Here is a 140,444-nt window from a genome sequence, read left to right as displayed (position 1 = left end):
CTTACTGTTTGTTTTCTCTTTTGTCCATTAGTTTTTTGTTTCCTTTTTTCTTCCTTTCTTAACTTTCTTTGAATGGATTAACATTTTTCTTCCATTATTTGTGAGTTGTATATTATTTTACTACCTCTTTTATAAGATTTACCCTAGCAATTATAAAATGTATTCTTGACTTATTAAGGTCTAAGCCAATTATTACCATTACTAATAACGGCTGTATTTATGTTGCTATAATCTTAGAAGCTTCAAATTCTACACCCTTCTGCCTTTTGCACTGTGATCTTTTTGCATTTTATTTCCATGCATATTTTAACTCCACAAGACCTAATAATTGTTGCTTTGTACAATTAATATTCACCTGCATTTATCCCAAAGTTTACCATCCTGGATTCCCCACCCGCATTTCCATATTTCTGTCTAACATTCTTGACCTTTGATGAGCCTTTCTGATTACCTGTGTCAGCAGTAACTTCGTTGAGCTGCTTGGCCTCAGCCAAGGCTTACCACATGGTACTGGTATCATTTTTAAAAATTAAATCTGCCACCCCATGGGAAGAAAAGCCTAAAAGTGTGGACCCTGGACCCAGGCTGCCTGTGTTCAAATGCTGGCCTCACCACTTTGCTGGCTATGTGACCTCAAGCAAGTAACTTAACTTTTCTGTGCCTTGGTTTTCTCATCTGTAAAATGGGATGATGTGGTACCTACCATATAGGGTTGCTGTGATGATTAAATGAGTAAATATAGGTAAAGTACAGCAGCGTCCACCCATGGTTAGCTCCATACAGTGCAAGCCATTGTCATCGTCACTGTTGCTTTTGGGTGAAGCACAATCTGAGTCTCTGAAGTTTAAAGCCATTGGTGACAGATCAGGGTCCACATGGCAGGTGAGGTGGAGGCCAGGCAGGCAGGGTCCCAGTGCCTTGGTGGCTCTGCACCAAAAGGAATAAAGTAGAGGTTGGAATCCTTCCTTGTGAACATCAGCGCCCTTCTAGGAGGTGCTGTGATCAAAATAGACGGAAATTGGTGCTTGGAAGTCAGAAATACTGGGGCAGGTGTCTCCAACCCCACCTGGAGAGGAGGGGCAGTCAAGGAAAGACTTTCTGGAGAAGGCAGCCTGGGAGCTGCATCTCAGGGCACAAATAGGGGTTAGCTGAGCTGAGAGGGGGAAAGATGCCCTCCCTAAGCACAGGAGCTAATGTTTTGTTTTTTAGCAGACGACGAACAGGGCAGAGAGCAGCTCCGGAGGCTGACAGAGAACCAGCGAGGAAGGCAGGCTTGGCTGGGGGAGCTGAGGGTGCCCGGTTCTGGGTGGAGGAGCTGAGGGTGCCCGGTTCTGGGTGGGGGAGCTGAGGGTGCCCGGTTCTGGGTGGGGGAGCTGAGGGTGCCCGGTTCTGGGTGGGGGAGCTGAGGGTGCCCGGTTCTGGCTGGGGGAGCTGAGGGTGCCCGGTTCTGGGTGGGGGAGCTGAGGGTGCCCGGTTCTGGGTGGGGGAGCTGAGGGTGCCCGGTTCTGGGTGGGGGAGCTGAGGGTGCCCGGTTCTTGGTGGGGGAGCTGAGGGTGCCCGGTTCTGGGTGGGGGAGCTGAGGGTGCCCGGTTCTGGGTGGGAGAGCTGAGGGTGCCCGGTTCTGGGTGGGGGAGCTGAGGGTGCCCGGTTCTGGCTGGGGGAGCTGAGAGTGCCTGGTTCTGGGTGGGGGAGCTGAGGGTGCCTGGTTCTGGGTGGGGGAGCTGAGGGTGCCCGGTTCTGGCTGGGGGAGCTGAGGGTGCCTGGTTCTGGCTGGGGGAGCTGAGGGTGCCTGGTTCTGGGTGGGGGAGCTGAGGGTGCCCAGCTCTTGGTGGGGGAGCAGGGTGTGGTCAGGGTCTCTCCAGGCAGAGAGGGAACAAGGCCACTTGTATTTACTGCAGTCACAGGAATTTTAAAGAAAGAAAGAAAGAAAGAAAGAATTGGCCGGGCCTGGTGGTTGTAATCTCAGCACTTTGTGAGGCCAAGGTGGGTGGATCACTTGAGCCCAGGGATTTGAGAACAGCCTGGGCAACACAGGAAAACCCCGTCTCTAACATATGATATATATTAGATATACAGTGTGTATACACACATACATATACACAAAATTAGCTGGGTGTGGTGGCACCTACTTGGGAGGCTGAGGTGGGAGGATCACCTGAGTCCAGGAGGTTGAGGCTGCAGTGAGTGGTGATTACGCCACTGTACGTACTCCAGCCCGGGCAATGAAGTGAGACCTTGTCTTAAAAAAAAAAAAAAAGGTGGGAGAAGGGATTATTTTAAAAAATGGGAGAATTGGCCAAACAGAACTATACCTTTTTAAATTGTTATTTAAAATTTTTAATGTTTACTTTGAGTAATTTGACACATTTCTCTCTCACACACATGTCTGTGTGCAATCTCATCTCATAAAGCGTCCTTGTCCGCAGCCCTCACACATGTGAGGCTTGGAGCCCCCTACGTCCCAACGCCTGAGACCCTGGGCCGGGATTCTGGCCGTGGGAAGCAGCAAGGGTGTGCTGGGCGGGCACTCAGCTCTGTTCGGAGCCCCTCCCTGGGGCTGGGAGCCACCTGGCCGGAGGATGCCCATGGCCGGGACACAGTGGGCAGAGGCCCGGGCTGGAGGGCACAGGACACAGGTTGTGCGGGACGTCTACACCTGCAAGGGGTTGGGTCACTCTGTCCCGAGTCGGCCCCGTGACCCCAGGGATGACTGCAGATGAGGTGGCCTCTTGGGGACATCTGAAAAGCTCTCACAGCCCGGACTCCATGTACGTGGTACATCCTCAGTGCCCAGCAACGCCAGCCAGCCCTGGACCCGGCACCCGGCCATGAATATTCACATCCTCAGCTGGCTGGGGGGGCGTCTGTCCAGAGCCAACGGACCATCGGTCTTGACACGATTGCAGACACACAAACAAACAAGCCACATAATTTCTTCCACGTCCTGCCGTGGTTCCATGAGCGCGGGTGCCTGGCGCATGGTCCCTGCCCAATTACATCTCAATCAGTGTTAAAAGGCACCTGACATTTCCCTTTGATTTATGTATTAACCTTTACATCCAGCTCAGGCGGGCACTGATTGCTTTCATCAGCTGCGCTGAGGCAGCTCCGAGGGGCTCCTCCAATAGCTCTTCCCACTGCGTCCCCAGGCCGAGTGCCTCCTTGAACACGGAGCTTGCTCGTGGAGACCCCAGGTTGGTGCATGAAGGCCGAGGCTGGGTCCCCGCCATCCCCAGCACCTCCACTGGAGCACGGGCTCCGGGAAGCTCCGGGAGCTACAGGTCCACGGCTCTGTGCACTGCTTTCTCCGCACAAACAGCGTTGAAAAAGACAGTGGCTGCCAAGTTTGTGTTGATGTGAGCAGTTGTGGGGCCGTGAGATTGTGCAGCTGACAGACAGGGGTGTGGGTTCCCAGAGACCCCCTCACGTCTGCAGCCTCTCACAGCTGCCTCGTCACAGCCCTACCCCATGAGTGCACAGAAACCCACACCACACACTTGTGTGCACACTCTAATGGGCAGACTCACTTGGCACAAGCACGTGTGTGCTGACTGACATGCACACTGCACACGCTCACTCACAGGCACACTCATGCACACTCACATACACACTCACGCTCACTCACATGTACACTGCACACACGCACACTCACATGCACACTCACCCTCACTCATATGCACACTCACACACACTCATGCACACTCATATCCAAGGACAGACTCACTCCCACTCAAAGACACACTGGCACACCCAGCAGACGTGCACATGTGGGCACGCGCCTGATGCTCACTCGCACACGGAACACGCGATGGCAGAACCGATGGAACAGACACCCCAGCACCCTCTTCACCCCAGGGCGCCTGTGCAGGACGGGACTTCAACTCACACCTGGACGGAGGTGGCCGGGCCGGGCGATCCAGGTGGTTCCACAGACGGACATGGGGCAGTGTGTTTTGGGTTCCAGGAGATGGTTGGGAATGGAGACAGGGGCGGGAGGGCGGCGAGTGCAGGTTAAAGGGCAGGTTGTGGCCCGGGCACCTGGGGCTCGGTGCACTGGGGACCCCGAGAGTCACGGGCGTCGTGTAGGGGCCCTAGACTGAGCCCAGCCCTGGACGGGGACCGACGGGATAGCAGGGAACAAACGGTGAGGTGGTCAGTGCCTCTGCCGTCCCCTCTTCTTCCCAAAGGCCTTTGCAGAGCTGTCCCCTTGCTAACCAAACCCCCAGCCCTCGGTCCTGACCACGCAAAGGGCACGCCCCTCACAACTGTTCCCAGCAGCAGAGAGGTCTGGACCACAGCTCCAAGACTCTCCTGGGCCTCAGCAGCTTCTGGGGAAGCAGATTCCAGCCCCGCCTCAGCTGCAGCAGCTCAGAACTTGAGGGAGAACCTGCATTTGCGTCAGACCTCCCAGGCAGTTCTCACATAATGGCTGGTAGCCACACTTCCCCCAGGGCCGTGAGGCTGCTGTGCCCGTCTCGTCAGTCACGATTCCACCATTAGGGATATGTTTCTTGGACCAAAGTACTTATCCCCCATTATTAAGCAAATACTGAACTGCTTTTGTATAAATCAGGATACTTTCCATTGCAACTGTCCGACTCTACCCAAACCGCCCTGAGCCCAGTGGAGAATGATTGGCTCAGGTGACCGGAAGGCAACACTGGGCTTCAAGCGTGGTGCTGGAAACAAGCCCTCAGGGACCGGCCTCTCCCACCCTTTAGGTCTGCATTCCGCTGTGCAGTCCATCCTCCCACAGGCTTTCCCTGGGCGGCCGCAGGTGGCACCTACAGGCCCAGACCACATTGCACTGTGTGAACGCTCCCTCCCCGTCCATTCCAGCAGAAGCCCAGGGCTGGGGTCCATTCCTTGCTTTGGGTCACGTGATGCCTCCACCCCAGTCTCTGCAGCCGAGGGGAAGGGGTCAGGTGGTGAGGCCTGGGTCAGGGGCCCACTCAAGGGCAATGGTGGGCCGGGTGTGCTGGTTCACGCCTGCAATCCCAGCACTTTGGGAGGCCGAGGAGGGAAGATCACTTGAGCTCAGGAGTTCAAGACCAGCCTGGGCAACAAAGTGAAACCCCATCTCTATAAAAAATATAAAAATGAGCCAGGCGTGGTGGTGCGCACCTGTCGTCCCAGCTTCTGGGGAGGCTGAGGTGGGAGGACTGCTCGAGCCTGGGAGGTGGAGGTGGCAGTGAGCCAAGATCGCACATTGTATTCCAGCCTGGGCGATGGAGCCAAACCTTGTCTCGAAAAAAAAAAAAAAATGGATGAGGAAGGTCACCCCCACCCTAACCAGCAGGCAGGGGACGAGGGGCTGCTCCCCAGAGGAAACCCCATCAAAGGTGACTCTAAATGGCCGGTTACAGATGGGACCCTCTCTCTCCTCATGCTTCCAGGAAGAGGCCCCCATGGCCCAGGCATGGCAGGACCAAAGTGAAAACCTCCCTTAGCCCTGTTGAAGCAAACCAGTGTGGAGAGAAAGTGGCTCCTAGCCCCGCTGTGCCTGTCCGTGGCTGGCAGGAGGCCACACCTGGCCCTGGGATGGATGGCTGTTGGGGGGGTCACAGAGCCTGTCTGCTGCAGGAGTGCCTCCTCTCTAGGCCTCAGTCTCCTCACATACAGAAAGGGATCAAATCAACCGATCCAACCTTTCACAGAGCTGCTGTGAAGGCTGAAATTGCTGCCGGGCGCTGAGGACTGAGCCTGGGAGGGCTGTTGCTTCTGGAGACCCATGAGGTCCCCCAGCTTGGGCCCAGGATAGCAGACTCCCCAGCAGACTCCCCAGACAGCCCCAGCTGGGCAGACACCCTTGGGGATCCCAGGGTCCTCAGGCCAGACCCAGCACAGCTTAGGGTCCCCCCATCCACCGGAGCCCAGACCACTCACCACAGAGGAGAGGCGTGGGCCCCTTGCGAGCAGGGAAGCCTGAGGTTTCTGGGACCGAGCTGCCAGCTTCCTCTGTGAGGGAGACACCTTGAAACAGGGTTTTCCTGACCCACATCTGGCCGAATCAGTTCATCTAAACAGAAAACAGCGAGAAAAACTCTTCCCAGCTTTTCAAAAATTGTTCCCAGCTTTTCAGAAACTCCAGACACATGTGGCTCCTCGTCTCTGTGTTTGGGACGGCCGAGCCACATATGTGCCTGTTCTGTGAGCTGAGGCTTTACGGGAGGCAGGAGCATGCCCAAGAAACACGTCGCAGCACCTGCTGTGTGAGGGGTCAGCTGCAAGCCAGGAAGCCGGGAGGCACAGGAGCCTCGGGAGGGGGGCTGGGGGCACAAGCGTGAGGACCTCCCGCCTCCCTCGGGTGGCGGCGGCAGGGACCCTGGAACCAGCATGACTTGTGCAAATCCTTACCCCACCTCAAACCACATGGCCTTAGGCAGGTCTCTGTGCCTCAGTTTCCTCGTCTGTAACACGGGAGGAGATGAGATGTCCCCGTTAAATATGAGATGCCTCCTCACTTCCCAGCCTGGGGGTGTGCACCCAAACAGCTCAGCTCTATCTGGGGGCTGAGCAGAGGAGGACATTTTGCACCAGGCCTTGAAAGCCAAGTGGGTTTTTACGAGGCTACGAAGATGAAAAAGGCATTGCAGAGGGAGGAAACCACGTGTGTGAGGGTGTGGAGGCGTGACCATGGCGGGTCAGACGGAGCCAGCAGCCTCAGCTCAGCAGGACCCATTCTCTCTCCCAGCCTGTAGACAGAGAGAGGAACATTTTCACTCTGCCCAAGCATAGCCGTGGGCATTTCACATGCTGTGCACTGTACATGCACATGTGTGTGGCTATGTGTGTGCGCGCTTGTGCATACGGACGTGTGTGTGTGCGTGCATGTATGTGGATATGTCTGTGTACGTGTGTGCATGCTCACGTGTGCACGTGCCTATGTTGGTGTGCATGTGTGTGTGTGCAGATATGTCTATGTACGTGTTTGTGTGCTCACACGTGTATGTGTGTGTGCCTATGTTGGTGTGCGTGTGTATGTGTGCAGATATATCTCTGTACATGCGTGTGTGTTCATGTGTGTGTGTATGCACGTCCATGTGATGTTCTGTCTTTGTATCTCAGGTCTATGGAGGCAGGCCCAGTAGACAGCGAGGCACGTCTGCACTTCGTCAGCCACAGGTGCAAAGAGGCTTCAGGATGCTAGGGAGGGGGCCTGCTGGCCCTGGGGACAAGTGGGAGAACTGGGTGAAATAAACCATTTCTCCCTCCTCTGTCTGGAAACAGCCTAGGGTGGGAATCTGAAGGGCTGGATTTATTCCTGGGTTTGGCTGCTTTAAAGCTGCGGTCCCTCTCAAGCCTCAGTTTCCCCACTTGTCAGAGGAGAGTGTTCTCTGCCCTGCAGCCTCCCTGGGTGATAAGGTGGCGGCTGTTTGGAGTCCCCAAAGAGAAGTCCTCCTCCTCTGCAGAACCTCGCCCTGGATGATGCACAAGACACACTTTCAACACCAGAACTTCCCATCAACGGGCTCACCAGCCTGCGGCCTGCCGGCTTCAGCGGCCTGAATGCACCTTCCCTGGGTGCTGGAAAGAAAGGAGGTTGTGGGCGAAACGGTTCGCAGAACTTTCTCAAGGTCCTGCCTTGTCAGAGCCCTCCGCCTGGACACAGTGTCTTTGAGGGGGGCAACCCGTCTCCCCTCTTCCTCTCCCCCAAACGCACCAGCCTTTCCTCCTGTACCGTCTTTCTCTGGCTAAAGCAGTTGGCCTTCCCTGTATGGACGAGGCCCAGGATCTGCGGCCAGGGCTGCCCTCATCCCTCCTGCTGGGTTCACACATTAAACTGCCCCAGGGAGGAGCCTTATACCCCGCCCGACTTCTTCCTGTATTTGTTGATGCTGTCATCACCCAGGAGTTCTGTTACTGGTGGCCAAAAGCACCTATTGAGAGAGCATGAGGAGCCTCAGAACTGGACGGCGTGCCCTCACGGGGCAGGGCCCTTGCAGGCATCACTCTGACCATGTCCATTGCTGTTTGTCCAGCACCACACGTGGCCCCAGGACAGAGAGGCGTTGCACAGACAGGGCCTGTGGCTCCACCACGCTAACCTGTGAAGAAGCATCACATCTGTTAACGACGTTAAACAATGAATTGCACGAGTGGGCAGATTTTTCTTGCTCTCTGGAACCAAATTGATTCAGGTAACTGTCTTAAGAGAGGGCTGGTCCAAACCCTCTCTTCTTCCTACCCCAAACTCGGGAACGAATAACTCGGCGTTTCTTGCGACCTGACCTCACTTTGCAGGAGCTGAGTCCATTTGGAGGATCCAGAGGTGGTGTCCCTGGGTGAGAATTAGCAATTGTGGGTGAGTTTCTGGACATAGGCTTGCTGGGGGCACGGAAGGACCTGTTAGCCGGTCCCAAAGGACGGGACGGGTTTCCTTGGTGAGCAGTGTGGACGTTGGAAGCGGTCGGTGCAGGCACCTAAAGGCCCCCTCGGCCCTGGCTCGGGAAAGGTGTGCAGGGGAAGCTGAACTTGACTCGCTCGACACAGAGTCCACCAGGGACCACTGCAGGCCCACGTGGAGAGGGAGTGTGTGGTGTATGCTGAAATCACACCGACACAGAGGGGAAGTTGAGCCAAGTTCAGGTGCTGTCATTCAATTTCCTTTTCTTTTAAAAAATGGCATCGCCGCGTGACCTCTCTTCGTTTATTATAAATCTAATACTGCAAGTTTCAGTTGAGTGAACTCACATCTTATTTGGAATCTGGGTCTAGAGTTGCCTAAAGCTGGTGGGAATGTAATTGTACACAAGCATGTGAGGCCTGTTAATTTGCAATCCACGATGAACAGCCCTTTTGACAAGCCCCGCGCTGGGTTCTGAGGAGCCGTTCTCTAGAACCGCTGAGCGCGAGGACCGGGCACATTTGCATAAGAGGCACTTGGTATTTCTCACAGGATGAAAACATGTAATTTTGCAAATGTTTATAGATTGTTAATTTGGCTGAAGAGGAAAATCAAATTACAGGTAGTAGGTTGTGTGCACTGGCCCTTTCCTGGGTCTCTCGTGTAATTACGGCAAGCGCGGCACACCAGGCCCCTCCTGGTGGAAATGGGAGGGGTGAGCACGGTTGGTGTCCCCCAGAAGCAGGGCTACCTCGCAGCAGTGAGACCTGGCCAGCCACGTTCCAGAGCCGGGGGAGGTTGGGCTGTGCGTGGGGAGATGGCCACACCCTGATGCGGGATCCCTGGGATCCAGAATGTTCCCACCGTCTCTGATGCTTGCTCTGGAGTCGAACAGAGCCACAGCTAGGGGATGGAGGAGGCCTTGAGGCTGAGCCCGTTAACTTCCAGGTTAGAGGATGTCATTCTGCCCTCGGCTGGGCATCCTGGGCTCCTGGGATCAGGCGAGTCCAGCCTTTGCACCAGCAGGCTCTGAGAGGCCCCTCTGAGCCTCAGTTTCCTCCTCTGCACCATGGAGCTGTGGAGTCTGCCCCGTGCTCTGCTCACAGGGCTGTTGGGGCTTGGGGGAGGGCGGGACCCCTGTGGGAGAGCAGAGCCACGAGAACCGAGCTTCTTTACATGTCAGCTTGGACTGAGGTTCCCTCTGCACCTGCTGGAGTGGGGACCGCACCTCCGAGGAGATGACAGTGGCAGCCCCTAGCATCCTGCCAAGGGGCCCACCGCCCACAGCCCCAGCCTTACACTGCCGGGGACGGCACCTCCGTTCTCTCTTGGACTGTCATTATATCGTCCTCTTTCAGAGGGGAGAGCTGGGGACCCTGCGAGGCGGTGGCACAGCCCCAGAGGCTCAGGTGTGTGGAGACCCTGGGCCCTTGGACCTGCACCTGTGATTGGAGGACCTGTCTCCCCTCCTCCAAATGCTGTCGGCCACTCTCAGGGCCCCGACACTGACCCTGTGGGTCCCTTCAGACAATTTGCTGACCCCTGAGCTCAGACCCCTCCGCACACTGGCCAGGCACATGACCCTCTCCAAGCCTCACAAGTGCCCTGGGGGGTGTCGTGTTACTGGCTCCGTGGGGTCCTGGGGGGTGAGTGTTCTGAGTGTTCTCAGAACCGTGCCCAGCACATGGAGAGCCCTCGGAAAATGCCAGCCCTTGTTTCTACCAGGGTTAGGATGCCCTCCTGGGCCGACCCCGGGACACTGGGCCTGGGCTTGCTGGGATGTGGCAGAGTCATTGTGAATGACACAACCTCCCCATCTATCTCCTCCCCTCAGAGAAGCTTCTTTCTCGGGACCCTGCGAATTTACTCATCATCTGTGTGCAGGGCGCCCACCGTGTGCAGGAGAGGAAGTGACCCACATGTAGGAATTCTCAAGATTGAATGTGCTCCGTCCACTGCCTCCCAGCACCTCCTCCCGCCACCCCTCAGCCCCGCGTCCTGTCATCAATGCTGGGGCAAGCATTCTCAGTAGACACTTACTGTGGGACCTCAGCCTGACCAAAGACCCTCAAAACCTTGCTCCCCTGAGTCCCATCTTTAGCGGGGTTTTGTCAGTGAGACCCTCAGTCTAGCCCCAGGGGTGGCCTGAGGCACTGGACACGTGCAGCTATTTCAGGTGCAGTGGCTTGAGTGCAAAGCACAGTCTCCTGTCTGATGAAGCCGCCGTGGCCCCCAGACTCCTGGCAGCTGGGGACCAGCTGTGCTTGGGGAGGGTGGGAGTGGAGCGGGGGCAAGAGGGACAAGGCAGGGCCAGGAGGACCAGGCAGGGCTGAGGGCACCAGGAGGGGCTGGGCAGGACCTGGGGGAGGGATGTGGGGGTACAAGGTGGGGCCTGGTGGGGCCAAGGGGAGCCTGGGGAGTGTAGGGGTGGTGAGGCAGTGCCGGGAGGGGGCAAAGTCGGACCCTGAGTCCCCAGGCCGCAGGCAGCCTCAGGCAGGCCCTGTGCTTGTTTTCAGTTTCATATTTTGGTGAGAAACAGCCTGTTTGGGTTCCTCCTCTGGAATGTGTACACGGAGAGACTCCAGGGCCCTCAGCATGGAGTTGAACTTGGCTGGCCCTGGGGCATGGCTGGGGGCCAGAAAGTTAGAACTGAGGAATTTCAGGAGCCCAGCCCTGTCACAGCCTGGGGTGATGGGAGTGGGGGCACCCCTGCTCCCCAAACCCAGTCAGAACCACAGAGGAAACCAAGACAGAGAAGGGAGGGCCGCCAGACCCCCGCACAGAGGCCAGTGTAGGCCTCTCAGAAGAATCCGGGCGGGAAACATCCAGCTATGTCCTGGTGCCAGTCCCAGCCCACCAGGGGCCGTGTCCTCTGGCCCCTCACAGCCCAGGTGCCATCCTGAGGAAGTCCTTGTCCCCTGGCCTGCCAGTCAGACGGGAGGGGGCCATGAGGAAGCTGACAGTGCCCAGGGGCACACCACGGGGTCCCAGGGAAAGAGGCAGGGAGTCTGGGGGCTGCTTCCAGGAAGGGAGGTGCCCAGAGAGCCGCCGTGGCCTGGGTACTGCGGGGAGCCAGGTTCCACGGGGATGCCCAGCTCAGGCATTTATACCCCAGGGAGCTGGTCGCTTCCCTGTCTGGGTCCCAGGGCCAGGCAGATGCACAGGGGCGCGAGGTGGGAGCAGAGCTGGGCTAGGGCCCATGAGTCCAGCTGACAGCCTCTCGCCTGAGCCCTGGATGGTGCTGTGCACAGCCCGTGCCACGGGCAAGGAGCCTTGGACTCCAGTGGGCAGAGGACCCTGCCGAGGACACACAGTGGCACGACTCCCAGCCTGGTGCCCCTGTCTCCCAGGAAATCCAGCACCACCACAGACCTCCAGGGCAGCTGTCCTGGCTGGGCAACACTGAGGAGGGGGCTCATGGAGATCCCCACTCTCTGCACACCATCCTCACCTTCCACGAGCACAGGATGGAACTGGCCAGGAAGGAACGCCTGGGGACAGGAGCAAGAGCAGTGTGTGGTGTATGCTGAGGCCACATTAACCAAGGCCAAGCGCCCAGACCATGGGAGGTGATTGTCCTTCTGGGCTGTGCAGAAGTTCGGCATATCAGAAGGAAGAGGGACAGATGGAGGCAGATGCAGGAGCTACATATCAAAGGCTGAAGAGATGGTAAGTCTGGCCTGGACTTGGGGGCTGGGCGGGCATGGCTGGGGTCTTCCTGTGCATGGCTCCCTGCCTGCACCTCCCTCCAGTCACACTGGCCTCTGGCCCCCAGCACAGGGCTTGGCACAGGCTGCCCCCTACGTGGAATGCCCTTTCCTCCTGGCTCGTTGTTCCAGCTCACCATCACGGCCTCAGCTCCTGAGAGCCTGGCCTGGCCACGCGCTTTGCACACTCAGTTATCTTCTGCTCAGCGCCCTGTGAGCTCCCTTCCTGACACATCCGGCGCAGGGCTCTGCAAGCACGCAGAAGCTGCCTGTCTACTTCACGTGTGTGCTGTGGGGCTGCAGTCTGGGCCTCTTGGGTTCATGGTTGCGCCCCAGCTCCTAGCTCAGGGCTCACGAATGTTTGCTAATGAATAAACAGCTCCCACCCTGCTCAATCAAGGACGGGAGGAATTTGAAGAGAAAGGAGGCTTTTCTCTCTTCTTCCCCAGGAGGCAGACCAGGGGCCAATGGACAGCAGATTCCAAGAGTTTTATTTCAGCTGGGTGCAAAGGGTGGGTGTCAGCCCAGGAGGCCTCTCTGGAGGGGTGCTGCTCCGCTATAGCCAGCAACTCAGCAGTGGGGAGGAGGGGCTCATCTGTGGTCAGTTTGCACTCGGGGACCTGGTGGTTGCTCTCAAATCTGCCGCTGTCCTGCTTCTGTCTGTGGGAGGGAGGGATAAATGTGTCTGGGATTCTCCCTCCTCCAGGAACTACCAGGGACTGACCCCTCATTCCTGCGACATTTGGTGGAGGAGCCTCTGCCCAGCTTCTGCGAGAAGGGGCGCCCTAAAGTCTCGGGAAAAGGAGCTCAGGGCCCAGGTGCCACCCAGCCTGGGAACTTTGGTCCCAAGCACAGCCATTTGCACACACCGCCCCTGAACATCCGCTTGGCAGCACCTCCCAGCTTTGTTAATGGAAGCCTGGTGATCCGTAACCCGCGTGTGGCAGACATCTGCTCGGGGCATATCGATGATCAATCGGCGGATTTGCAAGAAAGGCATAAAGTATTTAATTATAATTGTGTTGGGCAAGTGTGCGTGGTGGCGGCAATATGTGAATAGGTCACAGCCAGCCCTCACCCTGCTATGTTGCTGGTATTAAATGCCATTCACTCTAAGGGCTGGGAACCTTTCTGAAGTTGCAGGGTATCATGCACTGGCAAATTGAAAATGTCCCTTTGCTTTTGAAAATATGATTGATACCCTTTGCAAAACAAATGACGCACCTCATAGTACACAGATTTCCCCCAGTGCTGCCCTTGCCTCTCCTGGGTGTCGAGTCTACTTTTGGCCACAAATATATTCTCAGAGAGGATGAGCTATAAAGACCTTGACTTATTCTGAGGCCCCCAAGAGCATTTAGGAAAAGGGGTTTTGTTGTTGTTGTTCCAAATCAGGCTTTGCTTACCAGAACAAAGTGCAGGAACTCAAAAGACAAAATGTAAATTTTATTTCCTCTGTTGGTAGCAGAAAAATATATCTTCAGATACTTTCTTTGCCATATACTTATGTATGGGAGCATCTGCCTCTATGACCATCTAAATTACATCTTGTATGATTTAGATCTATGCTTTTAGCACAACCAGCAAAGGGATATAAAAATAACAGGAGTACAGACAGACACAGGTCACATACCACAATACACACACACACACACACACACACACAAACACATGTACATACCATGCTGGTAGCCTGTACAAGCTAGCATGGAGGGAGTGAGGAGCCAACCCGGAGCTGCATGCCTGTGATGCAGGTTCCCATCTGTGAAACGGGCATGAGAGCTGCAGCGCCCGTCTCCTAGGATCCTACACCTGGTGGGCTGTGGGAGCACCAGGAACGCTGGCTGCTCTCCCAGTAGAGAGTTCTGGAAACCAGAAGCTGACATTTGCAAAGGAGAGGTGTCCACATTGCAAGCCTCATTTCCACTTCCAGGAACAGGCATTTGAGGCCGGGCTCCAGCTCCTTCTCCCTGGCCGAAGGGTGCCCTTGTAGGCAGAGGCTGCGGTTGCCTGGGCCGCGAGGCCTGGGAGTGGGTGCACCACCACGGGGCCAGGCGTTCACAGCGTCTGTCAGCAACGGCCTTCCTCCCTCTTCTCAAAACAATGAACCAAACACATCGAGTCTATTTACAGGGCAGGTGAGTGGGGGAATACTTGGATTCTTCCAAATAGAGACGAAGCCAGGGCCAAGCATCTTTTGCATGTTCTGGTCTGTCTCTGCAGCCCGCCTGCCTTCACGGCCGCCCAGTCCCTGTTTTTAAGTGTCCGATAGAGCAAGACTACGTAATTCCCAAACGAGACAGCCAGGCTCGTTGGGTGTGTTTTTGCCGTTCACAAAATTAGCCAGTCGTTGTCACCGAGCGAATCAGATTAGGTGTAATCCATAGTAATGTTCAAATTAAGTTACTGAAAGCAATTAACTCTGCAAAAATGGGCTGGTGAAAAATGATAAAGCTGGTCAAATAGTTTCACTGTGCATAATTGTGTTTTTAGAAAGCCCGTCTCTACACAGTAATTAAATCCTTTACATTTCAAGTGGAGTGCACCCACCTCGGATACTTGTAACCATGCACTGTGAGGTGTCACAGGAATTTTATCAGCAGCCTGCTCTCTTGGGCACCTGATTTTTTGGGAAACCACTTGATGGAAGGTGCCCGAATCAGGGCTGACTCCCTGCTCAGAAGAATCGAGAAATTTGGACTTTGCCCCAGTATCATCCCAAATCTGGGCCCCTCCTTCCCACCTTGCGTTTCTCACTTCTGGTATAAAAAGCACCACGGATTTCTTAATCTGTCACCAAAATACTCGGCTGACACAACAAGATACATTTGTCACTTCCAATCACGTCACTGCTAGCACGGACACCATCATCAGCCTTGGGGTGACTAATTCATGGGGCCAATTGCCATCTCTCTTCACGGTTTGTGCCTTACCACTATTATTTTAACCATGGGGATGACGTGAACCAGCCCACTGACCGCACACTGGGCACTTGTGGCTTTTGGGGTGTGGCTGCCTAGAAAACTCACCCTCAAGTGACTGAGGAATGAAATATCTCCTGACTCCAGGGACCATGACCCTGTGTTTATTCCTCAGAGCAAGAGCACTAGGTCAGTCCAGAGCAAACCCTTAGGTAAAACTGGAACCCAGTGGGGTTTTCCCTGCAAGAGAACTGTTTTCTGAACAGGTCAAGTCACAGCCTCACAGTCTATACCTTTAACGAGCTCCACCTCCGCCTGTCCCCCCAATCCAGGCCTGGTGAGGCACCTGACCTTCTGTCTGCACGAGAAATTGTAGGATTTGCGGAACTCTGGCTTCCTGGCTCAAGGTGGGGCTGGAATCATCTTTCCAGGAAGGGTCCGGGGAAGACCCCAGACTGAACTTCAGGGGCCTCCAGGGTGGCTCCACATCACATTGTCCAAAAGTAGCGGCCCACGTTCTCCAGCCGCGGGTATCTGCCCTCTTGTGCGAGGCAGGGCGGCTTGAGCCCAGGGAAGGGGTCTGGGGAGGACAGGATGTAGTCGATGCTGAACTTGAGGTCCCGGGGGTGCTCCTTCCCCGGGGGGACGGGGCTGGCGGGGGGCTCACGGCCCGGGGCGCCCTGGTCAGCGCTGTCCGGGGCCAGGGACCCCTGAGCGGCAGGCGGCTCGGGCGGACACGACGGCCCCTGGGCGCCCCCCGCGCGCGGACCCCTCGGCCCCTCTCGCTTGGGGCCACGCCGCCGCCGCCGCCGCCGGTAGTTGCCGTTCTCGAAGAGGTCCAGCAGCGACTCGCAGCCGCCCGCGAACGTCCAGTAGCTGCCTTTGCCCTTCTCGTGGCCCTCGGACCGCGGCACCTGCGCGCGGAGGGAGGGGCTGGGAGCGGCTCCGCTGCGCTGTGCGCCCGCCCTCCTTGTCCCCTCGGGGCGCCCTGGACCGGGGCGAGGGGGGCGCACTGCGCAGGTGGAGGCGGCCCCGTGGGCTGAGGACGCACCTCCCCGCAGCCGCCGAGGTGCCCTCCCCTCCCCGCCACCGAGGCCCTGGCGCAGGTGTCGCCACGCGGGGACACCCGGGGCCCGTCGGGGGCGGCGCTCACCTTGACGAAGCAGCTGTTGAGGGACAGGTTGTGGCGGATGGAGTTCTGCCAGGCGCGCTGGTTGGCGCGGTAATAGGGGAATTTGCGCATGATGAAGTCGTAGATGCCGGACAGGGTCACCCTGCCCGCGGGGCTCTGCTGAATGGCCATGGCGATCAAGGCGATGTAGCTGCGGAGCCCGGGGGTCAGGCGGGGTCTCCGCGGGGGCAGCCTCCCCCCCGTCCTTCCCCCCATCCCGCAGGACGCCGTGGGGCGCAGAGGCGGAGGAGCGAGGCGGTGTTGGGGAAAGTGTCCCCCGCAGCTCGCGGTCCCCGGCGCCACCCAGACCCCAGAAGCTCTTCCCCGGGCTGGGGAGGCCCCTCCCCGGGAGGCCAAGAACCTTTCCTGGCTCTCCCCAAAGTAGGGACAAACGCGTCCTTTCTCTGAGCTCCGCCGGAGAGAAGAAATCTTCCCCCCGCCCTTCCTTCGTCCCGGGCAGGTCCCGGCGACCTGGGACCCCTGCAGGGGGGTCACTGTCCCGCAAACCCCACCGCCACCCCCGCAGTCACCTGTACGCGGGCCGCGTGAGCCTCTTGTGTTCGTCGGAGCTGCCGGCCGGGTAGTCGTCGGCGTCGTAATTGAAGCAGTTGTAGGGATACTGCGAGCTGTCAAACATCCTGGCGCGCCCGGCGCTTGCTGGGGGTCCCGGCTGCAGCTGCCGCCTCCTCCGCGCCGCCCGCCGGCTTCTCGCAGAGCCCTCTCCACGCGGCCCAGCAGCGACTGCACTGCGGACTTCTCTCCGCCGGAGCGGGAACCTGGGCTCCTGGGGTCCCCCGCCTGCCCCCACCCCGTCCTCTCGCATCCAATCCCGGCGCGGGGGAGGCCCCAGCCACCGGTAAAGCGGCCGAGGGGAGCGGAGCGGAGCGGGGCGTCTCGGTGACCCTCTGACCGCCGCGGGGGGAGGGAGGAGGAGGCGGCGCGCTGGGTGGTCCGACGGGCGGGGCGGCCCCCCCATCCCGCTCCCTTTCGGGGACGCTCAGGGCAGGGCTCGCTCCGTCCCCGTCCCTGGAGGCAGCTTGGGGTGTCCTCGCAGGCTCCCTGCACTGGCGGAAGTCTCCTCGGAGCGCCCCGGTCCCGTGCGCCCCGGTCTCGTGCGCCCCGGTCTCGTGCGCCCTGGGCGCGCCTGAGACTCGGTGGTGCTTTCCGGGCGCCGGGATCCCCGGGTGGACGCTTGGGTCTCAGCGGAGAGCACAGCCCGGAGTCGGCGTCGGAGACCAGGACTGCGGCCCCCTCCGCCGCCTGCACTGTCCGCCGCTCTCCACCCCAGAGCGGCCGGGGGGTCCAGGCCAAATCCGTGGGGCCCGCCGGGCGTCTCCCGGCCTTGGTCAGTGGGTCAGCTGAGCCAGAGACCCACGTCCCAGAGCTTTCTGCGGCGCCCTGTGCTCCCGCCCAGCGGCCTCTCAGTGCCTGCAAGTGAGTCCCCGCCAGGCCCCGGAGGGAGGGGGACTTCCCATCCGCAGAGTCGCCGCTTCACGGGTCCCTTCTGGGTCGAAGCTCCGTTTTAGGCGCACGCAGAGGGAAGAGAACAGAAGCCATCCGGGTTAGGAAATTCTGGAGAAAAGTAGAGAGGCGGGATCTTACGGGAGTAGGGGGTTTTGTTTCACAGTAGACATGAGACTGAATAGTATTTCCAGGAATAATCTGCAGAATTCTGACCGACAGCCGTGTCTGTGAGTCGGTCTGAGGCCAGAAAGCTCGGGATAGATACAGCCTTCACCCAGGAAATGTCTTCACAGCAGCACCTTCAGCTCTGAAACGACCCAGACAGCGGGGCCTGGCGGCTCACGCTTGAAACCCCAGCGCTTTGGGAGCCCGATGTGGGAGGATCACTTGAAACCAGGAGTTAGAGACCAGCCTCAGCAACAGAGAGAGACCCCTGTCTCTATAAAAAATAAATGAATGAATGAACTTGTTAAAATACGAGGTGACTCATGCTGCTTGCACCCAGCTGGCCCCAGCGGTGCCTGGAGCTGTCGCTGCCCTTGGTAAAACCGCATCTGCAGGCGGGCTCAGCGCCCCTGGGGTCCCCCTTGGAGGAGAAGCCTGACACGTGGGCGTGGGCACATGCAACTCCTCCTTCTGCGGTGGGCACTGTGGCTGCCTGGCCTCGCTCGGGATCCGAGTCACACTGAGGCTCAAACACACTCAGTGACTCCGTATTGTCCCCTTAATCGGATGTCAAAACTAAAAACGCAACCAGCACGGTGCTTCACGCCTGTAATCCCAGCACTTTGGGAGGCCGAGGCAGGTGGATCACGAGGTCAGGAGATCGAGACCATCCTGGCTAACACAGTGAAACCCCATCTCTACTAAAAATACAAAAAAAATTAGCCAGGCGTGGTGGCGGGCGCCTGTAGTCCCAGCTACTCGGGAGGCTGAGGCAGGAGAATCACTTGATTCCCACAAGTGCAAGGGAAAGAGAGAGCAGGCGATCAGCCAGTCGGGAGCTGCAGCCTGTTTTGGGGACGTTCACGAAGACCAGCAGTGAATCTCAAGAATCCGGCGGCTCTCAGACACATCCAGCAAAATGTGTGAGTTCTAGACAACACGAGCAATAAGACACCATTAGTCAACCCCGAAAACAGAACAGTGACTTAGGTTGTTTCTGACTCATATCTATGTGGCAAAAATATAAAATTGTAATCTTGATAAACATCAAATCTATGCTTGCATTTGGCCTAGAGGGGATAGAGGAGGATGGAACTGGTGGGGAACATGGGGGACTTCAGGGTTATCTCTGTGGTATCTGGTTATGTGTTGTTGTTTTTTTTTGACGGAGTTTTGCTCTTGTCACCCGGGCTGGAGTGCAGTGGTGCGATCTAGGCTTATTGCAGCCTCCGCCTCCCAAGTTCAAGTGATTGTCCTGCCTCAGCCTCCGGAGTAGCTGGGACTACAGGCGCCCGTCACCGTGCCTGGCTAAGTGTTGTATTTTTAGTAGAGACAGGGTTTCACCATTTGTCCAGGCTGGTCTTGAACTCTTGAGTTCAAGTGATCCGCCTGCCTCGGCCTCCCAAAGTGCTGGGATTACAGGCATGAGCCACCGCACCTGGCCAGGTTACATCTTACTTATACATTTTTAATTAAAAGCAGTTTTTTGGCAGAAAGCTTATAAAATAGAGGAAGGTATAAACCATCTCCTAGAACTCTGTCATTCTCAGCTGGCCGCTGTCAGTGCTGTTTGTAAACTGCCGTCATAGAACGTGCTTCAAAAACTTGATTTCTGATGTCTACAGACTGTTGAATGCGTCAGAATTCATTTATCAAACATAATGAAATGTATCTGGGGAGCACGTAATGTCAGGAACCTCATAATATGAATAATCACCTGCCAATTTCTAACTATAGATTTATTAGTGCTCAATTTCCTTAGACATCTGACACTTTTTTTTTTTTTTTTGAGATGGAGTCTCGCTCTGTCACCCAGGCTGGAGTGCAGTGGCGCGATCTCAGCTCACTGCAAGCTCCGCCTCCTGGGTTCACGCCATTCTCCTGCCTCAGCCTCCTGAGTAGCTGGGACTACAGGCGCCCACCACCACGCCCGGCTAATTTTTTGTATTTTTAGTAGAGACGGGGTTTCACTGTGTTAGCCAGGATGGTCTCGATCTCCTGACCTCGTGATCTGCCCGCCTTGGCCTCCCAACGTGCTGGGATTACAGGCGTGAGCCACCGCGCCCAGCCATCAGACACAATTTTTAAAAAGAATATTAGGAAAATACTTAAGAAAAGCGTCTGCTTTGCTGGAGTGCTTGCTCGTTCTTCAGTATTTTTTAGCCATTCTCTGAACTAGACAGCTACTAGGGAGGCATAAATTCTCAAAAATAAAATCAGCTGATATTCTGAAACCACATAATTCAAAGTGGGGAACTATTTTCTAGGAATTGATTTTTTATTTTATTTTGTTAAGAATAGCCTGGGACACGTATGGTGGCAAATGCCTGTGGTCCCAACTTTTGGGAGACTGAGGCAGGAGGATGGGGTGAGCCTAGGAGGTCGAGGCTGCAGTGAGCGATGATCGTGACCCTGTGTTCCAGCCTGGGCGACAGAGCAGGGCCCTATCTCTTAAAAAAAAATTGTTTTAATGGAAACAGTAGAAGACTTTGAGGTTTGCTCATCTGAGCGCCCACCAGCCTCTGACCCTGTGAGCTGCCCTTCCGACCTGACAGCCACACAGCCACCTGGACCTTGGGTCACCCTGGTCTTCTCCCATCGGTTCTGCTGGAACTCCTCATAGCGAGGAAGGAGCCTGGCTCTTCTGCTTCTGCCTCACTCGTGCCTGATGCGTGGAGAGGCTCAGGGAGAAACAGAGAAATGAGACACACGTCGCTTTTGCAGCCCAGCCTAGCCGGCATCAGAACACGTTCTGTGTCCCTGCATTGATCGTGCTCCCGGCAGCCAGCATAGACGAGGACATCAGCATCCCGAGGTTCTCCTTGGCATGCAGTCACTGCTGCTTTAACATCAGAGGCAAAACGCAGCGTTTACAAGGTCTCAGACTTCAAAAATTCTCTACAGAATCCTGCATTTTGGTATCAAGAGCCGCTAAAGAAAGCACAGCCCATGGCATCAACTCTGCTCTGGAAATGGGGCCGGCGAACCTCCTGCGAGCCCCCTGCACCTGCCACCAGCGTCTCACACCAGGTCCTTCTGCTGAGAACGCCTTTCCCGACAGCCCAGTAAGTGCCCTCACCTCTCCCCATGACACCAACTCTGCCCTGGAAATGGGGCCGGCAAACCTCCTGTGAGCCCCCAGCACCTGCCACCAGCATCTCACACCAGGTCCTTCCGCTGAGAACGCCTTTCCCGACAGCCCAGTAAGTGCCCTCACTCCTCACCTCTCGCTGGCCTGGGAGACTCACCCTCACCCTTCGGTCAGTCACTCCTGCCGGGAGGTTAGGATCTTCTCCCTGGAAATGCCAGGCTGGTACCCGAAAAGGAGGTCAACCCTACCCAGACCCTGAGGACTGAGGCGGGAAGGGGGTGGCCCCAGGTAAGAGTCAAGGGTCTGTTAAAGAAAGAGGGAACAGAGTCTGGGTGCCCCAAAACAACCGTGTCCACCACAGTGAAATAAATTGGGGAAGTTTCTCTCCTGCTAAAGAAAGAGCCATGAGTACACATTTATAAAAATTGCCAGCGTTAGACTTGTTTCTTTTGAGAATTTTTAGGGGAGGGGCCTTATCCTCTCCCAGGGAAAGAGACTCTTGTAGACGGTGAGTGGCATCATTGCTTTTCATGCCCGTGACTCAGGGCGCTCCTCCTGGGTCACACATGTGGGCAGAGCAGAGTGAGTGGCGCAGTGTGACCCGACCTAGCTTAGGGTCACATCCGAGCCCCGCTCAGCGGACCCCAGATCATAAAAGCTACACATCAGAAAATAAACACAATAAATCCCGGCCACAGCCCCAGCGGCGGGGAAGAAAATGAAATAAGGCCGAAGTCCGGGAGGAATTTGCCCTGACTGCTTAATCACGGGGAGGTATTTGCAGACCTGCCTGGAGACCCCACGAAGCGTGCTTTTTGGCCCAAAGAAAGGTGAGGAGAGTCCCTGCCCCTTTCTGTCCCCACGCTGGGACCGGGCTGCAAAACCAGGATGTGTGCTGGCCTGTGCCCTGGTTCTGAAGGAGCCAGCACCCTAGAGGGAGCCCGGGGCCTTGCCCACCTTCCCTTCCAGAGCTCCTCTCCAGGGTCAGCTGGGTGCAGAGCAAACGGGCCTCGCAGAGACCACACAACGCCGAGTGCTCGCGAGGTGGCCCACGACGACCCCCACGCCCCGTGCTCTCGAGCCTCAACATCCTCATCTCTGTGACAGGTCTAATTATGTGGGTTAATTAGACCTGTGTAATTATTAACTAGCTGTCTCAGCCGGGTTGTCTGACTCCAACATGAAGTGTCTAACACTGCGTAGCCCACAGTAGGCGTTTGGGAAGCAGCACAATGGCTGGCATCCCCTCGGCTCCCTCAACTCACCCCAGAAGGGAGGGAGGGCGAATTCCAACTCAGGCAGGCAGAATAAACTCAAGGCTTGGGTGAGCCGGGCTGGGTGGTGGTGGTGGCACTGAAGGGGCCAATGATATTCCTCGAAGGGGCGGAATATCATTGAAATAGGTTGGTGATGTTTCCCTCCTGCTGAAGAAAAGGCAGCCATGAGCACACATTTATAAAACTCGCTGGCATTAGACTTGTTTCTTTGGAGAATTTTTGAGATGTGCTAGTATGACTGTAATCAGCTGAAATGCTGAAACCACACAATTCAGTGAGGAACTATTTTCTGGGAACTGATTTTTTATTTTATTTTAGAAAATTCGGCCGGGCACGGTGGCTCACGCCTGTTATCCCAGCACTTTGGAAGGCCGAGGCAGGTGGATCACCTGAGGTTAGGAGTTCGAGACCAGCCTGGCCAACATGGTGAAATCCCGTCCCTACTAAAAGTACAAAATTAGCTGGGTGTGGTGGTCAGCACCTGTAATCCCAGCTACTTAGGAGGCTGAGGCAGGAGAATCACTTGAACCTGGGAGGCAGGGGTTGCAGTGAGCTGAGATCACGCCACTGCACTCCAGCCTGGCTGACAAGAGCGAAACTCTGTCGAAAGAAAGAAAGAAAAAGAAAGAAAGAAAGGAAAGAAAGAAAAGGAAAATTCATGCTTCCCTAGGAGCCATCTACTTCAGAGAAGGACAAAAAAACGGAAGCAGGAACAAGCTCCCCAGCAAAGCTGAGCCTTTTCCTAAAGATTGTCCTAACATTTTCCCTGATTGCCAGAGGACGTAAATTCAGCGAGCCTGGTGTATCTGTTCACAATTCCTCCTCATTTCTACCACACGGATATTAGGACACATGTTTAAAGATCATTTCTAAAGGGCTGCTGAGTCCGGAGATTGTGTAATTTGACTAGGGGATGTCGACCTCACCTTGGCTTATGTGTTAATGACATAATCAATAGACCACATGTTAATATATGAATGATGCTGGTAACCGTGACTGCCCCTTCGAGAGGGCAACACGGCCGTCGGCTCAGGGAGCACAGTCCTTCTATCCAAGCTTCCAGTGAGAGAAAGTGTTTACGGAGGCATGTCTCCGTCTAAAGCAAATGTTTTCTGAACCTCAATGGCTGAGAACTTCTCTGGGAGGGGAACACGTGTGAAGCCGCTCTGGCTGAGGGGTCCAGCCGTCAGAGTCTGCATCTGCTGCCAGGTTCCTTTCCTTACTGAGTCTTTAGAAAGGATGGAAAAAACTTAAAAACATTTACTCTTCGAGGATCCTTGACTATACAGGAAGCGTATTTAAATGCACACTCAAAGGGCACACGGCAGGCGTCCTTAAGTGTGCGTGCTCTGTAGCACCGTAGGGACACACCGTGTGGATCGTCGATGCAGACGCGATGGAGGCTGGGGATCCTGACATGCGGGTGCGCCCGAGAAGGTGGGGCAGCCGGGATGGGGGTGCCAGGAGGGGCCGTGCACGTCCAGAGGAGGGGTCCATGGTTAACAGGGCCCCGGGCAGGCAGGGTGGGGATCTGGGTCCCCTTAGGAGAGTGAGGGTGGCACTCTGTGAGGAGGGGCCACTTGGCGGCAGCCCCTCTCCCAGCGCTCAGCGGGGACAGGCCTCAGGGAGTCTCCCGAGCCGGCCATACCGAGCCAGGTAACGCGACACCCATCAGACGTCTTCGCTGTGAAGATGGAGTGTAAGCAAGGATGATAAACATTTAAAAAATAATTTTAACTTTTATTTTAGGTTTGGGGCACCTGTGCAGGCTTGTCACATGGGTATACGGAGTGATGCTGAGGTTTGGGGTACAATTGATCCCATCACCCAGGTACTGACTACCCAACAGTTAGATTTTCAGCCCTCACCCCCTCCTCCCTGCTCTGGGAGTCCCCAGTGTCCACTGTTCAATCCTCACCCCCTCCTTCCTGCTCTGGGAGTCCCCAGTGTCCACTGTTTAACCCTCACCCCCTCCTCCCTGCTCTGGGAGTCCCCACTGTCCACTGTTTAACCCTCACCCCCTCCTCCCTGCTCTGGGAGTCCCCAGTGTCCACTCTTCAGCCCTCACCCCTACCTCCCTGCTCTGGGAGTCCCCACTGTCCACTGTTTAACCCTCACCCCCTCCTCCCTGCTCTGGGAGTCCCCAGTGTCCACTGTTTAACCTTCACCCCCTCCTCCCTGCTCTGGGAGTCCCCACTGTCCACTGTTCAACCCTCGCCCCCTCCTCCCTGCTCTGGGAGTCCTCACAGTCCACTGTTTAACCTTCACCCCCTCCTCCCTGCTCTGGGAGTCCCCACTGTCCACTGTTCAGCCCTCGCCCCCTCCTCCCTGCTCTGGGAGTCCCCAGTGTCTACTGTTTCCATCTTTATATCCACTAGTACCTCATGCTTAGCTCCCATGTATTAATGAGAATATGCAATAATTGTTTTTCTGTTCCTGGTCTTTTTTTTTTTTTTTTTTTTGAGACAGAGTCTCGCTCTGTCCCCCAGGCTGGAGTGCAGTGGTGCGATCTTGGCTCACTGTAACCTCCACCTCCCGGGTTTACACCATTCTCCTGCCTCAGCCTCCCAAGTAGCTGGGACTACAGCCGTGCACCACTGTGCCCAGCTAACTTTTGTATTTTTAGTAGAGATGGGGTTTCATCATGTTGGCCAGGATGGTCTCAATCTCTTGACCTTGTGATCCACCCACCTTGGTCCCCCAAAGTGCCTGTTCCTGTGTTACTTTGCTTAAAATGACAGCCTCCAGCTCCATCCATGTTGCTGCAAAGGACATGATTTCATTCTTCTTTATGACTGCGTAGTATTCCACGGTGTGCACACACATTTTCTTCATCCAGTCCACCGTCAATGGACACCTAGGTGGATTCCGTGTCTTTGCTCTTGTGAACAGTGCTGAGATGAACATATGAGTGTGTGTGTCTTTGTGGTCGAAGGATTTATTTTCTTTTGGGTGTATACCTAGTAAAAGGATTGTGGGTTGAATGGTAGCGCTGTATTGCGTTCTTTGAGAAATCGTCAAGCTGCTTTCCAGAGTGGCTAAACTAATTTACATTCCGACCAACAGTGTTTCAATGTTCCCTTTTCTCCGCAGCCTCGCCAGCATCTGTTGTTTTTTGACTTTTTAATAATAATCATTCTGGCTGGTGTGAGACGGACTCTCATTATGATTTTGCATTTCTAATGAGTAGGGATGTTGAGCATATTTTCATATGTTTGTTGGTTTCTTGTATGTCTTCTTTTGAGAAGTCTTTAAGTCTTCTGCTCATTTTTTAACGGTTGTTTTTTGTTTGTTGAATTGTTTACGTTCCTTATAGACTCTGGATATTAGACCCTTGCTGGATGCATAGTTTGTGAACATTTTCTCCCATTCTCTAGGTTGTCTGTTTACTCCGTTGATAGTTTCTTTTGCTGTGCAGAAGCTCTTTAGTTTAATTGGGTCTCACCCAAGTTTTCTTCTAGAATTCTTATAGTTTGAGGTCCCACACTGAAACCCTTAATCAGCCTTAAGTTTTGTATGTGGTGAAAGTTAGGGGTCCAGTTTCAATCTTCTGCGTACGCCCAGCCAGCTATCCTAGCACCATTTATTGAATAGGGAGTCCTTTCCCCATTTTGCTTATTTTTGTCAACTTTGTCAAGGTCAGATGGCTGTAGGCGTGTGGCTTTGTTTCTGGGTTCTCCATTCTGTTCCATTGAGAACATCAAACATTTGAGGGACGTGGTGTCCAGGAAGAGAGACGGCAAGTTCACCAGGAGAGGAGCTGCCCCTGGAGGTCACAGGATGAACAGAACACAGAGAAGAGAATTTACCAATAAGCGGATTTAATATTACCAGAGAGTTAGAGAGGACATGACATCCGTGAGGAACGGGGCCCGCCCGACGTCCCTGCTGAGCTCCCAGCCGTAGGTGCTCACTGGCTGGGTACGCAACCAGCTCCACCCTCCCAGCTGATGCCATCCGTGGAGCAATGCACCTCCCCTCCTGAGCCCCACCCAAGCTGTGGTTTCCGAGGGAAATAAATGATGGCTCTTGACTCGAGTCACTAGGTTTGCAGGGTGGTTCAGCGCAGCGGGGGACTAGGTTTGCAGGGTGGTTTAGCACAGCAGCGGACAGCTGGTGCATCAGTACAGTGCTAAATGGAAGTCAAGTGAGCAGGCATTCCCACCTCCTCGGAGGAAAATCTTCCAATATTTAATGAGTGGTGCAGGATCTCACAGGAACTGGCCAGTTTGGGCAGCGGGGAAGGGGGAAGGCTGAGCAAATAAAGTTGCCAGACGTGTTCTGTGGATGTCTTTGGGGCTGTCTTGAAAACCCTGCCTGACACATCCCCAGGAACATACTTCTGCCCATTTTCTAGTTCCTCACCAAGACCCCCCAGCTCTTTGCACACAATAATAACAAGAAATTATAACAACTGCTGGCGTTTCTGACACAATCTCATCTAATTTTTTAGCAACTCCATGAGTAGGAACTATTGTTATCGCATCTTATATTGGGGAAACTGAGGCATGAGCAGTGAAATAATTTGCCCAAGTTTGCAGAGCATGTAGGACGGGTCAGGACTTGAGGCCCCGCTGGTTGGTCTTTGTGATCCTGGAATCGAACTCTTCGAAGCCGGGCCACCCCTGCCCACCTGGCTCATCCCAGGGGTGTGAGTGGATGTCCACCCAGGCCCCACTTCTGGGCAGCTCAGAACTGACAAGGGCCCTGGACTTTCTCCTGCCTTGGGAGGGAAAGGGAGCATTATCATCCTGTGTCTCACAGGGAAGAGGCTTCCATAATGGTTTGGCTTTTGATGTTTTCTTTTATTTCATTGCTCCAATCCTGAATTTGGAGGAGAAGGTGTGTGGTCACGGGTGAGGGCCTGTTCTTGACTCTGACAATGGCGGGACTGTGTCAGGACGTGACGAACAAATTCAACAGCAACAGCTATAGAATAAGAACTGAATTGCTACCTGCCAAAGTGGTACAGGAAATAAGTGCAAATAGAAATTATTATGTAAAGCAAAGAGACAAAAAGAAACAAAACTACAAAGAAACACAAAATGTAAAACTATAAGACTATATATATATATAAAGGCAAACCTCAGTTTTGATAATAAATATAAATGTTTTAGATTCCTCATGAAAATGAGAAGAGAAAAGTTATACACATGCACGAAAGACTGACTCAAGCATTATCAGGCAAATGTAAACAAGGAAAAATCAAAGTGCTGATCTTAATGTCAGCATAAAATTAAGGTAAAAATATTAAAGGAGTCATTTGATATTCATAAAGTAGATACTCTTCAGTGAAAACATCACATACTCTTTCTGAATTACTTAGTTCTCAAAAATATAAAGCAAACATGATTAGAAATAAAGGGAGACATCAACAGAAGGCACGTATGGTGAAGAAATCTTAACGTCTTTCTCAGCCTTTCAGGGATCCACTAAATTAAGACAAGTGGGCTCTGTTGTTGAATTATTTGAATAATTAATACATTTGAATAAATAAGTATATAGAAAACTTTGTCATCTACAAATAGCACATTTCTTATATAATATTAAATGATGTACTAGGCTAAAATAACCAAAAACACCAAAACCAAGCAAACCTCAGTTGTCTCAAATGCAAACATAATGCGTTCTACCTCTTAAAAGTAGAGTGCAATCAGAGTAGACTTGGTGTGAAAATGCCTCATCCACTAGAAATTAAGAAGCACTTGGCTAAACAACAGTTGGATTAAGGAGCTAATTAAGATGTAATTTTAGGCTTTTTAATGAATATTCTAAGTGTAGCAAAGGTCAATGCAGATTCTTAAATGTTTTCATTATTAAATAAAAATATTACATTGAATTAATTAAACATTGAACTAACATAAGTGCACAAGCATAGATACATGTTTTTATTTGGAATTCAAACACCAACCTTTAGGAAAACAGAAAGGAAGAAAAAAAGGCCAAAGCAAAAACTAATACTTTTTAAAATCCAGAGAACCAATAAACGAATCAAATATCTAATTTGGGGGATGAAAAGAAAGTCACGACACATAAAATAAAATAAGAGAATTTGGGCAATGGAGTAAGAGAAGGAACACCACCCATAAAACAATTCACTGATAAATTGAATTTTGCTAAAATTTAAAACTTCTGCTTTCAAAAGACACTGTGAAAAGAATGAAAAGACAAGCCATAAACTGGGGTAAAATCTCTGTGAGCATATATCTGATAAGGGATTTGTATCTAGAATGCATAAAGTCAGTGAAAAAGCTGGAGTAGGGAACCCCAAATCCATCGGTCTACAAAAGCAACGAACAAACCAGCAAAAACAATCAGAACCAACTTTCTTAGAACTGTGCACACTAATTAAAGCTTGCAGCTGCCAGGGGAGTGCGTAATCAGGAAAACACAGCTGAATCTCAGTAAGGAAGCTTTGTGGCCTTTTCACTTACCCTGGACCCACCCACCACTCACCAGCTTGAGGCCTTGAAGACAACAGCATACATTCCCAGCACAGGAGTCTCGCACGAGCAGAGGAGGGGACAGACTTTAGGATGTGGTTGTGTTGCAGGAAAGGGGTCCTGATCCAGACCCCCACAGAAGGTTCTTGGATCTCACGCAAGAAAGAATTCAGGGCAGGCCCATAGAGTAAACTGAAAACAAGTTTATTAGGAAAGTAAAGTTTATTAAGAGAATAATGCCTACTCCACAGACAGAGCAGGCCCGAGGGCCACTGGTTGCCCATTTTTATGTTTATTTCTTGATGGTATGCTGAACAAGGGGTGGATTATTCATGCTATGGAATGAGACCACCACTTCTCCTGTTGTCTTCCCAGCTTCTCCCCCACCTCCCCTTCCCCTAGTTTATAAGACAGGAGAAAAGGGAGAAAGCAAAAAGTTGGAAAGAAACAGAAGTAAAATAAATAGCTAGATGACCTTGGCGCCACCACCTGGCCCTGGTGGATAAAATAATAGTAATAATAATAATAATGATAATAATAACCCCTGACCAAAACTACTGGTGTTATCTGTAAATTCCAGACATTGTATGAGAAAGCACTGTAAAACTTTTTGTTCTGTTAGCTGATGTATGTAGCCCCCAGTCACGTTCCTCACGCTTCCTTGATCTTTTATGACCCTTTCACGTGGACCCCTTAGAGTTGTAAGCCCTTAAAAGGGCCAGGAATTTCTTTTTCAGGGAGCTCGGCTCTTAAGACGCATGTCTGCCGACGCTCCTGGCCGAATAAAAACCTCTTCCTTCTTTAATCCGGTGTCTGAGGAGTTTTGTCTGCGACTCGTCCTGCTACAATGCGTCCCCTTTTTAGACCCTTTAGGGGAACATCCTGACGCTGGCCATAATATTGATAAACTGTCACAGCGCTGGTGGGAGCATAGCCGTGAGGACGACCAGAGGTCACTCTCATCCGCCATCTTGGTTTTGGTGGGTTTCGGCCAGCTCCTTCACTGCAACCTGTTTTATCAGCCAGGTCTTTATGACGTGTATCTTGTGCTCACCTCCCATGTCTCATCCTGTGACTTAGAATGCCTTAACCATCTAGGAATGCAGCCCAGTAGGTCTCAGCCTCATTTTAGCCGGCTCCTGTTCAAGATGGAGTTGCCCTGGCTCAAATGCCTCTGACAATTGCTGTGGCTCCGGGATGGATGGCCTCAAAGGGCTTGCCTTTCTTTCACGTAACGTGAAGCTCTTAAGCGTCTCCCTATAGGGCATTTGTTGAAACATTTAAAGTCAAATGTATTAGTCACTGCTGCCTGGGGCAAGGGATAACAGTCAGGGCAAACAACAGATTAACCATAAAGCTTGGGAGGAAAGACTGGGGATTGAGATGCTTTGGAGGATACAAATTTTGAGGGTTTTTGCATATTCTTTGTAATCTAGAGGTCCAGGCGCGTACCCAGGAGTGTGTACAAGTTTAGAAAAGACCTGAGAAAGCTCTACGCACTCACCTCTGGCTGACCTTCAGCTTCTGCACAAGCAGGAAATGAAGGCTAAGGCAGAGTTGAAAATTGCCTCAGTGTTGAAGGCGTGCCCCTGAACACACACAGAGCCCCCCACTCAGAGACTGGGAGGTATTTTGCCCATATGTGTGCTGTGTTTCAAGTGTTTAAGGAAACCTCTTGTCAATGAAATTTTACAGAAACCTGTGTAAAATATTTGAAGAGATTTATTCTGAGCCAAATGAGTGACAGTGGCCCATGACACAGCCCTCTGGAGGTCCTGAGAACAGGTACCCAAGGCGATCATGTGCCCAGGGTGAGTGGCTGCTCCATCACACTGGCTGCAGCAGGGAGGAACAGCTGGGCTGCACACCTCATGTAGCTGGTGGGAGCCTTGCCCTCCTGGGTGGGGCTACAGCCACCCAAACTGCAGCTGTGATTCTGAGCCTCCCTGTCCTCTTGGAAGAGCCAGGAGCAGGCAGGATATGCCTGCCTGGGTGCAGTGGGAGGGAAGGAGCCTTCTTGGGCCCTGGAGGGTACAGGCTGTAGAGATGCCCGGGGCCTGTGCCCTGGAGGATGGCCGCAGCTGCACCTGGGGAGCTCCTGCCCCAGCCACTCAGAAGGGGCAGGGACCCTGCTAGTCCGTGGCTCCTGCCTGCTCTGTAGAGTGGGAGGCCCAGGTCTGTAGTCATGGTCCCTGCAGGCTCCAGTATCTGCTTCCACTGCCTGGCCTCTCTCTGCTCTGAGTGCCTGTTCTGATCTTGGAGTGGGGTTGGGGCTGAGCCCCAGGGGCCAGGAATGGCAGCAGGAGGCAGATTGATTCCTGGGTGAAAGGGGCAGGTCCCCAGTAAGGCCCCACCTTCAGCCAGGGAGACCCTGAAGGCTGGAGGCTGGGCTGTCGGCCCCCTGGACTGGAGTGGGGACCCATAGTCCTTCTTCCAGGCCCACCCATGGTCATCTGTAGACCAACAAGCATACACTTGTCCCCCTCTGAGGTCCATAAAAGCCCTGGGTTCAGCCAGAGCAAGGCAGAGGATGACCAGAGGACAAAGAGGGCAGAGAGACTATGGAACAACCAGCTGCAGAGAGGAGTTTCTCTCTCTCCGGAAGGCTGCAGAGATGACCTGCTGGCAGAAAGGAGCTACTCTCTCTCCCGAGGGCTGCAGAGATGACCTGCTGGCAGAGAGGAGCTACTCTCTCTCCCAAGGGCTGCAGAGATGACCTGCTGGCAGAGAGGAGCTACTCTCTCTCCCGAGGGCTGCAGAGATGACCTGCTGGCAGAGAGGAGCTACTCTCTCTGTTGAGGGCTGCAGAGATGACCTGCTGGCAGAGAGGAGTTACTCTCTCTCCTGAGGGCTGCAGAGATGACCTGCTGGCAAAGAGGAGCCATTCTCTCCAGGGCCTCTTCTCTGCTGAGAGCTGCAGGCATCGGGATGACCAGTTGCAGAGAGAAACTACCCCAGGGCCTCCTGTCTGCTGAGAACTGAACACTCAATGGATGACCTGACTACAGACAGGAGCTACCCTCTCCAGGGCCTCGTCTCTGATGAGAGCTGAGCACTTGAGGGGATGACCTGCCTACAGAGGGGAGCTACCCACTGAGGGTCTCCTCTGAGCTGATGTAACACTCAGTAAACCTCCTCTTCATTTTGTTCACCCTCCACTTGTCTGCATACCTCATTCTTCCGGGATGCAGGACAAGACCTCGGGCAAAGGGGCCACCAGCCACAGAGGTTTCTGGGAAGAAAACTGACACCCCAAAGAGTCCCTAACACTTGGTTTTATACATTTTGGGGAGGCATGAGACAGCAATTGAATACATTTGAGAAATACATTGGTTTGGCCAGAAAGGCAGGACAACTCAAAGGGGGGTCCTCAGGGGCTTCCAGCCTATAGGTAAATTTAAACATTTTCTGGTTGACTCTTGGTTGAGTTTGTCTAAAGACCTGGGATCCATAGAAAGGAAATATTCAGGTTAAGATAAAAGATTGTGGAGACCACGGTTCTTTTGGAGTCTCATAATGGCTGCCCTTAGAGACAATCAATGACAAATGTTTCCTATTCAGACATTTACAAGGTGCTAGACTCTCAGTTAATCTCTTCAGGATTGGGAGGGCCTGGAAGAAAAAGATCTAGCTGTGTTACTAGAGATTCTCTACAGATGCAAGATTTTCCCCCACAAAGGACAGCTTTGCACGGCCATTTCAGAATATGGCAAAGAAACTTGTTTTGGGGTAAACTATTTTTATTTTCTTCTTTGTCACATAATGTTATGCTAGAGTCAGATTGGAAAGTAAGTCATGATACACAGGGTTAAATAAAACCCATCTGATGAGAATTTATGGTTTATAGGGCATGACACCCCAGGCCCCTTAGACAGAAATACGGGCAAGATAAGAAAAAGGCAGAGCTTAGTCCTTGCTCTGTGGAATCATTAGCTGAGAGTGAACTCACAGAACAGAGACTTCACTGACCACATACAGCATAGAACACAGACTTCATAAAATTCGCTCAGAAAAGTCACTAAATAAACAAATACTAAAAATAAGCAGCAACAAAATAAACTGAAACCAAAAAAACTACATAAGCAGCAATCAGTTGGTTCCAATTGTTTTTGCCAGTTTATTCATTGCTTTTGTGAACAGATGGATTTTGGAGTTCCCTACTCCAAATCTGGGGAGAGAGGAGATTTTCATAGCTGCTACATTGTAATATTCCAAATGTCTACTTTTCAGCAAAAAATTACAAGGCATGCAATGAAACAAGAAAATATGGCCCATAGATGCTAAAGGAAAAAAAAAAGATCAACTGAACCTCTCTCAGCAGAGACATTAGAGGAAGACTTTAATCAACTATTTAAAGTATGTTTAGGAGCTAAAGGAAACAGTGGGTGATAAAAGAAAAACTTCAGCTGAATTAAATTTAAAGAGTTTAATTGAACAATGAACGATTCGCACATCGGGCAGCCCCCAGAATCACAGCAGATTCAAAGAGGCTCTAGTGCAGCCACGTGGTGGAAGATTTATAGACAAAAAAGGGGAAGGAGGTACAGAAATCAGAGGTGAGGTACAGAACGGCTGGATTGGTTACAGCTTGGTGTTTGCCTTGTTTGAACACTCAGCAGTGTGTGAGTGGTTGAACTATGGCTGCTGGGATTGGCCAAGACTCAGCTATTGTTACAGGTTCAGATTCCTAAGTTAGGTTTTCAATCTTGTCTACCTGTTAAGCTAGGTTGCAGTTCATCCACAAGTACTCAAATATAGAAGTATGGAGCCCTTCTCAGGCCATATTTAATTGGGTTTAACATGGGCAAAGAAAGAAAACCAGGAGAATAATATTTGAACAAATAGAGAATTTCAAAAAAGAGATAGAAATAATGAAAATTACCTGGCTGGGTGTGGTGGCTCATCCCTGTAATCCCAGCACTTTGGGAGGCCGAGGTGGGCAGATCACGAAGTCAGGAGATCGAGACCATCCTGGTTAACATGGTGAAACTGTGTCTTTACTAAAAATACAAAAATTAGCTGGGTGTGGTGCCAGGCGCCTGTAGTCCCAGCTACTTGGGAGGCTGAGGCGGAGAATGGCGTGAACCTGGGAGGTGGAGCTTGCAGTGAGCCGAGATCACACCACTGCACTCCAGCCTGGGCAACAGAGTGAGACTCCATCTCAAAAAAAAAAAAAAAAAAAAAAAAAAAAGAAAGAAAAGAAAAAGAAAGAAAGAAATTATGAAAATTACCCAAACAGAACTTTTAGAGATGAAAACTAAAACAACTGAGATGAAAATTTCACTAGAGAGGTTCAATGGCAGATTTGAGCAGGCAGAAAAAGAAAATTAGTGACTTGAAGACAAGTCAATTGAGATTATCCAGTTTGAGGATCAGAAAGAAAAATGAATAAAGAAAAATGAGCAAAGCCGGAGAGATCCGTGGGCCCTGATGAGCCCCTAACTGTGCATAATAGGAGACCCAGAAGGAGAGGGGAGTGAGGAAGGGACAGAGGATACCTGAAGAAATAATGGCCAAAAAGTCACAAATGAGATGAAATACATAACTCCACACATCCGAGAAGCTCAGTGAATTCCAAGTAAGGTCAACTCAGAGATCCTCACGAAGTCGTCAAAGGCCATCGAGTCCTGAAAGCAGAGAGAGAAATGCCTCACAGCCTGAGTGGGTCTGTGGTTTGGTCCCTTCTGACCATATGGTGGCTCTTTCTGTCGTGTTGAGTCATTTTTAGTTTTTATCAAGAGCTTACAAGGTGGTCGACATGGCTGGCTATGCCAGTGAACAATAATGGTAGTAAAAAACCTGCCCTGTCTTCATCTTCAGGGCTTAGGTTCTATTGGAGGAGACAAATTATTGACCAAAAGGTGACTAAAATGATAATCTAGGTGAGAAAAGTACTACGGGGAAAGAAATGTAGCAGGGTCAGGGGTTCCAGGGTGTGTGCACCTGGGCGTGTGTGTATGTATGGGTGTGTGGGTGATCATGGGCTGGCCACAGCAGGCTCCCTGTGTGCCTGGGTATGTGTGCACACATGGGTGTGCGGGTGGCCATGAGCTGGTCACAGTAGGCTCCCCCGTGAGATGACATCTGTGCACAGACCCGAAAGAGGTGATGCACCAGCCATGTGAAGCTGGGGGAGGCACAGGGCAGAGGGGCTGTGCAGGTGAATGCCCACTGACCGAGAAGCAGCCGGGCCTGGGGCTGAAGGAGAACCGGTGAGAGGAAGAGAAGCAGGATGATCTTAGCACGTGGACCGAGGCCACCTGCAGAGGATCCCAAAGGCCTTTGTGAGGACTCTGCCTGGCCCTCGTGTGGGATGGGGATGGTGTCTGAAGCAGAGGGGGTGTGATCTGCTCACACATTTATGGATCCCTTGGACTGCAAGCTGAGGAGGGGCTCTTGTGAGGGTCACTGTGCAGGCCACTGGGATTCAGAACCAGGAGGCGACTTCGGTGTCTGGGAACGTGCAGGGTGGGGGTGTGGAGTGAGGGGCTGTTCTTCCATCTCCAGAAGTGGAGCTGAGCGCATGAGGGGTGCTGGGGGAGGAGAAGAGTCAGGGGAGTTGTTACTGATGACGCAGGAAGGCTGCCTGGGAAGAACCTTCTGTGGGGGAAGAGTGCGGGATCAGCTTCGGTGGAATTTGGGATGTTCGGCAGCCATCCCAGGGAGAGGAAATCTGGGATGCAGGAACGTGGACTTGGGAAGTGTTTCTGGAGTGCTCCTTCCCTGCTCCTCCCTGCAGGGGCCTCAGATGCCGCTCCTCCTCCTCATCCTCAGCCGTGCTCCCTCCCCGCTCCCTCTGCGGGGGCCTCAGGTGCCACCCCTCCTCCACATCCTCAGCCGTGCTCCCTCCCCACTCCTCCCTGCAGGGGCCTCAGGTGCCACCCCTCCTCCACATCCTCAGCCTCTGCCTAGGAGGAGAGGGGAATGGGTGGGCAGCAGCTGACGCCATCCCTAAACAGGGCCCTGAGTTGTGCATACACATCTTTTCCTCCAGACAATTCATGAAGACGGTGCACACTCTCTTATATCCACCAAAAAGCGTAAAGAACAGTGCAGTGAACACCCGCAAATGCTTCAGCTCCTAAATCCGCCAGTCATGAACATCTTGACTCACTTACTTCACAGAAGAGCAGAGTTTGCATAAAATGTATTTTTTTCTAATTATACTCTGCGGGTGAAATTTCATCCCCGAGCCGAATTTAGACATCTTCTTGAACTCCTAGTGAGTATTTTTTTGCTGAAACATTTTGAAGTGAGTTGCAGATGCCATTACACTTCATCCTGAAGGCCTCAGGCTGCCTCTCCCAAGGACAAGCACGCTATCCTCCAGGGACACAGCGCCAAGCCCAGGAAACGGGACGTCAACACAATCCTATCACTGACATAGAGCCCACAGGCAAATCTGTCCAGTTATTTCCAAAATATCCTCTGAAATATTCTTCTGTTTTTATTTTTATTTATTTATTTTTTGAGACAGGGTCAGCCAGGCTGGAGTGCAGTGGTGCAATCATAGCTCACAGCAGCCTCCAAGTCCCAGGCTCCGGGGCTCCTCCCTCCTCAGCCTCCTGAGTAGCTGGGACCACAGGTGTGCACCACCATGCATGGCTAATTTTCCAATTTTTTGAGGAGATGGGGGTCTTGCTATGTTGCCCAGGCTGGTCTCCAACTCCTGGTCTCAAGCAATCCTCCTGCCTCTGCCTATGAAAGTTATTAGTATATTTTTAGATCCAAGTATTCACAGATCACATATTATACTGATCGCTATATCAGTTTGTTCTCCTCTAATCTAAAACACGCCCCCAACTTTGTGTGTGTGTTTTGTCGTTGTTCTTTGTTCTTTAAGCAGGAAACTCAATTTGCAGACTTTCAAACTTTCACTGAGAGGAATTAAAGAATGAATGAATTTCACCCGGGCTGAGCTGAACTTGAGGAGTTGTGGCACAGGTCTTTGGGAATGAGAGTGGCAGCAGGCCAGCCTGGGTGGCCGTGGGAGGTTCTGCCTCCGGGCCAGAGGGCAGGAGAGGCCGCTGGGGTTGGGGAGGCTGGAGGTGGGGGAAGATGTCCTCGTCCACTCTGCCAGCAACTCGGGGAAGGCAAAGGTGGGCTTGCCTCCTTACAGAAACTTCTGACGGGCCCCAAATTACACAGTGGGAACTTCCAGAGTGCCTGGGAGCAGACACCCCAGCCCCACCCCATGCGGAACTCACAAAGGATGTTTAGAAGACCAGATGATGACTCTGGGCCCCTTGGCCAGCTGGAGCTGGAGCTGGCAGGAGGTCTGAGAGATGGTCTGGGTACCACTGTGGGTGTTCTCGTCCTCACTTCTGGTCCCTTTGGGGATCAGGCCCAGAGGCCCTGACTTACAGCTAAGAAAGATGGGCGAAACTGGGTGCAGTGGCTCATGTCTATAATCCCAGCACTTTGGGAGGCCAAGGCTGGCAGATCACAAGGTCAGGAGTTTGAGACCAGCCTGACCAGCATGATGAAACCCCATCTGTACTAAAGATACAAAAAATTAGCCGGGTGTGGTGGTGGTGGATGCCTGTAATCCCAGCTACTCGGGAGGCTGAGCCAGAACTGTTTGAATCTGAGAGGTGGAGGTTCAGTGAGCCGAGATCGTGCCACTGGACTCCAGCCTGGGCGACAGAGTGAGACTCTGTCTCAAAATAAATAAATAAATAAATAAATAAATAAAAAGAAAGAAAGGTAGGCGAGGAGAGGGTGGCTTTGCCATGGCTGCCCCTCGCAGGCTCCCCGGACAGCTGCTGGACGAGTGTTTCCCCTGGACGCTATGTGGGAGACGAAGGACAGGAGAGGGCCAGGAGAGTGGCCAGCAGTGAGAGCCCAAGGGTGAGCTCTGGGCTCCCTGGGCTACGACAGGGCTGCCACGGCCACCAGGAATGGAGGGGGTCTCTGTGAGCCCTTGGGCAAAGGAGAGGTGCAAAGAGCTAGAACATGACCCCAGGAGAAAGGAGGGTCTCCAGAAACCTCCAGAACCAGACCACAGAGGCGATGACCCCAGGAAAGAGGAGGGTCTCCAGACACCTCCGGGACCAGACCGAGGAGGAGATGACCCCCGATGAGAGGAGGGTCCCCAGACCCCTCTGGGACCAGACCGAGGAGGAGATGACCCCCGATGAGAGGAGGGTCCCCAAACCCCTCTGGGACCAGACCGAGGAGGAGATGACCCCAGATGAGAGGAGGGTCCCCAAACCCCTCCGGGACCAGACCGAGGAGGAGATGACCCCCGATGAGAGGAGGGTCCCCAAACCCCTCCGGGACCAGACCGAGGAGGAGGTGACCCCTGATGAGAGGAGGGTCTTCATGCACTGCTGACCAGATGGTGGAGGCAGCTTCAAGGTTCTACTCAGCACCCCGGCCCCCTCCCTGCCTTTCCCACCAGCGAAGCAAACAGGGGCCAGGGAAGGGGAGTGGAGAATGGAGAAATCCCCTGCAGCCTAAGCCTCGGGAGGGAGCGACTGAGTCCAGCGTCAAGGGCAGAGCTTTGAGTCGTGTCTTGGCCTCAGCAGTCTCATGAATTGAGGCCGCGGCACAGAGGTCAGTGACCTGCTCTGACTGCGGGGATTCAGCGCCCACTGAGCCATCCTCCAGCAGCCAGGAGAGTGTAAAGGAGGTAGGAGAAGAACCTCCGTTTTGTGCATCCAGAGACTTGCCGAATGTCCTCCAGCGGTCCCGGTTGTCGCTGATAAAGTCTGAAGCCTACGGCCTTCGTGCACTTGCCCTGAGCTGCTGGCGTGTCCCAGGATGGCATCCTCCTAGGACAGACCCTGTCTTTCTCCCCATTCCGTCCCCAGCATCAAGGACATTTGTAACATAGTAGGTGCTCAGTAAACATGCGTTGAGTTTACAGACACACGAATGTATCCCTCATTCATCGCAGGATTTCCGCACGTGGCCAATACATAAACACAGGGGCAGGCAGAACACGCAGGGCCTCAGGACTGTGCAGGTTTGAGCTGCAGCCTTTAGCCTGGGATGTAGGGAGTGAGGCTCTGTTTATGTTCATATTCTTTGAGGTGTGGCTGAGGGAAAGTTGGATTTGTTCTTCAGGTCAGGATTCTCAGCCGCCCTGGCTGGTGTCCAGCTTTTCCTCAGAAATAAGGATGTCTGTGCCTCGGGGGACACCAGTCACGGCCTTTTACTTCCCGAAAATCTGGAAGGCACCACAGCCATGAGTTATAATAAATGTTTCTTGCCATTTAGACAGGGAGCGTCTCTTCAGGAAATCTGCCCTGGATGACAGCTGCGATTCGCAGTTAATTTGTGTCTCTGCCACATTCACATGTAAACATCTTTGAGTTTTTGTATCTAATGCACGCTGTCTCTTCTAAATGAGATGATGGTTTACTCTGAATGGGGAGTGGCACTTGATATCCTCGTTAAGACTCACAGCACGCTTAAAAACAAAACGGACTGAGCTATGAAAGAGACGTTTGAGACGACCAACTTTCTATGCAGCATAGAAAGACCCCATCTCTATAAAAAATGGAAAAATTGGCTGGGTGGGGTGGTGTGCACCTGAAACCATCCTCCCGGATGAAACGTCTGAGCCGCGTCAGGATAGGAATTAACCAAGTGAAGGGGTTGGGCAGGCGCAGAGCTCCAGGGGGCCGCCATGCAAAGGCCCCAAGGCGCCATGCATGCGGGGGGTCTTCGGAGGCTCCGGAAGGCCGGTGGGTGGGGGGCTGCCACAGCTCCCGCTGCCCTCCAGGGCAATCCCAGGCTTCCAGTTCCACGTTTAAGGGAGGGTGTCGTAGGTGTGTTGGTGTGCAGGGTACTGAATTTGCGCAATGTTCATTCAGAATGGACGTACTGGAGAAGAACCTGGCTACCTGGCAGGAAGTTATGGAGTTGCCAGGACTGAGCTGGGTCCTCCTGGAGGGGCAGGAGGGGGAGACGCACAGGCTCCACACGGCCTGGGCTCTGGGCCGGGCTGAGGGAGGCGGCGGGGCCACGCTGACCCTGGGCGCTGAGGACAAGGCACCTGCTTCTCAGCTGGGGCCGCCCCTCAACGCAGACGCTGGTTCTTGCCTTTCCCCGGCTGTCCTCCAGATGGAGCATGCGGACCAGACATGAGCAGGTGTCCCGGGAGCCTGAACTCACCTGCGGACCTGCGGGTCCCTCCAGCTCACAGGACGGCCGAGCCCTGGCACCCACGGAGACGGGCGGGGCAGGCGCTCTGGGAAGGGGCCGGCTGGCCGGAGCCCCCGACGGTAGCCTAGCTGGGTGGCCGACCTGGGCAACCTAGGCTAGGGGTATGGCTGGTACGGACCCAGCGGGCACCACCACGCCCAGACCCCACACTGCAGCAGCCCTGGGGCTCTCCTAATTCCTCTCCCACTTTTCCCAGGGTCTCCTTCAGGACAAGCTGTGAGGGCAGGAGCAAATGCCTCCCCTTCTGGAGGACGCCCTCCCAGCAGGTGACCGGCTACAAGCCCCTTCTTCCAAATGCAGGCGACCTTCCCCTGTCGCTGAAAGGGTCAGCAGAGCCCTCTGTGCACAGGAAGATGTCTGCATCCCCCACAACTGGGAGCTGGAACTCTGCTCCTTAGACAACCGCTTGGTCTGGGCCCATCCATCTTCCTCGCCCCTCTCAGGCCCACCTGGGCAGGCAGAGGCTTTTGGAGCCTTCTCTTGTCGTCTGCCCTGGTGAAGGCCTTCCTGGGGACAGTGGCTTGGAGGTTCTGTGGAATGGGCTGGCTGCAGGCCAGGTGTGCTGAGGGTGTCTGTGCAGTCAGGGTACTCTGGGGAGGTCCCCCCAGGAGGTGGGCAAGGGCTGAGCCGTGAGTCCCAAAAGGACAACCTGGGAGCCCCTGTGTCCAGGACCCTGGGTAGCTGAAGGCCTCTGCCCCCAACCTCTGTACTTGGGCTTGGGGAGCTGGCCCGGGAATCTGCATATGGAGCTCACTCCCAGGTGAGGACGGCACAGGTGCCTCCAGGGAGCTCCCTGGGAGGGCTGGGAACCCTGCCCTTCCGTGATGTGGCCTCGGGCCAGGCAGAGTCCTCTGTGTCCAGAGCAGGCTTCTGCAGCCGGACTAGGCTGTGGGCTGTAGGCTGGGGTGGGCTGTGTCCTCTGTGTCCAGAGCGGGCTTCTGCAGCCGGGCTGGGCTGTGGGCTGTGGGCTGGGGTGGGCCGTGTCCTCTGTGTCCAGAGCGGGCTTCCGCAGCCGGGCTGGGCTGTGGGCTGTGGGCTGGGGTGGGCCCTGTCCTCTGTGTCCAGAGCGGGCTTCCGCAGCCGGGCTGGGCTGTGGGCTGTGGGCTGGGGTGGGCCATGTCCTCTGTGTCCAGAGTGGGCTTCTGCAGCCAGGCTGGGCTGTGGGCTGTGAGCTGGGGTGGCCTGTGTCCTCTGTGTTCAGAGCAGGCTTCTGCAGCTGGACTAGGCAGTGGGCTGTGGGCTGGGGTGGGCCGTGTCCTCTGTGTCCAGAGCGGGCTTCTGCAGCCGGGCTGGGCTGTAGGCTGTGGGCTGGGGTGGGCCGTGTCCTCTGTGTCCAGAGCGGGCTTCTGCATCCGGGCTGGGCTGTGACCACCACCCACATTCCCCAGCAGCCTGTTCTTCAGATCTTGTCCCGTGGCCTTGGAGGGCCAGGCCACACACGAGTCCCCATTCATATATTTATTTATTTCTTCATTCATTTACTTTAATTCAGAGAAAAGTGGTGCCCACCTTCAGCCCCGTGTCTCTGCCAGGTGCACGGCCCCGACGGCTCAGGGGCGGGGGTCCCAGCGCCAGGCAGGAGCCCCCTTGTGAGCCACTTCCTTCCTGACTCTCAGTTCTGTGAAGTGAAATCCCAGGTTTTCCCCTGGTTTGTAAAAAATCATGTTTGAATTTCAACCCCCACGCTTCTCGTTGACCCCTCTGGCAAGACGCTGTCCTACTTGCAGACAAAGTGGCAGCTTAGTGCTCCGTGGGAAGCAGCCCGCACCAAGGGAAAGAACTTAATTGAAAGCCCTTTTTCTTCATTTTGTTCCTCAGCCCTTGGTCTCATACCCCCACCCTCTCTCTGCACCACCTATTTCTGCGGGTGGGTGGCTCTGCGTGTGGCATGGGTGTTAATGGGTAGGTGGGAAGAGGGCGGCTGTCAGGGCGGGGTCCACACGCAGGCATTATCCGTATTGAGCTCCTGAAAGTCGTCCCACCATCTGAGCCCTGGTTTACACAGCTGTGACGTGGGCACACGGGGCCACAATTTCTACCCCCGAGTAACTGTGAGGAGCAAAGTGGGTAAAAGAAGAACTCAGGTCTCACTATGGGTGTGCACCAGGGCTGTCGTGGGGCTGGGCTGACCCCTCCCCAGGAGACCGTCAGCTCTGGCCCGGCTAGTGGGTGTCAAACTGCATTCTGACTTTGTATCAAACCAGTAAATACTGCTTAAAAAGTCTGAAATAGCACCACACCCATGCATAGTGCTTAAAAAGTCTGAAATGGCACCGCAATCATGAAACCCAGCAGGCCCTGCCCCTCCTGCCCCTCCTGCCCCTGGCAAAGACCCAGAGAAAATCACCTTCTTTGTTTTGCTCAGTGTGTTTGGTTTTTGTATTTACCTCCGTGTTTCCAAATAACAGGCTTACGTCACAGCTCAACATCTCCCCACTCAAACACTCCCTTCCCCAATACGGTGATATCGCCGCCTTCTTGATGGAAAAATGACGCTGGGTGCTCCTGTTATGATGCGTCTGTGGCCGCACTCAAGGCTGAGCCACGGCGTCCTGGCCGTGCCAGGAGCCTCACCTCTTCCCCTGGCCTGTTCTTCTGGGCGGGCGCCCACCCCTCTCTGCAGGGTCCTCTTGCTCCTGTCTGCATGTCCCCCTCAGGGGTCCTCTCGTCAGCACGCCAGGGCCTCCGCTGCCCTACTATACCCCGTTCCTCCTCCCCAATGCACATCCTGGTTTCGGGTGCATGGGCCACGAGCCGTGTCTAGATCCTGTGTGTGGAATGTGACTTCATCCCCTCACCCTTGTGCTTCTGCAGGGAGGTCCGTTCGCCCGGCGTCTGGAAGGGACGGCTTCACCCCGCAGCCCCAGCCCTGAAGTTTCTTCAGGCCGTCCTGGCCTTTCTGCTGACCTTCCTTTTATTCTGTTGGAAACCGGGACTATTTATTTAACTATTAGTTTTTTCTTTTTTTGAGACACAGTCACACCCTGTCGCCCAGACTGGAGTGCAGTGGTGCAATCGTAGCTCACAGCAGCCTCGACCTCCTGTGCTCCAGTGATCCTCCTGCTTTAGCCTCTGGGGCAGCTGGGACTACAGGTGTGAGCCCACTGTGTCTGGCTAATTTTTGTACTTTTTGTAGAGATGGAGGAGGTGGGTCTCACTGTGTTGCCCAGGCTGGTCTCGAACTCCTGGGCTCAAGGAATCCTCCTGCCTCAGCCTCCCAAAGTGCTGGGATTACAGGCGTGCGCCGCCATGCCTGGCCCTGGGACTATTTCACCTGGAAGTTCATGTCCTTCAGCTCAGGTCAACCCTCTTCTTCCATTTCCTCACTTCCTCTTCTCTGTGTGTGCCCCCTGCTGGTCGGCACTGGGGCTGCAGCCACTTCCTCTTCTCTACGTGTGCCCCCTGCTGGTCGGCACTGGGGCTGCAGCCACTTCCTCTTCTCTACGTGTGACCCCTGCTGGTCGGCACTGGGGCTGCTGCGGCTTCCTCTTCTCTATCGTGTGTCCCCTGCTGGTCAGCACTGGGCCTGCAGCCACTTCCTCTTCTCTGCGTGTGCCCCCTGCTGGTCGGCACTGGGGCTGCTGTGGCTTCCTCTTCTCTGCGTGTGCCCCCTGCTGGTCGGCACTGGGGCTGCAGCCACTTCCTCTTCTCTACGTGTGCCCCCTGCTGGTCGGCACTGGGGCTGCAGCCACTTCCTCTTCTCTGCGTGTGCCCCCTGCTGGTCGGCACTGGGGCTGCTGTGGCTTCCTCTTCTCTATCGTGTGCCCCCTGCTGGTCGGCACTGGGGCTGCAGCCACTTCCTCTTCTCTACGTGTGCCCCCTGCTGGTCGGCACTGGGGCTGCTGTGGCTTCCTCTTCTCTATCGTGTGCCCCCTGCTGGTCAGCCCTGGGGCTGCAGCCACTTCCTCTTCTCTGCTTGTGCCCCCTGCTGGTCGGCACTGGGGCTGCAGCCACTTCCTCTTCTCTGCGTGTGCCCCCTGCTGGTCGGCACTGGGGCTGCAGCCATTGCCTCTTCTCTGCGTGTGCCCCCTGCTGGTCAGCACTGGGGCTGCTGTGGCTTCCTCTTCTCTATCGTGTGCCCCCTGCTGGTCAGCACTGGGCCTGCAGCCATTGCCTCTTCTCTGCGTGTGCCCCCTGCTGGTCGGCACTGGGGCTGCTGTGGCTTCCTCTTCTCTATCGTGTGCCCCCTGCTGGTCAGCACTGGGCCTGCAGCCATTGCCTCTTCTTTATCGTGTGCCCCCTGCTGGTCAGCACTGGGGCTGCAGCCATTGCCTCTTCTCTGTCGTGTGCCCCCTGCTGGTCAGCACTGGGGCTGCAGCCATTGCCTCTTCTCTGTCGTGTGCCCCCTGCTGGTCAGCACTGGGCCTGCAGCCATTGCCTCTTCTCTGTCGTGTGCCCCCTGCTGGTCAGCACTGGGCCTGCAGCCATTGCCTCTTCTCTGTCGTGTGCCCCCTGCTGGTCAGCACTGGGGCTGCAGCCATTGCCTCTTCTCTGTCGTGTGCCCCCTGCTGGTCAGCACTGGGGCTGCAGCCATTGCCTCTTCTCTGTCGTGTGCCCCCTGCTGGTCAGCACTGGGCCTGCAGCCATTGCCTCTTCTCTGTCGTGTGCCCCCTGCTGGTCGGCACTGGGCCTGCAGCCATTGTCTCTTCTCTGTCGTGTGTCCCCTGCTGGTCGGCACTGGGCCTGCTGCCGGGGCCTCAGTGGCTTCGTTTTCTCATTTTCCAGCCACTGGTCTCCCTTGCTGCTCTCTGGGAGCTTCCTCAGTCTCGTCTTGTGTTCCTTCTATCGAGGCTTCATCCTGTTTGATTTCTCTGCCCACACTGGTGCACGAGAGCCCCTCCTGTTCCCTGGACCTCATGCCATCCTGTCTCCGCATCTCTGCTCTCAGCACAGTCTCCACACCACGTGTTTCCCTGTGGCTTCGTGTCTCTCACGCCAAAGGCTCTCACACGCGTGATGGTTCTTGTGTGTCCTTCCACAGCGGACATCAAGGGTGATAGTTCTTGTGTGTCCTTCCATAGCGGACATCAAGGGTGATGGTTCTTGTGTGTCCTTCCATAGCAGACATCAAGGGCCATCCACTCTGTCTGGACCATCAGCCCCACCCTTGCTGCCCCTCCCCTTACCCAGACTCCAGCCGTGCGTGAGCTGTCCTGGGCCTCGTGCACACCCTCCTCCCCTTGCTGTGGTTCCACGTTCCAGCTCCGTGCTGGCAGCACCACGTTTTATACCCAGCCCCGCTGTCATCTGGTGCCTGCGGGGACACCACACGCCTCCTCCCTGCCCCTCTGGGTCTTCCTCCAACACCCCACAGTGAAGGGCGCCCCATGCCCTGGCTGAAGTCAGATCCTGGAGGTCACACTTTCTCCTTCTCTTCTCCCCACCTCCAGCCCCACAGCAGGTCCTGCTGGTCTCTCCCGGGCCCTGGAATCTGCACACTTTCCCTCCTCTGTGGTTGGTATCCAGCTGTGGCCAGATGACAGCGACAGCTGCTTCTGCACGGAGCACTCCCCTCTATCAGTCCAGACTCCGCGGCACGTCTGTCTAAACACTAACTTAATTCTATCATGGCCGTGGGTCCCAACATTGGCACTGCTGGGCCAGCCCCATGTGGCAGGGTGGACACGGCCGCTGCGTTTCTCCATCTGCGCCCCTGGCCCTGCTCCTGGAATCACTGCCTCCCGTCCTTCAGGCCCCTTGAAGCCCCTACTGGAGGCTGCCTGCGTGAGTCTGCTCAGGACGCCGTGACAGCACCACGGACGGACGGGGTGGCTTCAACCACAGACGGTCCCGGAGGCTGGAATCCGAAGTCACTGCGCGGCAGGGCTGGTTCCTCCAGGTCTCTCTGTGGCTCGTGGACGTCATCCTCTCTGTGTCCTCACGGGGCCGTCCCTCTGTGTGTGTCCTGGTCTCCTCTCCTCATAAGGGCTCTCGTCAGATTGGACCGGGACCACCCGAACCCTCATGCCACTTAATCACGTCTTTTGGTTCAGTCCCAAACAGTGACATGGTGGGGCTGGCTCCAGCCAGTGGATGGTGGGGCCACAGCACCTCCCTGGCTGCCCCACACTCAATGTCTGCCTGGCTCATCCTCTGCCCTCACTGACTTCCTTGCCATGTGCAGGGAGCTGTGTGTGACCTGTCTGTGTGTTTACTGTGTGTCTCCCGCTGCTCTGTAGGATGGCAGTGATGAGGACAGAGCTGAGTCTCTCAGGCCCTGCTGCAGCCAGCCTGGGACAGCTCAAATGGGTGTCAGGGCCTTTGCGGAATGGACAGGTGAGTGAATGCAGAGGCTCTTAGAAGAGGGGGCCACAGTGACCAGCCCCACAGCTGATTTCTTAGGGCTCCTGGGCCGTGTGACCCTGGCAGGTGGCAGCCAGGATGCTGGCTCCTGCCTCTGACCCTCACACGGTGCCAGCAGGGGAGATGCTGACCCAGGAGCCCAGCCCCATCTCTGCAGCCCCCACCTCACTCCTCTCAGCTTCTGGGGGTCCTCAGGGCAGGGAGAAGAAGAGGCGAGGGCCGGCTGAGTTCCTCGGCTGGGAGAAAATGGCGAGAGGACAGAGCTGAGTGTGTGGAGAGTGGAGCTGTGAAGCCGGAGCCAGGCGACGTGTGGGACGACTGTGGAAGGGAGGCCGAGCCCAGGGGAGGGCCAGGCCCTGCACTGAGGCAGGGAGGCTGGAGAGCCCAAGGTGGGGCTTCCACACCTCGCCCGCTTGTTTCCTTTGAGGAGTCCTCGTGGACTGCAGTCCACCGCGAGTCTGGCCATCGGGGGAGCCTGCCCTACCCTCAGCTGAGCCCTGGGGCAACCGGGGTTCCAGGTGGGGCCTCTGTACCTCTTCCCAGCTCATGGGGTTTCAAGCACTGGGTGGACTGTTCCAGGAACCTAAATTGACTTAGGGATTGAGGGACTTTCCCTCTCTGAGCCTCAGTTTCCCCATCTGTAAACCCAGAAAAATAAAACCAACCTTGCAGTTTTGCTTTAGAGATGAGTAATGATTGACCTTGACGGCTTGGCGGGCGAGCAGCACAGAGAACAGTCGCCACGGGGTGCGGAGCGGCTGCGAGGAGACGGCTGGGGAGTGACAGTGAGGAAGCGGCTCGGGAGCAGTGGGCCTGCCCCCAGGAGCTGTGACTCCCACACTCTCAGCTCCAGGACTCTCAGCGTTCACTCTGCGCCGAGACCTTGGCCCAAGGGCTCTCCTTGCTCCATCCCGGGCTGGGCCTTCCCGGGGCTTGTTGGAAGGAGCCCAGAGTCTCCCCGGGGGCTCCTAGGAGCAGGTTTCAGGCCCGAGGCCGGCAGTGGGAAGGGGCTGGCACCCTTCACATTGTCCCTCACTCACCGCAGCCCCGGGGCAGCTGCCCCACGCATGGCCGCCCAGTGCTGCTGGAACAGCGGGAGCCGCCCATGCCAGGGCTACGGACAGGTGCCACCCTCGGGGCCACCGCAGCCTTGGGTTGTGGCCCCATCCTCTGAGAGCAGCCCAGGATGGACCACCCTGCCTTGGAGGTGGGGCCTCACCTGGCCTGTTTGCACCAGGGCTTGGCAGGCAGCCCACTCTGGCCCCAGCAGGCCTCGGGTCCAGGCCACCTTGAATGCCGACTCTCAGCCACGCCTGGTTCCAGGACTGGCTTTTTTTTGGAGAGGGGGTGGACAGGCAGCCACGCACCAGGGTGTGAGGGACCCGCCCTGTGAGGCCGACACATATCTGCTGTACCTTTATTGCACTTTTATCACATTGCAAACTATTCCACAAAACTCTGCAAAGGTCAGCCCACAGCTGCACACAGCCAGCCCTGCAGGACGTACTTGCACCAACCGTCCACAGCCAAGTCCGAGGTGGGCACTGTGGGCCAGCGGGCGGAGTCGCAGGACGCCTGGTCATCGGGTTCTCCGAAACCATGTCGGCATCCATCCACCAGCGCACAGGCCAGACGTCCAGCGAGAGCCTCCACCCATCCTCAGACGAGACTCTCCAGCCCTCCAGGAGCCAAGGCCCCAGGAAGGAGAAAGAGTTTTTACTTGAAGTAGGTCCCGAGTGTGAGAGCACTTGAGGGGTGAGCTTGGCCTTGAGGGGCCCCCAGAACCGGGAGGGCGGTCCTTGTGTTTGGTTTGGTAGGTGATCGGCGTCTGTGTACACGTCTCTGTTTATATACTTATTCATCATATATAAATACAAAATAGTAAATAAAGGCTCCTTTCCCTACAGAAAGGACGGAATGCCTCCGGCGCTGGCCGCCTCTCTCTGTGAGCACAGACGGTGCTTCCCTCCCAACCTTTTCTGGTCAAACACTGACAAAATGTGTCCTATTAGACCTGGGGAGCCTCGCCTCCTGTGGCAGCAGCTCCCGACTCCGGATGATCCCGTCCTGCCTCTGAATTCACTGAATTCACGACGGGCACGTGCGCTTGCTGGGAGGTCCGGTCCCTCTGGCTCGTCCCGGGCAGCGCAGCGGCCGGCGGACACTACCTTGCCGAGGCAGCTCTGTGCTCAGTGTCCAGGTCGTCCTCCACCACGCTGTGGAGCCCGTCCCTCTCCACGCAGTCCCGGACGGCCTTTAGCACGACGCGGAGCCGCCGGTCCAGGGCCTCCAGGTGCGGCTGGTACAGCACGGGCGCCACCCGGTCCCCCCGCAGAGACTCGGCCATCAGCAGGCTCAGCTTGTAGTCCTCCTTGGCCAGGAGCTGCAGACGCAGGTAGGTGGACTTCCGGATCCTGGGGAGGAGAGGGGTGTCAGGCCTGGCATGGGACAGGGGAGATGCCTGCCCACGGGAAAGCCAGAGAAAGTGAGAGGGAGATAGAGAGAGTGGGGGGAGAGACAGAGAGAGAAAGAGGGGGACAGAGACAGAGAGACAGAAAAAGACAGAGACATACACAGAGAAAGAGAGACACAGAGAAAGAGACAGAGGGAGAAAGGGAGAGAGACAGAGACAGACAGACAGAAAGAGACAGATAAAGAGAGACAGGCAGACCGAGACAGAGAGATAGACAGAGACAGAGAGAGACAGACACAGACAGAGATGGCAGAGACGAGAGAGACGGAGAGAGAGGGGCCTGCGATCCGACGCCTCGTCACCCGCTGGGCTGTGTGATCTGCTCCGGCATGGTCTGCCGCCTGTCATCTGCATAAGGGGTGAGGGTGCCCTTGCAGGATGCGGTGGCCGGTGTATTTCCCAGAGGGGCCCGGCAGGAGGATGGGGAGGTGAGGAGGGCGGCCTGCTCACCCAGGAGACTGACCCCGACTCAGCACATCCGTACAACACGGGCACTGCCGTGCCTCCTTAGAGAAGTACAAAGCGTTTGCCCTGCAAGTCTGCGTCCCCAGCCATGAAAGACCCCAGGGGAAAGGGGGTCTGAACCCCACAGAAGGTGGCAGTGGCAGTGGCAGAGACCGGCAGCTGCGCGGGGGAGCAGGGTCTCTGTGTCTCAGCTGGTGTCTGCCCTGGCCTCGAGTTCTCTCTGCACTGGGGTGGCAGGACGGACACAGAGTGGAGGCCCGGAGGCCTCGAGCTGGATGGGCCTGGGGCGGTGGACAGGTGAGGTCTGCGCCGCCAGGCTGCAGCGTGAGGGTGTGGGTTGAATTTGGGGCCTTTCCTCTCTCATATGATGGCCGGGGTGGGCTGGGGAAGGCTGCGGCCTCCTCTGTCTCCTGCGTAGTAGGGAGGAGGGTGGAGCTGGAGCCGGCTCCGGCAGGGGCTGTACCTGCAGCACTGCTGTAGCGGCACAAGGATAGAGAGCTCGTCATGCGAATACTTCCCAAACCTTCCAGAAGAAAAGCAGAATTGTCAAGGGCCCCTGTACAAGGTTCCTAACAGGCTGCTGGGCTGGGAGCTGGGCCATGGGTCCACCTGCCTGTCCCCAACACCTCAGGCAGTGGGTCCACCCCACCCATCTCCAGCACCCCAGGCAGTGGGTCCACCCAGCCCATCTCCAGCACCCCAGGCAGTGGGTTCACCCAGCCCATCTCCAGCACCCCAGGCAGTGGGTCCACCCAGCCCATCTCCAGCACCCCAGGCAGTGGGTCCACCCCACCCATCTCCAGCACCCCAGGCAGTGGGTCCACCCAGCCCATCTCCAGCACCCCAGGCAGTGGGTCCACCCAGCCCATCTCCAGCACCCCAGGCAGTGGGTCCACCCAGCCCATCTCCAGCACCCCAGGCAGTGGGTCCACCCAGCCCATCTCCAGCATCCCAGGCAGTGGGTCCACCCCCGCCTGTCCCCAGCCCTGTATGTGGGGTCTTGGCCTCTGGCCTGGGGAAGGGTCCTGGTCAGCCGAGTTGAGACGGCTCCAGGGAGCGTCAGCCCACCATTTAGCTGTGGAGCCATCTTTACAGCCACACACACAAGCTATTGAGGTGCCCAAAGTCCATCTCTCTGAGGTCTCCGAGCCTGGGAATGGAATGGACGTCCTCCTGCCCGAGTTACTCGCCTCCGTGCTTTGCTTATTAGGGGTCACCCTCCCTGGTCATCAGGGTCTCACAGCGCCGCCCAAGACCACCCATGGCAGGCCAGCAGCAGCTGCAGAGGCCGTCTATCCCCGGCAGGCTGGCTCCAGGTCCCGCGTGGGGCAGAGGCCCATCTATTCTGCACGGTCCTGCTCTTCCTACCAGCAGCCTCTCCCAGCCTCCATTTCCCTGGTAACACCAGCTCTGCTAGGACTTGGTCTGCAGCGTTCCCGTGCCTCGGAGGTCCCGCTCCCGGGGTGGCCCTCCCTCCTGGTTGGGGCCTGGGGCCGCCGCCTGCATCTGGCTCTGAGATGGGCCTTTGTGACATTCCCATCCCTCCACTGGAGGGTCTGCTACCCCCGTCCCCAGGGTCTCAGGTGGGCTGCAGTAGCTGGGAGGTGGCCGGCCCTTCCCTGGGTGTGCAGGGGCGAGGACAGGCTCACCCTCTTCCATTGTCTAAGTGGATGATGAACGTTTCATTCCCAAACTTCTCAAAAGTCTCGTAGTGGTGACGGTCCATGTTTCCTGCGGAGAGAAACAGAAAGTGTCACAGCCCGTGGGGAGCTGGGCCGGGTAGCCCAGAGGCCTCTGTGCTCTGCAGAGCGGCGTCTCCTCCTGCCAGCATGACCTCTAAGCAATCCGGCCCCTCCACAGCCCACGGGACCGCAGCTGGGCCGCGCCACGGACCGTGCCCTGCAGAGCCCTGCGTGCATCCGCTCCACGCAAGGCGGGTGACACGGGCACCCCATGCCCCTGCGGGACGTACCCATGAGGAAGTCGAAGATTGTCATGTCCATGACATCCAGGATGCGGTGGCTGCTGTCGTAGGGCGGTGTCTGCTTCACCTCCTCGCAGTAGTCAGGGTCCACCTCCCACCTGCGGGGAGCCAGCGTGAGAAGGGGGGCCCAGGCCGGATTCTGGATAGCCCGGCGCGTGCCGTGGGGAGCAGAGGAGAAACACTGCGGCAGGGACCTTGGCGTCTGCAGATGGACCCGCCCCGGCCGCGCTGAGGCTGCATCAGTGGGAGCATGGGTGTGGGAGGGGACGGAGTCACTCTGCCCCGCCCCGGGGTGACCCCACCTGGAGCTGCCTTCAGCTCTGGGTCCTGTGTTTTTTGCAGAGTCTCTGTGGGGAAACAGGACCCGGAATCCACACTCACGAGGACAATGTGGGACGGAAAGAACAGGGGCCGTTTCTCCCGCAGGAGTGAGGAGAGGGACGGGGTGAGAGCAGAGCTCAAACGCTGAGGGGCCCCGATTCGAGGGCCCTGGTGGGCAGGCCTGCCCGGGTGAGGGAAGCACATGGAATTACTGGAGCAAGGACGCCCTTTGCCACCGTCTCATCAGGAAGCAGTCGTTTCACACAGGCCAGCACCGCACAGCAGGCTCTGCACCCATCTCCGCCACCCCGTGGGCGCCGACCGTCCCACGCCCGCCCAGGCCCAGCTCCCTCTGCCGTAGGGTGGCCGGATGCCGGTCCCCTGGCCCCGCACTCACTCAGCCTTCTTGCGTTTGTGGTAGGAGCGCCGCCAAGGGTTCCGCCAGGTCTTCCTCTTGGCCAGGGACAGGTCGGGCAGGAAGGCGGCCAGCGAGCCCTCGATCTGGTCTGGCTTCCCGCACAGGGCGTGCTCCGTGGAGCAGTAGTAGGAGCACTCGCCGTAGAAGCAGATGTTGTTGGCTGGGGAGGGACGGGCTGCGGGTTACTGGTGCTTCTCACGGGCAGGACTCACCCACAGCTCCCCCAACAATCCCAGCAAACACCTCCACCCCACGGTACAGAAAAGCCAACCCACAGAGCTGACTTCCCGAGGCCACACGGCTCCCCAGAGGCAGAGCCCGGCCTGAACCCTCGAAAATCGGGGGCTGGTCTATGGAAACCCTAGGGCCAACGTTTAGTCGTTTAAAACAATGCATTCGTATTGTCAAAAAAAGTGAAGATACAATCCACAGAATGGCAGGAAATGTTTGCAAACCACACATCTGAGGATCTAGCACTTAGAGTGTTTGAGGGACTCTCATCACTCAATCACAACAAGACAAAACACCAGCGAATAAATGGGCGGAGGGCTTGAACAGAGGATTCTCCAGAGACGACACCGATGGCCGACAAGCATGAGAAGAGACGGGCGCCATCGTGAGGCACCACCTCCTGTCTGCTGGGACGGCTTCCATCGAAAGAGCAGAGAACAGCAGCTGCCGGCTGGGATGGGGAACAGCCACCTCTGTGTGCTGCTGGCGGGGGATGCACACGGCGCAGCCGCGGCGGAAACGGTCTGCAGCCCCCGATTGATTGAACACAGCGTCTCCATGTGACCCAGGAACTCCCCTCCCACGTAAACCCCTCAGGGAAGAAAAAACATCTCCGCACAAAAACTCAGACACGAATGCTCACAGCAGCACCGCTCACCACAGCCGAAAAAGAGAGAATCCACCCAAATGTCCATGAAGAGAGGAGTGGACAGGCCGGGTGAACGTGGTCCATCCACACGATGAAACGAAATGAAGCAAGAAGAGGAATGAAGCCCTCACTGAACCCGAGAACCCTGTGCTCCGCGAAGGAGGCCAGACAGAGGAGGCCACACGTCGTACGACCCTCTTAATATGAAACGCCCGGAACAGGCAAATCCAGACAGACGGGGGGTGGGACGCTGGTCGCTGAGGGCTGCGGGGTGAGGAACGGTGACCGCCGCTCACGGTACGGGGTTCCTTTTTGGGGTCAGAAAGACGTCCTGGATTTTGACAGTGATGATGGTCGCGCACCCTTGTGAATATACTAGAAACCACGGAACTGTATGCTTTTAAGTGGTAAATTTTGTGGTACATGAATTATACCTTAATAAAGAAAGAATAATTAGAAAAATGCAAGAGCTGTCCAGGCCCACTAGCAGTGCGGGTTCACTGCTCTGATGCTGGAGGCCCGGCTGACGGCGCTATTCCTGTATTTATTTGCTGATTAAATCCAGTTTTTCATGCTTTATTTGTTTGTGGAGAAGCTCTGGAAAGCCTGGGGCTGTAGAACTTGTGAGAATGTGGTTTTGTTGGGGCCAGAGCCCCGAACCTCACTCACAGCCCCCGCCAGTCCCAGCATTCCTGCTGTCTGAGCACACGGCTGACGTCTCAGCCAAAGGGGCCCCTCCTTGAGCCATGCAGCCAGGCTGAGTGATTCCAGGGGTCTCTGGGTGTTCCTGGAGCCTCCAGGCTGCGGGGCAGGCTCCCCGTGGATCAGAAGGCAGGTTCGGCAGGTTGCTTCCCAGCGGAGTAAACAGGAGGGCGGCCGGTCCGGGCTGCCCTTTCTTAGCTGAAGAAGCTGAGGTTCGGAGAGGAAATGGGACGGGTGCCAGGCCGACCTGGCCCTCGCCACACCCCACGCACCCAGCAGCTCCCGGCTGGTCTGGCTCCAACGCCCCGATCACCTGCCTGCCCCCTCCTTCCCGCGCCCCCTCATCCCAGTCCCAACGCTGGGTCATTATTGTAAGAACGAACAATCAAGGAAAGACCAGCTGCAATCCCGTCCCGTGCTGATACAGATTAATCGGCAGCCCACAGTCGGACGAGGCAGCCCCCACCGTCTCGTGCTGATACAGATTAATCGGCAGCCCACAGGAGCTCCATTTCAGGAGGAAAATCTTCATCCGAGCGCTCATTGGCTGGAGGCTTAAAATTCGTCTGCTGTAACAGCCTCCCGTCCTCGCCTAAGCCGGTTTCAGATGGTATCGTGTTAAAAGAGAAAGGCGTTTCTCGGGCCCACAGCCATTCCTCTTTGCAGATCCAAATCGGGTATTAAAGGGGCCTCCCGGGTGGGGTTAGGAGGGCTCTGAGCTGTGTGACCTCAGGCAAGTGCCGCCCTGCCCTGTGCCCAGCCCCTCGCCCGGGAAGCGGGGGTCCCAGCAACGCCGGCATCGCGGGCTGGGAATTACACAAGGAAGCCGCGGGAAGGCAGCTGTCAAGGTAACGAAGGCTGCCCTGCCCTTGGAGGCGGGGGGGGCTTTCTGGGAGGAAGGAGCGTGAGTCCTTTTCCATTTTAGTAATAACAAAAGACACAAACAGCAAGGAGAAAGCCAGGGTCCCGGACAAACCCAGGAGAGATCCTGCCTCCTCCAGTCACCCGGAAATGGCGTCACAGCTGGCCTCCCAGAGAGCGCAGCCTGGCAAGAGTGTGGCTCCCGGCAAGGACGAAGATGGCCCCTTCACCCTGCGGCTGGAGCGTCTCTGACCATTCCTTTCTCTGACTGTGTCGGGGCTGACCCGGCAGGAGGAGCGTTTTGCAAGGCGGACGTCTGCCATCTGCCACCCTGGACAGCTGTGCCCTGGACAGCTGCGGGCCCGGCGGACACTATTATTTAGGGCAGCGGCTCTGGCTGCCTGAACTGGGTCCGTCGCTGGAAACGTGTCTCCTTCAATGTGCGTTTAAGCTGGACGCAGCACTGGAGAGAGTCCTGAGGACCGTCCTGCTCAGCCCAGGCCACCGTGGCAGGAAAAGAGGTGAAGCGAATGATGGCAAAGACCTTCTGTCCAGGCTGTGTGGGGCTGAGTGGCTTCCGGAGCTGCCGGGGACCTGGGCCTGGGCCTGGTCCTGGGGGCGGCTCACCTTGCGGAAACGCAAAGCTGTGCACGGACGACCTGTGCACCTCTGTGATGTTTGCAACGTGCAGACGGTAACTTACATGAGAAGTAGGGGAGCGTGTTCCGTGAGCGTTTGGGGCTTAGACGATGTGGGCTCTGACTGCGGCCCGGCCCCTATACAGCTGTGCCGTGCTGGGGTCCTAATTGCCCTCTCTGAACTGAGCTCCACAATCCCTACGCAGGGCAGGGGGCTGCCTGGGGCTCAGCCTCCTGCTTCCCCCTCCCAGAGCCCACCTTCTCCGAGCACTGGCCCTGGCTGCCTCTCGCCCCCTCACCTTGCTCCTGGCTGATACGTTTTTCCATTTTCTGATTGACCCCACGGGAGGGTCATTCAGGCCTTAGGAGGCCGAGGGGGTGTCTGCAGTGGGCTCAGCCCTCTGATGTGCCCTTGGCTCCGGCAGGGCCTCTGAGGTCACCTGGCATCCGCGGTCAGGAGACGCACGCAAAGCAAAGTGGAGCAAACGAATCTGAACAGATTTTGTTCTCTAGGAGAGGAATCTAGGCTCCTGCGCCCCTGCTGCTTTAGAGAAAGTCAGGCGCTCACAGAGGCTTCTGGAAGAAATCGGGCTGACAGGGCAGCGCGGCCGGAGTGGCAGCAGTGGGGTTCCGGGGGCTGCGTTCAGGGGTGCCCGGCAATGCTGGGCCCGGCTGCTCTGGGAGATTCGAGGACTCGTCTGTCTGGGCAGGGACATGGAACTGTGGGGGCCTCCGGCGGCCGAGGAAGTCTTGGATTTCAGGGGAGAAACTTGCGCTGCCCTGGAAAACGCAACTAATATCTGGAACCAGGAGTGGCCAGGGAAGCTGCCAGAGCGCTCAATCAAAGTGCTGGCTCCAGGGAGACGTGAGAAGGGATTCCAGCAACGGCACCGAAGGTGGTCGACGGCCGCCTTGCAGAGCAGAGCTCAGGGGCGCTCCGGTGACCACCGTCCTTGGCCTGCTGAGGACCTACCTGGGGATTCCAAGTGTCAGCCAACATGGGACTCAGAGGTGACTTAATTCACCTGTTTGGACTAATAATCAACCCAGTGTTTTTTTTTTTTTTTTTTTTTTGAGACGGGGTCTCACTCTGTCACCCAGGCTGGAGAGCAGTGGTGCGCGATCATAGCTCACTGCAGCCTTGATCCCCTGGGCTCAAGCCATCCTCCTGCCTCAGCCTCCTGAGTCGCTGGAATCACAGGTGCACACCACCAGAGCTGGCTAATTTTTCATTTTTGTAGAGATGGGGTCTCGCTATGTTGTCCAGGCAGATCTTGAACTCCTGGGCTCAAGTGATCCTCCCAGTGCTGGGATTGCAGGCGTGAGCCACTGTGCCCGGCCACTCAGTAAGACCTTAGAAACGGGGAGGAAACGACCTGCCCCCACAGGCTCATTTTACAACGAAATGAGGAGTTCCGGAGATGCTGCTCGGAGCAGGGCATGTTCTCAGCATCAGTGGGCGTCTTTGACCCCTCCCTGCGCGACCCTGTGACCGTCTCTTTCAATCGGTCCCGAACCGAGAGCCTGGTCTGCAATGCAGAGAATCGAGTCTACGCTGGAGGAATTCCCGCAGTCGCTGCATGGGGCGCTGGCACCTGAAGATGGGGAATGTCAGTCTTTGGAACCTTTGAAATACATCACCGTAAAAGTTGCAATAAAAATTGTAAAAAGACGTGGATAAGAAGCAGCCGGGCATCCAGGCATCACCGGGGCGGAGCCCATCCTCCGTGGCCACCAGGGTGTGAGTGCCGGGCTGCAGGGCGGTCAGTCCTGTGGACAGGGGGCAGGAGGCGGTGGCTGGACGGTGCGCTCAGGGTCGGCCCAAGGGCTGACAGCGGCCGCAGCTCAGGCGTGCTTAGGAAGCCCTGGACTCCCAGGGTGGGGAGGCGAGTTTCAGCCCCTTAAAAAAGATGGACAGCTCAAGCCATCCAAACAGGGACTGAATTGTCTGTGAGCCAATGCGTTCCCCATCACTGGAGGTGTGCCTGGCTCAGGCACAGCTGACCGGGGAGCCCTCAAAGACCCCCTCAAAGATGCTCAGGTTCTGCCTCTGCCCTGATTCCCGGTGTGCAGGGCCAGGCACCCGTGGGCCAGGGAAGGGAGCCCTTCTTCCTGCCTCTGTGGAGCTTTCTGTCCTATTTTTCTCTTATCAATGGGCTTTAAGAGGAAGAAAGCAAATGAGGATCTCGGTGAGCCCCGGCTGATGGAACGGAACTTAATTAAATCATGGATTCGGGGGCCTGGTTCTGACAAATTCATGAATGCAGTTAGGAGAAAGCGCAGAGTCTGTACATCGATCTGAAACATCTGCAGGAAATGAGCTCTTAGGTCAAGGTTTCATGTGCCAGCAAATCTGAAGACGCAGCTAATCACGGGCCCTAATTGGATTTTATCTGCATGAATTAAGCAGACGGGCCAGGAGAGCGGCTGAGGCCCCTACAGCGAGAGCCTCCAATCCGGAGGGCCCCTCCCCAGTGGGGTCCTTGCTCTGTGGGGTTCCCTGGGGTGACCACTGGGTCCCTTCACTCTGCGGTGCTCACCATCGCTGGGACCACTCTTGACCTTCAAGATGGAAACGCAGGGGACCGAGTCCAGGACAGGTAGGAGAGCGTCCCCAGAGCTCAGCCAGGTGAGCAGCAGAAATGGGAACAGCCTGTGCAGCAGGGGCCTGGCACCAGGGAGGCGCTTGGGGAGGAGGACTCAGCCCTCGGCAGAGCCACAAATGCCAGTTTCTTTTCTTTTTTTTTGAGACAGGGTCTCACTCTGTTGCCCAGACTGGAGTGCAGTGGTGCCATCCCCACTCACTGCAGCCTCCACCTCCTGGGCTCAAGCAATCCTCCTGCCTCAGCCTCCTGAGTAGCTGGGACCACAGATAAGCACCACCACGGCTGGCTAATTTTTAAATTTCCTGTAGACAGGGGTCTCATCACGTTGCCCAGTCTGGTCTCAAACTCCTGAAATCAAGTGATCCTCACCACGCCCAGCCCAAATGTCAGGTTTACAGCAACCTGGGTAGATAATTAAGTAGAAAATCATGTGTTTATGTGTGCACTGTACTTATCACGTAGAGTCTTGAAGGTTTTATAAACCTCAGCACCAACAGAGACGTCTATTCCCGCCTGACGTTCAGGCCATCCTGTATCCCCTCAAGGGCACCGGGGACCGGGGCCAGCCCTGCTCACAGTCCAGCCACTTTGCCGAGGCGGGGGAGGCCGCCCACCCTGTTACTATACAACGGGGGTCCTGCTGGGTGTGTTTAAATCTGGGTGGGGAGGTCCCACGGAGGTCTGCTGGCTGGGCCACCTGGAGAAGGCTTCCTGGAGAGGCTAGGACCTCCCAAAAGTGAATCGTTTCACCAGTTAAAATAAACAAACAAATAGGAGAAACAGCCTCTCTGTGCACGGGAGGACATCGGTTAAATGCTGATGGTGGCACCTTGAAGCTGTCTGTGGGTTGGCACTCCGGGTGCGGAAGGGGGCACAGGGCATCCTACGTGGGAGGTGGGTTGGGAACGGCACTGAGGGTCAGCACTCCGGTGTGGAAGGGGGCACAGGGCACGTGCCAGGCTACCTGGAGAGATGAATACGGGCCCCCGTGCCAGGCTACCTGGAGAGATGAATACGGGCCCCCGTGCCAGGCTACCTGGAGAGATGAAGAAGGTCCTCCAGAGCTTCTTGTCCCGCGTGACGTCCCGGATCTCCTTGGTCATGTTGACCATCCTGCCGGCCACGGGAGGAACCCGGCGGAAGTCCAGGATCCTGGCAAGAAACGGGCGGGGGAGGGTCCGTGCTCTGTGCGGCTGAGCGGGCCTCTGTCTCCCTGCCTCTGAATAAACCCAGCCCTGGGTCCGGTGGTTCTGCCTGGCCCCGCGGTGATGGGGGTGGGAGAGGTCCCTGAGGGACTGGGGCTGGCGACGCCTCGCTGATGGGCACACACCGTCAACTGCCCTCATAGCTAAAGCCTGCCCTCGTTCCAGGGCTAAATTTAAAACAAAATTAAATTAAAGGAACCACTTTTAATGGAACTCTTTCGGAACCACACCGCAGGCTCCCACTCGCTTAATTAAATGGAGAACGCGGGACGAGAGCTTTTCTTGCTGACGGAGGACGTGGTGATTGTCCTGTGAGGCGAGGTGACCAGGTGTGGAGGGACGTGGGCCGTCTGCCGGGGCCGACCCGGGACCCAAGGCCCGACTACGTCTCTGCGTGGAGCACCCACCCCCTCCACCTGTCAGACGGCTCACCTGGGTGCCGGGCTGTGTGTCCTGTTTTATAAACAGGTTGACCCGAAGGGGGCTGTTTTCTGATGACCGTCCCTGGCTTTCTTTTCATAGAAAAGCCCTTTTTTGGGTTCAGGCTGTTCTAGATAGCTGAAATGGGGGAAAATCTGGCTTCTGGCGATTTCTATAGTCACCACAGAAGACTTTGATCTTTAAAAAAGCCCTTTAAACTCCAATGTACGCCCACGTCACTAGGGATCTTGTTAAAATGCAGATTCTGTCCCAGGTCTGGGTGGAGCCCAGGATTCTGCATTCCAACTGGCCCAGGGCAATGCCAGTGCTGCCGGCCCTGGGGCCGCACCCCGTGCTGGGACCTGTCAGGGCCCTGCAGGGCAGGCAGGGAGGCTCTAGGGGGCTGAGGGTGGCGCCTCCTCCCTCCACTGCACCAGGGCAAGGTCCTTCAATCCACTGGGCCCCTCCGGACCCAGGGCCAGGCCCGTGAACTGCCCTTGGAGGGCACTGGACACGGACCCCCCACTTTCCCAGCAGCAGGGCCAAGCTAACCCTCACAAGGGTTCACTTTCTGCTGGGCTGGGGCGGCCCCTCTGGAGACAGGTGACCGCAGGGCCTGCCAGGCCCCCTCATCGCGAACATCGCTCCTCCTCCTTAGGAAGCTGCGTTGGTCTCCCAGAGAAGTCTGTGCCCGGTGAGTCTCTGTGTCTTTAAGATTCGAGGCACTTAATACTCCCCCTTCCCTCCCTGCCTACTTCCGTCTTTCCTTTTCCTCTATTACCGACCGCACAGCAGCTTCTGTACCTCCCGTCTGCCTGAACTGTGGGGGTGCAGGAGGGGCTCATCCGGATTAAGGTGCCCTGAGGGCAGGCACCCTCTCCCTCAGTGACAGAGGATGGTTAGGAGCGTGGGAACCTGGGCAAATCGCCGCTCACAGTGCCTCAGTTTCTCATCGGTAAGAGGGGGATATGAAGGGCTCTCCCTACCGCGTGTTGTGTGGGCTACGATGACACGGAGGGCCCTGGTCAGGGCAGCACTCGGGGTGGGGTGAGAGCAGGCACCGGCGCTGCCTGATGGTGACGAAGGTGACGATGACGTCCTGCTGTGTCCAGCGCAGGACGGCCCGGCTCACCGGTGGGTCTGAGCGCACGGGAGCGCGGACGGAGGGAGGAAGGAAGGGCTCACCTGTCCAGGTGGAAGGCAGCAATCTCCGCGTTGTGCCTCTCGTAGTCAGAGAAATAAAAAAAGTCAGGGGGCGTCTCCTGCTCCCTCGTTTGTCTGAGAAAACAAGACAGAAACAGAAACGGTTTGTCACTGAGAAAGCCTCCAGGTGCCGGAGGCAGGCGGGACGTGCTGGGTCCGGCTCTCCAGAGCTGACTGTTCCCTTTCCAAGGGTTTTGCTAACTGTCAAGAAACACAATCATCATTAAAATTAAATGATATCAACGTAGAGTTAAATACATTCATCTCAGAAGCGACAGGCACTAGGGTCTCGTCCCTTCCTGTTTAGGGGTTTCCGTCTCTTCCAGCTGAGGGTGAAAGTCCCCTCCAGCAGCAACACCGCACCTCAAAATCAGCCCAGGGGGCAGTTTTCACACCACGGAAATGGGCAAACTCTGCAAATCAGGCTTCTTCCACCTGGGGAGCTGCTTATTAAATATTTACAGCCCACCCCAGGTCCACGCCACCAGCCAAACGGATTCTCCAGAGAAGCCGCTCGTGTCTGGAGCCCAGAGATTCAGGCAGAGTGTGGGCCACGAGCGCACACACATGGGGAAGGGCAGGCCCTGGTGCCAGAGGAGCCCCCTCAGCGAACAAGACAGACTTCTCCAGGTGTGGGCCTGGAGGCCAGGGTCAGGGTGGACCAGCTGTCCCTCACACCTGCCCTCAGCTGCCCACCAGCTCCCTGGAGGAGCCTTCCCCGGCAGGGACGTGAGAGAGGTTGGGAGCTTTCTTGGGGCTGCCCATGGGTCCTCTTTCGGAAGCCTAGGAGAGGCGACCTGACCCATTTTCCAATGCCTCCCTCCTTCCCACCCAGCAGGGCACCCTGGCCCGCAGGACCCGCCGGTCGGCCTCAGTTCCCGCTAAGCCGCTTCTCGTCTCTCGAGCTGGGGTCACGGCTGTCCGCTGCTTCCCACACTTGTCTCCTGGCCCTCCACGCTCCTGTCTTTGGGCACGCTGTTCCACCCTCCTGGAACAACCTTCCCTTCACATCTCCAGATGGCTGTCAGCATTTCCTCACGTGCGTCTTACTGAAGGCCAGGCCTCAACTTCTCAGCACTCAAGGAGTCATCAGTCAGAGAAGTCTGGAGTTTGGGCAGTAGTTCCTTCCAAGCCCCCTCCCAATAGTTCCTCCCAAGCCCCCTCCTAGGTCTTCGCCGTGCACACTTGCGCCATAAACGCTCTGACAAGGCCCGCAGACAGGCGGTTGGACGCGTGGTTTCCAGCCCTGCACCGACTGTGGAGTTCATTCTGTGTGTACACAGCGTGTTCCCATGCCCGGCACTTTTGAGATCTGTTGGTTGAAGCTTCGAATGCAAGTCATTTTCAAGCCCCAGCTCAAAGGCAAACTCCACAAACCTTCCCAGATGCCGCAGCAAAGATGAGCCTCTGCTCCCTGCAAACCCCCTGGCCCAGTGAGCGGAGGCAAACGCTGCTGGAACATCACGTGCTCCACCCATGACACTGGACACAAAGCCCTGGCTGGGCCACCAGCGGCCGCCAGCCACCTCGTCTGCAGTGGACGCTGGTCGGCAGCTGCCCCCTCGCTGTCCCCGCTTCTCTACATGGAACGTGAGGGGCTGGTGGACGCCGACCGTCAGGGTTTAATGCTGCCTGGGTGCTCCGGGCCCGGGACAGGATGCTCTGAGCCTCCCCCTAAAGCTCAGAGGAGCAGGGTGGGTAAAGAACGCCTGGGCGGCCCAGCACCAGGTCCACTCACCTCCCAGCCGGGCTTCTCCAGGACCCAGTGGACGTCGGGGCAGTCAGGGGCCCTCCCAGCAGCACGAGGCCTGGGTCTGGGTGTCCCTAAGTCGAGGGGCAGGCAGATGCCCTGCGGGGAACAGGGACCCCGTTAGCTGCTCTCGGGGGTGCTGGCTCCCCACGGGACCTGGCTGCCGCTCGGCCACCTGCTGCTCAGTGGGAACTCCCTTGCTGCTGTCACCCAGGCCTGAAATCCACGGGGCTCTCCCGTGACGAGGGAGACCTGGAGGTCACACGCTCACCCACTTACAGATGAGCACACGGAGGCCAGAGAGGGGGTGACTTCCTTAGGGGCCCCAGCGTCGGCGGTTGAGCCCAGGGCTCCTGGGTCCTGTCCATTCGCTTGTTCGTTCATTCATTCATTCATGCAGGAGAGCGAGCACGCTTAGACGCGCAAGCACTGTCCTGGCCTTGGGGAGAGAGAGGGCCCGGGCCGGGGCAGGAGGTCCACTCTCCATGTGAACAGCCCGGGTTGAAGGAGCCACCTGAGTTCCACGAACTCCCCGTTCCTGTCCCAGTGCCAGGGGCTCTGCTCTGCGCTTGGGGGGAGGCTGGGGCTGGGGGAGCCGGGACACCTGAGACCAAGCCTGGAGCTGGGCGTCTGACCACTGCCCAGCCCTGCCTGGCCCCTGGAAGAACCAGGGCAGAGGCTCCAGAGCACAGCAGGACGCAGGCTGGGGGTGCTCAGGCGGGCCCGTGGCTGTCCGCGAGGGTGAGCAGGGCGGCGGCCGGCCCAGAACCCAGGGAGCGCGACACCAGTTTTTAATCAGGAAACAAGGTCAGCAGAGGCAGTCTCAGGGCGCGCTTGCTCACCAAATGCCTCAGAACACTCACGTGCCCACCCACAGATTTGGGTCCAGTCGGCCCCAGGTGGACTCTTACTTGGGTCTTACTCAGATTCACAGGCTGCTCTTCAACCTACTGCCGCGACCCGAGACTGCGTGCGCCTCCCCTACAGCGATGCAAACGCCGTCTGCAGCAGGTTCCTCATATGAAAAGTGCGGTGAAGCTCCAGCCTCCTCAGGGCCACCCTGAGCCTTCAGGACCCTGGGCACCCAGCTGTAGACGGGCCCACAGAGCAGCAAAGGCCCGTGCGACGGAGACTGGGGGTCCCAGCTCCCCGTGGGTCCTTCTCAGGTAAGCCGCTCAAAGGCTTCTCCTGCACTGGCTGGGGGCCCTGGCACGTCCACCCTAGGACCCACAGTCACACCGCAGGGGAGAGGCTGGGCTCGGTGTCCCAGGCCTGGCTCAGCCCCGGTTTGCTGTGTGAACCCTGGCACCACCCACCCTCTGGTTTCTGAGTCTCCCCATGGCGTCCAGGACCCCTTGGCTCTGCCGTCGATGCCTCCCACAGTAAGAGCCCAAGAACGGCAAAGCGGGCACCGCCCTGTCCCTCCACCCTGGCCAAGGGACACGAGGCCACAGGTGGGGCTGTTTATGAAAGGTCAGTGCCATTCTGTAACCACCCCAGGGCTCCTGTATCTCAGGCCAACACTCCAGGGGAAGGGGGGCCTAGCCGCAGGGCCCTGTGCGGTGCCGGTCCACGCAAGTGTTTGACCGATGTGGTCATGGCGGAAATGTGGACGAATTGTCCGGGTCATGTCTGAGCGTAAGCATGTAAGCGTGTAAGCGTGTAAGCGTGTAAGCGTGTAAGCGTGTAAGCGTGCTTCCTCACCAAGGCTGGCCCCTGCCTCCACTGGAGGGACAGCCCGTCCCAGGCCAGGCCCAGGGAGGGAACTCAGCCCCCAACCCAGGAAGAATTTACCAGAATCAAACTCTGGTGACCTTTCCAGGCGCTGGAAACAGAGCTGGCGGGAATCCCCAGCTCGCGCCCCTGCGGCCCACACCTCCTACTCAGGGCAGACTGTGTTCCGTCTGGGCTCCAACACTCCGGCAATGCAGACTCCAGACGCCGCCCCGGTCACCTTCCCAGCCCTCGGCTTCCCCGGCCGGGTCCTTCCTTCCACATACGCGGCGGAAGTCTGCCCGACTCCTGGGAGCATCGTGGCCCCGCCACGGGCCGACATCATCGCCACATGAACAGCGTGGAGGGGCACAGGTCCTGCGTGGTGTGTCCACGTCCCTTCGGGGGGACCACGTCTGGGTCACGGGCCGTCAATTACACACCAGCCCGTGGCTCCCGTCCTCCCACGCTGTTCTCAGAAAGCTGTGGCCACAATTCTCCGTGTTCCCTGAACGTTTCTTGCTGGGGGTTAAAGATGTGTACCACCCACGGCCTTTTTAAGAACTAGTCTCGGCTGCTAGAAACTCTGGGAACAGACCACTTTCCACGATCCCACGTAACATTCGCCTTGACAGGGCCCTGGGTAGGCGCGAGGCCAGATGAGGATTCCAGGAGCTACTTAAAAATAAAATGTGGATGGTGGGCTGGCGCCTGCAGGTCACATTTGCTTCATGACCCCACTGGGTCTGTGGCCGTCGCTGTCTCTGTGTGCTTTTGAAACCAGCAGCAAAGGAGGGTCGGGGTGCAGGGCAGGGCAGTGGCAGGTGCGGCGGCAAACTGAATATGCTGCCCGCCAAAGTCGCCCTGCAGAGCCGAGGCCCAGACTGGCCAGGATCCTGAGGTTCAAGAGAAAGAGTCTAGACCTTGTGGAATCTCCCAGTTTTTAAGCACTGGCAAATGGATTTCATTTTTCTAAAACACTAAAGGTCAAACCAACGGTCTGCTGCAGTCAGCCCGCAGTTCCAGGGGTGGTAAATTCTGGAGTGTTAGATATTTTTGAGGTTAAGAAGTCGTCGTCGTTTTCAACTTGGAAGGATTGGCTTTGAGCAAAACTCATTCCACAGAACACTAGTTCTTCTAGATTTTAGTAACTTTTAGCTGGAAAAAGAGAACTCCAGATGGAGGCAAGATTTGTTTTCTGTAAACTTCGAGCGTTACGTCTGCACAGTGACTCTCCAGAACGGCCTAGCATGAGCCCAGGGGTTCAAGACCAGCCTGGGCAACATAGTGAGACCCCAGCTCTATGAAAAATAAAAAAACTAGCTGGGCGTGGTGGCACACACTTGTGGTCCCAGCTACGCAGGAGGCTGAGATGGGAGGATCACTTGAGGCCAGGAGGCCAAGGCTGCAGTGACCACTTCAATCCAGTCTGGATGACACAGTGAGACTTTGTCTCCAAATAATAATAATTATTATTATTATTTTCTTTACAAAATCCTCAGCCACTCATTGAATTCTGGGCAGTCAGAATTCACTGTGGGCCCCTGGGGCAAAGCCCTGCACCACTGGGTGCCGGATAAAGCTGTTAGGAAATTGTGAGCTCCCGGAACATCCACTGCAGAGGCGGCGCCCAGGTCTCCCAGGTGGCACCGGTATCTTGGGTGGCACAGGTCTCCCGGGTGGCACAGGTCTCCCGGGTGGCACAGGTCTCCCGGTGGCACAGGTCTCCCCGTGGCACAGGTCTCCCGGGTTGCACAGGTCTCCCGGGTGGCACAGGTCTCCCGGGTGGCACAGGTCTCCTGGGTGGCACAGGTCTCCCGGTGGCACAGGTCTCCCCGTGGCACAGGTCTCCCGGGTTGCACAGGTCTCCCGGTGGCACAGGTCTCCCGGGTGGCACAGGTCTCCCGGTGGCACAGGTCTCCCGGTTGGCACAGGTCTCCCGGGTGGCACAGGTCTCCCGGTGGCACAGGTCTCCCGGGTGGCACAGGTCTCCCGGTGGCACAGGTCTCCCGGTTGGCACAGGTCTCCCGGGTGGCACAGGTCTCCCCATGGCACAGGTCTCCCGGGTGGCACAGGTCTCCCGGTGGCGCAGGTTTCTTGTAGGTACTGTCTTGGGGGCAGCTGTTCTCGCACCAGCCAGGTCCCATGGACACACAGCCACTCCATGTCCCTCTGAGCCTGCCCCTTGGTGTGGGCACCTGGGGTCACCTTCTCACCCCCAGCCCAGCCTGTCCATCGGTGCTTCCTCCGTGATGGATGTGACCTTCTGCGCTGTCCAACTCGGCAGCCACTAGCCACACGTGGCTGTGAAACACTCGAAATGTGACCAGAGCCTCCAGAAACTGAGTTTAAATCTGATTTTATCTTAAATCTAATGGGCACACCTGGCTAGCGGCGTGCAGTGCAGCTCTGAGAATGGGGCCTTCTGAGGCCTCTGGTGTCTGCCAACTGTCCGTCCCGCTCCCTGGCCAGGATGGAGGGGGCCGAGTCCACCTTCCCGCCCAGCTCACCGGCTCCCAGTGCACTGAACAGCGCTGTCTCCCCAGCCCGCGGCCCCGCCTGCCCTCCCTTCTCACCCTCCTCCTTCTGCTTCCTCAGTCAGGACTGTCCTGGCCACCGCCTCCAGGAAGACCCTCTGGAATCATTCCGTCCTGCAGACGCCCCTTGCCCTGTATGCACAAGGCCTGCAGAAGGGCATCTGTCAGATCCGCGTCCCCAGGCCCACAGACAGCACATCTCCAGGTCTGGGTGTTCATCTTGCTGCTGCCACTGACCCTCGCCAGCCCGGGTTCCAAACCCCAGAGGGAGAAAAAGAGCAGCTGCCTCCCAGAGCTGTTATGGGACGGGCACACACAGGGCCTGGTACACTGCAGGAGCTCACCGCGTGGTGATGTGGACATCTCCGTAGCAGATGAAGTACAATGGGACGTCCACACACAGCTCTCCAGGCCTGCCAGAGCTCAGGGGGCCTCTGGGGAAACTGAGGCCCAGGGAGGGGCAGGCCCAGGCGATGTCCACTGAGCGTCGGCATGGGGCTGGGCCTGGAAGCTGGGTGGTTTAGTTCTGACCACCCACTACAGTATGCACACACACAGATGCACATTAACACGCGTGCACATGCACACACAAACACTCATGCACACACACACCCACTCATGCACACACACACACACCTGAGCACACACACACACCTGCACACTCACACACGGGCACTCGCAGTGGATGCACATTAACATGTGCACAGATACATGTGCATACACACCTTCACACACTCGCACACTCACAAATGCACATGTGTGCATTCACATATATGCACACTCACAGGAGTGCACACACACACACAACCCCCACAGAACAGCGCTGTCGTAGGCCTCTTGGCGAGAAGGGGATTAAGACCCGGCTCCATCCATCTTTCCTTGGCATAGCCTTGCAGAGGGGGCTGGGAAAGCGCATTTAGTGGCCCTGAAAAGGCGAAGTCTGATTTCCTCACCGCAAAGAGACTCAAAGCTCACACAGAAGACGAATGACTTGCTGACTTGAGTCACCTGCACAAATCCGGTCATTAAAGCACATCCCATCTGGTGGTTCCCACCTGACCCTGTGTTCTGCTCCCAGCTCCGCTCCCGAGGCACTTGGGCCACTTCCTGCCACAGCTGGGCTGGAAGCCCCAGGGAAGGGGCCAGACCCAGGTGCCCCCAGCAGGAGGAAGCAGGGAGGGAGCAGCCCCAGAGGCAAGGAAGAAATCAGCTTCCAGCAAACCATCCCTTCAGGACAATTCACCCCTGAAGCTGACCCCAGCCCGTAAGCCCTGGCCCCACTTGGGGCTCTTCCAATCGGTGCAGAAACCTCACCAGTTCCCTCTAGAATACGAGTCAGCTCTCCAGCACCTGCCCCTCCTCTACCTCACCCCCGCCCCCTGCTCAGGGAGGACGTGCTCAGGAAGCCAGACTCAAGCCCGCAGCCCTCCGCCGGCTGCCTTCGCACGTGCCCCCTGCCAGCCCTGCCATGGTCTGTCTCAGCCCCTCTATGGGGCTTTCCTGGAGCCTGAGGCAGAATGTGGCTCTTCCCTAAGGAGTGCTTGGCCCGGGCCACAATGGGTGGCATTGTTCGCTGGACTCAAGGGGGGAGGGCCCCAGGGCAAGAGTGTTCAGTTTTCTGGATCACATGCCTGGCCAAGGGCTTGCTTCCGAACAGGTGTTTCATAAACAAATGAATGAATGAGGACTCAGTCGAAGAATTGTCCAGAGAAGTCTAGATCTATCTGCAGCCTTGAGCTCTTGCCACCTCATTCCTTCCATTTCTATCAATGTCACCTCTACCACCATCACCATCACCTCCACATCATCATCACCTCCACCATCACCTCTATCATCATCATCACCACCACTGTCACCTCCATCATCATTATCCTTATCAACATCATCACCATCACCTCCACCATCACCATCACCACCATCACCTCCACATCATCATCATTATCACTATTACCTCTATCATGATCATCACCTCCACCATCATTATCATCTTTATCATCATCATCACCAACACCATCATCATCATCATCATCATCATCACCATCGCCACCACTGTCACCTCCACCATCATTATCATCTTTATCATCATCATCACCAACACCATCATCATCATCATCATCATCACCATCGCCACCACTGTCACCTCCACCATCATTACCATCCTTATCAACATCATCACCGTCACCTCCACCATCATTATCATCCTTATCATCATCATCACCGTCATCTCCACCATCATCGTCACTATCACTATTACCTCTACCATGATCATCCCCTCCACCATCATTATCATCCTTATCATCACCATCATCTCCACATCATCACTATCACTATTACCTCTATCACGATCATCACCTCCACCATCATTATCATCTTTATCATCATCATCACCAACACCATCATCATCATCATCATCATCACCATTGCCACCACTGTCACCTCCACCATCATTACCATCCTTATCAACATCATCACCATCACCTCCACCATCATCATCACTATCACCATCAGTATCACCTCCACCATCATTACCGTCATTACTACCATCATCATCACCATCGCCATCACCTCCATCATCATCACCATCATCACCATCACCACCATCATCATCACTATCACCGTCACCTCCACCATCATCATCACTATCACCATCAGTATCACCTCCACCATCATTACCATCATTACTACCATCATCATCATCATCACCATCGCCATCACCTCCATCATCATCACCATCATCACCATCACCACCATCATCATCACTATCACCATCACCTCCACCATCATCATCACTATCACCATCAGTATCACCTCCACCATCATTACCATCATTACTACCATCATCATCATCATCACCATCGCCTCCATCATCATCACCATCATCACCATCACCACCATCATCATCACTATCACCATCACCTCTGCCATGGCTATCATCACTGTCACCATCAGTATCACCTCCACCATCATTACCATCATTACTACCATCATCATCACCATCGCCATTACCTCCATCATCATCACCACTATCACCCCCACTTCTTCCATGATCATCACCACCATCGTAATCGTCATCATTTTTACCATCGTTATCATCATCACCATCACCATTATCTCCATCATCACCATCATTACCATCACAATCACCATCAGCACCGTCATCACCATCATCACCGTCATCACCATCATCTCCACCACTGTGGCTGTGAATGCATACTGCGCTATTATCACCTGAGGTACAGTGACAACGTGTGTGATGCTAAAATGTGAGCTTTTCTATCTGCCAATGATTTGGCCGTTGTCCCTCTCTCCTTCCCCTGCCTACTCCTCTGAGCAGTTCATGCACGTGGAATCCAGGTGGCTCCAAGACGTGCTGCACTGAGAAGGGACCAGGCCCTGCCTCGAGGCCAATCTCATTGTAGCACAGTTCCTGATCCCTGCATTTCATACTTGGGGCTTTCCAATGACCTGGCTGTGTAGCAGCTCTATTCCCAGCCCCGAGGCAGCCTGCTCTGGGATCCTCATAGCTTTGACATCCAGGCCAAGCCAATCTGCCTCACAGGCCACCTGCGTGCTGTCCCTGGCTTCTGGATGCCCCTTTTCCTAGAACAGTCCAGGAAGTTCAGAGACGTGGTGATGACACGCTTTCTGTCCATGTCCCACTCCTGGAAGAGGCTCTGAAATGCTCCTGGAGTCTTCTGCCCTCTGCCACGCATTCAGATGAGCCCGACAGCCACCGGGACCCCAGATTCCAGGGCACCCCGCCTCACCTCCACATGAAACCTCGGCCATCAGCCATCCTTATCACCATCATCACCACCATCAAGTGCTCTGCTGTGCCCTGGTGAGACATCCCCTGACCCATGAGGGGAGCAGAAAGAGTGCTTACTGGGTGGCCCTAGGCCTCAGTTTCCCTTTCTGCAGAGTAAGAAGTGGGAGCAAGATGATCCCAGGGGGTCCGCAGGTGAGGGTGAGGGGAAGGGGGGACATTTTTGCAGCCAGTAAACGCCTGAGAAGATCGGGTCTACTGCTGACAGCAGGAGGCATCTGTGGCTTCAGTCCCCTGGCCTAGCCATGCAGGCTTCTCAGAGCCAGGTGGCTCACAGGGGCTGCAAGGGACACCTCAAGGGTTGCCAGAAGCCAGCAGTGCTGGGCAGCCTGGGAAGACTGGGATTTTTCTCCCCCCATCTGCAAGGTTGAGAGGAGAGGGGAGTCCTCGGTGGAGACCAGCAGGCCGGCTCTCACCTCGGCCAGGAGATGCTCAGTCTCTCATCTTGGCCAGGAGGCGCTCAGCCTCTCACCTCAGCCAGGAGCTGCTCAGCCTCCCTTCTGCACAGGGATAAGGAGGGGATGCTGCTGATTCAGCCCCCAGGAAAAAGGCCTTGGAAAAGTACTGAACCCTCTGCACGGAAGGGGACGAACTCAGCCGAAGTGGTCACCTGGCAGCCTCTCCTTCTTCCTGGGCGCCCTGACAGACAGAAGGTGTGCCAGGTGAGGAGGGCAGGTGACAGGCATGGTCTCCTTTTCCAGGAGTCAGGGTTTGAAATGTGGAAAGATGTTATCAGATCCAGCAGGGTTGGCCGAGCAGCAGAGCGTGCCGTGGCTGAAGGAGACAGGGCAGTCGCCCGAATGTTTCCTGGAACAGGAATGGTCAGTCCAAAGCATGCTGGGAGCCCTGGGCCCAGGCCCAGAAGTCACAGTCCTCACCAGCACAGTCAGCCTGCCAGGAGACTACCAGCGAGTGGGACAGGTGGGCAGCCCCGTCCGCCACTGACACTCCGTGCAACCTAGTCCAGACAGTGTCCCTCCCAGCAGCAAGCTGAGCTGACCAGCTGCTCCAGCAACTCCAATGCCGCTGGCCCTACCTGAGTGGGAGGAGACGGGCTGCCACTCAGGGAAGGGCCAGCTACCCAGGACCTCCTCGGCAGGGCTCAGGGAGGGGGTCTGGTTTTGCTTTTTATGTGACGATAAACAAAACATCACATTCGAAGAGGGAAATTATTAAAACAAACAAGCTGACTACGTGCAGGGTGGGCTAGAACTTCCCCTGCCCGGCGGTTGGGGGAGGTGCGTTTGTCCTGAGACTCACACCCGCAGCCCCTCACGTGGACGTAGGTCTGGTTACCGCAACGCACACTCATGTCACGGGCTTCACTGGGCTGCAGGGTTGAGCCCACAGATCGGCAGTCCACGTGCGTCCGGTGTTTGAGAAGGCGCCGGATACCCTGGACTGTGGGGGCAGAAGACACCAGCATGCTCAGTGTAAACAGTTTGAAAATGCCATAGCCTGGCCTCAGTGTAAACAGTTTGAAAATGCCGCAGCCTGGGCTCAGTGTAAACAGTTTGAAAATGCCGCAGCCCGGGCTCAGTGTAAACAGTTTGAAAATGCCACAGCCTGGGCTAACGTGATGTGACATTTCTCTCATTTTCAACACACAGGGAACTTCCGAGAAGCAAGTGGCCCGTGGCCCACTCCTGGCATGACTCTGGCCCACTCCCTGCCTAGCCCCACCCTGTCTGCCTAGCTGCAGCGTTGCAATGCGGCTGAGAGGGGTGCTGGTCTGGGAGCTCCCGGAAAGGGGGTGCCGAGGTCCCCATGAGACTTGCAGCGCTGGGGGCCCTCGGGAAACGGCAGGGACGGGAGCTCGCTGGCCCACAGAGGGAAGGCCCAGGCCGGGCTGTCCGTCCCAAATCTTCCACGTGACTCTACCAGAAGGACAGCCTCAGAGCGGGAAGCACAGGGCAGATTTTCAACACTCGCCTTTCTGTTCTTCCTAAGTCACTTACTGAACTGTGCATGAAGGAGCCACATGCTGAGGGCAGACACCGGGCCCAGGGATGCCCCGATGGTGCGGGGGGGCCGCAGACCCCATGCAGCAGCTCCTCCTCCCCAAGCACCTTCTTGGCAAAGCCTCCTACGTCAGACACGAGAGATACCCACAGCCTGAGGCCCCAGAAGACCAGGGCTCAGGGGAGTCCGAGTCCTGCCACGCCGGCCCTGTCCTCGGCCCGCCACCCCCAATACAGGGAGTGGTCAGGGCCCGGGACCCCCCACCACTGCCTGTGAGGCCAGATCAAGCTGCACCTGGCCACACCCAGCCTCCGTCGTGGGCAGCAATGAAGTTTTAAAGGCTGACTTCAAAACCCCCGACTGGGCTTGTCGCCCTCGTAAAAGCCCAGCTGAGGAAAGAGGCCCAGGCCGCAGCTCTGAGGTCAGCGTCCCAGTGGGGGCATGAGGAGGGGGACTCGGCAGAACTGGGTGACATCCTGGCAGCCGAGCCCAGGAAGGCTCTCGTGCACTCCTCCTCACGAAGGAAGGCCCCACAGACATCACGCCTCCACCTGCCGGGACGTCCTCCCTGGGCCTCAAAGGGCACCGGAAAGGCAGGCGCAGGAAGGCAGCCCCCAGGGGGGCACTGAGCAGCCGTGATGCCCACACCGGGGTCTGCTCAGGACCAGTTCCCAGGAGCTGCCTGCAGCCCCCCACACCGTGCATCCTTCTCTCCCTCCCACCAGAGCTGGCCACACCCAAACCCCTTCCCTTAGAAGGATTTCCCTCAGCTCTGAAAAAAAACACAGGAGGTGTACTAATTATGGTTATTCATACTAAAGTGAGAATGACAACTGAGCTGACCTCTCCCAGGCCTTTCGTGGCTGGCAGAATAACAGTCCCCCAAAGTCGTCTGCATCTGAACCCCAGGACCTGTGACTGCTGCCTCGCGCGGCGGGAGGCACGGTGCAGATGGGATTGAGGCTCTGGGGAAGGGGAGACTACAGCGTCCCTGCAAGACGGGCCGAGGGAGACCTGACTTCAGAAGACGCTGCACAGCCGGCTCTCAGCGTGGAGGAAGGACCCCAGCCGCGAACGCAGGCGCCTCCAGGAGCCGGAAGGGCCAGGACACGGCTCCTCCCTGAGCCTCCCGGGGGAGCTCAGCCTGCACGTCCTTTTAGACCCCTGCACTCTGGGCTGGGAAGAGGGCGCTTGTGTTGTCTGAAAACACTGCGTTTGCAGTGATTTGTTCCAGCAGCCAAGGAGGGGAATACAGGATCCCCGGCCACACGAAGGCAGGGCAGATGGACGTGGTGACTTAGCCCCAGCTGGGAAAGGCTGTGAAATTACGACCTGTTTCCTCCAAATCCGGTCAGGCCGTCAATGCTAAGGCTCATGACACTTAGGAAATGACACAGAATGATCGAGAGAAGGCACTGCTGTTCACAAAGGAGCCAGAGGCAGGTGACGAACACCACACGTGCATCCCTGGGCCGGGCGACACGTCCTCACGGGATCCCCCATGGCTCTCACGGCTGCCCCCATTTTAAAGACAAGGAAACCGAGGTCTGGAAGGAGACAGAGGCGTCTGCAGAATCGCACGGCTAGAACATGGCACGGCTTGGACGGGAGCCAGGAGTCTGACTCAGGCCTGTGCTCTTTTCTTCAGGGCCCTCCAAAAACCACACATGGGCTCCTGCTGTTCCAAACGTCCGTGTTTCCTCCCGGATCTGGGCCCGTCTCAGGCAGGCTGGGGCTGCAGGCCCAGAGGTCTGGCGCCACGACCCATCCCTGGAGAGGTCCTGGCTCCAAGGGGATTCGTTGTTTCTCCCACATCCAGGGCTCCTTAACAACTGCGGCTTCAGTGGGAGGGACACCACGCCGGGTGCCCCATCCTGCAACGCGCACGATCCCAGCACGGCCGAGGGGCTGGTCAGCCACGGCGCTAGGCCTTCCCGGAGCTGGCCCCACCAACCGCTGTTAGGACCACGTGTCACTTCCTCACAGAACGGTTCCCACTGTTGCTGCTAACAAACATTTCAACGCTCTTCAGTTTGTGGGAAAATAGAAAACATTTGCTTTGGTTAAAAATAGAGGAAACTGGCAGCTTATTACCAACGCCTATGAGAGACTAGAAGCCAACAGTGATGTGGCTCTCACTCTGCACCAAGCGCTGTGCTAAGCAGTGTGAGTGAATTGATTCACAAAACCTTCGGGACACCCTACTCTACAGTCACGGAGACGGCCAGTGCAGGCAGTGGCCCAGGAGCACCGTGGCCCCGATCCAGGGCCACGCGTGCAGGCGTGAGGGTTGCTCTGTCCAGGGAGGAGACGGCTCTGTGGAGCCACGGGATGTCCCTGGACGGGGTCTGAAAGGTGGGGGGCTGGGCTGCGTTCCCTCCACTGGACACATGGGAGAACAGACGGGGCAGGCAGGGTCTCCTCGTGCAGGGCCCCCGACTCTCACCCTCTCCAGGTGGATGGAGAGTGGGGTGTGCCCCGGGGTTTTTCCAAGAAGCATTGCAGAGGAGGCAGCTCAGGGCGTCAGCAAAGAGCCACTGTCCTTCCTTGCTCCCGCTGCTATCCAGCAGGGCCGGCGGCCGAGCAGGGAAAGGGGCGTCCAGTCTGATGAAGGAGCCAGACACCTTCCCTGGGTCAGCGTGTTCCACAAAGCAGGGACAGCCCGATGAGGCCGACGGAACGGATGCCGGGTCGGCGGCGGAGACCAACAGCAAACCATCAGGTGGAACCCTGGGCAGGTGCGGCTGCTGGGGCCGGAGGATGGAGTCCTTGGGTGTCCTGCTCAGCACAGAGGGCCGCCCCAGGCCCCTGGGCACAGATGGGAAACTGAGGCCCAAAGAGGGGTGGGTCAAACACCAACCATTCATGCATTATGGAAAACCGCCACCTCCCAAACCCTGCCAGACAGGCAGAAAATGACCCGGTGCCTGAGAGGCCGTAGGAGCCGGGAAGCCTGCACACACTGCCAGGTGCCCACTCAGCCAGATGCAGGCACCCCTCACAGATGCTCCTCTGTGCCTGAGGCCTCCTGCTCATCCTCCTGGAAACAGGCAGGCAGCCTCCTGACCACACTTGGGCTTACCAAGAACACCATCCGCAGCCCAGGCCACACAGTGCGGCTGCTGGATGACCTCAGCTGGGACTCTCCTCCCACGGAGCCCTCCACGCCGGGACCCTCCTCCTACGGAGCCCTCCCCACCAGAACCCTCCTTCCACAGAGTCCTCCACGCCGGGACCCTCCTCCCACAGAGTCCTCCACCCCGGGACCCTCCTCCCACGGAGCCCTCCCCACCGGAACCCTCCTCCCACAGAACCCTCCACGCCGGGACCCTCCTCCCACAGAGCCCTCCACGCCGGGACCCTCCTCCCACGGAGCCCTCCACGCCGGGACCCTCCTCCCACGGAGCCCTCCACGCCGGGACCCTCCTCCCACGGAGCCCTCCACGCCGGGACCCTCCTCCCACGGAGCCCTCCACGCCGGGACCCTCCTCCCACGGAGCCCTCCACGCCGGGACCCTCCTCCCACGGAGCCCTCCACGCCGGGACCCTCCTCCCACGGAGCCCTCCACGCCGGGACCCTCCTCCCACGGAGCCCTCCACGCCGGGACCCTCCTCCCACGGAGCCCTCCCCGCCGGGACCCTCCTCCCACGGAGCCCTCCACGCCGGGACCCTCCTCCCACGGAGCCCTCCACGCCGGGACACTCCTCCCACAGGGCCCCACCGATGCGTGTCATTCAACACCACCCAAGTGTCCGTCGACGTCTCCTGCCCCGGCCACCCCAGGCTCCTGGAACATGCTACTGCTGCTCCTGCTCTGCCCTCCAGGGGTCCTGGCTGCCCCGGAACAGACCCCCCAGCGCACTCACTCCTGTCTCTCGTCTGCATGACGGTTGGGGTCAGCCACGCTAGCCTTCCTGATGCTTGGATGGGAGGGTCCTGCTGGGGCTGCTGCTTCTGCCTCTGCACTCGCTGCCCTGGCCTGGACCACCCTGGCCTGTGTCTTCCAGCATCATCTCCCAGGCTGTCTTTTCTTTCATAGCTCGCTGCATCCTCAACCTCCTGGGCTCAAGCGAACCTCCCACCTTAGCCTCCCGAGTAGCTGGGACTATAGGACCCACCGGGGTCCAGCAGCGGGTCCACACTGAAGCCAGGTTGATGTGGCATTTTTCCCTTCATTTACTGGTAGGTATTATTCAGTATACTACTGAGGGCAGTAAACACACAGGACTTTTCCCTTCATTAACCGATAGGTATTATTCAGTATATTACTGAGGGCAGTAAACACACAGGACTTTTCCCTTCATTAACCGATAGGTATTATTCAGTATATTATTGAGAGCAGTAAACACACAGGACTTTCCATGTGCCAGGCTCTATCCTCAGAGCTTTCTGTATCGCGACTCATCTAATACCAGGCTCTATGGGGCAGGTGTTTTTCCACCCATTTTACAGATGGGAACACTGAATCGGGGAGACACCAAGGACCTGTCTGAGGTGACCGGCCAGGGTGAGGCATGCGGACCAGATGGCCCGGCCACCCTCCATCCACCCACGGTCCCACAGGAGCCTCGTGACGGGCTCCTGGTGTTCTGAATGCCGGGACACAGGTCCAGCCACGAGGCTCCACTGTAATAAATAACCACAGACAGGGGCACTTTAAGCCACGGGGATCTGTTCTCCCCCCGGTCCTGGGGACAAGGAATGCAAGGCTGAGGTGTGGGCGGGGCTGAGCTCCCGGTGGAGACTCCGGGGAGGATCCTTCCTGCCTCTCCCAGCTCTGGGGGCTCCAGGAGCTCCTGGGCTTGTGACCGCATCCCTGCAACCGCTTCCCTTGGCATCCTCCTCTGTGTTTAATCTCCGTCCATCTCCCTCTTATGAGGACAGGGGATTGCATTTCGGGCCCAGGGAAAGTGCTCATCTCGAAGTCTTATTTAATCACATCTCCAAAGACCCCTTTTCCAAAGAAGGTGACGTTTACAGGTTCCACGGCCAGGGCCTGAGATACTCGGGGCACCTTCCAGACAGTCGCGGAAGCGGCGAGCTGGTCCTTCCCCATCCCCCCACCCCATTTTTCTGTCCCGTTTCCTTGGACTCCCTTCTCCAGGGCCAAACTCAGGGAGGCCAAAAACTAGATAAGACAGACACTTTCTTATTCCTCCAAACACACTAGATCCCTGACTCATAAATGAAGGCACGGAGGCAAAAATTAGCCTTTCTATCTTGGGTAATCTTCTCATCACTCACACAACAGAAAACCACCACCTGTCATTAGCGAGATATATTAAGCTGTTTAATACCAGGCTTTCAGCCGGCAGAGCTCTGGAAGGTGCGGGGCTCTCCCTGGCAGTGACTCCGGCACGACCTTTCGGTCCCCGAGTGCACGGTCCACACTTCCTGCCCATTTCTGCGTCACTTCTTCCAGCCCCACGGGGTAGATGTTTGGCAAAATGCGGCCGTCTTATTTAAAACTCCTGGCACCTTGCTCATCCCCCCTCTGTCGTTCTCACGATGTGCCACCGCTGTGGTCTGGACTGTTTGCGTGAGGACGGCGAGCTCTCCAGCCACAGGGCTGCAGGCAGGAGGGGCCCCACTGGGCTCGGCCACGACCTGGACCAGCTGCAGCCAAGGCCGTCCCGCTCAACACAGGAGCTCTTTTTCAGCGGCCGTGTGCGAGTCAGAAGAACTGGGAATGAGAATGGCACAGGGCCCAGGAAGGACCGGAGGGCGGCGATGTGCGGAATTATTTATACACCAGCCAGAACACATTGCAGCAAAGTTCCCAGAAAATGCATTCCTCACAGCAAAGGGGGCTGCCTCATTGCACATGGAAGAAAACTCACTTTCCACACGTCGGAGCCCAGACAATCACCTATTTCACACAAACCCGGAGGTGCTGAAGGCTGTGACGAGACCTCGTCCGGATGTGAAGGGCCCCTCCTGGGTGGGACATTTCCCTGCTTCTGGTCCTAGAGTGGCCCCTGTGGGGCTGATGGGGAGGCATCTTGTTGGGGGGGGGTGCGGTGCGTGGGTGGGGCAGAGTGTGGCCTGACAACGGGTCCTGGTGTTGCTACTCACCCTGGCTGTGATCCCCATCCATGAACGAGATGCCCGGTGGGCGGTCTTGGAAGAGGCTCCCAGTGCTGTGTCAGAAGGAGGAATTCCCAGCGTGGGACCCTCCAGCCAGCATGCAGTTGTTCTAGGTCAGGACTACAAACACGTTGAGGAGGCTGCCCGGGACCCCACTCACGCCGTCAGCGGGAGCCCTATGAGTCGTGGCGGCTGTTCAGTCAGGTCACTCTTGGTGGAGGACGTGGGATGGACCCACAGGTGCCACGGAGGCTGGCAGCTGTGCTGAGATGCTAAGGACCTCAGCTCCAGGCACCAGTCGTCCAAACCTGAGCTTCTTGTTGGGACACATCACTCCCTGGCTCACACCGGCTCTGTGGAAATGCTGCCCTCAGAGGAGAGCTGGGGGTGAAGAAGGCAGCCGGCGTCTCCCCTTCCACCCTCCACAGCCCCCATGGCAGTGTCAGCCTCTCACGGGGGGGGACGGGCACACGGACCTGGCTTGTTGACCCCACACTGAGCCGTGACACCAGCCCCCTGGGTGGCCAGTCTTGGGGGTCTCCTCAACCCAGCAGAGGGGTCTGAGTCCTCACAGCCCGAGACAGCCACACCGAGGAGAGACCCTACGATCTAAGGACTAGAGATTTCCGAGCTTTTCCAATGAACCCGCCTTCTTCGGAACCCATGGGGGCGGGCGGCACCGAGCCAAGACCCTGCCCAGGGCAGGGGTCACCTACTGACCTATCTTTTATTTTCTCAGAACTTCTCTGACTGGCCACAGGCCTCCTCACAACCATGCCAGGCGGATGGCTTTTCCCCCTGGTGTTTCGTTACGCAGGCACAGGCCTGCGCACCTGACCGAGCCCGCCGTCCCCCACCAGCTCTGACGGGTCCGTGTGGCGCGGCGAGGGCTTCAGAACCATTCAGGTGAACCCTAGGACCCTCCTAACAGGCCCCATGTACCCGTCCCGGGTCTGCAGGAAACCTCTGCATCAGCTCTTCAACGTGAGACACAGAAGAAGGAGAAAATCATTTCTTTGGCTGGAAAATCATCTCAGAAGAGGCTCTTCAATCTCTTACGGTCAATTTAATGAAAATCCATTTTAAAATGATTCAACGATTTGCAACTGTAAAGAAAGTCTAAAGTCATTTCCACTTGAAAACAATTGCGATGGTTTAGACTTTATTTCAAAAGCAAACGGAAAAAGAATGGCTTGAAAGTTTCAGACCCACTGTATTTTTAAACACGCTTCCGTCGGCTCATCCAGTATTCATGGATAGGACTCAGGGGAGTACGATTGGAGCGGAAATGAACGCGGGCTCCCCGGTAGCCTGAAAACACAGGTGCACACGTCTTTCTCACTGAAACCCTTGTGATTCTTCCTTTCGTTTCAAAGTAATAAAAGGGTAAGCTGCTACTACTAAACCAGGATTAAATATTTAGCACCAAGGTTACTGTTACAATCTTGTTTTTCCTCCATGGAGCCCTAGATGTTTAAAAAACCAGCAGTAAGAAAAATAAACTAAATCCATAGTTAGGGGCTTGTGTTTGAGCCCGTTCTCTGCTTGTTTAAGGAGATCTGAAATCTGCAGTTTCCTTTTGTGGCATCAAAAACAACCAGACCTGATCAAACTGCTTTTGAATGAAATCCCCCGGCTTCCAGTTCGTCCCCAGAACGAGGAAAATGAAGGCCATATTTTCTTTCCTGTCCTTTTAATCTTCCCTTCCTTTCATGAGAACGACAGCCCACACACTAGCGGCACCCCGGTGACCGTCATAACCGGAGAAAATACAAAAACACCCTCGATATTGCCGTTCAGGGGAATGTTTTTGGAAAAGAAAATGACTTTCTTTGATTTTCAACAAAGGGCATAATCTTTTCCAGGAGCCCCCACGGAAACACACACCCTCAGTCGGCCAGGGTCGGACGGCCTGGGGAGGTTGAGAAGGTCTAATCGGAACAGCCGAGGGGAGGGTGCCAGTGTGGGCTTGGACGGCTGGAGGGACAGGCCTCAGCTTTCCCATCTGTAAAGTGGGTGCAGGGCCCAGAACTGCACTCTCTGAGGGTTTTGCTATTTTTACCATTTATTCATTTCCCTATCAGATTCTCTGCAACGGGTACATAATTGTTAATAATTTCCTTTTACTTATTAAGCAAAGAAATGTCTAGCTGCCAGGTGAGGGCAGGAGAAGACGGCTACCTTCTGTGGCCAGCCTCAGTTGATGTAACTTTGGCCACCAGTAAATCACCGGGGTGTCTGGACAAGCCAGAGTGACCTCAGCGGCCAGAGGCTCTGGCCCCGGCGGATTCGGGCCTGTGGTGGGCAGTGGGGTGGAGCGGCCGCCTGTGCCCGTCCCCACAGACCTGCGAGAGGGTGGAGCCTCTTAACACCACCTGGTGTCGGGGCCACGACCGGGGGGCACACGGAGCCACCTGAGAGCCCCAGCCGGGCGGCCGTGTGGCTGCGGGACAGCGACTCCCTCCTCCCTGAGCCTTGGGCCCTCGTCCTTGGCTGGTAAGCGCTGGGACTCTTGTGAGGGTGACTAGGCCTTGTGGCACACCCCTCTGAGTCAGCCCATGCAGGAGACACGCTGTTAACGTTGATTTTGTTTTCAAACCTTCCACCTCCAGCACCGTGACCCTCCAGGGCGCCTCCTAGCCGGCCTTCTCTGGGGACTCACAGAGCTCAGCCGGTCACGAGGCAGAGGAAGGGAATGCGTCCCCTGTGGTGGGACATGGGCACGTGGACACCAAGAGGGCGGCCTGCAGTGGGCCCAGGCTGAACCCAGCGGGTTTGGGAGGTGCAGCTCCTTCTCCAAAGGCCTCCATCGCACTCCAGGCCACACACCCTAACAGGTCAGGTGAGCCCTGGCATCTGCCCCCAAGATCACCCCTGCTTCTTCTCCCATCCGGTCTCATGGAGCTCAGTGAAACCCAGGTTGTTCTGCGCAGTGAGAGAAGGCTCAGGGAACAGCTGCTGTGCGGCCCCCGTGAGGTTGCCGTTCTGTGCAGTGAGAGAAGGCTCAGGGGACCGCCGCCGTGTGACCCCCATGACGACGCTGGCGGGCCGAGAGCCCGGGGCAGACGCAGGACAGTCCTGGGGTGGAGGGCCGGGCAGGCTCAGGGGTCCCAGGTGCCCCTCGGGGGCAGCGCCCATTCAGCCTCCTCGTCCTTCCATGCTTCTGAGATGCCTGGGGCGGGGGACCCTGAAGAGTCTCTCGAAAACTCATTTCAGGATTGTTCTTCAAGTGAAAAAAGTTCATTTTTCTTCTGACTATAAAAATAAGCCGTGAAACTGGAAGCAACGCGAACGTCCTCTGCCTGGGGCCGGCAAGGCCAATGCCAGGACCACCTGCGGCGCCACGTAAGGGCCCCTCCCTGCGACTGGGGCTGCAGGCTGACCGCTCTGCAGGCACCGGGTGCCGTCCCCACGGGGCTCAGTGCAGCAGCCGGGACGCCCCCCACACAGACAAGCCGGCTGCAGACGTCACTTGCAGGGACACGTCCGTCCCGCGGCATCTGCCCCAACACGCGCCCGCCTGCCCCTCTGCTCCTCCTGCATCCTTTGCAGTGGTTGCCTCTGCCGGGCCCACAGCCACCGGGACAGCCCTGGAGGGCGAGACAGACGGGCCCCTTGGCTTCCACCCCGGCAGGCTGTGTTCATTCACTTGCTCAGAACCACATATTGAGCCCCTACTATGTGGCTACTGCTGCGGACAGAATGTTGAGCTAAGTTAAGACTCAGCACCCACCCCCCGTGGAGCCTGCAGCCCAGCGGACAATCTGACAACACTGAAGTCCCCAAGTCTCCATCCCTGTGAGGCTGGGACAGGTTTACACACCCACACTTCAGGCTTCGGACAGAAGGGAGCTCGCCCCAGGCCCTCTCACTGAGAACTGGGGACCAGCCCTGGTCTCAACTGCCCTTCATAAGAACACACACGGGTTCCATTCATACATATGTGCACACTCCCCCACATTCACATAAGCCTACACACACGTGCACATGTGTGCACACACACACGCCCTCACATACACACGCACAGGCACACACACGTACAGATGCCCATACATGCACCCACATAGCACCTGCATGACAACAGATGCACACCCTTACACACACATGCACACGTGTGCACACGCACCCACACACGCACACCTTTACACACACGTTACACATGTACACATGCCACACGTGCACACCGACACATGCACCCACACAGCACATGCACACACACCCTTACACACTCATACACACGCATACACACCTGCATGCCCACCTACTCATACACATGAGCACAAGCAGCACTCCAGGCACTCTGCCTGCCATGGTGCTGCTTCCCCTTGTGCTGGGCTGCTCTCCAGCCTTTGGTTGGCACCTCGGGGCCCCTCACTTCTGCTCTCCAGCCTTTGGTTGGCACCACAGGGCCCTTCCCTTCACCTCTTGCTGGGATCCTGGCCCCAGGGTCTCAGAGCCCCAGGAGGGACAGGGCCTCCGTGGACACCTGCACACTCCCCTTTTAGTGCCAGCCCTGGGCCTGGGGGGTTCAGGCTGTTCCTCACCAGGCATCTGCTTCCTGCGCCTGTGCCAGGGCAATCCACTCCCTTACTGAGGGCCTGCAAGACTTGGGACCACAGTGGAGGCTGGCGGTGACCCCAGCTGCTCTCAGTACCCAACTGCAGCTCTGGGCTGCTCTGGACACCGGAGTCCCCCCGTCCTCACTGCCGGGGGCTGGACCGGGCCTGCCCCGACTCTCACAGGGTGCTCACTCCCCGCTGACCCATCACACCTACTGAGAAGCTTCTAAGAAACAAAACACAACAGCGCAGCTGCCCTGGACCTCCTGACATCCCTGCGTGGCCCCCGGCCCTGCCCTGTCTCCTGGCTTGCAAAGTTCTGGCTCCACACAGGCCCCTCCCTCCCGAGTGCCCAGATGCTAAGAACGGCTACTGCAGCTCCCTGCCCTGCTGGAGACGAGGCTCCACTCTATGCCCAGATGCTAAGAATGGCTCCTGCAGCTCCCTGCCCTGCTGGAGACGAGGCTCCACTCTATGCCCAGATGCTAAGAATGGCTCCTGCAGCTTCCTGCCCTGCTAGAGATGAGGCTCTGCCCTGTGCCCAGATGCCAAGAACGACTCCTGCAGCTCCCTGCCCTGCTGGAGACGAGGCTCCACTCTATGCCCAGATGCTAAGAATGGCTCCTGCAGCTCCCTGCCCTGCTGGAGACGAGGCTCCACTCTATGCCCAGATGCTAAGAATGGCTCCTGCAGCTTCCTGCCCTGCTAGAGATGAGGCTCCGCCCTGTGCCCAGATGCTAAGAACGACTCCTGCAGCTCCCTGCCCTGCTGGAGACGAGGCTCCACTCTATGCCCAGATGCTAAGAATGGCTCCTGCAGCTCCCTGCCCTGCTAGAGACGAGGCTCTGCCCTGTGCCCTGGGCCCACCATCCGGGCTCTCACTTCTCAGGCACGGGAGAGGCCTCCTGTCCTTGCTCCCCAGGGTGTGATGGCTGGGTGCCCAGGGAAAATGCAGCCGACCGCCCCAGGCCTCCTACGCTGGAGCACCAGATGACCTGCACACCAGGTCCCGCCCTCCATCCCCTGCACACGTGGCCAGCGCAGGCCCTTTCAGGAATGTTCCACTCCAGACCTCCCCTTGCCGCCGACCGTGCCGTTCAGGTCTCAGCTCCAACGCCGCCTCCTAGGAACTCCCCAGGCGGTGCCTACACAGAGGTCATGCTTAACTCAGTCTGTGGGAGAGACCCCAGAAGGTCAGTGGAACAATGCCCCCTTCGCCAAGCCCGTCTCTGCCACGCTCCTTCGTTTCAGTCCCTCCACACATCACCCCTCTCTGAAACGTTCCTGCGTATCTGTTCACCCCAAATATGCGTTGACCACGCCCCCCGGGAATTTAAGCTCCACTTGAGGTGGGAACGTGCATGAGCAGCACCCCCAGCCACAGCAGGCGCCCTGTGGGTGGGCCCAGCGACCCTGCTGGGCAGGGCAGGGGTGAGAGGAGAATGGACTTGGCCTCTGCTCAAGGGCCTAATTTCCTGAGTTTATAAGGGACAGGCTCTCAGACAGGACCCAGGAGGCTACTTGCACGCCAGGATCCAGCAGCTCTGGGCACAGGGACCCCACCACAGCGAGGGCGGCATGTGGGGGTCCCGGCAGCTTCCGATTAGGTGGATCAACCTTCCTGCAAGGGGCCTTGGCTTGGCTTCCCCCAGGGAGTCAGCAGGAGCTCCTGAGTGCCAGGCAGCTTTGCCCGGCCAGACCCCGGGTGAGGAGCGGGCTTGGAGGCCGGCCCACACCGAGTGTGGACACACAAAGGGGTCCTTGTCCAGGTCTGGTCAGGCCCAGGCCTCTGCTGCGTCCACACCCACCCAGCCCATTGGGCAATCTGTTTGCCTTTGGAACCGGCGAGGCCACAGTGGAAACGTGAATTTTTATCAGCAGAACAGAAAATCCTTCGAAATTCCAAACCGATCCCTCACTGGTCCTCAAAACCATTTTGTTTCCCCAAGCCTTAGTTCATGGAGCGTGTGCTTAGGTTTCCCAAGACTGCTGCCCCTGGAGAACTCCGCAGACACTCAAGGGTCTCCTGTCCACCCCACACCCACCCAAGGGTCTCCTGTCCATCCCACAGACACTGAAGGATCTTCCCCAGAGTTTGCTCAGGAGCAGAGACCCCCTTCCTTCCTTCCCACTGCCTTGCACAGCCCTCAGCAAAGGTCCTGATGTCTGCAGGGGTTGCAGACCCATCAGCCTGAGCTCTCACTCCCAGGGTTGTGTCTGCTCAATCCTGAGGGCCCAGTGAGCATGGAACAGGCACCATCCCCAGGTTCTCCTGACAATCAGGGGACCATCCCCTGGGAAGGTTGGCCTCCAGGAGTCCCCCCCACCTCGAGAGCTCATTCAGAGTCTCTGGTGCTCACCCTCAGGGTCTCGGCTCCTATTTCTCTGGGGCCCTCGTGGCCAACCAAGGGGCTCCATGCCAGCGGGTCTCGGCCATGCTCCGTCAGCACCCACCAATGCTCTCTAGGTTTGCATCTGATCCAGCACAGCAAAACCCACACACGACAGTGAGGCTCCCGTCAGTCTCCCACCTCCGTTTCCCAAGTCCGTGGCCGGCTTTGTCCCTGCCAGGCAGATTTATTCTCTGTGGCATTGGCAGGCTGCACAATTTCTCAGCGTTCTCCACTCCCCTGGATGCACTCGGAGCAGGAGGTCTTGTGGAAATACAGACCTCTTCGTCCCTCTGCCTCTCCAGACCCCACTGGAGCCCCAGGGAAGAGAAACACCAGCTGCCCAGAGGCCTCCTGGGGTCTCTGGCTATTCACAGGCGCTGCCCTGCGTCTCTGCCAGAGGTAGTGGTATTTGGGGATCTGGGCCACGCCAGGCTGGGCCCTGCACAGGCTCTGACCTCTGATCCATGCCATGTCCATCCCAGTCCTCCTGAGGGGGACTGGCCAGTGTGGCGCAGGGCCTGACACTGGCCACCTTGTGCTCCACGTCCAACTCCTCGGACAGCCCTGCAGGAGCCAAGCGTTCCCACGCTGCCTGTCCTCGACCCGGCCACCCTGTCCACACCTGGGCTGGGTGCCTACATCAGTCACCAGTAGCCAAGGGTTCCCACGCTGGCTGTCCTTGGCCCATCCACGCCATCCGTGCCTGGGCTGGACGCCTACATCAGTCACCGAGGCGGCAGGGAGGGCCAGCAAAGGCTGCAGCGTGGCACCCGGCGCTCGGCCCCCTCCCCGTTCATGGAGCCCGGGGTCTGAGGCTGGCTGACCAGAAGTGTCCATCTTGAATTCCGGGGTTCCCTTCAGCTCCAGGCTGGCTAGCGGCCCTCTTTTGGGGATAGGAAACTCAAGCACTGGGACTCCTGAGGGGACTGAGGAGCTGCAGAGCCCCTGGCAGGAACCACCCGTGTCTCCCTCGGGCCCCCAGTGGGCTACATCAGCCCAAGCCCTCTGCCCGCAGCAGCTCCCAGCTCAGAGGCAGCCTCACTGCTCACCCCACGTCAGGCACAGGCGTGGCCCAGCCTTGGCAGCCCAAGCTCCCGCGGACTCTAGGAGAAGAGCCAGTGTGAGCCCAGCTCCCCTGCTCTCCCCGTCCTAACCCCCGCCCTGGAGGCTCGGTCCCTGCCTGGCGGGATTCACGCGGGAGTCTGCAGGACTGCCGGGCGTCCTCTTGGCCAGAATTGCTTTTCCCGTGACTCCCAAGGCCTTCGGCCAAGACCCCTGCACAGCCACGGCCCAGGCACCTCCTGCTGCTTCAGGTACGGGATTCCAAGCCAAGCCCCCACTCCAAGAGGGAACTCGCCTCCCTCAGACCCTGGCGACAGCCCCGGCTGGCCGTTACTGTTCTGGGCTGGCCGTTACTGCCCTGGGCTGGCCGTTGCCGTCCTGGGCTGGCCGTTGCCGCCCTGGGCTGGCCGTTGCCGCCCTGGGCTGGCCGTTACCGTTCTGGGCTGGCCGTTGCCGCCCTGGGCTGGCCGTTGCCGTCCTGGGCTGGCCGTTACCGTTCTGGGCTGGCCGTTGCCGCCCTGGGCTGGCCGTTGCTGTCCTGGGCTGGCTGTTGCTGTCCTGGGCTGGCTGTTGCTGTCCTAGGCTGGGCGTCCTTCACTTTTCATCCATGCACTCAGCAAGCACGGACTGTGCACATTCACAACAGGGTTCATGCAGTGACCCCAGCCCCTTCCCCCATTCTCCACCTGTTCACCTGCCCAGCCCTGGACAACGAAGTCACACGCTCCCCTCAAACCTCGCCCCAGGTGGAGCCTGGCTTCCTGCATCAAGGAGAAAGGACAAGAACCGCAGAAAGGCAACCGTGCCTCCAAACACCACCACCACCCGTGATGTCCAGAGGTGGGGTGCCTGGTCCCCTGTAGCCACTGTGTGGTGGGGAGCACTGGCGAACCCTCACTGTATGTCCTGTCTGAGCTGCTAACAGGTTCTGAGCAAGTCCCGTCCATGCCACTGGGTTTGGGTTGGACTAGAGTGATCTGTGTGTCCTGGGCCTGTGTCAGCTCCCGGCTGGACCGGAGTGATCTGTCCGTCCTGGGCCCGTGTCAGCTCCCGGCTGGACCGGAGTGATCTGTCCGTCCTGGGCCCGTGTCAGCTCCCGGCTGGACCGGAGTGATCTGTCCGTCCTGGGCCCGTGTCAGCTCCCGGCTGGACCGGAGTGATCTGTCCGTCCTGGGCCCGTGTCAGCTCCCGGCTGGACCGGAGTGATCTGTCCGTCCTGGGCCCGTGTCAGCTCCCGGCTGGACGGGAGTGATCTGTCCGTCCTGGGCCCGTGTCAGCTCCCGGCTGGACGGGAGTGATCTGTCCGTCCTGGGCCCGTGTCAGCTCCCGGCTGGACGGGAGTGATCTGTCCGTCCTGGGCCCGTGTCAGCTCCCGGCTGGACCGGAGTGATCTGTCCGTCCTGGGCCCGTGTCAGCTCCCGGCTGGACCGGAGTGATCTGTCCGTCCTGGGCCCGTGTCAGCTCCCGGCTGGACCGGAGTGATCTGTCCGTCCTGGGCCCGTGTCAGCTCCCGGCTGGACCGGAGTGATCTGTCCGTCCTGGGCCCGTGTCAGCTCCCGGCTGGACGGGAGTGATCTGTCCGTCCTGGTCCCGTGTCAGCTCCCGGCTGGACCGGAGTGATCTGTCCGTCCTGGGCCCGTGTCAGCTCCCGGCTGGACCGGAGTGATCTGTCCGTCCTGGGCCCGTGTCAGCTCCAGTCACCTCTCCCACCTCAGTTTCCCGATCTATATCAATCAATAAGCATTGGCTGAGCGAGCCCTGGGATGGAGGAGTGACCAGCCCTGTCCTCGGCTGGGCCACGTGGTGGACACGGGTCATGTCCAGAGAGGCAGGAGGGGTCAGAGCGGCGGTGAGGCGGCACGACGACGCCCACACACTAGTCACTCAGACCCTGCCCCTCCCTCCCTCTGACCAGGCTCGGAGCTTGGCGTCCCGGCCTCCCGTCGGCCCCGGCTGGGCCACGAGCTTACCGGGACGTTGAGCAGCTCGTGCACTCGCGTCACAGGAGCCACACCCGAGGGTCAGTGCAGGTGAACGGAGGAAGCAGCACGCGGCGCGGCACTGGACGGAGGCCCCGCAGGGCACATGGAGGGACCCTCCAGGACGGGAGCGCCGGAAAGCACTGAGCCCAGGCCTGGGGGTGAGGAGCTGCCGGAAGGCCCCACAGCCACGTGGTGGACACCTGAATACTTTGCTTCATCGAGAAAAGCAGCCCGTGTGGTTGTGGCTGGGCTTGAGCTGCCCGATGAACGCTGTAGCCTGCCTGGCAGCTCCTGTGCCGGGCAAGTTCGAGAGCCAGCCACAGGCGGCAGGCCTGAGCGTCCAACCCCTACCTCACCACTCCTCATACGTCTCCTAACAGAGCATCCCGGGGCCGACGGGGACGGGCAGCCCTCGGCCCGCTGTACAGGACCCCAGGTGGCTTATCGAACAGGAACATCGATAGAACATCAATTAAAGAGCCAGCTGCACCTCCTCTCCCAGCCGACGTGCACCACCATCGGCCAGGCCTCTCTTCCTCTGAGGGTGGCCGCTGCGGCCAGCCCCAGCCAGGTGCTCATCGAACCTCTCAGTCCTCTCCTCGTACAAACGGAAAGCTTTGCAGTGACGCGTGGACCCCGGGTCATTGTTCTGCCGTCTTTCTTATTAATATTGCATCTGTTTTGCCCTCTCTGGACGTGGCCACGTGGGACTGCAGAGAACCCTCAGGGCGCCTCTGCCTGGCCCTACACACGGCTGCAAGGGAGGCCTCAGAAGCCGCTTCAGGGAAAGCCGGCACCTCTCTAGGGCCGCCCTGTACCGGGCAGCTGTCTGCCATCCAGTGCGTTCTCGGGACACACCTAACCTCAAGCCGAGCCCGAGGCCACCATCTCAGCACCCCCTCCCAGGACGGCCCTGAAATTCCCCCAGGTCCAGGTGCACGTTACCCGCCTTGATGCACAAACAGCCAAATGCAGCTCCACCCTAAAGGGGGGCACCTGGGAGGGGCTGGAGCTCACCCACATCTGTGACCTCCATGTCACAACCTAGAGAAAGCGACAGGAGCCAGGGGTGACGACCCCAGGAGGGGCCTGGGCAAGCCTTGACCCCAATAACACCCCCACTGCACACAGGTCCCGCAGAAGGCCCCACGCAGCTGCAAGGCCGAGGCCAAAGCTGTGTCCGCCTCCCCCACAGGCCTCGGGTGCTCAGCAGCCCCAGGGCACCTGGGAAAGGTTTGTCTGAGCTGCACCTGCTCACCCCTGGGGGGCCGCTGACGGCCACCCTCCCCTTGGGCGCCTTAGCTCGGTAGAGGAGGCATCTGGCTGCGGCCCCGGAGCTGTGCCTGGGTCACGGGAAGCCAGTCAGACAGGACACAGGGCCTCTTCACACCAGTACGATGCTGCTTGGGATGAGGCCGTTCAGGGTGGGCCCCCGCTCCTGCCTTTAATTCCTCATCACTGCTCAAGCTCTGCTGCCCAGAGACAGGCCCCAGCGGGCCATGTGTTGTCAGAGCCCGGAAGGAGGGCTAAAGTTTCTGCATCTAGAAATACCGTCTCAGCCCGCAAGCCGTTCTGCAGCTGCCTCTGTTCATGTATCTTGGCTGGGAGGAATCCCTGGGCCTTGGGACAGCTGTTCGCAGACAGTCTCTTTGGGAGACATAGACGCACACACACACACACTCACACACACACACACATGCATACGTGTTTCTATTCTTTGCAAAAGGAAAGAAAAGCAGACTTTAACAGAGAAGGGCTGCAGGCCCCGAGACCCACCACGGAGCATCAGCCCCAGACGCTGAGCCAAGGCCCGGACAGCAGGACCGGGACACGAAGGGAGATGGATGCAGGGGGCAGGAACCCCGCCCCAGACACCGTAAACCCAGCCTGGCAAACACGAGACAAATCTCAATGCCTAAGCCCCATCACCAGGTGGCGGACGGCCAGAAACTCCCAGGCTGGAAAGAGCAGGGAGGGCAGGTGTCTCTGGAGAAAAGACCCCCCCCGGCCAGCATCAAGGACCAGGGCTCCCAGCTGGCCTTTCCTCAGCGAGATGTCACCCCACAGGCTGGGAATCTGCTACCACCAGAGACCCAGCCCCATCCTCTCCATACACCACTGTGGGCCCTGCCCCCCCACCCAGCTGGAGCCTCTGAGCTACGTGGTACGGTGCTCACTCGCTCACTCAGCCTCTTTCGTACATTTCTCCTTGCACTCTGTGCGTAGCTCCCACTGTCAACCACGCCCTGTCCTCCTGGGCCACTTTGGGAGACTGGACACACGTAGCTGCCCGTCTCCCGTGGAGCATAGGAGGGTGTAGTGACGAGGAGCGTTTAGGCAGCACCTGTGGCTGGGCCTCCCCACTTCCAGAGGTCAGACCCCCTGCAGGCTTCGAGTCTGAGTCACGTCTGTGTTCCCAGTGCTTGGCGGGAGGCCAGGCCTGGCACTCCGTGTTTGTGGAATGACTAAATGAATATTTCTACCTGGAGGCGGTCACAGCCAGCGTCACGGGCAGCCGCCGCATATGCCTGGAAGGTTCTTTCCGGGACGCAAGATGGAATTTGTAGCCAACAGCCTGCTTGGTGTGTCCACCGGACTCAAACCCATGCTCCGTCCCCCACTTCTCCAAGCTGGAAAGCCGGTGCCCGATCTCCTAGGCCAGGTCAGAAGGGTTCAGCCCTGCAAGCGCCTGAGACCTCTTCTTCCGACGCCCTTGTTGACAGATGGGTACGCTGAGTTCCAGGAGGTGAGGGCACTCAGTCAGGTCCATCGCTCTGCGGCGACGTGGTGCTTCCTAAAGTCGCACCTGTTCCGCTGACCCTGCCAAGTCCAGGTACCGCCTCCTGCACCGCTCTTTACCTAACACACATGTTTTCAACATTAAAACATAATTACACCAAGAGTACAAGAACAACAACAGTAGCTAAATTGGACGTCCTAAAGTTAAGTTTGTCCTTCAAACGATACCACATGTGTGGTAAGGGTCTTGTATTTAGAACACGTAAAGTTTTTTTTTTGAGACCGAGTTTCACTCTTGTTGCCCAGGCTGGAGTGCAGTGGTGTGATCTCGGCTCACTGCAACCTCCGCCTCCTGGGTTCAAGCGATTCTCCTGCCTCAGCCTCCTGAGTAGCTGCGATTACAGGCGCCCCTCACCACGCCCGGCTAATTTTGTACTTTTAGTAGAGACGGGGTTTCACCATGTGGGTCAGGCTGGTCTCGAACTCCCAACCTCAGACGATCCACCCGCCTCGGCCTCCCAAAGTGCTGGGATTACAGGCGTGAGCCACCGTGCCTGGCCAAGATGTCTTAAAACTTAGTAACAAAAAGACAAATAACCCAACTGAACAAAATGGCAAAAGCTCTGACAGACATTTCTTTAAAGAAGACACGTAAATGGCCCGTGCCCACATGGAAAGATGCTCCAGTATCAGTCACTGGGACGTGCAAGTCAAAACCACCACGAAACCCCTCCACCCCCACCGGGACGGCCGTCATCAAAAAGCCAGACAACAGCACACGCTGACGAGGAGCTGGAGAAACTGGAACCCGGAAACGAGCTCGCAGGGTTACAAGATGGTGCAGCCGCTGCGGAAAACGGACGGTCAGTTCCTCAAACAGTTAAACGCAGTTATCATGTGATCTGGCAACTGCTCCCCGGAATATATCCAAGAGAGCTGAAAATACCTGCCCCGCAAAGCCTCATACACAGCTGCTCAAAGCAACATTATCCTTGATTGTCAAAAAGTGGAAACAACTCAAATGCCCATCAACAGAGGAACGAATGAACAGCCACACCGTGGAATATTACTCAGCCGTGAAAACCAGTGAGGCACCTATGCGTGCTGCAGCACCGATGAGCGCTGGAACACGTGTCAGTCACAAAGGACTACACACTGCAGATTCCAGAGCCCGGCATGTCACTCACAGAGGACTACACACTGCAGATTCCAGAGCCCCCCATGTCACTCACAGAGGACTACACACTGCAGATTCCAGAGCCCCCCATGTCACTCACAGAGGACTACACACTGCAGATTCCAGAGCCCCCCATGTCACTCACAGAGGACTACACGCTGCAGATTCCAGAGCCCCCCATGTCACTCACAGAGGACTACACACTGCAGATTCCAGAGCCCCCCATGTCACTCACAGAGGACTACACGCTGCAGATTCCAGAGCCCCCCATGTCACTCACAGAGGACTACACACTGCAGATTCCAGAGCCCCCCATGTCACTCACAGAGGACTACACGCTGCAGATTCCAGAGCCCCCCATGTCACTCACAGAGGACTACACGCTGCAGATTCCAGAGCCCCCCATGTCACTCACAAAGGACTACACACTGCAGATTCCAGAGCCCCCCATGTCACTCACAGAGGACTACACGCTGCAGATTCCAGAGCCCCCCATGTCACTCACAGAGGACTACACACTGCAGATTCCAGAGCCCCCCATGTCACTCACAGAGGACTACACACTGCAGATTCCAGAGCCCCCCATGTCACTCACAGAGGACTACACACTGCAGATTCCAGAGCCCCCCATGTCACTCACAGAGGACTACACACTGCAGATTCCAGAGCCCCCCATGTCACTCACAGAGGACTACACACTGCAGATTCCAGAGCCCCCCATGTCACTCACAAAGGACTACACACTGCAGATTCCAGAGCCCTCCATGTCACTCACAGAGGACTACACACTGCAGATTCCAGAGCCCCCCATGTCACTCACAGAGGACTACACACTGCAGATTCCAGAGCCCCCCATGTCACTCACAGAGGACTACACACTGCAGATTCCAGAGGCCCCCATGTCACTCACAGAGGACTACACGCTGCAGATTCCAGAGCCCCCCATGTCACTCACAGAGGACTACACACTGCAGATTCCAGAGCCCCCCATGTCACTCACAGAGGACTACACACTGCAGATTCCATTTGTGTGAAAATCCAGAATAAGTAACTCATTAATATCAAGAAGCAAAAAGTAGACTAGTGCTTGGCGGGTGCTGGAGGGGGACAAGGGGGTTGAGGAGTGATGGCAGAATGGTGAAGGATTTCTTTGTGGAGTCCTGGAAAATGGGCTAAAATCAACTGTGGTGATGAACGCATGGTTCTGAGCTAAAAGCCCCCGAGCTGCAGACTTTAAGTGGGTGAATCGCATGGCATGTGAATTATATCCCGATAAAGCTGACTTTAAACAAAGAATGTAAATATCTTAACCCTAAAGCAAAAGCACCCAGGAGCTCTTGGGCTCAAGTGCCGGCTACATGTGCTTTTCAGCGTCTATTAGAAATGGAGAACCTAAAACTTCTACTGGTGACCCTGCCTCACGTACACCGTGCAGCACCCCAGGCCTGGCCCCCACCTCACCGCCGGCCCCTCATCTACAGCCTCTCACCGTACATCTATAGCACCTCAGAGGAGAAACACTGTGCTCATCTAACTAATTCACGATGTTGTACTAAGAACTCACACGCCATGATGAGCGCATAGAGCAAAGTCCTTTATTAAAGAAAACTTCTTTTTTTTGAGACGGAGTCTTGTTCTGTCCCTCAGGCTGGAGTGCAGTGGCGTGATCTCGGCTCACTGTAACCTCCACCTCCCAGGTTCAAGTGAATCTCCTGCTTCAGCCTCCTGAGTAGCTGGGATCACAGGCACAAACCAGCACACCCGGCTAATTTTTATACTTTTCGTAGAGATGGGGTTTCACCATGTTGGCCAGGCTGGTCTTGAACTCCTGGTTTCAAATGATCCGCCAGCCTCGGCCTCCCAAAGTGCTGGGATTACGGAGCCACTGTGCCCGGCCTCTAAAGAGAACTATTAATCATGGATTTTAACTCATTAATGCTCTGGTCATGAACCACAGCTGCTTTCGTGTGCAAACCACAGCCTCTGCAGAAGAAGAAACGATCATCCCCCAGGCCCTGGGCACAGCCCCCACAGGTCATCAGGGGCACGACTGGCTGCAGGACCTCGATCAATGACAGACCCAGGCCCGGGTCGGCAAAGGAGGGTCGGGCACCAGGCAAGGCCCTGACCTGACCTGGGGGGCGGCGGTGAGAGGACCGAGCTGGGAGGTTTGTGAAAGGTGCGCACACGTGGGCCCGCCTGAGGTGTGGGGTCCCTGCCTCTGCCCGCCATGTGCCCTGTGGGAAGGCCGAGTCCCGGACCAGCCTCTGGACGCCACGGCCTCAGATGCATCCTTTCCCTTTCCGGGCCTCAGTTTCCCCAACTGCAGCAGGCTTCTCAGGCCTGTTTCCTGGCTATGCTCTAACCCAGCCCCCACCTCCCCGCTCAGCCCACGCGTCACACCGGCCTCCCCCGGTGACAGCACAGCCCGGCCCAGCCCGTCCATCAGCAGCCTCGGCCTTCAGGCAAGCTGGGATGGCAGGGCCCTGACAAACGGGTCCTAGGGAGGGGGCTCTGGAGCCTGGCGCCACCTCTGCCCGCTGCAGGACCATGGGAGGTCCCCTGACCTCTAAGGTCAGCCCCACATGTGGCCACGCTGGGGACGTGGGGTGCCCATCACGGTGGGGGACTGGGGAGGTTTGGGGAGGCCTGGGGAGGAAGAGGTGGGGGAGGTGAGGTGGAAGGTTGGGGGCAGGCTGGGAGGTTGGAAGAGGCTGGGGGAGGTCTGGGGGAGGTTTCGGGAGGTTGTGGGGAGGCTGGTAGGAGGCAGGGAGATGTCCAAGGGGAGGCTCAGAAAAGGCTGGGAGGGTGGAGGAGGCTGGGGGGAAGCTGCGGGGAGGCTGGGGGAGGATGGGGGGAGGCTGGGGGGAGGCTGGGGGGGTTGGAGGAGGTTGGAGGGGGTTGGAGGAGGTTGGAGGAGGTTGGAGGAGGCGGGGGGAGGCTGGGGGGAGGATGGGGGAGGTTGGGGGAGGCTGGGGGGAGGCTGGGGGGAGGCTGGGAGGAGGCCTGGGAGAGGCTGGGGGAGGCTGGAGGAGGCTGGAGGAGGTTGGAGGAGTTTGGGGGAGGTTGGGGGAGGTTAGGGGAGGCTGGGGGGAGGCTGGGGGAGGCTGGGGGGAGGCTGGGGGGAGGCTGAGGGGAGGCTGGGGGAGGCTGGGGGAGGCCTGGGAGAGGCTGGGGGAGGCTGGAGGAGGCTGGAGGAGGCTGGAGGAGTTTGGAGGAGTTTGGGGGAGGTTGGGGGAGGCTGGGGGAGGCTGGGGGGAGGCTGGGGGAGGCTGGGGGAGGCTGGGGGGAGGCTGGGGGAGGCTGGGGGAGGCTGGGGGGAGGCCTGGGAGAGGCTGGGGGAGGCTGGAGGAGGTTGGGGGAGGTTGGGGGAGGTTGGGGGAGGCTGGGGGGAGGCTGGGGGGGTTGGAGGAGGTTGGAGGAGGTTGGAGGAGTTTGGAGGAGGTTGGGGGAGGTTGGGGGAGGTTGGGGGAGGCTGGGGGGAGGCTGGGGGGAGGCTGAGGGGGTTGGAGGAGGTTGGAGGAGGCTGGGGGGAGGCTGGGGGGAGGCTGGGGGGGTTGGAGGAGGTTGGAGGAGGCTGGGGGGAGGCTGGGGGGAGGCTGGGGGGGGTTGGAGGAGGTTGGAGGAGGTTGGAGGAGGTTGGGGGAGGCTGGGGGAGGTTGGAGGAGGTTGGAGGAGGCTGGGGGGAGGCTGGGGGGAGGCTGGGGGGAGGCTGGGGGGGGGTTGGAGGAGGTTGGAGGAGGTTGGAGGAGGTTGGGGGAGGCTGGGGGGCGTTGGAGGAGGTTGGAGGAGGTTGGAGGAGGTTGGAGGAGGCTGGGGTGAGGCTGGGGGGGTTGGAGGAGGTTGGAGGAGGTTGGAGGAGGTTGGGGGAGGCTGGGGGGGTTGGAGGAGGTTGGAGGAGGTTGGAGGAGGTTGGAGGAGGCTGGGGTGAGGCTGGGGGGGTTGGAGGAGGTTGGAGGAGGTTGGAGGAGGCTGGGGTGAGGCTGGGGGGGTTGGAGGAGGTTGGAGGAGGTTGGAGGAGGTTGGGGGAGGCTGGGGGGGTTGGAGGAGGTTGGAGGAGGTTGGAGGAGGTTGGAGGAGGCTGGGGTGAGGCTGGGGGGGTTGGAGGAGGTTGGAGGAGGTTGGAGGAGGTTGGGGGAGGCTGGGGGGGTTGGAGGAGGTTGGAGGAGGTTGGAGGAGGCTGGGGGAGGTTGGGGGAGGCTGGGGGGGGGTTGGAGGAGGCTGGGGGAGGCTGGGGGGAGGCTGGGGGGGTTGGAGGAGGTTGGAGGAGGTTGGAGGAGGCTGGGGGAGGTTGGGGGAGGCTGGGGGAGGCTGGGGGGAGGCCCAGGGGAGGCTGACGGGGGAGGAGGAAGGGAGAAGGCTGGGGGAGGCGGAGGGTAGTCGGGCACCCTGGGCTTAAGGGGACCCTGGATCCTGGTCCAGGAGGGTCTCTACTTCCCTTCTCTAAACCCCAGTCCCCTTGTCTTCACGCAGCGGTAAACGCCACCTCCTATAACTCACACAGCTACGTGAGGGTGGACAAACATAAAGGCTTCTGTATATAAACCCCAAGCACAGACCAGGCCCACAGCTACCGAGTGCCCACGAGACGCTGGGTACTGCAGGGCCTGGCGCAGAGCAGCAGCTCCATAAATGTCACTGTTCTCCAACCACAGCTGCACTTTCCACCTCCTCCGAGATGAGACACGCGGCCTCAGGATTCACGCGGACCATGAAATATAGGGGCCGGACAAGCTGGCGCCCAGGAACACTCTGCTCTCTGCGGACAGGACACAGCACTCAAGGTCCCACAGCTCGGCGTGACAGGGCCACCCCTCCAGGGGACGCTCCTGAATGAACCTGGAAACATCTGCGAGGCTGAAAAATGCTCCCACAGGTGGGAGGCAGGAGTCGGCCTCCCCTAGCCGTGCTCGCGGCTCGAAGCCAGCTCAAGGGAGATGAAGACGCCCCCATTCGACGACTATTCCGCTCCCGTTACTGCCAGGGGAAGGGTCCGCCCAGCAGCAGGGGAAGGGTCCGCCCAGCACCAGGGGAAGGGTCCGCCCAGCACCAGGGGAAGGGTCCTCCCAGCACCAGGGGAAGGGTCCGCCCAGCAGCAGGGGAAGGGTCCGCCCAGCAGCAGGGGAAGGGTCCGCCCAGCACCAGGGGAAGGGTCCTCCCAGCACCAGGGGAAGGGTCCGCCCAGCAGCAGGGGAAGGGTCCGCCCAGCAGCAGGGGAAGGGTCCGCCCAGCACCAGGGGAAGGGTCCGCCCAGCACCAGGGGAAGGGTCCGCCCAGCAGCAGCTGCCCAGGCTCATTTGTCTCCTGCCCGCCCCCAGCTCCACACCACAGCATCCTGAAAGGAGGGTCTTCAAACAGTTCCTTCATGTAACCCAGGAGACCCTCAGGTCTCCGGGTGACGCCATCTCTCCTGGCTGAGCCTCCTCAACCGGGGCAGCGGCCACGAGAGGCCCAAGGAGGCTGAGTTTCACATCCACGCACAGAAACGGGGAAGGAAATGGCTGTGATCTCAGGCCCCACGCAGGGCTGGCTGTGAGACCCGTGGGGGCAGCGGATCAGCTCCCGTGCGTTCATCCCACCCCTGGCAGCAGCCCTTAGCCCCAGGCCCTGAGCTCTGATGGCCTCTGTGTAATTCTGGTGAACGGCGGCTCCTCGGCCCTGTGTGAACGTGTGAGCGGGGATGCCCTCGGCCCCGGGCTCGGGCACGGGGCTGTGACTCATCCACCGGCTCCCGGCAGCCCTGGGTCTGAGGCAGGACTCGTGGGTCTTGGGGGAAGACCGGGGCAGGGCCACCTCCCTCTGTGGAGTCCCTCCAGGACATCTGTCCAGAGAAATGAGAAGCCCAGAAACCGAGCCCAGCTGCAAACACCCGCCTCCAGCCACAACTTGCAAGCAGGTAGCTGTATTTTGTTTGACCTGCAAAGTATATTAAGAGCTTCTGAATTAGTTACCTCCAAGATTAAACCAGGAAAAAAAAATCCATATTTCTAGCTTCTCTAGAAAGTTAGAAATCAGGCCAGATGACCAAGATCTGGTGAGCCGACAGGCCGCTGGCCCCTTCCTGTGGGACGCACACCCCTCGGCCCGCCACAGGCCCCACCCAGCCCAGCAGCCTCCCTGGCATGACCTGCGTGTCCCTCAGAACATTCTGGGTTTATGGCCCGTGCTTGAAACACAGCAAATCTCTCTTGCCAGAGCATACATGGCCTTGTTTGGGACTAACAGAAGACGGCAGGACCACCTTGGCCCACTGGAGGTAGCAAGCCCAAGACCCACACTGGTGTCCAAACACCCCTCACCACGAGCTGGCGCGTGCCACGGAGCGCTGTGGTATCGGTTTTGGTGACACGGTTTCTATTTTATCCAGAACAGGGCACACTGTCCACTGGACCACATCCAGCCCGTTTTGTTGCATAAATGAAGACTTATTAGAACTCGGCCTCCCCCATCACCAAGTACTGCGTCTGGCTGCTTTGGGGCTAGGACCACCCGCTGAATACTGGGGAGAGACCATGCACCTGCAAAGCCTGAAATAGCCGCGTCCGGCCCTTTGTAGCAAAGGTGTGCGGGCTCCGGAGGCCTGCTGGGAGGGTGCGGACGTCACCTCTTTCAGAGACGCATTCTTTGGTGTTCACATTCCAGGTTACTCGTTTAAAATATAAATGCTTATTCTCACAGGGTAAGAATAACCAGCAGTAGGTTTTCAGTCCTATAAAAAGGGGGGAGGTGGGGAGGCCGTGGGACAGGAGAGAAAACGAGGCCACCAGTCTCCCCAAAACACCCTGGGAGGAGACACGGCCCTCCCCAGCAGAGGCCCGGCGCCTGCTCGCCTGCAGCTCCGGCTCCTCACGCCCCAGCCCGCAGGCCTCGGCACTTACTTCATGGGTTTGAACAGCGCTTGCCCGTAATTCTGGAAGGTCATGATGAGCTTCAGCTGCGTGCCCCCCGACTTCATGGCTGCAGGAAGGAGGGAGAGAAACAGGGTCACTCTCTGGCCTCACGCCCCTTCTCCTGCACGGACGAGGGCTCTTGGCTGCAATCCGGGTCCTCTGGGCATGGTCCAGGGGTCCCACTCTGCCTGGGAAGTTTGAGTTTTCTGCAGTGAAGCTCTCACCTGCTGATGGATTCCCTGCCTGACATTCAGGGTTGAGCACTGGGGCGGATCTCTCCATGCTGACCACAGACCCAAGGGCCTGACCCCTAGAAGGGACGGCCAGGCGTGCTTACCTGGACCCACACATATACACCCACACACATCAGCACACACCCCACACACAGTCATGTACATACCCACAAACACCTACACACACCACACACACCTACACATACACAGACACAAGGGCTTAATCTCTAGAAGGGACGGCCAGGCGTGCTTACCTGGACCCACACATATACACCCACACACATCAGCACACACCCCACACACAGTCATGTACATACTCACACCCATGTACACACACCACACCCACACACATCACACACACCTACACTCACACACACCTACACATACACAGACACAAGGGCCTAATCTCTAGAAGGGACGGCCAGGCGTGCTTACCTGGACCCACACATATACACCCACACACATCAGCACACACCCCACACACAGTCATGTACATACTCACACCCATGTACACACACCACACCCACACACTACACATCACACACACCTACACTCACACACACCTACACATACACAGACACAAGGGCCTAATCTCTAGAAGGGACGGCCAGGCGTGCTTACCTGGACCCACACATATACACCCACACACATCAGCACACACCCCACACACAGTCATGTACATACTCACACCCAGGTACACACACCACACCCACACACTACACATCACACACATGCACCCACAGACACAGGGCCTGACCTCTAGAAAGGGTGGCCAGGTGTGCTTACCTGGACCCACACAAATACACCCACACACATCAGCACACACCCCACACACAGTCATGTACATACCCACACACACCTACACATGCACAGACACAAGGGCCTAATCTCTAGAAGGGACGGCCAGGCGTGCTTACCTGCAGGCAACACCTCAAACACCCACTCACATCAGCACACACCTACACACCAACAAACACCAACCTACATTTACACACCCACAGACACCCCCCTGACACATCCCTACATACACCTGCACAACCACACACAGCCACTCACACTCACACCCCCACACACACCCCCTGCATCCGCACAGTGCACACCCACACACACCCACGCACCCCCCTGCACCTGCCTAAGAATGGGGAGTGGCACCTCCCGCCTGCGTTTCTGGGGAGCTACAAGCAGCCTGAGCAGGGTGACTTTGGGGAGACCTGGGACTAAAAGCACCCGTCTCATGGGAGGCAGCTCCCGCCGCTCTGCAAGGACTTGCTGGGGTGTGGGAGCCTCCAGAAGCCTCCCTCCAGCTTTGGCCACCAGGAGGCTCAAGAACTCCCAATGGGACCCTCCTTCCACCACCTCGGGTTCTCCTTTTTGCTGGTGGAGAAGGAAAGGGCTACTGGGGGCTTCCCACAGCAGGGAAGGGGCTGGCCTCGGCCTGGGGCGGCCCCGGGAGCTAAGTTGGCCACAGCGAGGGCCTCCAGGTCGCCCGAGATGGGGGGGTCGTCACGCGGTGTGGACTGGTAGGTCCGGGCCACACGGGGGATTGTCCGGTGTGAGGGGGCCTCACGGGGCCACACCAGGAACTGGTCACACGTGAACATCACGGGTCTGAACAAGAGCCGGGCATCCCTGCCGGGACAGACGTAAATGGAACGTGGTGGGGTGGCATGCGACCGCTCGGGTGCAAAGGGGAAGAGGGAAGCAGGGCGGGGGCCCTGGGCGCAGCTCAGGAGCAGCCTCCCTAGGGAGCTACCATCTGAGCGGCTCTTGGAGTGAGGGGCAGGGCTGGCCCCGGCCCCACAGAGGACGGCACAACCCAGCAGGGGAGGCAGAGCAAGTGCAGGCCCTGAAGGAGACAGTGAGCAGGTGTGCGGGGCCGAGGGGGCCATGACTGACGCATCACAGCGGACGGGAGGGTGCAAAGGTGTATGGGGGCCGGTAAGCCAGCAGGTCTCAGGGGGTCCTAGGGGACGGTAAGGGTGGCCAGCGCGGGGCAACAGGGCTGAGGGGCCCACACAGATTCTGTCCCTGGCTGCTGCTGCTGCCCCGGAGCCAACGGTGGACACTAGAGGTGGGAGAGGCTGGGGCTGTGGCAGCTGCAGGAGACGGTGGTGGTTTGGACGAAGATGGAAAAATGGAAAAATCCAAGAAACATCTGAGGATCTGAGAGATTTTTGGTGGAGTGGCGTGGGATGTGGAGCAGGGGGACGGCCAGAGAGGGAATGGCATGGAAGGAAGACCGAACCCAGCCAGCCTGGGACGATGGATACCCTCCAGGGACCTCACGGTTCCTCCACGTGGCTGGAGGGCACGCACGTGTGGTGAGGGCGTGGAGCTCGGGGAGGGCCCAGCCCTGCAGGAGATGGCGGGATGGTTTGGTGGAAGAAAGTTCGAGACACTCCCTTCAGACGGGAAGAACTGCCCCAGAGGAACCGAGGTCTCAGGTGGCGGCTGGCTGGGAGGGAGGGTCAACGTGAGGACAGTGGGCTTTGGGGAGGGCCTGGGGGTGCCGTGGATGCTTCCCGAGGACACCGAATCCTCCAGGAAGGCCAGGAGCACGGGGGAGAGCACGGACTAGAAAGCAGAGTCCCCACCATCCACAGGGCATCACTTGGGCACAAGGGAGGAGCTGGCACCAGCCCCAGGCAGGAGGGAGACGGGGCCCGAGCCTGGCACAGCCACGGGAACAGTCGACGGCCTCCGATGTGACCTCAGGGCAGTGTGCTCGGCTTCCTGCAGCCAGGCGCCTCTGAGGGGTCTGCACCTCCCTCCCTCCCCTCCTGTTAAACGGGGCCCAGTGCCCGAGTGCGGCGGCTCACGCCTGAAATCCCAGCACTTTTGGAGGCTGAGGCAGGAGGCTTGCTTGAGGCCGAGAGTTTGAGACCAGCCTGGGCAACAGAGCAAGACCCCATCTCTACCAAAAAATTAAAAAATTAACTGATGTGGTGGTGCGTGTCCGTGGTCCCAGCTACTGGGAGGCTGACGTCGTGGTCGTGCGTGTCCGTGGTCCCAGCTACTGGGAGGCTGACGTCGTGGTCGTGCGTGTCCGTGGTCCCAGCTACTGGGAGGCTGACGTCGTGGTCGTGCGTGTCCGTGGTCCCAGCTACTGGGAGGCTGACGTCGTGGTCGTGCGTGTCCGTGGTCCCAGCTACTGGGAGGCTGACGTCGTGGTCGTGCGTGTCCGTGGTCCCAGCTACTGGGAGGCTGACGTCGTGGTCGTGCGTGTCCGTGGTCCCAGCTACTGGGAGGCTGACGTCGTGGTCGTGTGTGTCCGTGGTCCCAGCTACTCGGGAGGCTGACGTCGTGGTCGTGCGTGTCCGTGGTCCCAGCTACTGGGAGGCTGACGTCGTGGTCGTGCGTGTCCGTGGTCCCAGCTACTGGGAGGCTGACGTCGTGGTCGTGCGTGTCCGTGGTCCCAGCTACTGGGAGGCTGACGTCGTGGTCGTGTGTGTCCGTGGTCCCAGCTACTGGGAGGCTGACGTCGTGGTGCGTGTCTGTGGTCCCAGCTACTGGGAGGCTGACGTCGTGGTCATGCGTGTCTGTGGTCCCAGCTACTGGGAGGCTGACGTCGTGGTGCATGTCCGTGGTCCGAGCTACTTGGGAGGCTGACGTCGTGGTGCGTGTCCGTGGTCCCAGCTACTCGGGAGGCTGACGTCGTGGTCGTGCGTGTCCGTGGTCCCAGCTACTGGGAGGCTGACGTCGTGGTCGTGCATGTCCGTGGTCCCAGCTACTGGGAGGCTGACGTCGTGGTCATGCGTGTCCGTGGTCCCAGCTACTGGGAGGCTGACGTCGTGTTCATGCGTGTCCGTGGTCCCAGCTACTGGGAGGCTGACGTCGTGGTCGTGTGTGTCCGTGGTCCCAGCTACTGGGAGGCTGACGTCGTGGTCGTGTGTGTCCGTGGTCCCAGCTACTTGGGAGGCTGACGTCGTGGTGCGTGTCCGTGGTCCCAGCTACTCGGGAGGCTGTGGGAAGACTGCTTGAGGCCAGGGCTCAAGACCAGCCTGGGCAACAGAGACCCTGTTTCTACAAAACAATGGGGCTCAGGATGTGGACACCTGTCCCGCCTCCTTTCCAGGGTCCTGGTGAGTAGGGTGGTGCCTCATGTGACCTGCCAGAACCTCAGCTGCTCCTGCAGAATGGGGGTGACATGCCTCATCCAGGACCACCCTTAGGACTACGTGGGGGCAATGCTGTGAGTGCTCAGGACAGCAGTGGCGCGGGGACTCACCACAGCGAAGTCCACGAGTGCCACGTCCCCTCCCCGAGCACTGAGAACAGCGGCAGTGTGGGGACACAGCGAAGGCCACACAGGTGCCACGTCCTCTCCTTCAGCACAGAGAACAGTGACGATGTGGGTGCTCACCACGGCAAAGGCCATGGAGTGCCACGTCCCCTCCCCGAGTGCTGAGAACAGCGACGGCATGGGTGCTCACCATGGCAAAGGCCACACAGGTGCCACGTCCCCTCCCTCAGCACAGAGAACAGCGACGGCGTGGGTGCTCACCACAGCAAAGGCCACGGAGTGCCACGTCCCCTCCCCGAGTGCTGAGAACAGCTGCAGTGTGGGGGTTCGCCACAGCGATGGCCACTCAAGCGCCATGTGCCCTCCCCATTTCTGATGGCTGTTGCTGCCCCTGAGCTCACAGCTCACACCCTGGGTCACGTGCCCATTCCCTCCAGGCAGCGTCTGCTCCAGCCACTACTCTGTCAGAAACCACGTTTGACAAGCCATGGTCAAGACGGGCTGGGCTCAGCGCCCTGGACCACTGTGCAGTCAGGTCTGTCGGTGAAACTCTCAGAGGCCGTGCCCTGCTCAGGTGAAGGAAGCAGCAACGAATCTCATTTCTCTCCAAAACCCTGCACAGAACCTGAACGCCAGCCTCAGGCGGGCCAGCAGCTCAAGGCTCCGTAAACGGGCTCCATCCCGGCTTCTCACCCGGCACCAGGGGGTTTTCAATGACAGCAAACGGCATATTATTTTACCAGTAAACAAGGCAGCCTATTAAAAGCTTTGACTCCATAACCATTTTCTTCTGAATACACTGCACGGATTTTTAAACTGGGATGCATGGATGGGTGCCTAAAACTTGGTAGTTTTCTCCCAAAGGTAAAACTGTGGTTGGCTTTAGTTTTCTGTTTTTTCCTTAACTGTGCTTTCTAAGTTTCCGCAATGAATAGTGACTACATTTTTTAGTAAGATAAAGAAGAAGCGACGATGAGAAAATTAGTGGCCGGATCAAGCCCCATTTGATGCTCCCGTTTCCATTTAGTAATCGGGGTCACAGGATTCAACAGTTTCCTCCTGGCTCAGGTGCGACAGCTCATCAGCTCCTTCCAGGGCTTGTAATCCCGGTTTGTAAAATAACAACATATTATCCAAATCTGGTCAGTTCAGTCTTTCTTCTTCTGGAAGCAGGTCCTGTCTCCCTGGACCCTGTGCTCAGCTGTGAGGCCAGCTCCTCCCCATGGAGCAAATAAACAATTAGAAATGAAAGGCACGAAGATCTCACAGCGACTGAGGACTCGGCTTCCTGTGGACCGTGGGCTGTGCCACCCTCCCTGGGCGCACCACTCAGTCTATCAAGTGGGTCTTCTGCTGAAAGACGTTTGGAATTCTGCTCTACAATCAGATACGGTCGCCCTGCAAAGACCAACACACAAGCTGCCCTGCGTCTCAGGCCTTCGGTGCTCATCGGGATGGGTGGGAGGTACAGACACCCACCCTCCTGTCACTGAACGGGTCACCCCTGCCCTCCCACCCAGGAAGGGGCCAGCAGGTGGCAGAGCCAGGACACAGCCCAGGCCTTGAAAAGAAGGTGCAGTTTTGGGTTTTCTTAAGATAGACCAAAGTTCACGACGCTTGAAAAGCTCACCTCACTGGTGGGAGAAGCCCAGGCGTGTGGGCACAGGCCCTGGGGATGGGACTGACGGAGACGCCCTCCCAGATGCAGCCTCCTGTGCCCCCAGTGGACAAGGGTCAGTCAGAGCCTGCCCAACCCCAGCCCACGGAGGGACCCACGGAGAGCTGATCCCTCTGATGCCCATGAAGCCGGCTGAGGTGGGGGCATCCTGGCACAGACCCCAAAGTCACCCCACACCGTGGACAAGTCTCAGAGACTCACCTGCTAAGCCCTCTCCCTCCATCTCCCGCTGTAGCTGCCTCTCCCCCGAAATCCAGGCCATCATCAAACCAACAGCACAGTCAAACCCCAGTGGGCCTCCAGGCCCCAATTCCCAGCGCAATAAAAACATATTATGCAAATCTGGTCAGTCAGCTCTTCTTCTGGAAGCAGGTCCCATCTGCACTGCTCCAATGGCCACCCGTCCTCTCTATGCACACAGGAAGATGTCCACAGGACCCCCCCATTCCCCTAATTCCCACCCAGCAGCCACCCGTCCTCTCTATGCACACAGGAAGATGTCCACAGGGCCCCCTCATTGCCCCAGTTCCCACCCAGCAGCCACCCGTCCTCTCTATGCACACAGGAAGATATCCACAGGGCCCCCCCATTCCCGTAATTCCCACCCAGCAGCCACCCGTCCTCTCTATGCACACAGGAAGATGTCCACAGGGCCCCCCCGTTGCCCCAATTCCCACCCAGCAGCCACCCGTCCTCTCTATGCACACAGGAAGATGTCCACAAGACCCCCCCATTCCCCTAATTCCCACCCAGCAGCCACCCGTCCTCTCTATGCACACAGGAAGATGTCCACAGGGCCCCCCCATTCCCCCAATTCCCACCCAGCAGCCACCCGTCCTCTCTATGCACACAGGAAGATGTCCACAGGGCCCCCCCATTGCTCCAATTCCCACCCAGCAGCCACCCGTCCTCTCTGTGCACTCAGGAAGATGTCCACAGGGCCCCCCCATTCCCCTAATTCCCACCCAGCAGCCACCCGTCCTCGCTATGCACACAGGAAGATGTCCACAGGACCCCCTCATTCCCCTAATTCCCACCCAGCAGCCACCCGTCCTCTCTATGCACACAGGAAGATGTCCACAGGGCCCCCCCATTCCCCTAATTCCCACCCAGCAGCCACCCGTCCTCTCTATGCACACAGGAAGATGTCCACAGGGCCCCCCCATTGCTCCAATTCCCACCCAGCAGCCACCCGTCCTCTCTATGCACACAGGAAGATATCCACAGGGCCCCCCCATTGCTCCAATTCCCACCCAGCAGCCACCCGTCCTCTCTGTGCACTCAGGAAGATGTCCACAGGGCCCCCCCATTCCCCTAATTCCCACCCAGCAGCCACCCGTCCTCTCTATGCACACAGGAAGATGTCCACAAGACCCCCCCATTCCCCTAATTCCCACCCAGCAGCCACCCGTCCTCTCTGTGCACACAGGAAGATGTCCACAAGACCCCCCCATTCCCCCAATTCCCACCCAGCAGCCACCCGTCCTCTCTATGCACACAGGAAGATGTCCACAGGGCCCCCCCATTCCCCTAATTCCCACCCAGCAGCCACCCGTCCTCTCTATGCACACGGGAAGATGTCCACAGGGCCCCCCCATTCCCCCATTTCCCACCCAGCAGCCACCCGTCCTCTCTATGCACACAGGAAGATGTCCACAGGGCCCCCCCATTCCCCCATTTCCCACCCAGCAGCCACCCGTCCTCTCTATGCACACAGGAAGATGTCCACTGCCTTTCAGATAGGTTCTCCCCATCTGGAACGCCCTCCCCTTCCAGCCCACCTGCCCTGAGCACCTCCCACCACTTAACCCACCACCTTTAGACCAAAGGGGACAGTCTGCTTCTTCCCCGGCCTCCCTGAAGAATCTATCGCCCAGATAACCGTCAGTATACATGACTCATTCATATTGATTAATCATTATTAATCTACATCACTAGTTAACATGGCTAGTTAATGTGATTAATGTGCACTAGTTACAGAAGTTAACATACACGAGCCGAGTGCCCTGTGCCTTCACTATTTCAGGTTGCCGTCAGCACTAACAGCTCGGGACCACACAGACCCTCGGACGCCACTGGGTTTTGCCCACGGTGTCTCCCCAGGCCACAGCACAGGACAGAGGCGGTGTTCGTACACAGTCACCTCCTCGGAAGGACTCCAAGAGATGCTGGCATTTCTTATGAAACAAGCGTCTTATATAGAAAGACGGCTGCTGTCACAGAAATACTAATGGACTTCGGTGCCTGGCCCCAATCAGGGTGGCCTTGGGCAAGATTACCCTAGACAGCTCCAGCAACCCACTGTGAAGTTCTAGAAGGAAGAACCCCGAGCAGGTCTGGAGAGACAGGGAGAGACGGCCCTGAAGGAAAGAGGTGTGTGGCCCGGGGCTGGGGGTCCCAACACCCTGCAGGGTGCTCATGGGGATGGAGACTGGGTGCAGCCTCCACTCAGCCTTTGTTTCTGGTGGGAACAGGAACCCTTTCTAACAAGAACCCCAACCCGACTTTAAATTAACCAGTTCCACCTCCTACAGACCTGTGGACCACACAGACACATCCAGGCGTGAGACGCTGCAGTCAGTGTGGGCCCCCATGTTGCCGCCTTTGGCCCTGGTCGTCTCGTCTGTGAAGAGGGCCAGCGTCTGTCCTTGGGGGTCACGGTCAGGCGGTCCCCCTGCTCTTCACAGCCACTGTCTGGCCTCAAGGGTCAGAGTGAAGCACAGTTATTCCTGAAGACGAATGGGGACAGCTGTGTGTGCTGGAAGTAGGGCCTCACACAAGGAGGGCTCAGACGTGGAGAACGTGACACCAGGAGGGCTCAGGTCACCCTGTTCTTCCCACCCCACACATCTCCAAGCCAGAGAGGTCCGCTGGGTGTCCCAGACCCCGGGTGCCCACACACAGGCTCATATACCCACTCACCTTGGGCACCGAGGGACCTGGTTTTGAGGAAAAGGGCTTAGTTGGCCAGCAGTGGGCACCCTGGGGCTGGCATCAAGGAGGCTAGAACTGTGGGACCCTATTGCGAGGTAAGGGGCTGGAAGAGCTGGGAGCCTGCACCTGCTCCGGACCTGGGTCTGCCAGTCCTGGACTCTCCTGGAGGCCTCAAGTGACAGACAAGGTCACATCAGCACTGCCCAGAGTCCCGTCCATCACACACCACCCTCGGGACTCTTTCGCCAGAACCGCCTCCACCCCAGACTGTTATTTATTTCGCGATTTTCTTCAAGGCCACTTTTATTTTGAAAGATCTGTTTTTTAAAAGAAAACGGCAGCCTTGCCCCAGTGGGGACCATGTCTGCATTAAAAGGAAAGTTGGCAGGCGCGCATCGGGGCACACTCCTGCAGTTAGGGGGCTGCTGTCTCTGCTCAGCATGGGGAGGCTGGTGCCTGGGTGACCCCAGGCCTCAGCAGCATGAGCTCGGGTGTCCCCAGGCCTCAGCAGCATGAGCTCGGGTGACCCCAGGCCTCAGCAGCATGAGCTCGGGTGACCCCAGGCCTCAGCAGCATGAGCTCGGGTGACCCCAGGCCTCAGCAGCATGAGCTTTTGCTCCTCACCTCCCACCAGATGGCTGGGAAGGGAGTTGAGTGCAGACTGAGCTATTTGCTGCCTTCTCCAGGCTCCACTTGAAATCGTCCCCTGCAGGTGGTCATTGTCCTTCTTTCAGGATGACCCAAGGTCCCCCAGCCCTGGTGCCACGGGCGTCCAGCTAATTGGGCATCTTCCCTTTTCTCTCTCTAGGTCGGCCGAGCGAGGCCCTGGGACCGTGACCTGCAGGGGCAGTTGCCACCTGGGGTGGGCGAGAGGGGGAACAGTGGCCTTTCTGGAGCTGGCGCTGCTTTCCAAGGAGTCCTGCTCCCAAGGAACAGACACGGTGGCCGTGCCCTCCCGGGTACCTGCAGGCAGCTCCCTCTCGTGGGCTGACCCAGTGGAGGCCCTTTGTTCCTTGAAGCTCACCGGCTGGTTAGTCCTGGATTCTAGCTAGACTCATTCTTCCCCTTTTGGCAGATCAATTAGTGTCAAGGACTTTGGTCCCGCAGAGTCATTTTTCTTTGTTCAGGCATGTTCTCCCAACCACAGGCTTTGTCCCAATCTGGATGGAGCAATTATGAAGTCTGCATTTCAGTCCAGAAGATGCCCAAATCCTCACATGCCAGTGGGATGACTATTTTTTAAAGTAATTTCAAGTACAGAGTAGTTAATTATGTCATTTATTCTTTGCATCCATAATTGTGCACGACAGAAATTTAATTATCATCAGCCCCAGCCGAAGGCACTGCATGCCTGATTTCAAGCTGAATAGAGGTAGATAATATCCCAAGATTCTTTAAAGGTGGCAATGGCCGGTTACCAGGCAGCCAGGAGCCCAGCTATAAATAAACCTCCGCTGGCCCTAACCAGCTGTGCTGTAGAGCACGTGGAGCTCCATGAATTGGATTGGGTGGTTCTGAGCAGGGGAGATTTAATAGAACCATTCTGAGGGAAGGCTTTGGAGACTTGCAGGCATCGTTCTCCATTACAACAATATTTCTGGGCTCACGTTTAATAGTAAGATGAATGACTTGAGATTAAAGTGAGCACCCAGGGGCCGGACAGCTGAGGGGACAGAACTCGGAGCCTGGAGCACGCAGGTGCTAATCTCGGACAAACCTCCTGCTCTTAGAGCCTTGGTTTCCCTTGTTGTGGAGCGGTGGTTGGAAGGCAGGGCTGGCCTTTGAAGGCTACCCCTGTTCTTGGTTGCAGGACCTGTCTAGGGGCACCAGGCTCTAAACCTGCCTGATTGGCTTGGTCACGCCAAGGGCCTAGCCAGAGGCTGCTATCTCAAGCAGTTGGGTCTTCACCCAGATCCTCCAACTGGAAGTTCATACTCGGAAGGGTCCTCAGAACAGCCGTGGCTGAGTCAGGTCAGCCAGGCAGCAGCAAGCGGGGTCAGCAAGCAGGCCAGCCCCCTTCTAGGACAGAGCACATCCTCCAGGACACTGTGGCCTGGCCTAGGCCAGCCTCCTTCTAGGACAGAGCACATCCTCCAGGACACTGTGGCCTGGCCTAGGCCAGCCCCCCTTGTGCCGTTCCCTGCAGACCAGGAGACCTGGACCTGGACACGCAGCAACTCTCATGGCACACTTGGTTCACAGGTGAAGGTTCCCTGCTTCCTCAGGAAGACAGACCTCTTCACAATGAGAACTCACCTGTGAGCATCTCCAAGCCCAAGGCAGCAGGGAGAATAGGGCCCAACATCCAGGTTGAGACCCTCATGAGGCTCAGGCACCTGCCCAGCCCTGGCTTCCCCAGATGAGAAGGATCAGCCCACCTCGAAATGCTGCTGCTGTACAAAGACCCCACCCAGCAGGTGAGCTGCCCCCAAAATGCTGCAGTGTTGGAGACCCCACCCAGCAGGTGAGCTGTCAGGCTCCGCTCTCACCTCTTTACTCGTGTTTGCACATTTAAGCCCCAATAACCCTGTGAGGCCGGCACCACAGGTCCGTGCTCTTCTTCAACATCTTTGGGGGCAGAAGTATTTGGGGACTGCAGGTATTTCGATGACAAAGGCACACGTGGTGCGTGCTGTGGATCACACGTGGTGCGTGCTGTGGATCACACGTGGTGCGTGCTGTGGATCATGGCATGGCCACATGGGTCTGGGGTAGAACCCCATAATTAAACCCACTCCTGTTCCTCAGAGGAACATGTGAATATTCACTGTAACAGAGAAAAATCAGCAATTTTAACTAGCCTCGACAATTTAGGTTTTGCCCCTAAATACGTTCAGCCTGAGTTAGTTTTTAGTGAATGGGTTTTGCTGGAGTCCAGATTATACCGGGTCCAGATTATAACCTTCTCTGTGTTCTCGGCGAGAACCAGGTGCTGGAGGGGTTAATCCATTTGCCCACTTGCACTCTGGCTAGTGGCTGGCAGAGCCAGGATTCACCCCCAGATCTCCTGGGCCAGATCCTGCTGTCCTGCCTGGGTGATGGGGCTGTGTCTGCCCATCGTCCTTGCAGGCCCTGCTTGGCTCTGCAGAATGACTCTGAGCGACCAGCCTGTCCTCGGACGGGCCCCCACCCCAGAAGACTGGATGAGAACCAGTGTGGCCAGCACGGTCTAGGAGGCAGGCGAGCGAGATCAGCTGGGACAGGCCTTCGGTAGGCACAGGATTTAACCAGGGCACACCCAGGCGGAGCCCACACCGGAACCCTGGGGGAGGGATTCCCTGGCAAGGGCTCTGTCCACACCACTGCAATGTCAGGCAGCCTGGGCACCACTGCCCTGGGACAGCCAGACCAAAGGGGGGTGGCAGTGAGCCAAGCCTAGCTTGTCCAGATGGACAAAGCACTCCTAAGGTGGGCAAAGCTGCCCCAGGTCCCAGGAGGCCCCGCCCTCTCCCTGAAGCTGCTCTGGGAGCTCCTGGCACAGAACTCCCACACCTCCGCAGTGCTGGTGTTGGAGAGCTGACGGGTCCGTGAGGGGGGTGGTGAGCTGCAGTTGCCTGCCAAGGGCCTGGTGGCCTTTGGAATCCACAAAGCCCTCCCTCTGCTCAGACCCTGCCTGTGCACACGAGCAGACTGTTGTGGAAGGCCACACACAAAGTACTAGTTAATATTTTACAAGCTTGCTCACGTGCACCATCTCATCCTATCCTTGCATCGATCCCACGAGGCGAGACCCCGCCGGACAGACGGGGACAATGAGCTGCAGAGAAGCTGACACGGACAGCGGCACTGGAGACTTTCTGTCTTAAGTGCTGCTCCTCCCCAACACCCTGGCTGGTGTGCAAGGCTCTCTCATTCCTCTCCCTGCCACGACGGACCCCACCTGGAAGGTGAGCTGCCCGACGGACCCCGTGGAAGGTCCTCAGCCCCTGCCAGTGGAGCCCCCTCCTCTCCACACGCCCTGGCTGGCGTGCACGGCTCTGAAGTGCTCGTTCCTCCTCAGGATCGGGCACTGTGTGTGTGTGTCTCTTCCTGGGGCTGTCACGTCCACAGAGGCAGCAGATCTCGTGGAGGCTGAACTCATCCTCAACTCCCCACCACCCAGGAAGGGGGTCTGACATGCAGGAGGTGCCAGTAAAATCTGCTGAATGGACAAACATGTTGATCAAGGCGTCGGATATTTCCTTAATGGACACGCTCACTCTCAGGGGCAGAAGGGACCTTCTGGCTGTGGCTGTCTGCAGGACTGTTCCCCAGCACAGCTGAAAGCCCTCAGACCCCTGCAGGGGCAGGAGAAAGGCAGAGCTTTCATGGAGCGGGGCCTGGAGGGGGGCAGATGTTCAGGTTCCACCCAGGCAGCATGGAGGGAAGAGGACCCCCAGCTTGTCCAGCTGATCTCTGTTACGAGGTGAGCTGATCACGGGGTGGGGAGAGCTGCAAGTTCTGTCTTCGCATGACCAGGTGAGTGCCCAGCAAACAACTCAGCACCGGGTGGACAGAGCCAGAAACAGCCCCGAACAGCCCTGGAGAACCTACCTGCCGGCCTGAAAGGGGACACCTAAGTCCTGTGTGGGCAACTGGACAGAACCCCAGGCCACTGGGACCCTTTCAGCACCAGGGTTGCTTCTGAGACACACATGAAGCTAATGCCTGGGACTGCTGGCCTCATCACACAGTGCAAAGAAAGCCCTGCCTTCAGGCTCTCATGGCCTCTGCACCTGCCCGCAGCTGTGCGCACCCAGGCCCACACCCCCCAATCCCTGGGGAGCAGCTGCTCCCACTAAAGGGCCTCAGCTCCACCCTCACTGCCTCTCCAAGCACTGGTGACAAATGGGACCTTCACAAACAATCGCCTACAAGCTGAGAACAATGGCACCAAACCTCCACGCTCAGAAGCTGCAGCGGCATATTTTCCTGAAATCAGCAACTGCATGCCCTTTTTTGTCCAATTCGGCAGATCCCAAAGTACCTGGAGATGTTGCCTTCAAACTCCTCCATCTGGGACGCCCAGGCCTCCGTCCCGAGCCCTGCCTACGTCTCCTCAGTATGAAACTGCACAGCGCCTTGCTGAGCTCTGACGAAGGACGGCTTCAAAACCACAAGAAGCAGGCTCATGGCTGTCTCCCCACCCAGCCAGGGTCGTGTGCAGAAAAGCAGGAGAGTGTTCCATGCACATGCTCCCAGTGGAGGGGTCACCGCCACCAAGGATACCCCTCTATTCCTCTACCCCAGGAGGGAAGGACTCTGTCGTCCAGTTGGCACCCCCAGGACCACCCAGGTGAGGAGGCAGAGCACAGTGGACGGGCTGTCCAGGCATCTCCCAGCTCATCGTGCGGCAGATCAGGAGCACATCCAGTGTGAGAGCACACGAGACACGAGCCCTCTGTCCCTCCTCGCTGCCCGTGCAGATCCCTGCAGGAGGTAACGCTGCCGTAATGAGCAACGGCCTCCCAGACCTCTCTAACGCATAGCCTGCCCCGGCAGCCCTGACGCCACACAGCCGGCACATAGACGGCCCTCGAGTGCACCCGAGGACACCTACCCACGCTGGTGATCCTCTGGGAGCTGAGGTCGTGCAGCAGGGCCTCGATGGCTGGGTTGTGTCTGGAGTACAGCTCGTACCGGTTGATGCCAATGTGGAACTTGAGCCAGTTGGGATAGGAGTCCACGGCCGCCTCCCCGGTGGAGAGGAATTCTGCACCTTCAGCACCCACGTTCGGCCTGCAGGGAGAGAGCGAGGACGAACATCAGCACGGAAAGAACGGGCCCGTGAGCCACAGGACGGGGAGAGGCCCCCGACGCCAAGGTTTTTAACTTTGGGTTCAAGCAAGTGCAGATGTGTCGAAGGCGCCTCTGCTTACAGAGGGCCCTGCAACGTCTGCGCTTTCTTCTGTGGCTGCTCTGCTGCCAGCTAATAACACGGTGAAAGGCCTGTAATTCTTACTCACCCCCTGGAGACGCCACAGACAGCTCTAACTACAGCAAAACTAATCCCGGGACGTCAGCGCTGCCCTGCCGTCCCCGCCACGTCTGTCCCGGGGTCACCGAAATGGCCCAACCATGACCTCGGCTGAGGGTGTGAGGGGCTGTGGCCCTCCCCTGGAGTAGAGGGGAGAACCTACCATTCACCCAGGCTTCATGAAAACCACAGACACACCCAGTCTGTCAGGAACCTTCCCCGACTCTCTACTGTTGTTCCAACAACCAGGGGCACAATGATGCAAGAGGCTAAATTTGATTTTAATGAGAGCAGCCTTGGGTGGGGAGAGAGGAAAGAGGCAGCACTCTCTCCAGCCCAGGCGGCCTGTCCTCACGTCTCTGGGGTCAAGGGACCGTTCTGGAGGAAGGACAGACCCTCTGTCTGCTGCTGGGCTGGAGGGAAACGCGGAACTTGTCCCAGCTCGAATTCATCTAAAGCTGAGGTGCTTTCTGCCCAAGCTCTGTCCTGCGGTGGACAGGGGAGGCGGGCTAGGATCCACTTCCTGGCCACCCGCTGCTCTGGGCGGCCGTCTCTCCCTGCCGAGAGCCACAGCCCAGGCTGCTGCTCTGGTTCTCAAATTTCCAAGCATTTCCTTGAACCTGACCAGCAGGCAAGGCCCAGAGGCTTCCAAACAGCCAGTGTGTTTAGACAGAAGACACTGGGCCTGGCCACATTTCAGGGAAGAAGGGACTTTCAACCAGATCTTTTGGAAGGCTGGTCTCCCCCTCTGCTGCTGGGGTAATCTTCTGCAGGTAGTTGCTTATTCTGGCCTTGCCGTGGTTAACGTTCCACCGCTTCGGGTTGTAGCATCTGCTTGTTTTGATCTGTGCGGCCGAGGGAGGGGCCGGGGGGTGGGGAAAGGGCTTAGCCAGGACAGTTTAAAGACATGTTCCTGGCGTGGCTTCTCGCCCTTTATGGAGCCATCATCTCTTTGCAGCCAGCACACCCACCGCCCTTGCTGGGTGGGCCCCCTTGTTGCACCTCACGGCTGCCAGCAAGCCCCTCTGATAATTCTGCTCCAGCCACTGGGTTTAAAAGACTCAATAGGCACATCCAGACCTTCTCCAAGGTGCCCACCCAGAGCACCCTCGCCAAGTGTTTCAAAGCCCGGCGGCAGCCTGCTCCTTCCCTCACCAACCCATTCATTCATTGCCTGACCCCATTTCCCAAGCTGGTGTCCAGGGCTGGCCAGGACTCGCTTCTAAAGGGCGCAGGCTCTGGCTTCCTCACCAGCAGCCACAGGGCACAGCTCCCGGACCAGCCGGCAGCCCCTCCCGAGGAGGAGGTTATTCTGGAGACAAAGGCAGTGCCCTGAGGTAGGCGGCCGCCTCCTCCCGCACCACACTCCCTGCCCGGCCTCTTCCATGGGGGGCGGCCCTTTGGGGCCCCCGAACCTCTCTGCGCCAAGCCTTGGGCTCACGGCTCCCTTGGGGGTGGGCACCCGCCAGCCCCCACTCACCAGTCTGGGTTCTCCGGCGCTTTGGGGCTGAGCCTGGTGTCGCCGTTCACATTGAACAGGACGTCGTCCTCCGTGAGCGGCGGAACCGCCACCCGGTAAAGCGGGTGCTCGAACAGCCTGGCCAGGAGGGAGGCGTCTCCGCCGGGGCCGGGGGGCGGCTCGGACCGACGCGGGCCGGGGTCTCGCAGCGGCGGCCGGTGCGCGGGGTCGTGGGGTCTTAGGGCGCCGCCGGGATCCCGCCCCCGCAAGGCGCGCTCGGCCGGCTCGGCCGCCGGCGGCAGTTTCTCCAGCGAGTGGGACGAGAGATTGGAGGAGGGGTCGGAGCTGAAGTCCTGCAGGATGCGGAGCGTGTGCTTGTTGGGCCAGCCCGCGTCGCCGGCGGCGGAGGAGGCGGCCGGGGGCTCCCCGGAGCGGCCCCGAACCTGGGCCCAGCCGGGCGCGGCCACCTCGGCGGCGGGCTGCGCGCACGAACAGCCGGGCTCCCCCGAGGGCCGCGCGCCGCGTCGCTCCAGCCTGGGCAGCAGGTCCAGGGCGATGTGCAGCGCGCAGGCCACCAGGAACACCATCAGGATGAGCACGCGGAACCGGCGCACCAGGATCATCTTCATGGCCGCGCGGGCCGGCCCGGGCCTGGAGCGCGTTCTGCCCGCGCCCCTCTAGCTGCGGCTGGGCACGAGCGCGGCGCCGCCTCGCGGGTCAAGGTCCATCGGTGCCGGGCGGCTACCAGCTCCGGGGCTGTCCCCGGGCCCGGACCGCGTGCGGGGCGCCCGCCGCCAAAGCGCTGGGTCCCCGCGCCATCTCGGGGCCGTCCCCGCTCGGCCTCTCCGGAGCGGCCGCGCCCTCAGCCGGGGAGCCCGGGGGTCCTGGTCCGCGGAGCCGGGCGCGCGGGGGGCGGCGGGGGCCGCAGCAGGGGGAGGCTCGGCGCGCGCAGCGGCCGGCGCGGGGCTCATCGGGCGTGTGGGTCCATCCCGGCCGGGGCGCGACGGGCCTGGGCGGTGGCGGCGGCCGCAGGCCACCCGATCCTCCGCGCGCTCCTCTCCAGGCGCCGGGCGGGCGGGGAAGGGGCGGCTCCTCCGGGCCGGGCTCTGCTCTCACGCCGCGCCCGGGAGACCGGGGCTGGGGGGAGGCGGGCGGCGAAGGGCGGAAGGGTGGGCGCGGGGAGCGGCCGGCGGGGTCCCGGGCAGGTGCAGCGGCCGCCCCGAGCGCAGCTCCCCCCGGCCTGGCCGGGCCTCTCGGCGCCCCGCGCCCCGGGCGGGCAGATATCGAGCGCCGCGGAGCCGCCCCCCGCGTCAGCGCCCACAGATTGGCGGAGCCGCCGCCCCACGAGTCACGGCTGGGCCCGGGCCGGCTGCGCTCCCGCTCTCCTTCCTCCTCCCCTCGGCCGCGCCCCGCGACGCCTCTGCAGCTCCGGGCCCGTAAGGAGAGGGCGCCTCCTGCCCGCGGTTTGCAGAGGGAAGCGGCGGAGACCGGGAGGGCGCGCTCGGTTCCGGCCGGGCCAGCAGCTGCGGCCGAGTGTGGGGGGCTCCGGCCTGGCCGCTTCCTGGGACCCCCTCTCCCGCCCGGGGCCGCCAGCGGCAGCCTCTCGGCTCCTCCCCAGAGGAGCCCGGGGCCGGGGCCCAGGCCAAGTCCCTCCCCGGAGCCGCGGGGCGTCTGCGCCGCCGGATGAGCTCCCCGCCGGGCGGCGACCCCGTGCCCCACGCCCGTCTCGGCAAGGAGGAGGCGGAGGCGGCCCCGCGAGAGAGGCCCGAGGAGCGACTGGGCCTGGACCCAGGGGACGCCAGGGCAGCAGAGCTCCCGGCACCGGTCCCACCCGCGCTGCCCACCGGGGGAGGCGCCCGCCTTAACCCTCCCGGCGCCGGGCCCGCTGTGGGCGCTGAGAGGCGCTGGTGTGATGGGGGCGCCTTCCTGCTTGGGGCCGACGGGGGTGAGTGCAGGCGTGTGCGTGTGCGCGTGTGTGTGTGCATGTGTGTGCGTGCGTGCGCATGTGTGTGCATGTATGCATGTGTTTGTATGTGTGTGCGTGTGTGTGGATGTGTGTGGGTGTGTGTATGGATGTGTGTGTGCATGTGTGTGGATGTGTGTGTGCATGTGTGTGCGTGCGTGTGCATGTGTGTGTATGTATGCATGTGTGTGTTTGTGCGTGTGCATGTGTGTGCGTGTGTGTGGATGTGTGTGTGGATGTGTGTGTGCGTGTGTGTGGATGTGTGTGGGTGTGTGTATGGATGTGTGTGTGCATGTGTGTGGATGTGTGTGTGCATGTGTGTGCGTGCGTGTGCATGTGTGTGCATGTATGCATGTGTGTGTTTGTGCGTGTGCATGTGTGTGCGTGTGTGTGGATGTGTGTGTGGATGTGTGTATGGATGTGTGTGCATGTGTGTGGGTGTGTGTATGGATGTGTGTGTGTGCATGTGTGTGGATGTGTGTGTGCGTGTGTGTGGATGTGTGTGTGCGTGTGTGCATGTGTGTGGATGTGTGGGTGTGTGTATGGGTGTGTGTGCATGTGTGTGGATGTGTGTGCACGTGTGTGCGTGTGTGTGGATGTGTGTGTGTGGATGTGTGTGTGCGTGTGTGTGTGCACATGCATGTGTGTTCACATGAGTGCGTCTCATCGGTCACCCACACCCAGGGGAGCCGTGCTTGTACAACCAGCTGGTGCCTTCTGCAACCAGCAGCTTCTGGTCGTGCAGCCCCCCAGTAGGGAATATGAGTTAATGTGGATGTCAGCCTAAGATGTAGTCAGGGAGGTAAGTGTGTGGGAGAAGGACACATCCCCTGTCCCTCAAGCCGGCTGCTTCCCCAGTGCCCAGACTGCCTGGGCCAGCAGCCTCTCCAGCAAGCCCAGGCGGGTGGGCTGGGAGCAGGGCCTGGGCCCCTCTCTTACTTTCACAGGCTGGCTGTGTTACCAGGGCCCTCCCTGCCCTCTCTGAGCCTCAGTTTCCTCTGATGTGAATTAAGGGCGTTGAGCCCATTGTTCCTGAGGAATCACTCATCTCTGAGCCTGGCCCATTGCCTGGCATTCCGTGGGCACCCACTGGATACTTACAAGGGGAGAAGTTGTTCCAGTCCGGCTGGTCCGTGGAATCCATGCGTCTTGGGCCATCTGAAGTGAGTGAAGGGCGGGGTGCAGCCCACCTGGAGCTGGACTCGGGGCTGTGTTGGGTGGGGCGGTGCGACCTGGAGGGGGGCTGCCCCCTCAGCAGACAGCTTCAGCCCGGTGAGTGGACCTCATCCTTCCTTCCTCCCTTTCGCTCACATGGACAGCGCATCTGTGTGTAGACAGGGCCACCGAGAGAGGCCAAGGGGGGTGAGGAGGAAGATCCCGGGTGTGAGGGGAGTCCTGGGGGAGCAGACAGCAGGGACAGAAGCCTGTGGCGGGAAGGAAGTCTTGGCCTGTGTTCTCCCAGCAAGAGTCCCCTTGGACTTGGAGTTCTATTGTGTCTCGGGCACACATGGGGCTGAGCAGACCCCATGGAACACTATTATCCAGTGCGGGGGGCCTCATGGAGGTTCCCTGGGCACTTACTTTGACTTGCCTCCTGCCTCCCACTCGTGTCCCCTCCCACCCCCACCCCCAGAGTGGTTTTTGGGAGCCCGGCAGCCATCTGGACCCGTGTGCACCACTGGACGCCTCCCTCCCTCGCACAGGGCCCTGGTTCGTCTCGTCTGTTGCCCCTTAGAACAGTGGCCTCCACCTCGCCAGGTCCTTCAGAAGCGCCCCCCTCCCTGCCCCGCTCCTCTCCCCTCCCACCCCCACCCCCAGAGCAGGTTCTTTGGGAGCCCGGCTGCCATCTGGACCCGTGTGCACCACTGGACGCCTCCCTCCCTCGCACAGGGTCTGTTGCCCCTTAGAACAGTGGCCTCCACCTCGCCAGGTCCTTCAGAAGCGCCCCCCTCCCTGCCCCGCCACTGTTTTCCCAACAGCACCCGCCATGGTCTGACCTCTGCTCCTGTTTATTGTTTATCTCCCCGAAGCACAAGCACTCGAAGCACAAGCACTCGAGTAAGGCGGAGCCTCGTTCAAAGTTCCGCCCGGGGCCAGGCACAGTGCAGGCTGTCAGAGGAGGGACCAGGAGTCCACAGGCTGCGGCGGCGCCAGACAAAAGTCGGAAGACAGGACCCCGCTGAGGAGTGAGGAGAGAACGGCCAGCCCTCCGCCGGACCCTTCTGCCTGGTGCCTTTGCTGGGCTCTGAGGAGGAATTTGGTGGTTCAGTCGGCCCATCCTTGGGCACCGTGAAAACAAAGAGAAAACAGACACACACAGATACACACATAGATACACACAGAAACACACACAGATACACACATGCGGACACAGATGATACACACATAGACACAGATATATAGACACAGATACACATGTGGACACAAAGAAACACACATGGACACACACAGACATACCCATAGATACAGATATATGCATGGACACACAATACACAAACACACAGATGATACATACATAGATATATGGACACACACACGGACACACAGATACACACATGGACACATATGGACAGACACATACATAGACACAGACACATGTAGACACACATGGACATACAATACTCAGATGGACACACAGATAATATACACAGACACAGATCTATAGATACACAAAGACATACACGCAGATATATACAGATGCACACATAGACGCAGATACACATGTCATCACACATGGACAGACACAGACACACACCAATACACACACAGACATACAAAGACACAGGTACACAGACACATATACACACAGACACATATACACACAGACACATATACACACAGACACATATACACACATATATACACACAGATATACACAGAGACACAGACATACGCACACACATAGACACAGATATACACATAGATACATGGACAGATACACATTCAGATACACACATAGATGCACAGAAACACAGACACATAGAGACACACACACAGCCACACAGGTCCTGAGCCTCCCTGGGCCCTCCCTTGTGCAGAGGCGGAGGGGCCGGCTGTCGGGGAGGGCACCTGGAGAGGACACACGGCCCCATCAGAGACCAGGGAGTGGCTCTGGGAGCTCTTTTCGTCCAAAGGGGCTGGAGCTCCAGTTAGCCAAGGTGAGCGCCAGGTGGTGACAGGGATGACAGGGGCCGGGCAGGGAGGGCCGCCTGCTCTGGGTGGGGGTGAGGGGATTGCTGTCTTAGACCGCGTGGTCCGGGAAGGCCTCCAGACGTGGCTTTGCACGGAAGCTTGTACCTGAGGGCTCAGCCCCTCGGAGGCCTGTGGGGTGGAAATGCCAAGGCTGGGGCGGGGGCACGTCTGACCCTCTGCGGGGAGAGAAGGCCTGTGAGGTGGGCATTGTGTGAGGGGCCAAGTGGCCTCTGTAAGGTCTGCAGGTGGGGCCAGGCTGTGGGCTGTGTCCTGAGTGAGGGGGCCGTGGGAGGGCTGGGGACAGAGGGACGACCTGGGTCTTGGGTCGGGAGAGGGGCCAGGTGGATGGGTCTAAGGAGGGCTGAGGGCGGGGCAGGGAGAGCAGCTGTGTGGTGAGGACGAAGGGAGGTCCGGCCAGAGCCCTCGGGGAAGGGCTGTTGTCATGTGGATGTGCTGGGAATTAGGAAAGTTTGTGGATTGCGAGGCCTCAGTATGCAAAACCCTGGGACAGATGGGCCCCCCAAGAATGAGGGAGACAGATGGGCCCCCCAGGAATGAGGGAGACAGACGGGCCCCCCAGGAATGAGGGGGACAGACGGGCCCCCCAGGAATGAGGGGGGCAGACGGGCTCCCCAGGAATGAGGGGGGCAGACGGGCCCCCCAGGAATGAGGGAGACAGATGGGCCCCCCAGGAATGAGGGGACAGATGGGTTCCCCAGGAATGAGGGGGGCAGACGGGCCCCCCAGGAATGAGGGAGACAGATGGGCCCCCCAGGAATGAGGGGACAGATGGGTTCCCCAGGAATGAGGGGGGCAGACGGGCTCCCCAGGAATGAGGGGGGCAGACGGGCTCCCCAGGATGAGGGGGGACAGAAGACCCCAGGGCTGAGGACCAGGCCTGCCCCCCGGCACCACCAGACACCAGGAGGGCACCTGCTGCTCTTAATTGAAAGTCTTGGTGCAGCTGGGGGCGAGGAGGATTCCTGGGGAAGCTTCATGCCGCAAGATGGAAAAGTAATTCTCTCTGCACCCTTCATAGGCCTTAAAGTTGAGACAGACCCCGTAACGAAAGACAGATAACAAGAGAAAAACAGAAGCTTAATGGCATGTATTCCTTGGTCAGCACGGGACGGACTCGGGGGACAGACTATGTCTCAAAGACGTGGCTTGGAGCTCAGCCTTAAAGACCACGTTCGACGGAAACAAAGAGAAAGGGTGTGGGGAGGGGCCCAAGAAATTACCCCAAACTGGGGTCAGGCCTTCTCCGTGGATGAGCGTCTCTGGTGACTTACAGCCGGCCTTCTGGCCCGGAGAGGGGGGCACCCTGGTGAGTGCAGATGCCTGCACGGATGTGACTTTCTCTTACAGAAGAGCAGCTTCCACTCTTGTTTTCAGAATTTCTCCTGTGGTTGCAGTTTCTCAAAATAAGCAGCTCAAAATAATGCTTATGCCAAAGAGGCATATTTTGGGGTGGCATATTCTGGTCTGCTCTACGTGGAAGCGGACAGAAAAATGGGGCAGAGGCTGGGGAGGGGAGCGGGACCGACTTCCAGTTCCCAGACTCGAGCGAGGGAACCTGAGGCTGAGCTCTGGACCCTGGGGTCTGGAAGGGGTTTTCTGAGGACACTCTGGGAGTGGGGGGAACAGCTGCCTCCTCAGGTTTCCCCCAAGGGATCCTGCCTGGGGAGACCTGAACTGGGCAAGGCTTGGCAGCTGCCCTGCCAGGAGGAGGGAGACAGGGCTACAGTGGGGGGATGCAGGGTTGCTGGGGTCCCACCCGGGGGTGCTGGGACCGGCCAGAGGAAGGAGGAGGTTTCCAGGCAGAGCATGACCCCGCACAGGAGGCAGCGACAGAGTCTCTGAGTGTCCCCATCAGGTCCCTGGGACTGTGGCAGGGGAAGAAGCCGCAGTACCTCCTGCCCTTTAGGACAGGAGAGGTTGTCGTCCCAGCATTGCCCAGCAGCTGGTTGGAGCCCAGGGCTCCTCAGATGAGCCAGCGCCTGAGCCCTGAGCTGCCAGCTGGCCTGGCTGGAGCCTCCACTGATCTTCCCAGGAGAAAGAGGCCTCCGTGCGTAAGTAGCGAGGTGTAAGAGGAAGCACAGAGCCGTGTCGCTCGTGTACGGAGGGGAAAGGAGGAAGACTGCATGGCCGCGCAGGGGATATTGGGACAGAACTGAAGGAACTCGTGCAACGCTCATCTGTGAAGGGGGCACCACGATGGATGGACGAGGGTGGGAAAGAGATGCTGGGCCATAAAGTTTGGGGTGCGTGATGGCGTGGAGGAGAAGGCCCTCCTGGGAGCTGTGGCCAGAGGGGTGTGCAGTCCATGAGCAGATGGAGCTTTACGTGCCTCCTGCCTCCTCCCAGGGGCCCCCCATGACTCGCTGAGGCCCCATCAACAACAGGATGATGGGTTTTCTTTCCCACACAGATTGGGGATGTCCCAGCCTCCTGGATGCCCTCCTGGGGTGGAACAGAGGCGGGCACCACAGCCCAAGAGCTGGCGTTCTCCCTGCACCTCCACCCATGCCTTGGCCTGGAGTGGCCCAGCAGAGGGTCCAGGTGGGGGTGCTGGAGGGGCCCACACAGCTCAGGCCTGGCACCTGCACCTTTCTGGATCCCACGATGTTTTGCTAAGGATTACTCATCCAAGACCTACCCGGAGGCTCCGGAGCTGTTTACCACAGGCCAGCTCTGGCCGCAGGCTATTCTGGGAGCCTGGGGGGCTGGGAGGAGGCTGGGGCTCTGGGTGGCAGGAGGAGGAGAGCCGTCTTGTCCTAACTGAGCGTCCAGCGAGTGCCAGATGCCGCGCCGTGTGCAATTCTAATCCTGGCCTGTCGAAGCCAGAACAGGACAATATTCCTTCCTCCCCAGGCCTCCTGCTTGGCTGCAGATGCTGACGGTTATGGGCCTGGCTATCGGGGCTCACAGGGGAGCCGGGAGAGCTGCTAGCAGGAGAAAATGTGAGCTCTGCATCTGCTGGGCTGGGTTCGAGGGATGTGGGGTGGCTGGGGAGGGTTGTGCTGGTCCCTCCAGCTGCTGTCGCTGGCCGGCCGGCCAGTCCGCCCCAATGCTGGACTCCTGGGCGATCCATTCCCCACCCACCGTCTGAGGGTCTTTGAAAATAGAACTCATTTGTTTTCATTAAAAGCGAACGATCAAGAAGCTGAAAACAGAAGAATAAAACAATGTAAAAGCTTGACTTTATTTTGTATCCCTCAAATACAGGATTCACATTCCATTACACATGGGGTATCCCCAACACTGACTATATATTCTGATGGTCATAAAAATGTCAAGAAATTCCAAAAGGCAGATAATCTAGAGTCTGTTCACGGCATCTACACACACACACACCTGTGCGCAGGCACACAAGCACACAGTCTACAGCTTGTTCGTAGACACAGTGTGGTAAAATGAAACAAAAGCTGGCTTTAGAAATATTTCTACCTGGGCCAGGTGCAGTGGCTCATGCCTGTAATCCCAGCACTTTGGGAGGCCGAGGTGGGTGGATCACAAGGTCAGGAGTTCGAGACCAACCTGACTAACACGGTGAAACCCCATCTCTACTAAAAATACAAAAGATTAGCCAGGCGTGGTGGCACACACCTGTAATCCCAGCTACTCCGGAGGCTGAGGCAGGAGAATCGCTTGAACCCAGGAGGCAGAGCTTGCAGTGAGCCGAGATCACGTCACTGCACTCCAGCCTGGGCTACAAGAGCGAAACTCCGTCTCAAAAAAAAAAAAATGCAACCTGGAAATTAATATCACAAATAAGAACACTCGTATGTAATTTCTGGGTTATGAAGGAGAGCTAAAGGGGCATCACAGTCTGTGTTAAGTGAACGTGGATGGAACAGCACCTGCCGAAATCTGGAGGATGCCCGGCGGCGGCGCTCGGAGGAGTGGCAGCCACATTCATTAGAAAATGATAATGACTGAAAATAAATGAGGCAGCACGATGGCCCATGCCTGTAATCCCAGCACTTTGGGAGGCCGAGGCAGGTGGATCACCTGAGGTCAGGAGTTTGAGAACAGCCTGGCCAACATGGTGAAACCCCGTCTCTACTAAAAATACAAAAATTAGCGGGGTGTGATGGCAGGTGCCTGTAATCCCAGATACTCGGGAGGCTGAGGCAGGAGAATTGTTTGAGCCCAGGAGGCAGAGGTTGCAGTGAGCCGAGATCCCACCACCGCACTCCAGCCCAGGCGACAGCGTGAGACTCTGCCTAAAAAAAAGAAAGAAAAGAAAAGAAAAAAGAGCCAAGCTTTCAGTTAAAGAAACTGGAAAAAAACAATAAAACAGGACAAATAAGGAAGGAACAAATTCATACAGAACAAACCAAAAACCAGGGCAAAGGAGAACCAAATGAAGCTGATGAAGAAACAAAGACGCTTCCTCAAAAGACGCAGAAGCTAGTTTGTGAGATTAAGGAGAGAAAAGAGAAAATTAGTGCTGTTAGGGGTGAGAGGGGACATGAAGTAGGACTTTGTCAGAGTCCCAGAGAAAGGTGCCATCCAACACCCTCATATTCAATCAACACCCTCATATTCATTCAATCAACACCCTCATATTTAACCAACACCCTCATATTCAACCAACACCCTCATATTCAACCAACACCCTCATATTCAATCAACACCCTCATATTCAATCAACAACACCCTCGTATTCAATCAGTCAACACCCTCATATTCAACCAACACCCTCATATTCAATCAACACCCTCATATTCAATCAACACCCTCATATTCATTCAATCAACACCCTCATATTTAACCAACACCCTCATATTCAACCAACACCCTCATATTCAACCAACACCCTCATATTCAATCAACACCCTCATATTCAATCAACAACACCCTCGTATTCAATCAGTCAACACCCTCGTATTCAATCAGCACCCTCATATTCAACCAACACCCTCATATTCAACCAACACCCTCATATTCAATCAACACCCTCATATTCAATCAACACCCTCATATTCAATCAACAACACCCTCGTATTCAATCAGTCAACACCCTCGTATTCAATCAGCACCCTCGTATTCAATCAACACCCTCATATTCAACCAACACCCTCATATTCAATCAACACCCTCATATTCAATCAACGCCCTCATATTCAATCAACGCCCTCATATTCAATCAACACCCTCATATTCAATCAACACCCTCATATTCAATCAACAACACCCTCATATTCAATCAACACCCTCATATTCAATCAGCACCCTCATATTCAATCAACACCCTCATATTCAACCAACACCCTCATATTCAATCAACACCCTCATATTCAATCAGCACCCTCATATTCAATCAACACCCTCATATTCAACCAACACCCTCATATTCAATCAATACCCTCATATTCAATCAACACCCTCATATTCAACCAACACCCTCATATTCAATCAACACCCTCATATTCAATCAACACCCTCATATTCAATCAACAACACCCTCGTATTCAATCAAGCAACACCCTTATATTCAATCAGTCAACACCTTCATATTCAATAATGCTAATGGATTGGTTATTTTTAGAGAAAAATTCAAATTGCCAAAATGGACTGAAGAAATACAGAAGCATCTCTAACGGGAAAATCCAGAAATCAAAACACTCCAAAACGGGAAACCTTTGAGCGCCACGAGACCACTAAGTAGAAAACTCCTCAGGTGGGTCACAGTCAGAATCTCGTTTCATGCATGAAATCTTTAAAAATAGTGAACAAAGTACCTTCTGTGTGTATAACGTGTATATGGGACATAAATAAGTTTCATGTTCAGACTTTGGCCCCATCCCCCAGATACCTCATTATGTATGTGCCAATATTGCAAAATCTGAAAAATCTGAAATTTGAAACACTTCTGGTCCCAGTACTTTCTGTACTAGAAAATGGAGCTAGGCCAGGCACAGAGGTTCACACCTATAATCCCAGCGCCGTGGGAGGCCAAAGGGGAAAGATCACTTGAACCCAGGCGTTTGAGGCTGCAGTGAGCTACGATTGTGCCACTGCACTCCAGCCTGGGTGACAGAGTGGGACCCTAATTCAAAAAAAAAAAAAGAAAAAAACCCACTGAGCTACGGGTACCCCAATCACCATCAGAGAAGCAGGGTGCTCCAATATTTACCCCTAAAACAGAAGCCAGGCCAGACAATTTCACTTGACATTTACCAAACATTCAAGAAACAGATATTTCCATGTCACAGAAATCGCTCCAAAGCAGAGGAGAAAATGGAAAGTTGCCGGCGGTTTCAAGAGATTTCTGTACTGTCGGCCACAGAGGAGGCATCTCACCTACACCCCGAGATCACTTCACAGACTAAAGAGAAGATCATCAGACTATCCAACAGGTGCTGAAAAACCACTTTGCAAAATTCAACATGCCTGTTAAAAGTCCTAGCCAACCACGAGCAGCAGGAGCTCGCCTTTCTCTACTGGGCGCATCCGCTAAAGTCCGCGAGTAGCAGGAACTCGCCTTTTTCTACTGGGCGCATCCACTAAAACGTGGCGTCCCCAGCAGTCTTCTGTTACAACGAGGACACGCTTCTAAAATCAAAAGCCGGTCATGGTTCACTCACCTTGAAAAGTTTCAGGCCCCTTTTCCCTTCACAATAAGCCCCTGGCCCCAGCCGTGGCCTTACCGCCTGGCTGCTCCTCTCAGCCTCCTTTGCAGGGTCTTTGCGTCTCCTTTCCAATCTCCCAGCTCCTGCCACTGGAGCTCTCAGCATAGTCCCAGGCCCCTGTGTCCATCCTTCCCTGGCTGAGCTCCCACAGACCCAGAAATTATGAGCCGTGCACTGGCAACCCCACATTTATGTCCTGAGGCCGGACCTCTCTGCTGAGCTCCAGGACTCTCTGCTTGGATGACTGATAAGAATCTCAAACCAGCATGTTCCAGACGGAAACCCTCCCAACACTGTTCCCTTGTGGACCCTCCTGGTCTAATATTTGCTGAGGCCTCGAATCATGGAGTCGCCCCTGACATACCTCCTGTTAATGCAGTTTCCGAAATGCATCCCCTAACCAGCCCGTCTCGTCGCCTGCACTGCCGACTGAAGTCACCGTCACCTGGATTCTCGCAGTAGCCCTCTCCCACACAGCACCAGAGAGATCCCAGTGGGATGAACAGAACAGTCCGATGTTCCATTCAGAGCTCTTTGACTGCTCCCGGCTCAGAGTGAAACCCAAAGTGAAGGACGTGGCTGCAGGTCCACCCCTCAGGACCTCCCTGGAGCCTCCCCACCCACCAGGGTCCTCTCCGTCCTCACCCAGCCTCGTTTTCCTCACAGCCTCACCGCCTGACACTGCTTCTGTGATTTTGTTGCATCTCTATGCTACGTATTTTCCCGTGTTATTTTATAGTTATTTTCACCGAATCCCACCAGGCAGGAGCTGGAGGAGGGGGCTCTGTGCATTTGCCTCCCTACTCTGGGTTGCCCACCTCGTCCTACACAGAAAAACTCAATACCCGCCAGGCATCGAGAGAAAATAGCTTATTTTTGTCCTTTATCATGGAGGAAAGGGAAGTTACAGTCATGATTTTACAAAACAAAACGATATCCTAGAATTTACAGAAGAATCCCTCTTTCCTTCATGGAAAAGTGCGACAGATTCACAGAGCTGTGGAGTACTAGGCGGGGATGCAACAGATTCACAGAGCTGTGGAGTACTAGGCGGGGATTATGTGCTGGCCTCAGTCGTAGGAGCTGGGGTGGTTCACATTTCAAAGACTCAACAGTCTGTGGGTATTAAAAATTAGTTATTGGCGGCTGGGCGCAGTGGCACACGCCTGTAACCCCAGCACTTTGGGAGGCCGAGGCGGGCAGATCACCTGAGGCTGGGAGTTCGAGACCAGCCTGACCAACATGCAGAAACCCCGTCTCTACTAAAAATACAAAAATTATCCGGGTGTGGTGGCAGGTGCCTGTAATCCCAGCTACTCGGGAGGCAGAGGCAGGAGAATCACTTGAACCTGGGATGTGGAGGTTGCGGTGAGCCGAGATCACGCCACTGCACTCCAGCCTGGGCAACAAGAGAGAAACTCTGTCTCAAAAAAACCCAAAAATTAGTTAGAAGGAAGTGGGTCAGATGTGGCCCCTACAGCCCTCAAACATAGAATTCTTAGTTCTCTACCAAGAAGCTACTTACAGCAATGACCAGACTTCTAGGCCTACATATTAGTTATATGAAAGATTCCAAAAACAGTCCAGGGGCCGGGCTCACAGGGGCTCACACCTGTCATCCCAGCACTTTCAGAGGCCTAGGGGGGCGGACTGATTGAGCTAGGAGTTCGAGAGCAGCTGAGGGAAGAGAGGGAGACCCCATCTCTACAAAAAATAAAAACATGAGCCGGGCGTGGTGGCGGGCGCCTGTAGTCCCAGCTTCTCAGGGGGCTGAGGTGGGAGGATCCCCTGAGCCCAGGAAACCGAGGCTGCAGTGAGCAGTGATCACACCACCGCACCCTGGCCCGAGCAACAGCTGGACCCTGTCTCAAAAAAAACCCAAAAAACAAAACAGCCAGACCTCTGCTTTCTGACCCTCGTGGGCCCTGCGAGGCCGCAGCCTGAGGGAGAAGACGCCCAGGGCTGGGACAGCCGCACCAAGTTCCTGCCGGTGTTGGGGAGGCCGATCCTGCCGGGGGCCCCGGAGAAGGCAGAGCAGAGGGCACGGCACCCAGGGATACAGCGGCCCCACGTCCTGCGGATGCTACTCGAAGGGGCGCTCTGTGCCCTAAGGAGCCCTTGAAGGCAAGGGGATGGGCTGCAGGCCACCGAGCCCCAAAGCCACGTCCCCAGACCAGACAGCCCGAGGAGCTGGAGGAGGAGGGAGGAGCTGGCCCCACAGCAGACGGCACTTGGTGTGGCCGCAGGCTGGGCTGGCCTCAGCGCTTTGCACGCAGAGTCTCAGTGAGTCTTTGCTACAAAGCACACGTTGCTATTATTGTGGTCACTATTTTTACAGAGAAACTTGACCTCTTCACCAGCCTCACCCACTCAGCCCTGTGCTGGGTTTAAGCCGTCTTGGAATTCTGGACACTCAGGAACAAGAAGCCCACATCTGCTTTCCGGGGTCCTGCCCTTCCCTGGGGCTCCCCGTGCTGGAGGCAGCAGGTGGGGTGTGGGAGGTACAGGCCAGTGCTGTGGGAGGGGCGGGGCTGAGGGTGGGCTTGGAGCCAGCGCACGGGGGCTCGGTCCGGCTTGTCCCTCACCAGCCAGACGGCACCGGGCATGTCAGGGAATCTCTCAGAACTCAGTTTCCTGCTGTGGGAGGGAGCTGCTGGCTCTCACCTTGTCGTGAGGACTGAACTAGCTGCCGTCTGTGGCCAGATCATGGGGCTCTGAGTCCTCTGGTCACTGGGGCTTGGCCCTGACCTCCCCTTCTGTCTCGTGAAGCTGTCGGCTGGGTGGAGACACAGCCAGTTCAGTCCTCTCATAAGCCTATGCCCAGCATCTGCCAGGGGCCAGGTTCTGGGCTAGAAACCTGGCACTGGGAGCCCAGGCCCCACTCTCGTCCTGGGAAAGCTCCAGCTTGGGAAAAGCAGGTGGGAGACGCAGATTCTAAGTACCTGACCGAGGGACGCCTCGGGGATGTGAGGGAGGCCGGGCACCGTCCGTGGAGGGGCCCTGTGAGCGGGCCCAGCAGATAGACGGGGAGCACCTCCACGGAGGAGACGGAGGCCCCCTGCGAGGGCCCTGTGGCTTGTACGGCTGCTGGTGCTGGCTGTGGGTGGTTTGCCGGTCGGCCTGGCTGTAGTTCTCGGCGGCCACTTGGAAACACGTCCTTTCTTATGAAGACGCAGACGTCACAGCCAAGTTGAAAGGAAGCTAAAGAGGATTTGGGTGCCCAGTACAGAGGGGCCCGGGGAGGGGGGGACAGGAATTGAAGATGTCATCAATTACATCGTCTCCTTCCTCCAACAGGTAGAGTATGACCCTGTGTCCCTCAACGCTCCCTAACGTGCACGTAGAAAGCCAAAATTGTTAAGATTTGCGAAATACTTTGACCCCCAAGTTGGCAGTGACGTCATTCTGTTTTTTCCTGGGTGTGGAGGAGGAATTTCCGGAGACATTTTGTAAAATTAAAAGGTATTCACCAAAAGTTTCATGAATGAGTGTAATCTACAGGTTTGGTGATTAGAGATGAAAACGCATATATCAGACAAATAAGATTGGATATTTAGAAGCAAATTTGAGATTCAAGTGACAATAAATCACAGGGAACCTCTTATCAGAGCCCGTACATGTCTGGGTCTGGAGCGAAAGCTTCGGGCTATGGCCTCAGGTGTGGAGGACGTGGGGTTCTCACTCCTATTCAGCCTCCCCTTCCCCCTGGGGGAGCGGCTGTGCTGTCACCGGGGCTGGGGCCATTGACTCCCTGTACCCCACCACCCCCACCGCCAAAGGGGTCAGTTCAGGCTCCAGCTCCGCCTCCCTCCCCAGCTGTCGGTGCAAGCCCAGCTGTGCCTGCCCTTGGTCCCCACAGGCTCTGTCCTCCGAACACCAGGCTCCGTGTGGGCCTTGGGAGTCCTGGCCCGAGGGGTCTCCCCCTGGGGAGCCCTTGGGAGGGTAATTCCTGCTCTCAGGGCCTCTGAGTCCAACCAAGACGAAACCTGCTCTTCTCAACAGAGGCATGAGCTCCTCCTTCTTGGCAGCCTGGGGGATCACAAAGACAGACGGCACCTCCCCAGGCACCTGCGCTTTTGTCCGGCGGCAAAGCCATTGTCAAGCGAACGTGATGCTGTCGCTTGTCACCCGGAGCCCATCAGCATGTTGACCTGGGGCCCATCAGCATGTTGAAGGCGCTTTCTCGGCAAAGCCATTGGCAAGGGAACCTGACACTGTCTCTTGTCACCCGGAGCCCATCAGCATGTTGAAGGCGCTTTCTTGCTGTTACAGGGGAGGAACTGCTAAAGAGGCCACCAGACACGGAACACAGTGATAGTTTTAGGTGTAAAATTATTGCACACAGATAAATTCAGGAGACAGCTGCCTAGAATAACCTTTGTATTGGAAAGTGTGCTTTGAGGTCTTTATGCCGGATTTTATAGCTATTTCTTGGGTGAGCCCCGGGATGGCTTATGGCTTTGCAGAAAGGCATCATCACGTTTTATGAATGACAGATGGCTTTTATCACACCTTTGCATTGTCGCTTATGGTAATAGGACCGCGGTGCCCTGAGACGGGGGGTCTGCGTGAGCGCCCCGGGCAAAGTCTGCTCCTCGGGCCTTCAATCTGGATCCCAGGTGAGGCCTGAGGATTTTATTTCTTCCTCTGATCTCCCTGCCGGGGGGCCGCTGTGGCAGAACAACTCGGGGCCCCCGCCCCCCGGATGTGCAGGTGCAGGCCAGTCTCGGGGGATCGGCGGCTCCCGGGGGGCTGTGTCGGGGGGATCGGCGGCTCCCGGGGGGCTGTGTCGGGGGGATCGGCGGCTCCCGGGGGGCTGTGTCGGGGGGATCGGCCGCTCCCGGGGGGCTGTGTCGGGGGGATCGGCCGCTCCCGGGGGGCTGTGTCGGGGGGATCGGCCGCTCCCGGGGGGCTGTGGGATGGTGGCCCCGTCCCAGGGCTCCCGCACGGGAGGGCTTTGCACGTCCACCCCTCCTTTCCTTGGTTAAAGCCTGTTCTCCTTACCAGAAGGTGAGATGAAAATGATTCCTTTTGTTCGGTCCCCTCCACTCCTAAACTCTGTCTAGAGCAGGGGTGGGCTCCCTCCTTGTCTGTGCCACCCACTCACCTCCTCACCTCCTGTCCCCTCCACTCCTGACCCCCATCTAGAGTGTGGGATGCTGAGTTGCCCGTGACCATGGGGAGCCCTAAGGTGAGGGAACCCAGCCAGAGACCAGGGCCTGTAGCCAAATCGTGAGCCTGTTTTTGAAGCTACTGAATGGATGGAACATGACTGTTCAGATGACCCTGGAGGACTCACCCCTTTCCACCTGTGTCTCTGCTGGGTCTCACCCCCGTATCCCTGGCGATACCCAGCTCTGCAGTGGAGCAGTCACCACCTCACCCTCCCCGTAGCTCCATCCCCACGCGCCCAGGATAGTGTGGCCGCTGGTCAGCTGCCGGCAGCACACAGAAGTCGTGGATGGGTCCGAGTGGCTTCCAGGACTCAGCACCCAAAGCAGCCCCGTCCTGACGGTAACAAGCCCTCCCCATGGGGCGAGGCCTTCTCCCCTGTTCCTCAGATTCACCCACTTCTCTCTGTGAAGAGCAGGCTTGAGGAACAGTCAAGCTTGACTTATCTTGGCCTTTCCTGGACATCTGTCCTGAGGCTGCTTTCATTTAAGCCTGACGTAGGAAACCCAGGTTTCTGCAGCAGGACAGGGGCGTGACCCCAGACACAGCCGGAGAAGACCGTGTAGGACCAGCCGTCACGGAGCCTGATGTCCGGCCCAGAGCATCAGCCCATCACCTTCAGAGTAGACCCGAGGGCTGCACCTGCCCCCTGGGGGACAGCTGAGAGGCGGCCAAGGACCCCAGACGATGAGGGGCAGCGTGTCTGCACTTGTCACCAAAGGCTTCCAGGGAAAAGCGGGGATGTGTGGCCAGGAAGGGGCTGGTGGGTGGGATCAGGGCACCGGGCAAGCCGGCTTCCGGTTATGGGGGCTGTGGGCAGGGGAAACTCGAGCCCCTTGGGGCTCCAGCCTTGCCAAGGAGCCTGAGAGCTGGGCTGGCACACCGCTCTGTGAAGGGCTGGACGGTGTGTTTCAGGCCTCGAGGTCACTCTGCCTCCGGTGCAAACGCTCACGTCTGCCGCTGTGGTCCAGAGCAGCCTTCGACCCACGTGATGAGTGTGTGTGGCTGTGTCCCCACATGTCCTTGTTTATAGATGCTAAAATTTGAATTTCCTATAAGTTTCACATGTCACAAAATAGTCTCTTGATTTTCCAACTATTTAAAGATATAAACATCATTTTTAGCCCTCTGTTCGACAAAAACAGAGGCTGACTTGGGCCCTAGAGCTGTAGCTTCTACCTCTGCCTTAGATGATTCTTTTTAAAGCATTCTAGCTGGGCCTGGTGGTTCCCACCTGTGGTCCCAGCTACTCAGGAGGCCGAGGCACGAGGACCCCTGGGTCTGAGAGTTCGAGGCTGTAGTCAGTCGTGACTGCACCCAGCCTGGGTGACAGAGCGAGGCCCTCTCTCAATAACTAAATAAATAAAAGACAAAAAGAGGTAATTCTGTTTGGATATTGTAAATATAGACTATTTTATGAAGTTTCAATTTATTCACACTTTTTAAAGACCACTGTGTTGCAGCAGGACTCATACCCGCTGTGTAGCTCAGAGTTTGTGAGTTTCCTCCTGGACTTGGAGCCAGCCCACGTCAGTCCAGCCCCAGCCAGGCGATGGGCAAGGCCGGCTCTCCTAGGCGGCCCCAATATCCCCCTCTCTAGCTCACTCCACTCAAAGCACCTGGGACTGCCCCTCTTGTGGCGGGGGAGCCCCCAGGGAGGCTGAGGCCGAGGGGGCGGGTGCCAGCTGTTGCCCAGCTCCATGTGTGAGAGGCGTGGATTCTCCAGGTCAGGTCCACTCCATCAGACCATTCCACAAGGAGCTGGTGTGACCTCGGAACCAGGGTCCTGGCTGGAGGGCTGTACACGCACGGCCGGCCCTCCCTGGGGTCCCCCTGATGTGGGCACTCCTGGGTCTGGGGAAGTGGGTTTGCTTACCCCAAGGGATCTGTTCTGCCTCCTCCCTCCTCAGGGTGGGCTTCAGGCAGCAATCGGCTGCCCAGGGCCTGCCTGACCTCCACCCCCTGCACCAGGGACCTGGGGCTCCGGGGCCCACTAGGCACAGAGGCTCTCCAGCCTGGGCGTGGCCCCTCACTCCTCCAGTGTGGACCCTCCGGACAGCTCATCCCCCCGCAGACCCCTCCATTTAGAGGCCCGGGCTGCTCTCTGCAGGGGCACTGGTCTGTGACGCCAGTTTTAAAGTACAGGATTACAGAAAGCCTAAAATGTGGATTATTTCTGACCATCAGAAACCACACAAGCTACATTCGCTGAAATCCTGTTGCTCTCAAGGGCTGTGGAAAAGAGAAATAACCCAAACCTTAACCCTAACCTGGGAAGACCCAGCTTCGACCCACACAGGGCTCTGGGGACCCGAGGCCTTGGTTTGTGCCGGCCACTTGCCTAGTGCTCCCTCCAACCACCCTTCCTGGAAAACTCTTACACACCCTTCAGGAGCCTCTTCAGATATCACCACGCCTGTGAGCCCTCCTTGATGGGTTTGCGTCTCCTCCTCCTGGGTGGCCCCACGGCAGCTTGGCCATCTCATACCCCATCCTGGGCCAGAGGCCTTGAGAGCTGGGACCGCCTCACCCTCCCCTGTTGTCCCAGCCCACAGCTGGCGTCGCAGAGGGCCTGGCTCTCCCTCCCACTGTTCCCCGCTGCCTCTGGACCATGTTCTCCATGTCTCCTGCCCTGTCTGTCCCTCCGCTCCCCGAGGTGCACATCAGCTCAGCCCCGTCTAAGCTCCTTCCCAAGGACAGTCTTGGGACCTCTTGTCCCGACCAAATAAACCCTGGGAGCAGCCAGCTACCACTTCCTGCCGCCGCGGCTTCATCTGGGACAGAAGTCCACGGAAGCAGCTTCTCTTTTCTTGGACTCCGGCAAAGGGGTCACTTGAGGCTGCAGCCGGAGCTGGTGTCCCCGAGGAGTTGTGGGGGAAGGTGCTTCCCGGCAGATCTTGGGATCAGTGTCAGGAGTTTGAGAGGAGCCAACGGTGGCTAAAACAGCGATTTCTACAAACGTCACAATTCAGCAACAGGCCTGCTTCTGCCAACACTCGGGCGGCCACTGGTGTTCCTGCCTGGGTCCGTTTTCCTTTAGACGCATCGTCCGGTCCGCATGAATCTAACAACCCTGGTGGTTGCCATCTGCCATGGGAGATGTAGCTTTTTGCCTGTAAAATATTAGTGCTTAAAACCGCAGCTGTGGGACTAGCGTGTAATTCCAGCTGCCGCTACCCACCCGTGATCACGGAATTCGGAGATCCTGTCTCTGCCTCCGCGTCTGGACTCCACCTCCCGGCTGCCTCTGGTCTGGGGGCCCCTCACGAGGGATCCAGACACAGGGGGCAGAGGTGAAGTCAGAGAGGCTGCCCCCGCAAGACGCCTCCTGGAGGCCTGAAGCCTTGCGGTTCCTAGACGGGCACACGGTGGGGAGTGAGTGTTTGCTGAGCGCCTGCTGTGGGCCTTCGCCCGGCTTCTACTCACTGTCGCGCAGCAGCAAGACTCCCTGCAGGCGGGTGATCGCGTCCCACCTAAGGCAAGGAAACAGGCTGGAGGACACGAATGGGGGGTGCGATGCAGCCCCAGAGCCGCCATCTCCCCGACGAGGCCTCGCAGAGCCGACCCATCTGCATGCAGAGACCGCTCCGTGGCCGAGGCTGCATCTGGGGCCGTGAGGAGACAAGCCCAGCTGCACCACCCTCCTGTACTGCCTCCTCTTGCGTCTGGCCTTCGGGAGGGAGGGCAGTGGATACCAGGCCTCAGCATCTTCTCGGTTAAACCAAGGAGAGACCCCGTGGGGGTTTCTGCCCGTTTCTGCAATCCGAGCAGGACGCTGCCTTCGCTACCTCACGCTGAAGTGCACAGTCCCCTCCTCACCAGTGTGGCTTCAGGGACGCGGTCGGCGTTCCCTCCGTGTGGACTGCTTGTCCTGGCTCCGCGTGCGGGTTCCATCCCTGAGCCCGGTACTGCAGGACGCCCCAAGCAGCAGAGGAAAAGGCCAGTGGTCCTGGCCCACAGGGAGCCTGGGGTCTCTGCCTTTGCGAGCTCTGGGGCTGGAAGCCTTGGTTTCCTTCTCCGTGCACAGGAGGAGATGCAGATGGTGCAAGACGGGCAACCAGGTCTGCGAAGAGTGGCTGCCTCTAAGGTGCTCAGTATCGGGGACCGGCTGAGGGAGGGACGTGGTCGGTGTAGCAGGGCAGGAGCCAAGATGCTTCGTGCAGGAGGAGTTCCCTGGAAAGTGGAGAGAAGGTTTACAAAGTGAGGAAAAGGCCAGAGGCAGTAGGTTGAGGGTGTGCAGTAACCAGAGGGCCTTGGGCAGGACACCTCGTGATGTCAGCCAGGCCTCGGCGGTGCCCTGGTGAGGGAAGGAGCTCGGGAAGGCGGTCACAGACCTCCGCTGAAGGGGGAGGGCTCTGCTCACCACGAACTCACACACATGCGTATTTGGGTTGGCCTGTCCAGCTTATGGAGAACAGCCAAGCCAGGGGCAACAGTTCCCACCCCTCAGATCACCTGATCCGGCCCAAGGGTGAGGCACTGGTTTCCTACCACAGGCACCAGTGGACTTCTTTTCTCAACAGAGCTTGGATGTGGCCAACCAAGGGCTCAGCCCACACGCAAGGCTGCTGTTGCAGATGGACCAGATCTGGGGTGATAGCTGGAGCCAACCTACGTGTCAGCTGCACCCCTGAGCCCACAGCCCATCCACCCCGAACAGCCGAAGTCAGTTTTCAAAGCAGGATTCACTGCCTCTCACCTCCCTGTACCTCAGGGAACTGTTTCAGACCCTGATGGGACCCACCCTGCGGGCCACAGCCTCACACCCGTCCTGGGGCTGGGAGCTGGCGGCATCTCCTGGACACCGAGGAGCCCTCTGATGTGGATGTGGATGAGCTTCAGCTGAATGAGGCATCCTCCCAGGGCCGGCCAGGTCACCCAACTGACTGAAGTGTGGGGCGGTGGCCGACTTCGTGGTGCTGGCTGTGCTGCTGGGGTTGCTGTGGAACCCTTGAACCTTTCTGTGCTACTGTTTTCAATATTTTGAGTGACCCAAACGATTATGCAATGTAAGGTATCATTATTGTAAGAAATTGCATCATTATTGCCCTCCTCCAGGCTGACAGAGGAAACCTGGAGAAGGCCTAGATAGGCTGTTCCCACTGCTGCCCACCTGAGGAGCAGGACGTGCTCACCCGCCCGGGCCTTTCAAGACCTATCAGCCAGCAGCAATGGTGGACAGCCCAAAGGCGGGCTGGAGGGCAGGGAGGTGTGCAGTTGTGTGTCTGGGCAAGCGTGCGTGCACAGGTGTACACATACCTGTATCCATGTGTGTGGCCATATACACGTACATATATAGACACACCAAACACACATACATGCACACATGCCTGTAAATGCGTGCATACGTGTGTTCATATAATATACAAACGTGCATATGTGCCTGTACATATATGTGCCCATATACATATGCATGCATGCACACTCATGCCAATCGCACCTCACATGCACACACGTGTTCGTGTGTATACACATACACTGTATTCATATGTGTTCATGTAAACACAGGTGTGTGCCTGCCTGTGCACACACACACACAGCCACACACTCCCTTCTTCAGCAGGAACTATGATGCAGATCTTCCGTGTACTCGAAAGCCACTGGCAGAATCAGATGCCGCAGGCAGCGTCGGGGACTGGTGCAGAGCCTGCCATGGGAATAACATGGAAGAGACAAAATCTAAACACACCCCCATCTCCAAAGCACCCCACACACTCACAGAGGCCGGGTCTTCCTCCTGGCTCCGCTGCTCGGACTGGGGCTGACACCAGGCTCCCCGGGCTCCCAGCCTTACCCACGTGTCCTTCTTTATGACCGTAGCTTGCAACAAAGTCCTTTAGTCTGTTTCTTCATGATTCTCTCCCTGAAACACGGAACTCAAGAAGAAAACGCAGTTTCAGCACCCGAAGGCAGAAGTGTGACCGCAAGCCTTGAGCTGCATCTTGAAGGCCCAGATGCAAGGAGACTTCAGCTCAGGGGATGGGGGTAGTTGGCAGCTCCATGCCACGTGCCGCGGGCGGTGGCCCTTAGCCACGCTGAAGACCTCTGCCCCTCTCTGTGGTCCTGGGGGCTGGGAATGCCTCCTGGCCGAGAGGGGCTACAGCAGGAAGCAGCGGTGGCGGTGCATGTGGGGGAAAAAGAGAGATGCCGAGGCCTTTGCCAGTGCAAACCTCTCTGCATCTTCAAGGCCTGTTCCTCCGAGAGCTGGGACTTGTGGCCATCCAGCGCTGGGGTCCTGTCCACCCTGTCCCGGCCCCGCCCTGCCGTGCCTTTCTTGCTGACACTCACGGCCTCCCAGGGGTGCTTCTTGGCCCCTCTGCAGGGGAAGGACGGCTCAGGGGAGCGGCGAGGTGGGGTCGTGCCGGGCACACCCAGACGTCTGATCGCCACGCTGGCTCCGGCCAGCACAGGCGGCACGAGGCCCACAGAGCGCCTGGAACAAGCCCCAGACAGCATTGCCAGGTGGAAAATGCAGGGCCCAGTGCCCAAAAAAGACCAAGCAAAGATATTAGGCCTCAAGCACCTTTCCAGCTTTCCTCTAAAAAAAAAAAAAGCCAGAAACTTTCTCTCTAGACCAAGGATAAATTAGCTAAGGACAAATGCAGCCCAATGATCATTTATCATCACATGCCTGGAGAGGATCCTGGGAGCCCTGTCCTGGCCTCAGGACTCAAGGGCAGAAGCTGCTGCTTTCCCTCATTATTTCTATTTTTAACAACTGTGTTCAGGCTTCCTGCAAAAATAGCAAGAGGTGAGGCCATTTCAAGCACTAACATGCTCCTCTTTTGTCAGAAAACCCCGGGATACAGGAAAAAGCGGCCAGGACTTCAGCAATGTGGCACCATCGGAGCTGAAATGGTCCTTCACTAGGCCCTGATCCGTCGCCCAGCAGTACAGGGGGTAAACTGAGGCCAGAGAGGGCAGGCGGGTGCCCAGGCTCATTCAGTAACTGAGACCCCAGAGCACTGGGTGCTGACCCCTCTGAAATGCAGGGCTGGGTGGCCAGGGCCTGGCTTGCCTTGGTTGACAGCGGGACCTGGTGCCTGCCTGGCAGAGGAGCTGTGAGGGGAGAGCTCTGCCGCTAGGCATCCCACTTCTCTGCTGTCTAAGCAGACCCTGGCATGCTCAGGGTCCCACCACAGGGAAATCGGGACTTGTCCCTTTGGAAAGCAGCTAAGGGGTGCAGAAAGGGCTTGGGAGCCTCCTTCGTGCGTACCTGTGTGTACGTGTCCATGTGGATGCATGCACACATGTATGTACAAATATACACGTGTGCATGTATGTGTGTGCACAGCCACTCCCTCGAGGCCCAGGGAATGGGGCCTCTTTTAAAAGGGCCAGAGGCTCCAGCTAGCTGCCTGCTCCTCCCCACCCAGGGTGCTGGGCATGGGACCCCCATTTTGAGGGGCTGCACTGAGACTGAGACAACCCTGGACCCAGGTCCTGCCTCTCTCTACACTGGAGTAACTCAGAGAGGGTGACAGCCAAAATTCACTCCTGGTCTGCCAGGCACCAGGAGGCCCTCGCACACCGCTGCCTCTCCCTGGCATGCATGGAGCCTGGGGTCCCTAACCCTAACCCTAACCCTAAGGGTCTTGTTGCACGTCACCTGCTGAGTGTGGCTCGGGAGTGCGGGTCTCGGAGCAGGAGGGGCCTCTTTGGAATTCACTGTCTGCGAGGCTTCCACGCCTGCCGGCCTCCTCTTGGTGGCTTGCTGTGTCTGGGCCCTGGCCTGGCCTCGTGCTGACCTCGGGCTAGGAGTGCAGAGCCTCCCTCAGAGCCCCGGGCCCCAGGGCCCCTGGAGACGCTGCTGCTCCTCAGCGATGGGTCCTGGAGAGTCCACAGCTCCGCTCAGAAACCAGAACCCGGAATCTGAAATGAAGCTCACCGGACCAATCAGTGTGTCCAAACTGCCCCTAAATCCCGTGGCCCTGCGCCTTCCCGACAGACGCCCCGTTAGCTCCCGCTGCAGGCAGGCAGCCAGCGTTCCTGAGGCCTCAGGCTGTCCTCTCTCCGCTCACAGCAGACTCCCCACTCCCTTCCTCGGCCCTCTGT

At 57.6% G+C, this 140,444-nt stretch overlaps 4 protein-coding genes across 5 annotated transcripts; all 4 read right to left on the bottom strand.

The window, feature by feature from the left end:
• Positions 1-12,524: 12,524 nt before the first annotated feature.
• Positions 12,525-16,783, bottom strand: FOXL3 (forkhead box L3). Its single transcript, XM_054496923.1, has 4 exons — positions 16,677-16,783; positions 16,129-16,297; positions 15,269-15,889; positions 12,525-12,714 (listed from the first exon to the last, which is right to left on the bottom strand). Exons 1-3 carry the CDS (start codon positions 16,781-16,783, stop codon positions 15,464-15,466), a joined length of 702 nt encoding a protein of 233 aa, XP_054352898.1. The 3' UTR covers positions 12,525-12,714; positions 15,269-15,463.
• A 26,785-nt stretch (positions 16,784-43,568) lies between these two features.
• Positions 43,569-47,133, bottom strand: LOC129040799 (uncharacterized). Its single transcript, XM_054495626.1, is given in 5 exon segments — positions 43,569-43,712; positions 43,714-43,777; positions 43,981-44,120; positions 44,173-44,425; positions 47,105-47,133. Coding segments are annotated over 5 exon segments (630 nt in total).
• A 334-nt stretch (positions 47,134-47,467) lies between these two features.
• On the bottom strand, positions 47,468-116,677 carry FAM20C (FAM20C golgi associated secretory pathway kinase). The gene is made up of 10 exons (XM_054495054.2): positions 115,443-116,677; positions 113,546-113,724; positions 98,907-98,985; positions 60,223-60,315; positions 58,449-58,564; positions 51,705-51,885; positions 50,975-51,084; positions 50,652-50,733; positions 49,466-49,525; positions 47,468-48,478 (listed from the first exon to the last, which is right to left on the bottom strand). The coding sequence occupies exons 1-10, from the start codon at positions 116,048-116,050 to the stop codon at positions 48,229-48,231; spliced, it is 1,758 nt and encodes a 585-aa protein (XP_054351029.1). The 5' UTR covers positions 116,051-116,677; the 3' UTR covers positions 47,468-48,228.
• Positions 60,324-71,995, bottom strand: LOC129040470 (uncharacterized). Of its 2 annotated transcripts, none has more exons than XM_054495055.2 (2): positions 68,575-71,995; positions 60,324-68,494 (listed from the first exon to the last, which is right to left on the bottom strand). In XM_054495055.2, the coding sequence occupies exons 1-2, from the start codon at positions 69,424-69,426 to the stop codon at positions 68,159-68,161; spliced, it is 1,188 nt and encodes a 395-aa protein (XP_054351030.1). In that variant the 5' UTR covers positions 69,427-71,995; the 3' UTR covers positions 60,324-68,158. The 2 variants fall into 2 exon arrangements, with proteins under 2 accessions (XP_054351030.1, XP_063523226.1); XM_063667156.1 differs by having other exon boundaries at positions 60,324-68,512; positions 68,593-71,995.
• Positions 116,678-140,444: the final 23,767 nt, after the last annotated feature.

The sequence above is a fragment of the Pongo pygmaeus genome, chromosome 6 (assembly GCF_028885625.2).
Source record: "Pongo pygmaeus isolate AG05252 chromosome 6, NHGRI_mPonPyg2-v2.0_pri, whole genome shotgun sequence".
Classification (NCBI taxonomy): Eukaryota; Metazoa; Chordata; class Mammalia; order Primates; family Hominidae; genus Pongo; species Pongo pygmaeus.
The sequence above is the reverse complement of the archived record's forward strand: the minus strand, read 5'-3'. Positions and strand labels throughout refer to the sequence as shown.

Bases quoted from the DNA above. Each gene is read 5' to 3' on its own strand.
- FAM20C (XM_054495054.2), bottom strand. From the start codon at position 116,050: ATGAAGATGATCCTGGTGCGCCGGTTCCGCGTGCTCATCCTGATGGTG. The intron at 113,725-115,442 runs GTGAGTGGGGGC...CTCTCCCTGCAG, and splicing joins GCGCCGGAGAACCCAGACTG to GCCGAACGTGGGTGCTGAAG. The intron at 60,316-98,906 runs GTAAGTGCCGAG...TTGTTTTCTCAG, and splicing joins GCGCTGTTCAAACCCATGAA to ACAAACGAGGGAGCAGGAGA.
- FOXL3 (XM_054496923.1), bottom strand. From the start codon at position 16,783: ATGTTTGACAGCTCGCAGTATCCCTACAACTGCTTCAATTACGACGCC. The intron at 16,298-16,676 runs GTGACTGCGGGG...CGGGCTCCGCAG, and splicing joins CTCACGCGGCCCGCGTACAG to CTACATCGCCTTGATCGCCA. The intron at 15,890-16,128 runs GTGAGCGCCGCC...CTCCGCGCGCAG, and splicing joins TCAACAGCTGCTTCGTCAAG to GTGCCGCGGTCCGAGGGCCA.
- LOC129040470 (XM_054495055.2), bottom strand. From the start codon at position 69,426: ATGATGGTGATGACGGTGATGATGGTGATGACGGTGCTGATGGTGATT. The intron at 68,495-68,574 runs GTAATAGTGATA...ATCATGGTAGAG, and splicing joins AGGTGATGATCGTGATAGAG to GTAATAGTGATAGTGACGAT.